At 32.1% G+C, this 144,179-nt stretch overlaps 13 protein-coding genes, 1 long non-coding RNA gene, 1 other non-coding gene and 1 pseudogene across 18 annotated transcripts in view; 10 read left to right on the plus strand and 6 right to left on the minus strand.

Moving 5' to 3' along the window:
• Positions 1 to 945, plus strand: part of LOC145582780 (GDSL esterase/lipase At3g26430-like) — a 4,823-nt gene extending 3,878 nt beyond the window's left edge. Inside the window, exon 5 of the mRNA XM_081639799.1 lies at positions 547 to 945. Coding sequence (XP_081495925.1) covers positions 547 to 800 — 254 coding nt within the window. The 3' untranslated portion in view covers positions 801 to 945. The remainder of the gene's footprint in view (positions 1 to 546) is intronic.
• Positions 946 to 1,010: 65 nt separating this feature from the next.
• LOC145582781 (GDSL esterase/lipase At3g26430-like) lies at positions 1,011 to 4,701 on the minus strand. Its single transcript, XM_081639800.1, has 5 exons — positions 4,363 to 4,701; positions 2,374 to 2,571; positions 1,988 to 2,157; positions 1,502 to 1,769; positions 1,011 to 1,386 (listed from the first exon to the last, which is right to left on the minus strand). Exons 1-5 carry the CDS (start codon positions 4,628 to 4,630, stop codon positions 1,130 to 1,132), a joined length of 1,161 nt encoding a protein of 386 aa, XP_081495926.1. The 5' UTR covers positions 4,631 to 4,701; the 3' UTR covers positions 1,011 to 1,129.
• A 1,220-nt stretch (positions 4,702 to 5,921) lies between these two features.
• LOC145581702 (GDSL esterase/lipase At3g26430-like) lies at positions 5,922 to 8,540 on the minus strand. Its single transcript, XM_081638732.1, has 5 exons — positions 8,225 to 8,540; positions 7,584 to 7,781; positions 6,950 to 7,119; positions 6,444 to 6,714; positions 5,922 to 6,235 (listed from the first exon to the last, which is right to left on the minus strand). Exons 1-5 carry the CDS (start codon positions 8,538 to 8,540, stop codon positions 5,979 to 5,981), a joined length of 1,212 nt encoding a protein of 403 aa, XP_081494858.1. The 3' UTR covers positions 5,922 to 5,978.
• Positions 8,541 to 15,572: 7,032 nt separating this feature from the next.
• Positions 15,573 to 16,204, plus strand: LOC145581703 (auxin-binding protein ABP19a-like; annotated as a pseudogene).
• Positions 16,205 to 18,072: 1,868 nt separating this feature from the next.
• Positions 18,073 to 19,910, plus strand: LOC145581704 (TATA-box-binding protein 2-like). The gene is made up of 6 exons (XM_081638733.1): positions 18,073 to 18,136; positions 18,864 to 18,951; positions 19,070 to 19,141; positions 19,445 to 19,495; positions 19,609 to 19,653; positions 19,785 to 19,910. The coding sequence occupies exons 1-6, from the start codon at positions 18,117 to 18,119 to the stop codon at positions 19,842 to 19,844; spliced, it is 336 nt and encodes a 111-aa protein (XP_081494859.1). The 5' UTR covers positions 18,073 to 18,116; the 3' UTR covers positions 19,845 to 19,910.
• Positions 19,911 to 20,667: 757 nt separating this feature from the next.
• LOC145581705 (GDSL esterase/lipase At3g26430-like) lies at positions 20,668 to 24,951 on the plus strand. Its single transcript, XM_081638734.1, has 5 exons — positions 20,668 to 20,949; positions 22,844 to 23,053; positions 23,260 to 23,429; positions 23,683 to 23,953; positions 24,472 to 24,951. The coding sequence occupies exons 1-5, from the start codon at positions 20,688 to 20,690 to the stop codon at positions 24,744 to 24,746; spliced, it is 1,188 nt and encodes a 395-aa protein (XP_081494860.1). The 5' UTR covers positions 20,668 to 20,687; the 3' UTR covers positions 24,747 to 24,951.
• A 3,461-nt stretch (positions 24,952 to 28,412) lies between these two features.
• LOC145580658 (uncharacterized) lies at positions 28,413 to 29,426 on the minus strand. Its single transcript, XM_081637786.1, has one exon. The coding sequence runs from the start codon at positions 29,424 to 29,426 to the stop codon at positions 28,413 to 28,415; it is 1,014 nt and encodes a 337-aa protein (XP_081493912.1).
• Positions 29,427 to 43,555: 14,129 nt separating this feature from the next.
• Positions 43,556 to 46,745, minus strand: LOC145581706 (putative protein phosphatase 2C 14). Its single transcript, XM_081638735.1, has 5 exons — positions 46,128 to 46,745; positions 45,854 to 46,024; positions 45,125 to 45,295; positions 44,835 to 45,014; positions 43,556 to 44,340 (listed from the first exon to the last, which is right to left on the minus strand). The coding sequence occupies exons 1-5, from the start codon at positions 46,521 to 46,523 to the stop codon at positions 43,597 to 43,599; spliced, it is 1,662 nt and encodes a 553-aa protein (XP_081494861.1). The 5' UTR covers positions 46,524 to 46,745; the 3' UTR covers positions 43,556 to 43,596.
• A 1,208-nt stretch (positions 46,746 to 47,953) lies between these two features.
• LOC145582782 (chloroplast sensor kinase, chloroplastic-like) lies at positions 47,954 to 56,616 on the plus strand. The gene is made up of 9 exons (XM_081639801.1): positions 47,954 to 48,610; positions 49,652 to 49,813; positions 49,920 to 50,216; positions 51,543 to 51,608; positions 51,711 to 51,779; positions 51,893 to 51,985; positions 54,776 to 55,002; positions 55,226 to 55,499; positions 56,110 to 56,616. The coding sequence occupies exons 1-9, from the start codon at positions 48,167 to 48,169 to the stop codon at positions 56,359 to 56,361; spliced, it is 1,884 nt and encodes a 627-aa protein (XP_081495927.1). The 5' UTR covers positions 47,954 to 48,166; the 3' UTR covers positions 56,362 to 56,616.
• Positions 56,617 to 57,490: 874 nt separating this feature from the next.
• Positions 57,491 to 66,452, plus strand: LOC145580659 (uncharacterized). The gene is made up of 13 exons (XM_081637787.1): positions 57,491 to 57,607; positions 57,807 to 57,887; positions 58,193 to 58,303; positions 58,754 to 58,837; positions 59,004 to 59,119; positions 59,232 to 59,333; positions 60,011 to 60,124; positions 60,415 to 60,471; positions 61,900 to 61,966; positions 62,211 to 62,264; positions 63,134 to 63,208; positions 65,956 to 65,991; positions 66,306 to 66,452. Exons 1-13 carry the CDS (start codon positions 57,491 to 57,493, stop codon positions 66,450 to 66,452), a joined length of 1,161 nt encoding a protein of 386 aa, XP_081493913.1.
• Positions 66,453 to 71,479: 5,027 nt separating this feature from the next.
• LOC145582783 (uncharacterized) lies at positions 71,480 to 76,697 on the plus strand. 2 transcript variants are annotated; one of them, XM_081639802.1, is made up of 14 exons: positions 71,480 to 71,898; positions 73,132 to 73,243; positions 73,348 to 73,449; positions 74,137 to 74,247; positions 74,594 to 74,677; positions 74,760 to 74,875; positions 74,951 to 75,052; positions 75,140 to 75,253; positions 75,369 to 75,425; positions 75,512 to 75,578; positions 75,795 to 75,848; positions 75,951 to 76,025; positions 76,116 to 76,151; positions 76,338 to 76,697. In XM_081639802.1, the coding sequence occupies exons 1-14, from the start codon at positions 71,864 to 71,866 to the stop codon at positions 76,431 to 76,433; spliced, it is 1,161 nt and encodes a 386-aa protein (XP_081495928.1). In that variant the 5' UTR covers positions 71,480 to 71,863; the 3' UTR covers positions 76,434 to 76,697. The 2 variants fall into 2 exon arrangements, with proteins under 2 accessions (XP_081495928.1, XP_081495929.1); XM_081639803.1 differs by having other exon boundaries at positions 73,384 to 73,449.
• A 5,361-nt stretch (positions 76,698 to 82,058) lies between these two features.
• On the plus strand, positions 82,059 to 83,179 carry LOC145582784 (putative E3 ubiquitin-protein ligase XERICO). The gene has a single exon (XM_081639804.1). It carries the CDS (start codon positions 82,191 to 82,193, stop codon positions 82,668 to 82,670), a length of 480 nt encoding a protein of 159 aa, XP_081495930.1. The 5' UTR covers positions 82,059 to 82,190; the 3' UTR covers positions 82,671 to 83,179.
• A 3,830-nt stretch (positions 83,180 to 87,009) lies between these two features.
• Positions 87,010 to 90,374, minus strand: LOC145581707 (uncharacterized). The gene is made up of 3 exons (XR_014099666.1): positions 90,227 to 90,374; positions 87,364 to 88,486; positions 87,010 to 87,229 (listed from the first exon to the last, which is right to left on the minus strand). It is a non-coding gene; the product is annotated as an uncharacterized LOC145581707 (long non-coding RNA).
• A 1,321-nt stretch (positions 90,375 to 91,695) lies between these two features.
• LOC145581709 (4-diphosphocytidyl-2-C-methyl-D-erythritol kinase, chloroplastic/chromoplastic-like) lies at positions 91,696 to 96,501 on the plus strand. Of its 3 annotated transcripts, none has more exons than XR_014099667.1 (13): positions 91,696 to 92,008; positions 92,104 to 92,199; positions 92,308 to 92,376; positions 92,617 to 92,721; positions 92,818 to 92,874; positions 92,965 to 93,165; positions 93,608 to 93,700; positions 93,800 to 93,899; positions 94,362 to 94,461; positions 95,024 to 95,109; positions 95,233 to 95,352; positions 95,491 to 95,608; positions 96,190 to 96,501. XR_014099667.1 is itself a non-coding variant. In XM_081638736.1 (12 exons), the coding sequence occupies exons 1-11, from the start codon at positions 91,841 to 91,843 to the stop codon at positions 95,343 to 95,345; spliced, it is 1,188 nt and encodes a 395-aa protein (XP_081494862.1). In that variant the 5' UTR covers positions 91,696 to 91,840; the 3' UTR covers positions 95,346 to 95,352; positions 95,491 to 95,763. The 3 variants fall into 3 exon arrangements, 1 of the variants encoding a protein (XP_081494862.1); XR_014099668.1 differs by having other exon boundaries at positions 96,284 to 96,501; XM_081638736.1 differs by lacking the exon at positions 96,190 to 96,501 and having other exon boundaries at positions 95,491 to 95,763.
• Positions 96,502 to 132,217: 35,716 nt separating this feature from the next.
• Positions 132,218 to 132,300, plus strand: TRNAL-UAA (transfer RNA leucine (anticodon UAA)). Its single transcript has one exon. It is a non-coding gene; the product is annotated as a tRNA-Leu (tRNA).
• Positions 132,301 to 138,676: 6,376 nt separating this feature from the next.
• Positions 138,677 to 144,179, minus strand: part of LOC145581710 (rust resistance kinase Lr10-like) — a 10,052-nt gene continuing 4,549 nt past the window's right edge. Inside the window, exons 2-3 of the mRNA XM_081638737.1 lie at positions 140,578 to 140,852; positions 138,677 to 139,760 (exon numbers count right to left, since the gene is read on the minus strand). Of these exons, the coding sequence (XP_081494863.1) occupies positions 138,780 to 139,760; positions 140,578 to 140,852 (1,256 nt within the window). The 3' untranslated portion in view covers positions 138,677 to 138,779. The remainder of the gene's footprint in view (positions 139,761 to 140,577; positions 140,853 to 144,179) is intronic.

The raw sequence follows: 144,179 nt of genomic DNA on the forward strand, positions 1-144,179 counted from the left end.
CATCATATCATAATTACGATGGAAGCTAGGTCTAAGAAGAAATTATTGCTATGTTAAAATGTTAAATTGGTTGTGTTTGTAACAATAGAGTGTGACTTAATCTTATTTATTTATTTTCATTTTAAGATTATATTACATCCACATATTAATGTTCATGGAATCATGGAGTATGAAAAACTTGGTCACTTATTTACTGTTTTGATTTTTAAAATATCATGTACACTTAACGTAGATATATTACAGTTTAAACATGTGTCAAATCATATTTATCATGTGACATGTTACCAAGTAGCGAGTGACCACGGTATATGAAGGAATAATGACAAATAGTATGCATTTGTTATAAGTAAAGGGACGTGCAATGTGGAGCTTTATCCTCGACTACTTTTTGAAAATGCCAATATGATGTGGTAATCAATAACTCTAAGCATGCGTTTTAAACAACATAGGACCATCAACATCACACTCATACATTATACCCCCGCATTATTGTCGAAACGTGAATGTAATATATTTCAATTTTAATTGTTTGATCTTTCTATCAAGGTTTTGAGCATCCACTAAGGGCTTGTTGTGGTCACGGAGGAAAGTACAACTATAACGAGCACATTGGTTGTGGAGGGAAGATAACTGTCAAGGGAAAACAGATTTTAGTAGGAAAAGCATGTAAAGATCCTTCGGTATCTATCAATTGGGACGGTGTCCATTACACTGAAGCAGCTAACAAATGGATCTTTGATCGGATTGTTGATGGTTCTTATTCGGATCCTCCTATTTCCTTGAAAAATGCTTGTCATTAGCTTTGGTAACATTTTTACAATTGTGTACTCTTTCATGATTGCCAACCTAGCCAAGTATTGAATTGGCTTAGTATGCGAACTCCAATTAAATAATTATTCAGATCTTTCAATTAACTTGGTGTTTAAATATTTGATATTAACACAATGTCATTCACCAATTACGTACCTAGTATATGTATTAAATATTTAATTTAATTAGAAATTGCATGCATGAAGCTTTGTTTTTCATATCAACACTCTAACCTCAAGGTTCTTTTTATTGTGTTGATGAACCAAATGTACCAAGTATGAATTTATTCTACTTTTATAACAAATCCAAATATGATCCATTAGTCCTTGTAGCATGCCCTTTTCAATGAAATAGGCGGATCCGAATATGATCCATCAGCTAAGCGATCAAAGATCCATTTGTTAGCCGCATCGGTGTAATGAGCTCCATCCCAACTGATCTTGACTAGTGGATTGTTGCAAGCCCCAACTAAAATTTCTTTACCATGGTCCATAAACCTTGCTCCACAACCTTTATGCGAGTCATAGTTATATTTTCCTCCTTGTCCACAACATGCTTTTAATGGATATATAAAACCTACATAATGAAAGACCAAAAACACAATTTAATTATATTTTTCTCAGGACGAAATTTCGAACAAGAGTAACAAAAAAGAACTTGAAAAATACTAAACATTTGTATTAAGACGTACCATATTTGCTAGCATTGCTAATGAGGTCATACTTAATTGAGTAGACATCAACATATGTGATTGAGGCTAATGGCATGTCTTCTCTGAGTTGGGCCACAGCTTTCTTAAGCCCAAAGTTAAAGTATTGGGCCAATTCATTTATAGGGATTGCACATCCAGTTGGGTCCATTTGGGTGGTAAGTGGGAGGCCATCCAGCACATACGGTAGGCATCCTAGTGGGCCTGTATTGTGTATCCAAAAGTACCTTGCTCCTTGCTCGTATATGGACTGCGCGCATAATTAAGAATGTTGTAAACTCGGAAGGTATCCTATACAATGGTTGCATAACATCAAGTGCATAACGAGTTTTACAAATTAATTTGTAATAATAATGTTCAAAAGAAATTAATGAGCTGAATTCTGCTTCATAATTAGATGTGCCACGCAAATTCTAATTAGATGTTACATGTGTGTATTATATAACATGAAAGTGGTAAATTATGTACCTTGGCATATTTCTTGAATTGATCCAACATGTCGGGTATGGCTGCCTTAACTTGATCGATTGACATGTTTGGAAAATAACTAGCCACCAAATCATTTTGGCCAATATCGAATGTGTAAAGAGCTTCCGAGAAATATTCTGCCTTTGGCAATAATTTCTTGAAAATATCTTCTGAGCTCAAGGAAAGGAAAAGGTTAGATGAATTAGACCTCGAACATAATTTAAAAAGGATAACCCTTAGTCACCCTTTTATTGCCACTAAAGTTGAGATTATTCCCAAAATAATTACACCTTTAAAACACAGTTGTCATAACATGATTATATAAAAAAATATTTAGAGCACAACGCGAAAAATAAAAGAATAGAGAAAATATGTAATTTAAGTACCTTTATCACGAAAGATCTGAGAGCGTTGATGGAAATCATAAAATTGATTAGACTGGATTTTAAGAGAGAATGGGCTATAATAAATGGTAGTTTGAGGTCTAATAGTAGACCCTGCCGTAGCAAAGTTGGCTCCTTGGCTAAAGTTGGATCCAACTGAATCAAGGAAGCCATTGAGATATGGAAGTCCAAAGCTTTCAGCTGCATACACAATTTCATGATGATTTTTATTAAAAATCATACGACAAGTGCTCATTATTAGTTCATAATAATTTAATACAAGTACTATTTATATGAACGATGAAGGTTTTCAATATTATTGCAACAAAACAATATAATAACATACAAACATACACACTCAAACAATGATGGTAGGTAGCCACACTTGATCAAACTCATCAAAGTGACCGGATATATATCCTATATTGGCTATATATATATTGCTACCTTCGTCCTATAATATCTTGTTTTTTTGAGCATGTTGTTGATATACATTTTAACCATTAATAATTTTGATTGTCCATTAGCACAAACTATAGTTTTATTATTATTATTATTATTATTATTATTATTATTATATACGGAGTATATTGAGGACTAATTAACATTTTTTTGCAGCAATAATTTTTATTTATAATGTACTCGTAATTAAATAGTATGTACTATAGTCAAAGTAATTACGAGTGCTTGAATTATTGTGCAAAATGGGAGAAATATTGTGAAGCTGAATTATTATGGTTTGCTTGAACTTTGAAGCATTGGATTTCACATTTCGAGGCAAATAAGTTTGCTCAAGCCTAGGTTAAAGTCAAAATTTTAACCCAATACATGATAGTCTGGCTATGACTGAAATTTTATTCAATTTGAAAGTAGCAAATTCAACTAAATATATTGTAATATTTTGATTTTGACAGATTGACAATTAAATGGTGAAAACAATGTACTTGTATATTCTAAGATTTAGAGCAAGGTTAACCCTGTCTTGTCTTAAGATTTTTTTCCCATGCCACATAATATTTTAATAATTTTTATAATTTTATAATTATGTTAAGACTCCTTAAGATTCAACAAAATTTAGATTTTCATTCCTCAGACTCATTTAAGATTTCTTAAATACGTATTATTGTTATCTTTCTTTTTTATGTATGATATTTTAATAGTATAATTTGCAATGGTATAGTAAGTTACATATCTTACATAGCTGACAAAATAATATCAAACCACTAGATACAAAATTATAAATAATACGGAGTAATGAATTTACATGAATTATATATACATAATACCATGGTTGTAAAATTTACATTTTTTTATAATTTAAATTTGTTGATGAAAATAATAGCAAATAATAGAATACTTTAGATTAAAATAAATACAAGAAAAAATAGAAAATAAAGGGATACTTTATATTAAAATACAACAAACAATTTTATAAATAAAAATAAATACAACATTCAATTGCAATTAAAGTTACACTTTACATTTTTTTCCAATAAAATTAAATTAAATTATTGTTAACAATAATATTTTTCAAAAAAAAAAAATTGTGCTTTGATATACGTATATAGAAAAAATACAGTATAAAGTATTAAGATGAGTCTTAAGTTGGGTCTTGAATTTTCAAGACTCCATTCAAGACTTTGTTAAGACTTTGCTTCATAAATGCATAAATTTTGTGAAGTCTTGTTTTAAGACAATTTAAAAGTGGTATGTTGATGTCATGTATAGTTTTAAGACCTAGGGCTAATCTTTATAATCAAATACGAAGTAATAAAAACTCCAAAATGGAGAAACAAATTAAATTACATACTATGGATAGATTAGAATATGTTTCTAACATTCCGTAGTAACTATCAAGTTCTCATGTAAATCCCCGTCAAAAAAAAAAAAAAAGTTCTCATGTACGTACATAAAAAACTTTTACAGCAAAGCTAGATAAAATAGAGTGCTAGAGAGGAGAGTTGACATTAAAAAAAGTAAATTTACACATACCTATAAAATCAATAATGTGACGTCCATCGGAGTATCTTCCGGCAGGGGCATGGAAGAAGGTCTGACCGTGAGGCGGTCCTATCTGGCCAAACGCGGCCGATCTGCCACCAGTGTCGGAGTTTGAGTCTCCAAAGTTGAAGATGGCCGGGAACTCACACAAGGATGGTGAAGTACTACTAGTACTCAAACTTTGACATGGATGTATCATAGACACGCCAATTACTACAATGGCCAATAATAATGCTTCCACTGATTTAGAGCCATGCATTGCACAATTATATTATGATTTATGCCAAAGTATATATGAATATATTCTAGTGCCCCTTAGCTTGAATTTATTTGATAAGATAGAATAATAAGTGACTTGAGCTTAGCATTAATAGAATGAAGTAGTTAAAAACTACTCGTATATATGTAGTATAATTAACTCAATACCAAACAAAAGTTTGTGGTACGCTAGCTAGTTATAATTTTCTTATTTTTTAATGTTGTCATTGTCTCTAAAATATCTATTTTTATACCAAGTATTTTGTTTTTAATACTAGCTTAGCTTCTTGGTAGTCGTATAAGGGAAGCAAAAATTGTCCTTTTATGCTATAAAATTTGGATTTTTTTGGTTGTTTTGATAATGTGTGCCTATACCCTATATGGGTTGACTCAGATTGCAATACTTAATTGTTTTTTTTTTTTTTTTTGAAACTTGTCAAGATCTTAATTAAATACTCCATTGTAATTATAGCTAGATCTAGTTTTTCTAATTTAATTGGATTCTTCTTTTCGGTATTTTTTATGAGCTAGTTTATACATAAATTCACCGCTAAAATAATTATAAATTATAACCGTCTAGTAGAAAAGGAGAACCCACATTTTATAGAGTTATTTATTTCTATTTTTAATGTATAACTTATTTTAAAGTGATCCCTTTAATACAAAATAAGAAAAGTTTATTAATTACTTACAATATTAGATAGAAAAATGGCTAAGAGAATAAAGGAATTTAAACAACTCTGAAAGTGGACACTCGTTGCAACCTTGCTTGAACGCATTTGTATCAATGGATAATGCGTACTAAAGGTGATGATGACCCTATGATTAGACAAGAATCAAAAGCCATAAACAACCACTAGAGTCTATTAATTTAATTTGTACTTTAATTAATTTATAATCAAGATTGTACAAGAATTAATAGGATTTCCTTGCCGATTTTGCATCATGTTGTGCCATAATTAGTGATTAGTTGTCTCGATAGATCATATCCCGTAACAATTTTATACATTATGCTTGGTGGACACGTTATATATATGTGGTAGCACAACCAATTACATCTTTCAAAAAAAAAAGTGCATCTAATACTTCGTATATAGTACTCCCTTTGTCCCTTTATTAGACCTCTAAAAAAGGGACGGAGGGAGTATGTGGTAGCACAACCAAGTACATCTAATATATAGTAGTATGTGTAAAATTAATTAAGATTATACTTTTTTTAATAAACTCAATGAATACAATAGATTCGTGACTAGCTATAACATGGTTGGAGACCTACATTTGCATGGATCAATCTCATCTAAGTTTACACTAAGGAAAAGAAGGGTAAAACTTATCAAATTAACTCATCACTAATGCTTGTAACATGCCATTTTCAATGAAATAGGAGGATCCGAATATGATCCATCAACCATACGGTCGAAAACCCATTTGTTGGCCGCCTCTGTGTAATGAGCTCCATCCCAACTAATCCTCACCAATGGATCTTTGCAAGATCCAACCAAAACTTCTTTACCATTTTCCATAATCTTTGATCCACAACGCTTTTGCATGTCATAGTTATTCTTTCCTCCATGTCCACAACAAGCCAAAAATGGATTTTCGAAACCTACATGTATAAACAAAATGAAAAATGTTAGACGCGTAATTTCTTTTATATAAGAGAATGAGAATCACAAATATTTTATCACATTAAACAAAGAAGGGGAAAATGAATTAATAATCAAAATAGAACATCGGAATTTTAAAGGAAACAAAGAGAGTAGGTTGAACTTTATTTCAAAATTACAAATAAGACGAACAAAAATGAAACGTACCAAATTTTTTAGCATGGCTAATGAGGTCATACTTGATGGAGTAGATGTCCACATACGTGATGGCTGCTAGTGGCATTTCTTGTCTGAGTTGGGCCACAATTTTCTTAAGCCCAGAATTAAAGTCTTGGGCCACTTCGTTCAATGAAATAGCACATCCAGTTTGGTCCATTTGGGTTGCATTCAGAGTTTGACCATTTAGCATATACGTTAGACATCCAAGTGGGCCCGTATTATGTATCCAAAAGTATCTACCTTCTCGGATATATACTTCCTGAATAGTAATAATGAAACAATTATGAGACAAAATTTGATAACCCTACCCGATATAACCTAAATTTGATAACCCTATCCGATAGATAAGCTGATGAGACAAAATTTGATTGAATATGAAGACTTTTTGACATACAAATCACGTCTGATTAATGGTAATTTTGGATATTGAATGCAACTAGGATATCAATAGCTCAAAGGCGTCAAATTAGTTGAAGATGAATGATCATGCGTACCTTGACATATGCCTTGAATTGATTCAAAATGTCAGGGATTTTTTCTTTCACTCGATCGATTGACATATCAGGAAAGTAGACGGACGTTAAATCATTTTGTCCAATGTCGAATGTGTAAAGAGATTCAGAGAAGTATTCTGCCTTCGGCATTAAGCTCTTAAAAACATCTCCTAACCTCATGTAATAACGAGGAAAAATAAATGAGTACAAAATATAAAAAATGATATACTTACTCTTACTTTGTTAAAAATGACTTGTAAGTTGTAACAATTTCTGCTAATTTGATTACAAATTATGCATTTGTATATGCAACAATTAAAGGTACCACATTCTTTAGTATCGTAAAATTACAAACTCTTTATCATCTAGTATAGCTCTAATTTCATGGATGATTTCCTACTTTCGAAATTAATTTACTAAAAACATAACATAATGAAATAAACATAACAAATTTATATATATATATATATATATTGACAGGAACAAATTTATAATTTGATCAATAACGGAAATGTCGTAAAATTATAAAGCATTAATGTAAATGTAAGTAAAACACATGCACACCCAAATTTAATGGAACAACAAGTAATATAAAAGGGGAAAAAAAACATTATATTATTAGTTTATTAAATACCTCTATTACGGATAATCTGCAACCGTTGTCGGAAATCATGAAATTGATAAACTTGGACATTCAACGAGAAAGGACTGAATGAAGTGCTATTCTGAGGTCTAATGGTGGCCGCTGCCGTTGCAAAGTTGGCTCCATGGCTAAAGTTAGATCCCATTGAATCTAGGTACGCGTTTAGGTAAGGGATCCCTACACCTTCCGCTGCATCAATTTTGTTACACTAAAATGAACGAGTTCATATATAGTAGATGCCAATTTGCTTAGTTGATATGCCCAAAAAAAAAAAAAAAAAAAAAAAAAAAGTTATGTTGAATTGAAATGGAGTAATTAAAATTTTCAACGTTTTAGGACTCGTATTTAAGTACAAATTGATATAGTATTATGGATTACTCTCGATCCATTACTTTTACTAACATGATATTGACTAAAAAGTGTCAATCGACTTGTCCAATGTCTCATTGAAAACTAATGGTGCGAATGATAAATGGTGACTAACTCAACTAGGAAGCCCTGACACTCATACATATAGTGAAAAAACAAATAAGAGTTATACAATTACATAACTAATCCTAAGAATACATCAATACATGGGAATATCCGAATACTAGAAATTGTAAAAAAATAAAGATAAAAAAGAAACGTACCTATAAAATCAATCAAGAGACGTCCATCGGAGTACCTCCCAGCAGGAGCATGAAAGAAAGTCTCACCATGAGGAGGTTCGGCCTGCCCGAACGTGGCAGACCAACCACCCGTATCGGAGTTTGAGTCGCCGAAATTGAACACAGCCGGAAAGTTACACGGAGAAGATGAGGACGAATTTAGAGTTTGATCATCATGTCGAGTTGTTGCAAATAATTGCCTTGGAAGTGCCTTAGACGACACACCAATTAGTAGAATGGCTAATGGCAATGCTAGTATCAGTTTAGTAGCATGATTTGCAACATAATTGTTATCCATCTTGTATAATTATTTCGTTTCTGAGAGTAGAAGACGGAAGTTGTTCTATCTAGCTTGTAATTAATACAAACTTACTAAGTAGTGGAGAGACTAAGATAAGTGGGATTGTTTAAAAAAATACTACGATCACGACTTTATGAGATCTACATAATGTCGTGTAGTATCTAGTATGCGGTTGTTTATTACTGTAATTGATTAGCCTTAAGTTAAGCATTGATTGGAGTTAAATTAAAAATTGTTCAAATTGCTTTTTTTTTAAAAATCTATTCAAATCAAACATAAGCCTATGGAAAAATAATAAGAAAAAGGAAAATTGTTGTATACAATCCTAAAGGTTAGTGTCAATAAGCCAATAATAAGAAGCTAATCGATACGTGATTTTGCCAAGCAATTTTAAAAGCTTGGTTCATTAGAAATTTAGAATTAAAAGCTTGGTTCAATTCAACTCTAATAAGTTCAGTTCAGTTCAGTTCTTAATTTCATTCTCTCATAAAATATTCAGTTCAGTTCAGTTCAGTTCAGTTCAGTTTAATTCAGTTCAGTTCCAATAAGTTCTATTCAGTTCAGTTCAGCTCAACTCAGTCAATCAGAACAGGCCTTAAATTAGAAAGGAAAATTTAACAAGAATAATCCAACCTTTCGTCGGTTCTCCTAAAATAATCCAACCTTTCAATTAACCTTGAATAATCCCACCTTTACTACTTATTCTCCCTTACCAATCCTATTTTACCTATTACCTATACAACCGGTAATTTTTTATTTTTCCTTTTTATATTTGTTATTATTTTTATTTAATTAACAGAAAATTATAAAAAAAAAAATTAAAAAAACGAAACCCCTTCTTTCTCCTTCCTCCCCTTCTTGTTTCATCCTCCTTCAAGAGTTCAACTCACCATTACCACTTCACCTCACCATGATCCACAACCACCACCACTAAGCTCCACCCTCACGACCTCAATCCACCGTCACCTAAACCTCTACACCACCCCACCACGAATTGAACTATTACCCACCCACTCACCACCCCACTACGAACCCCAAGCCATCCATGGCCACCATTAACCCCGCCACCACCTTATCCTTTACTCTCTCTTGACAAACCCACCAACACGAACCCCAAACTCCACCCTCACAATTCGATTTTTTGATTGAAGGTTAAGGGTTTTCTGGTTGATGTGGATAGATTTCAATGGTGGGTGAGGAGAGACAACTTCCGCCGGAGCTGTTGCTAGAATGGCTGATTACCATCGCCGCCAGCACCATGATGGTTGTGGGGTGGTGTTTTTTCTGTCTAGGTGGAGGAAGTAGGGTGTGGTAGATGGCAAGATGGTGTTAATGGCGTTCATAAAAGTGGCAGTGGTGGTTGGGTTTTATGGTGGCCATGAAAGGGGAGGAGAGAGATTGCCCAGATTGGAGCAGGAAGGGATGAGGGAGAAGAAGAAAGGAAATTTTTTTATTTTTTTATTTTAAGTATTAAAATTAAAAGATTAATTTAAAATAATAAAATTTTAACCAATAAGAGAGTGCCACGTGGCTTGGCAACCGGTCATAAGGGGTATGGTGACTTGCAGGGGGTAGTATGGGAGAATAAGTGTAAAGGTAGGATTATTAAGGGTTAACTGAAAGGTTGGATTATTTTGAGAGAACCGACGAAATGTTGGATTATTCGTGTTAAATTTCCCAATTAGAAAATGTATTAAAAGTTTTTTTACAGCTTTATTACTCCGTATTAAATTAATAATTTATTGTCTAACAAAAAAAGATTGGACCTAAAAGCTAGGCTTTGAATTTATTTATTTATTTTACAAAGGTAGACTTTTGAGTAGTGCACATACACACAATCACACAAAAGATAAAGTTCTTACAAAAAAGTTATATTTTCATCAAACTTTTAATGATTAGTACTTTTACGGAAAATTAATACTTTCATATTATGTGCAACAAAGGGGATTATTTATGAGAAATAAAATAATCCTTCGTTACATAATAAGAAATTGAGATCGTATTTTAGATTTTGTTCTCCTTGTTATTTATATTTACCACGCAGCTAATGTGCGCCAAGCATGTGGACATAAAATTAATCACTTGACCGTGTCTCCCTGACCCAAACCAATATGGATAACAACCATTTTTTGGGGTTGCATATTAGAATGATGGATTGCTTGGAATATAGTTATTGGGGTAAATATTATTCTTTACCAACAAGTTAAATACCCCTATCTTATTCTAGAGTATTAGGAGGCTACTCCTCGAGTTATCAATTTCAAGATTGATAACCTTGCCAACGTAAAACATTAAGAAAGCTTTTTCAAAAGAAGTAAAACAAGTTAGATTGCTCAAAGAAACGAGTACATAAACATATGACAAAAAATACAAATGTATTTCATTAATTAAATGATAGAGTCGGGTCTACAATTGTACAAGTTGAAGGAGATCAAGGTTACCTCCATGGTCATACAATTGGAAAAGACGAACGATCTTCAATACATGCTATGTGATAAACTACGCTATCGTTTGGCTACTAAGCCAAGGGAAACTACGAAAGCTGAGAAGAAAGCTTAAAAGAAATGAAATGCTTGTTGTTGTTTAATTTGTTGATGTCCTCTTTCTACTCTGGCACTTCTATTTATAGGCAATATGAAGCGGTTATGGCTGACACTCAGAACTGTTGTACGGTTATACTTTTTAGCGCCAACACTTCTTTGAAAATTTAAATCAAGCATTTATAAGCCTCCTAATTCGATCTATATATTATTGGGCCTTAGCGCTATATTAGCCCAGTTGCTGTCATGTTTTAATCAAACCCGTCCAAAGGCCCTTTACTAACTCTAGAAACTTCTTAACTTGATCAAAGTCAAGAAAGTCAAACAAAAAAATCAAAAATCTGATTTTTGGGTATAACAATAGTCATAGCCCAACTCATTTTCATTTCAATATAATACATATGTAGCATGTAGGCATGCTCCTAACATTTTATAGGTCCGACGTATTAGCTAGCTAGGATGAAATTAAGTTTTGAACCTATATATACTCTAAAATAGAAGGCATTCGAACTATATTTTGACATGTATCCCTATAACACCCTCGATTTACTAATTAAAAATAAATAAGAATTTGTGAAAAAATAAACAACCTTCAAATAAATTGCGGAAGCATACAACTAAATCGAAGATACTACCTCCACACTCAACAACTTGTAAAAATGTCAAGTGCTAAGGTTATAAAATCCCATACACTATTACAATTCAATAAACTAAGTGAGCTATTAGTAAAAAATTTACAAACTCGTTATGAAATACTATTCGAAACATTTGAGTTCCTTAGCTACCATCACCTCCTATTTTGTTTAGAATATCTTGATTGCTCACCATTAAAGACAAATTCTAAAATAGATCGTCGTAGGGCCATCCTAAGAAAAATTAATGACCACAAACATAAGTAGCAAAACAAACAAACTGAGCAAAAAATTGAGTAATCATCACATATCAGAATACAAAGAATAATAGAATAATTAACATTACTAGCTCATCAAAAATGTAGTTCAAAATTACGTTACACATTGTACTCTAAAAATAAATTTTGTCAGAGTCAACCTCAAAAAATAATACAAACCTTTTACTGATCAATTACCTCATCTATCTCATAAGTGTGTCACACTCTTTGTTTTATACCTAGTCTTGGACATAGGTAATTGGAAAATAAACCAACAAGTATAAAAACTTGAATACTTTCAATAACCAAAAAACACCTTGAACTATGAGCAACATATATGTATGGGTCAAATCCAATTGTAAGGGGCCATAAAGTAATATAAAATAAAGATTGTACCTCATTCTTAACTGATGATTATTATTATCTCCTCACCAATATGCCAAGAACTAAGGTATATAACGCGAGGTTCAACCAAGAATAAAATAATAACGTTCAACATTTTGATCTCATATTTAATTTCGATCACATAATCATTCACAAACTAATAAATAGTATCTCAATAATGGCATAGGTTCCCAAATAATATAACAATTCGTTTCACAAAATATCTCAACACTTATAGGGCACACATAGTAGATCCTAAATTAAAGATAATCAAATTATAAACTCATAAATAATAGGAAAAATACACTTTAATAATCCTAACTTTGGCCAATTTACTTTAAATAATACCAGCTATCAATTATTGTATCCCAACTTTCATCTTTTTTTTTTATTTCAATCCCAAAAACTGGTTACCTGTTGAGAAGGTTTTTTGTTTAAAAAAAAATTCTTAATACACCACATGTCACACTTTAATTGGTCCCAAAAAAAAACAAAAAACAACTCAGGCAGGGGTTCCTTGAGAGGTTCGGTTAGGGGTTACTCAATCAGGAGTAACTTGAAAACCCTTAACCGAGTAATTCAAGTAACCCCGACCACACGGTGTGATCAGAAAAATCTGTTGTAAAATAAGATGTATTTTCAAGGCTATCAAGAAGAAATAATCAATTAGATCGAAAAGTTGATCTTATAATCAATAGAACAAATACGGTGTGTCGTGATACAAATCACTGACTTGAAAACGAAATTCCGGCGCAACCGTGGTGCTCAATTATATTCGCCGGCACGTTCCCTAAGGTTAACACACCACTCTCATACAAAGGCACTTCTAGATGAGAGGTTGGAGTCATATAAACTTATGCCCCAAAAAAGGAATGTGTTTAGCTTAAAGTGTTTGATAATTGTGTTTTTTTTCATTATTTTCAATCATGAAAATATTTAATGAAAGATGAAGAACAAGAGGATGGATCCAGACAACAAAGGATGATTAAATCACAATAAACATCCAATTTAGTGAGGGGTTACAAGAGAATCTAAGAGATGAAGGAAGAATGCCAAAAGTTGAATGTGTGTAGACATGAAAAGTCTACTCCACAACTCACTTGTGAGCAATCGTTGTTGGCCACAACTTACTTGTGGAGTAGGTTGATTTTTCCTTATAAAGTAGACATAAAATGTCTACTCCACGACCCACTTGTGGGCAAACATTGTAGGCCACAACCTCCTTGTGGAGCAAACTAATCAACCTCCAAAAAAACTTGATTTTTACTCTCTTTAATCCAACAAAATCCCCCTATTTTTAATAATTAATTTGATTTTATATAGTATGAAAATCACTTAAAACAACTAAAGGTTAATTTTAGCATATTAGCTGTTTGTCCGAGGTACAGGCATGAACGACGGAGTCAACTGATACCATGACCGGCATGGACAATGAAGTCAATGTTGACTGCTGACACATACTTGTATATATTTTGACATAAATACATTGGTATAAATTATGTATTTATTATTTTTTATTTAAAACTAGGCATGCTAATGGCAAATTAGAGCTTTAGATTCATGAACATGCAAATGTATGCATGAATTTACTTTTATTGTTTTTTCCATCACACAATTTAACTTGGCATGCTAATTGCTCTTTGGCAGGCAAAATCTTTGTTTTTAATGTCATTCATTTTCATTCACAATCTGTTATACAGAAATTTACCGTATTTCATCTTGCTTATCAAAAGATTTTGGTGCAATAATAGAAGTACAATAATTAACTGTACAATTTTTGTCAAATAATAATAATAATAATAATCAACTGTACAACACTCGGGTTTAACTAATATGCAAAAATTCGGGTTAATTCCAATTATTAATTATTCATAAATAATCGATAGTTGGGAGTAATTAGAGTAAATGATGCAAAGTTGAGATTAATAATACCAATTTTTCCAATATTTTAACCTATTATGAGTTTCACATTAAAAATTAATTAATTTTAAAGAGGAAGGTTTTGCTAAAATTTTTATACATGCCTACATTTATAGTTAAGCTAGACCAGTTTTTACATTAAACTACTGTGTACCCCAGATGATACCCGGGTTGCTAGTTTGTGTAATTCTTTAATATAATAATTATGTTCGACTATTTGTATAATTAGTGTGCGTAGTGATTCGGGCATTGCCGTGAATGTCATTTTTTTTTTACATCATATGTATTTATATTCTAATCTTGTGAAATAAATGAATTATATTAACTCTAATTTACTTAATAAATGAAAGGAATATATAATATTATGTGAAATTCAAAATATTAATAAAATTTGGTTGAGATGGTAAATGTATCACTTGTATGTATTAAATGTTCTGGGTTTGAATCTTATTCAAAGCATATTTTATTTTTTAAATGAAGTGACTAGCTTATGTGGCGCATATAGTCATATACTTTTGATAGTGATACATATTGTGAAGAGTGCCTCATGGCACCGTTAAGAACACTTTTAAATATATTCTATAAATTCCTTCTATAGAAAGAAAGTTAATTAGAAGCACATAGGGTTGGTAAATGTTATAGCTAACATTTTATCATCGTTTTAGAGTAACTTTACACCCAATCTACAATACTTATTTCACATTATTATTATTATTATTATTATTATTATTATTATTATTATTATTATTATTATTATTATTATTATTATTATTATTATTTATTTATTTATTTATAAAAGTTTGACCTGCCTATACCGTTGTTAGATAGAAGTTGAAAAAAAGCTGAAAGTTAAATAAGGGAAACAAGTTAAGAAAGGGTATAGACTTTGATAATAATAACTGGCTTTTACCATCATAAAATCACTTTGTAGAAGGGTTGGCCAAGGAAAAAGAGCAAGTTAGATAGGGTCACATGCTTAATCACAAAATTGGTCTTATAATGATGATGGTAAAGCGTTTTACACATAAATATTATAAAATTTGTGTGGTTAATCAACGGAATAGTATTTTTTGTTATATATAAAAACAATGGTAGTATAGTATTATTATATGAAATCTTAGTTTCATAATATTTTTTTAATGATTACTACATGTTCATGCTTTCTCTATATATATAGTTTGCAAATTGTTGCAAAGACATACAATCAAGAAAGTAAATCCATAATACTAATTAAAGCTAGCTACATACCATCCTTAGCACAAAATTTCCCTTGGCATCTCTAGATTTAATTTAAAGATGAATAATGTTCCAATTTTATTCATTTTCTCTCTTTTAGCTTGTCTCAATCATGCCATTGAACTCGATTTTTGTGTTGGAGATCTTAGTCTCCCCAGGGGACCTGAGGGATGTGCTTGCAAAAATCCAACTAATGTTACCGTTGATGACTTTGTTTAATTTACACTGGATTTCGTGGTGAAAAAGTCACTTCAAGTGTTTTTAAGAACAACATTACACTAGCGTTTGTGGAAGCATTCCCAGTGTTAAATGGTTTAGGAATTTCTTTGGCAAGGTTAGATTTAGGCGTGGGTGGAGTTATCCCAGTTCATTCTCACCGAACATCAGAAATTATAATTGTTGTGAAAGGGACAATCATTGCAGGGTTTATGGACCAAAACAACACCGCGTACTATAAGCAGTTAGAGGTTGGCGATGTCATGATATTCCCAACAGCTATGCTTCATTTCCAGGTAAATGCTGGTTCTACTCCAGCTCTTGCATTTGTTAGCTTGAATAGTGAAAATCCAGCAGTTCAACTCACTACATTCTCCTTGTTTGGTGGGAATTTACCTGCTGAGATAGCTGAGCAAATTACTTACCTAAGTCATGTGGAAGTAATGCGAATGAGAGGAATTTTTGCTAAAGCTTGATTTAACGTTGTGAAAATATTTCTTTCACGTCAACATTATCTATGCAGACATGCTGTTAAATAAATTTATGATCTTGTACAATAAAGAGTGCCTTAATAAAGGTGCTAAGTGGTCATACCACTTTGTAATTTTACTTTATCAAGCTTTGTAATATTAAGTTTGTGTTTGGATTGATTTTTTATGTACTACTGAATAATGTATTAACTACTGATTTTCTATGTTGCATGAACGAGTGTTGTGACCTATTGACCTTATACATGGAACGGATGAATAATTCTTCAATTTATAAATTTAACGTGTAGGATTGCATTTCTTCATGTTGACTCCTTTATTTCAAAAATTTTTTTAAGAAACTTTATTTCATAATTATGAATAAACCAAAATTGTTAAATAAGAAGTATATATAAATAAATCGGCAATTACAAGCAAAGACGTAAATAGTACTGTGTAGTAAATAAACCGTGATAAATAAATAAAAAAAATAAAAAATGGTAAACCGTGATAATAAAATAAATAAATAAATAAATAAAAATAATAATAATAATAATAATAATAATAATAATAATAATAATAATAATAATAATAATAATAATAATAATAATAATAATAAGGGTTTTTCTACATAGTACCCCCAAAGTATTGTGTTTTCTATGTTGTGCCCTCCTAAATCCAAACTTCTACATGATGCCCACAAGTTTTATATATTGTTTAATATATGCCCTTCATAAGCTGTTTTGTTAATGGTAATTAACGTGTGGTTAGATTAACCACCCTCCATAGTTAATTACTAATTAAATTCAAAGGAAATAATTTAAATTAAAATAGAAAATTAAAACCCCTTCGGATCAAACCCCTCGCATTCCATCTTTTGCCCCTGTTTATTTAGAACGCTTATTTCATCAAATTCCCAATTGTTTTAAACCCTAAGATTTTTGCTCAAAAATTCAAAGCTAATAAGGATATATTTGGTATCTTGCAATTACATTTGAGTCGTTTTCGTCGGAGAAATGAGTATGCGACGAATTGTGGTGCTGAATTGGAGGGGTTTACACACTTTGCGGGGAGTGAGAATTCTGGCCGGGTTTTTGGGGAAGGTTGCAGGGAAATGAATTGGTTATAGTTTTGGGTTGTTGCAGAACTTTAAGAAAGAAATAAGAATGGGGAGGGTCATTAGTCATTACACGTGAATTTGGGAAAGGTAGTATTGCCAAATTAATCTTATTGCTATTTGCTAACCATTTTTTTTAAGAAAAGGAAAAAATATAATATATTGCTAACCATAGTTAGTACTCAATTAAGAGTATTTAACATTAATTTTAAAGAAGGTTAAAACTGATTAAGTTAATTAAACTTATGGGCACCGTTTAGAAGTTTGAATTTTTTTTTATAACATAAAAAACGCAAAACCTTGGGAGTACTATGTAGAAAAACCCTAAATATATATATATATATAAAAGAAAAAAGAAAAGAAAAAAAAAAGGCCCAAATAGGATTCCTAGTCCAATTAGAAAAAGAATGAAAGAAGGCTGTTTATGTGCGCTTTCAGCACCTATAAATACCCTATCCTTCTGTTTCATATTTACTCTCTGCTCTTCTCCGCCGATCGGCGTACCTGCTAATTTCACGTAAATGTTTTGATTTGCAATTACAATTAATCTTTAATCGGAGTATAATTTAATTGAACCCTAATCACAAAACATACTTGCTTATTTCACAATTTTCGTTGGTTTAAGCATGATGATGAACATGGTATCTTTTTTTTGTCAAAATATTTTCTTTAAATAAATTGAAATAATAATAGAAAGAGAATCTAAGTAATTAGAAATTAGGGTTTAATTTTAATTTAATGGTGAAGAAGTTAACAATTTTCCCCAATTTGATTTTGAACAGAAGGAAAGAAAGCGAAATTGACATGGAAGAATCTCGAGAAAGGTATTGATTTGATTTGATTGAATTTGATTTGGCATTTGAACATCTATCTGGGATCATCCCTAATTTCCAGTATGTTTAATTGGATTTGGCTTCTGAACCTTGGAATTTGGTAATTTAGGGTTTTTTGATTAATAATATGCGTCAAAAGTTTAAATTATACTGCGTTATATGTTGTTTATTATATTGTATTAGTAGTGCATAATCGACCTATAAATTGTTGTATCGCCTTATGAAATTGGTTAAATTGCCTTGTGAAATCAAAAGTTTTTTTGTTTCAATTCTCCCTTGTCATCAAATATTTGTCTTCGAAATTTCATCGCACTCTCTTTTTAAGGTGTCTATAAGGTTAATCTTTGATTATTAATTATCATTATCTTTAATTATGTTCTATTTATATTTTTCAGAAATGTAGTTGAAACAAACCTGAAAGATTTTACATGATAATATAATACAGAGTTATATATAGCATCTTGTAATATAAATACAGAGTTATATGCTGCATCTTGTGATTATTGTTTCTGAGTGGTTGATGTAGTTAGGTGGTATTATTATCTGATGACTGATATAATTTTTTCGATATTACGAGTAGTACTTGTGCTGTTATACATTAGTTGATGTTTATGAATTATGATGGTATGTTCCGGGTTAAAACTCATGTTTCCTTGTACTCGTATGTGTTTGTTTCTTATTTGGTCTTCGTGCTAATGTTTGTTCTTTATTTTTGTAGGAACTTTGTATCAGCTGTCAACATGGACTGCACTTTGGATCTTGAATTTATTGCATCGCAAGCTCGTAATGCAGAGTATAATCCAACGGTAGATTCTTAGAACTTGTGATTGTGCAGTGAAACATGTCTGACATTTGATTGATTTTGTAATTTTTTCTTAATGTCTTTAAATACTTATAATTGTTTCCTATTCTGATGTCCTGTAGTGTTTTGAGGCTGTCATTTTGAGGACAAGGGAGCCGAAGACAAAAGCCCTAGTATTTGCTTCTGGAAAGTTGGTGAGCTTCTACCTTAGCCCTTCTTATATGGTGGAAGTTTTGTTAAAACAGGTTTTCTTTTCAAGGTTCAGGAAAGTGTTTCATCAGACTACCATGTTAAGTGTTTTGTGTTCACTTATACGGCCTGAATATGAGTTGTCATGCTTGTTAAACCATAATAGCTTCACTAATGATTCCATTTAATATCAGTTATCTTCTTCCTCAGTCTCAATATAGTTAATATAAGAAATTTTCATGAAAAAGTGTCTGAGTGTGTTGTTATTCACTGTGTGTTCGTTCACTGATGATTATCTGCCAATCTAGATTTGCACCGGAGCTAAGAGTGAGAAGGACTCAAAACTAGCTGCTCGTAAGGTAAGTAGTCATTGTATTTTGTGCAGACGAGAGGTTGTTCCATTTTCATGTACTTGACTATTTCATTTTCTTGATCTTTGGTTACTAATTTCTCATCTTATTCTCTCGTTCAGCATGTTCAAATCATTCAGAAGCTGGGATTTCCTGTCAAATTCAAGGTATCTCTTATTCGCTTTGTTTGTGCATCCTTTTTTCTTACATCTTGCCATTTCACTTAATTCAGTACTTAGTTTGCTTCTGTAAGAAATCTTTTCTTTCCTAAAATCTCACGCTTCGGTTTCTTTTGCAGAATTTCAGAGTCCACGAAAGAGCATCTGCAGGACTTCCTATCATACGAAGTAATTTGTAATTAGAAATACATTAAATAGTGGATAGATGAAGTGATGAACCTATTCTGTTTTTTTTTTGGTAATTTTCTTTGATACTTATAGATGGTGCTCTGATTGGATCATCCTTAAGTTTGAATTATTTACCAATTTTATACAGTAAGAAGTAGAACTAGACTCTCACATTTGCAGACTTGTGATATATACTCATTCATTCAACAAATTTAGTTATGTGGGTTGAAATTTCAGAAGTGCTTTGCAACTGACGAAGTATATGTGCCAAAGCTAACTAACCATTTGCAAGAACAAGTTTAAGTTTTTTTGAAAGAAGAACAAGTTTATGTTCTATACACCTTATTTCCTTATCTGTTTTGAATTAAATTTAAATTTATTGTAAATTATTAAGTTTTACGTACAGTAAACCATTTCACATTTTATATCGATTTAAACAAACTTAAATGATGCATCCCTTTGTGTTACCTAATACTATGGCTAGAGGTGGAGTTAAAAAAAATGCCTAACCCATTCTCTATTTTATGACACAATTTGACTTTTACGCTTTTTACAACATTCATTTGATCATCTCTCGATTAGTACTCATTGTGAAATTCATTGATTTCAATAAATATTTTTACGGAGTTTAATAGTCGAAATTGTGCATTGATAAATATAAACATCAAAACAAACAACAAAGCAAAAAGTCAACTAAACACAGCCTAAATCATAGCTGCACAACCTTATAAAAGTCTATAAACATTTAGTTAATCCATGAAATAATCAATCCTTGAGTTCCTTAATCCCCTCACACTAAACAGGTAACAGGAGAGTAAACAGAAAGCATGTGTACAACGAATAAAAACAGGGAAATGAGATTGGGGATGATCAATCTCATGATTTGTGCTTTTCTGGTAGCATCTAATTTGGGGTTGACAGTAGCATTGAGTAACCACTCTTCTCACAATGAAAATATATGCGAGTTTCCGGCTATTTTCAACTTCGGTGATTCCAACTCCGACACCGGCGGCCTTACCGCGTTGTATGGCCAGGCACTTCCTCCCAATGGTCAAACCTTTTTTGGTAAACCTGTTGGTCGTTTCTGCGACGGCCGCCTCGTCATCGATTTCTTAGGTACTCCCCTTTTATCTTCATCTCTAACTTTTTTGTCCTTTTGCTAAAGATGCTGTTTATGATGGAATTAGCACAGTATCATATTACAATGTCTTAAGTCCGTTTTACTCCTTCTATTTCATAATAAGAGCATCGCTCAATGTTACTAGCAAGACCATTGTTATATATTTTTAAGTAAAAAAGTCAAGATTGATGCACTTACAACCAGTATATTCATTAAGTCTTGTAAAAATTTTGACCAATAATTTTTTTTAGGAAAATGGTGACCAATAATATGTTTAATCATCAATAAAACAAAAATTATAACAATATATTATTTTATTGTGACAATTCTAATCAGTATTCATAGGACTATATATTTTTTTCTTTTATATAAATCATTTACACTACTCAAAGTGAATTAGGTGAACAGTGCAAAAGGTTAACATGTTTCACTTAAAAAAATAAAAATAAAAATAAAGGAGTAAAATTTAGGACACATTAAACCACGTGACACTTAAGAACAAACTAAAAATGACAACAAAAATGTACTCCATATATTGATTGCATTAAAGTAAAATTAACGAGGATTAATAGGCTCTAAAGTGAAATTATGTCAAAATATTCATGCCACTAAAGTGAAATTGGCAGTCCTACCAGAGTCCTGATGTGCCACAAGCACAACGGCCTAGTTAAAATTTTTTGTTTTATAATTCTTAAAATTATTAAAATAAAGACAATAAGTTTACTTTTATTTTACGAGTATTATTTTTATAGCTACAAGTCTAACTTATTGGATTAGATTACAAATTTCTTTTAGTTTAGTTTTATTGGACAGTTTTACAATGATTACAATAAAATTGTAGTCATTATAAAAACGAAATCTACACCATTGATTAATATTATGTAAATAAGGGCCATTGATTTAAGTTGACAAAGAAAAAAAAAACCCAAAAAAATTTCTTTAACTATTTTCCTTACTCCTCTATAAACTAAACTACTACGACAGCTTTCAATCTTCCATTTATAATAATCTGCAAAGTATGAATAACCACAATCCACTAGAAAAATTATGCACCATTGTCAACCAGAAGTATTGAAAGATATTGCAATTTAATAACTTTCCGATGCTAAGGATTCCGACGAATTTGCATTTATTGTTGAAACTTGCTGCCGAAAATGAGCATCAGAAACTTAATTCATAAGATTTATGGGGAGAATTTGATAGAAGAGTGGGGTGCAGAGAGGAGAGAGAATCACATAAAAAGAAATCAAATTAGTGCAAGAATGAATTTGATCATATCCAATCATCCATGTACTTCGTATTAAATTATCTAATGTATAAAATCATATTTCTTTTTGAAGATTAGTTGGTAGTTTTCCATTGATTGTTTGTTATATATACTTCAATCGTATCCATGTTTTAATTGTTCCTCTATAGTTATTTAATGGAGATTAGGATGAAGGTTAAATACTTAGAAGATCATCAATGGCAGTGACAACGGACAAGTAGTGTTTTTTTATTTTTATTTATTTATTTATTTTTTTCAAAATAAATTAGTTTTTAAAACATTCATATTTTAGAAGTCAAATATTGAATGGATAAGATTAATTATTAGTATTTAAACGGTTGAGATTGAAATTAGTTACAATGGCCACATTTTTTATGTAGCCATTGAATAGTCTTCCTAGTTTTATTATAAGTATTATTTGTCATCATAGGGTCTTGCTTTACGGATTGGATTACAATTCTAAATCCTTGCTTAAGTTAGCATGTCTTAATCTCCTTATTATCATAATTTGTCAAAATTGATAAAAATTGGCCATTTTATTTGTTGTAAAATAGCTATTTTTAGTTTTTACCAAGCAAGCTGATGAAATAACGCCTAATTATCTGAATTTTCACTTGATACAGCTGAAAGTTTGGGATTACCGTATCTAAGTGCGTACCTAAACTCAATAGGGTCAAATTTTAGCCATGGAGCCAACTTCGCAACCGCGGGTTCCACGATTAGACCTCAAAACACCACTATATCTCAGAGCGGATACAGTCCCATCTCTTTGGACATCCAATTCGCTGAGTACTCCAAATTTTACAAGGAGTCCCAAGTTGTTCGTAAACAAGGTAATCATTAATCGACGAGGTCTTTTGTACTTGTTACTTGTACCCTGTATCGTACATTTATGCTCCTAGTCACGTCACGTGCCTAATGTCACTTTGTGCATTGTCGAGTGTACCTTTCTTTAATTACCCTTGAATGTACATAGATGTTGCAATTGGTTAAGCCGTAATCTGATTGAAGAAATCTTTTCTATGACATGTCGATTTAGGAGGAGTTTTTGAGGAGCTGTTACCGAAAGAAGATTACTTCACTCGTGCTATATACACTTTCGACATTGGCCAAAATGACATCACTGCTGGTTACAAACTAAACTTGACTACAGAGCAGGTCAAGGCCAGCATACCTGATATTATTAGTCAATTCGCCAAAGTTGTTAGGGTAAGACAGTTATATATGCTTATTTTCTCTAATTTACTGTCTCTTTTCACGAATTAAACCCGAGTTGAGTTACTAGCCGAATTGATCTTAGAAATGTCAAGCTAAGCTCGACTCAACTAAACTCGACTTGTTGCACATTGATGTCCCTCCCTAAACAAAGAAATGTGAAGCTCGACTCAATTAAACTCGACTTGTTGAACATTGATGTCCCTCCCTAAACAAAGTTAAACATGTCTATGTTGTCTACCTTTAGGGTGTGTATGCAAAAGGAGGAAGGTCATTCTGGATACACAACACAGGTCCATTGGGCTGCCTACCATATATGTTGGACCATTTTCTTCTTACAGCGGCCCAAGTTGATGAATTCGGATGTGCAAGCCCATTGAATGAGGTTTCTCAGTACTACAACAGTCAGCTAAAGGATATTGTTACTCAGCTAAGGATAGATTTGCCTTCGGCTTCAATCACATTTGTTGATATATACTCTATCAAACTTAAGCTCATCACCCAAGCCAAAAAATATGGTAAGCCTTTCAAAAAAAAAAAAAATGCCATTAATTATTTTTGTACTACGTGTTATTATGTGTTGCTTCATGTGTTATTCTTTGGTTGATGGGCTATAGATAGATATAATTCTACAATTTATTGACACAAAAACATCATTTACGTAGTCTTTAGAAACAGACTTAGAACAAGGAACGTTGCTTACTAGCTAGTAGTTGTTAGCTATATGTACTTGTGACTTTGTGAGTATGTTTGTCCCACATTAAAAGACGTAACAAAAAAAAAAAACTTCGAACTAGACAATTCACTATTGTCAGTTTGTCATTAAACTAGCTCACTACATACTCATATTGTCAATTGAATTTAGAATGGATCTTTACTCGATTATGTTCATGGAAATTTTATTCTTCCTTGTCTATCCTTGATAGAATTTTTACAAGGATACGATATTTCAAAAAAGATATTGCTTGTTATTTAGGATTTCAACATAAGAATTTCGATAAATTCAACTTGTATATGAAAGAATATTGTGTTGCAGGGTTTGAGAAACCTCTAGTAGCTTGTTGTGGCATTGGAGGAAAATACAACTTCAACAACACAATGAGATGCGGAAGCACAGAGATTGTAAATGGGAAAGAGATTTTGGTTGCCAAATCATGCGATAATCCATCCAAACGTATTATTTGGGATGGCATTCATTACACTGAGGCAGCTAATAAGTGGATAGTTGATCAAATTACGAAAGATTCCTCATACACAAATCTATCTATTCCATTGGAAATGGCTTGTCAAAAGTTTAATTTAAGGGGTTAATGTGTATGTTCTAGTTTATGCATGTGTGCTTATTATTATGTCAAAGTTCATATGATTTAGTAGAGCTTTAATACTTTAATCCACAATTTATTAAGGTTGCGTAAAAAGGATTTAGATTGTGTTAATTATATGGTGCTCCAATAAATTGCCAAATTGTTTACTCATATTGTTTGTGTGTTTTATATACCATACGTTGAGGTAATCATGGCTACGGTCGAGTCAGATGCCTATACAAAAAAATGAAAAATGAAATATTGTTCATTATGATGGGCTAAATTATTATGCCTATATCCACTAAAATAAAGCCAAAGTTAAAAGAGCTTAAAAATATGAAGCAATCGGAATTGGCCTCATCTAGCCATGCCAATTTTGTTAAGTGTAGCTATACGCCTGGACATTGACATTCTATGGAGTTATAAGGTTTTCATTTTAGCTAGAATTAAGTCAAATTACAATTAACGGATCCAAGGGTGGGCCCACCTAGGCCATGGCACTGCACGCCCCATGCTCAGAGTTTTTAGTATTACATAAGGCTGTTAAAAGCTGATACGACACGATACCCGACATGAAATAAGCGGGTTTAGGTTAAGAATTCTCGACTCGTTTGGGTCGACACAAACACGGCACGAAATTAAACGGGTTATGTTTGGGTTGACATTTTCAACCCGAAACTGACACACATAACCCGATTATATAAATGGGTTGAACGACAACTCGACAATTCGAACCCGACATGCTTAATCTATTAATTAAGTAGTAAAGTAGTAAAAACAACTGAATTTTTTTATTCAAAACTTATTATTCTGTAAATTACCTAGACTCCATTTATACATTTTGGTAATTTTTTGCCGGTCAATTTGGCGAAAAGCTTTAAACCATTGTAGTATCTTTGTCTAAAATACTAGCTTTAAACTGTTGCAGTATCTTTAATGAATTAATGATGTCAGACTTTTTTTTATTTTTGAATTGAATATTAATTAGTTTATTACAATATGTGGGTAAAAGGTTACACGGGTAACCCGCTTAATAAATGGGTTAGGTTTGGGTCAAGGGTTTTCAACCCGTTTAATAAACGGGTTAGGTTTGGGTCAAGGGTTTTTCAACCCGTTAAACATCGACACGAACACGAACCCGACACGATACGACCTGTTTGACAGCTCTAGTATTACATACTCACTCCGTCCCTTTATTAGAAGTCTATTTTTCTTTATTAGAAATAAAGAGATGGAGGGAGTACTAAATTGTTGTATTTGTAAAGCAATAGAAAGATGACTAAGTTGGTCATAAGAAATAGGCTTCTAATAAAGAGACGGAGGGAGTACTAAATTGTTGTATTTGTAAAGCAATAGAAAGATAGCTAAGTTGGTCATTTATTGACATACTAGTGTAGCAAATTAGGGTTCAAATCCACAACTTTTAATTTTGTTTGTATTTTTTTTTTTTCTTATAAAAATATTTGTTCTTGTTACTTCATACAACCTGCTCTATAAAAATTAAAAGATCCGTTTTTTAATGGTGTATCAATAAGGTTTTGACACTTCCAATCATAAAATTTAGCTAGAATTAAATAAATTTCCATTGGTGAATGGCAGTGTTTTAAGGTTTTGACACCTCCATTCATAAATGTAGCTCAAAGTCTCAAACCAAGTAAAATTCTAATGGTGTAGATCTGATCATCTCCTAAGTCTTAAACAACAAGTCAATAAGGTTTGAATTCTCAACTCTCCAATCCTAACCTTATGATTTTTTTTATTAAAAAAAAAAAAAACATTTATGAGTGACTTGAAAATGAAATAACATAATGGTCGTAATCAAGTTATGATCCCAAATTAAAACCACCCAAATTCCTTATTAATTGAACCAGTGAGCATGACATCTTTTTGTTTATTTAAGCTTTCTGTATCGTGTCATGCATAATCGCACATACTTTTGTTACATTATGATGTTACATTCAATCAAAATAGTGAAAAAAAAAATTATGCTTTCTAGCTACTTTAGACCCATCCATTTCCTTGAAATTAGCTAATCATAAATTTCAAAATTGGACCACCCCACCCTTAATCATCCACTCATCCTAGTCCTAGTTCTAGTCCTAGAAATTACAATATGCTTTAATTTCATTAAATTACCCTATCTTCTTTCCTTTTGTGGGCTTCTTTCACCATTACTAGAAACCTTTTACAAAGCCTTTTAGCTTTTTTAGGTAAATCACTCTCGTGTCATTGACTATGTTTGACCTCTTTTCTGGTATTGTGTCCCCCATTATACTCAAACTCAATTCCTCATCAATTATCTCCTAACTTTTTCCTTCATCTTTCACATGTTTTGGTGGGCTCTCATTATTTTGAACTTTTATTTTGGTTTTTTGGTTAATTAGGCTAGTATTACACAAAGGCACAAAGTTAAATAGACTAGTTGAGAACAATAATATAGTTGTAATGTGGTGGGATGGGTAATGCCCAATGTATTCTTACTTTGACGGAACTTCTTTGATTTCTTGATGATTGAAAAGCCTTTCACCATTTATCAATGAAGTTAGACCCCGTTCACTTCACCTTAAAAAAAAAAAATATTCAGTAAAATTAATTTCAGTTCAGTAAAACTAATTTCAGTTCAGTAAAAATAAGTTCAATTCAGTAAAAATAATTTCAGTTCAGTAAAATCCAGTAAATATAAAGAAGAAATATAATAGAGATTCAGTAAAAATAATTTAAGAAGAAATATAATAGAGATTCAGTAAAAATAATTTAAGTTCGGTAAAATAATTTCAGTTCAGTAAAATTAATTTTAGTTCAGTAAAAATAAATTTAAGTTCAGCAAAAATAATTTTAGTTCAGTAAAAATAATTTCAGTTCGGCAAAAATAAGGTGAAGTGAACGGCGCCTTAGCCTATATATGGGGTGACTAGTTAATTACCACAGATGGAATAAAAGAATCTTAAGACTTTAATTGACCCCTCAATTTAGTCAATTTCATCAAGCTAGCTTAACTATATAGGATGACTTGTTGTATATAATGTCCATTCGAACATATAAATATCATTTAACACTATAATTTCTTGTTTAGTTACCTTCAATTGATCTATTGTATATAAATTAAAAAGGTAACAATTTTTCTTAATTTAGAGGGTAAATATCAAGCAAAAAACTAAGGTACTAATAATATCAAGTTCCAACAAAGAGATATAGCAAGATATTGCGCACACAAAAACACTCATTTATTAGCATATACTTGTATATCATGTAAAAGGGATTACATCAAAATTAATCAAAAGCGAAAATAAAGGAGAAGATAGTAAATCAATACACCAAAACGGATGGAATTTTGCACAAAAATTTCTTATGAAATGGAATTATTCAAGACACAAAAATACACTTTATATATGCCCATAAATACATAAAATGGTCGTCCCATCCTTATATTTATTCAGTCCCATATTGTCACAACTCTTACAAACGTTAACTCCCTTTCTTAATGTGGGCTCCTTTTAATAATTCCATGTGATATGACCAACCTTTGTTCCCTTTCTTCAAATCTTACCACAACAACATCCATGAAAATACCTCCAAAATCTTTGAATAATTGAAGCTCATACTATGATACATAATCATGATATGATCATCACATTATCATCGTCACCATCATCATCATCATCATGTACATGCATCATTCAACTTTCCAAGCATAAAGAAACAACTTAAACTCTGATGATCCATTACTACACCAATCATCCTCCCTACTACATGTAGGATCATCTGCATGAAACGATAACGACGACGGCGATGACGACGACGAGGATGGTGGTGTTGCCGATGACTTGAACAAGAACATAGCATGTCTAGGACCGGACCCGAAAATCCAATCATGAACATCCCAATACACTTCAAGTTTAGCCTCCTTAACATCAATAGATTCATTCCCTCTAAACTTCCATTGTAGATGTTTAACTTGAGTAGCTAACTTCCCGTCAATTTTTATATCCATTTCATGACTACTAATCCCTTCTAAATCACCCTTAATATTATTGTTACACTCAACACAAATTTCATGACATTTGCCTCTTTCATGAAATTTAACCTTAGTTGAAAACCTTTTCTTACCAAAAATGTGCTCTTTCCTAGAGACTAATAGAGGATCAATGAGAGCTGGCCTACACCCGGTTCTCCGGAAAGCGTCCTTCTTCATGTCTCCAACCACTAGAACAACCTCCTCCTCGGACACAATCGCGACGTAATAGTCCGATTGAGGCTCAACCTCGCCGTTAAACTTGGCAGCCTTAAGATCCCAAACAATGCCAATGATTTTACCATCTACCTCAAATTGTTTGCACCCTTGTTTCCTCCAAAAGTACCAAGGCTTAAGCTCCACCTTGCTATGATAATGATCATGACCTTGAGGCCCGTCCACGGACACGGAGAGGCCGTGTAGGAGGAGATTCTTGCACCATGTAATGGTGACTAATCGCGGTTGGCTAGCAATCTTGGTCCTATACACGGACATGATCAGACTCTGGGGTGACCCTGAGGCTGATCGTATTAATGCCGTGTTGGCGTTGTTGTTGGTGGTGGTTGTGGTGGTGATCGAGGTTGCCGGTGTCACGCACACCCGTGCAGGTGAAAGATCATGCTCAATAGGGGATGATGAAAAACATGTTGGGATGCTAATAGGCTCATGCATCATTTTTTTTTTTTGTCACACAAAAAATATAACCAATAATGCAAAGTGATGATCATATAAAAGGGTTTAACAATAGTATGTTATAGTAGTAGTTATAATAAAAGGATTTATAATTAGAAAGAAGGAAGAAAAGTGTAACGCTGCTAATCAATCTTACCAGCAAGATGTTATCCTGGATGCTGCCAAAAGGATATGATCTTGGCCTCAATGTTAAATGAATAGGAATCTAACCATAATTTTCCAACTGGCAAGGTATGATTTATAGTGGTAAACAGTAATATACGGAGTAGAATATCAGTTATTATAACAAACCTTCTCTTTTTTATTTTCGTTGTTCGAGGTCGATTTTGGTTTTTTTAAATAATAATAGTTGGTCTAGTTGCCTAATAGGCGGATAGGTAGTACATAAATAATAGAAGAGGTGTCGAGATTACCCTTTAACTAAAGTTTGAATATTATTTGATCACATTATTAAAAATATCGATCAGACCTCGTCTCGTGTTAGTTGTCTAACTAATTAATTATGCGAATATGGAGGGTATTTTATTTAATGTGTAAAATGGGAATCATGATTTCATCAACTTTTTGAAGTTTCATTTGTTTCCCTTTTCCATGTAAGTAGAGAGGAAACACATCCCTTTTTAACCGAGATGTAAAGTTTGCAATTCCTATGTACAAAACCCAAAAAGCAGGGGAAGGAAAGTAAGAGGTGGGAGAGGTTTTAGGCAAGAGAACATGTGATGTGGGGGCAATAGACCATGGTATAATAATTCAATATGTATGGTATTGTTTGGATTAATAAAGTTGGCTTTAATGATGTTATCTTAATTTTTAATTATTTGATTCATGTAAAGGAGAGTTTTGTTCATCTAAATGAGGGATTTTGTCCAACTTTAAATAGTGCTTTGGCAATGTAGTTAGGAACTTATATGGATCACATATAGGCATAACAAGATCTATTCTTGTAACTTTCAATTTCTTAACCAGCCAATTATTTCAAGAAAGTTGTGAAATGGTTTTGATCCCAAGCTTATCATAGTGATTGATGCATCCAATGAATCCTTGAAGACAAGAGGTAAGATATGACCAATGTATGTTGATATTACCCTTAATGGTTACAATTGACTATTGAAAAAATATTACTCAAGACATTATTCCCCGTATATACTCTATAAAACAGTATTCATTTTATAATTATTTACTAGTTTTGTGCCCCGTGCGATATCCGGGTTGTTTATTAAATTTTAAGATAAATTTTTAATCTACATATCAAATTGTAAAATATATCATTGATATAAAATTAGTTAGGAATTGATGTGGTTTTGTGACAATTTGCTATCTAGTAGACATGAAATGACGAATAATAATGTTGGTGGAAACATTCGATTTAATATATTAATTTAAAATTAGAAATAAATAAAATAAATGTTCAAAGCCCGTTAGATTGACCCGAACCCAAAACTTTGGGCAAGGGTTGAACATTTCTTGACTCGTAACCTAAAGTGACCCAATCCGACATGACTTATGACCCGACCCTAATTGACAGGTCTACATAGTAATAAAATTCTATTAGGTTGTGAAGTATATCATTTTAACCAATTAGCATATATTATAAATGGATGTTTTATGCTTTGAACTACTTCATTCGCTCCAAAATATATTATTATATAAAAAAATAAATGTATATGATAATTTTTTAAAATTATAATTTAATAATTTTTTTGAATAAAATTATAATACATCTGAAATATTGGTATTTTATCGAAAATAAAACTCTAAACTAACAATTTTATCCAAAATTCTATCCAAAAAGAATTCTAAACTAACTTTTTTATGTTATGAACTCTATTTAAATCTATCCAATGTGGCGCGACACTTGGCGAAAAATTAGAATGCCAAGTGTCATTGTCTCATGACCTGGCTAAAAGTTTAGCTTTATATATTAGTTATATGATTGACAAGTATTAAGTAATAAAATTGTTAGGTATCCATAATAACTGTGCATACGAGAAAGCTAAGTAGGAATAACACGTGTCATCTCTAGGTTCAAGATTTTCCCTTCAAAAGCATTTTTTTTTCTTTTTTTTAACAAAAAAAAATTATTTTTTATTTGCCAAAGCTTCCTAGCTAATATCTAATAATATCCAATAATATTTGCTAAGTATATTTCATTTATACACAATCCACAACTGCATGTTATTCTTCTATTTAGGGCCTGTTCTCATTGACTGAAATGAGCTAAATTGAATTGAATTGAACTTAACTTAACTTATTAGAAATGAACTGAAATGAATATTTTATGAGAGAAGGAAATTAGGAGTTGAACTGAACATAACTGAACTGAACTTATTAGAGCTGAACTGAACTGAAAATAATCTGATGAGAACAAGGCCTTAATACATACTATACAATTAATAATTTTTTTTCAATCTGTAACTTTGTGATGCAATCCATAATTATTTATAATTGTCGTGCATGCAATATTTCCTAAAATTTAAATTATTTCTTTAATTTGATATACTTTCCTTTTTGTTTTGTAATTACAAAATTTTCATCTTATCTTACAATTAATAATTAAAATGTTAAACTAATGATAAATAGTGAAAATTTATCGTGCATGGCACGCGATCTAACTTAGTGTAATATATCTATATTTGAAGAAAGAAATACAAAAATTAGAAAAATCTTCTCTACAAAATTCATAGTTAGTAACTAGTAATTAGTATTGATTAGTAAGTAGAAAGGGATATATATGTTCACTTATTTGTTTAGAAGGATCTTAAAAATTTAAAGTGGTGAGAAAGGACCGTATAAGTCTATTTTGTTGTTTTGGGGACCTTTAGGTCGAAATCCGACCATTAAGTTTTTTCCTTTGACGTTGACCTTACACGTGACCTTAAGAAATGACCATACCCTTACTTTGGAACAACATCTTGAGGAGAGAGAGAAAGAATTTGGGGAAAAAAGGGTAATGGAAGGAAAAAGTGGAAAAAAAAGTAAGGGGAGGGTCATTTTTAAAGTCACGTGACAATCACGTTAGGGCCAGTCGCGAGTGGGAAATGGGAGGGGGATAGGTAGCGTGGGTAAGGCAAAGGGAGGGGGGGTGGGTTCGCCGGTGCCACGGGATCATTTGGGCGCTGACAGCTAGCATAGGGAGGAGTAGGGGTGAACATGGGTAGGGTACTCGTATCGTTAACACTAACGGTTCAGGTTCAGGTACCCGATAACCAATAACATTAAAAATAATATCCATTAATTGAACCAATAAGTTTGGATACCCGAACTTCAGGTATCTGGATTTTAGGATTGGTTATTGGGTGTCCAATATGATATCCAATAACAAAACTTAGACTTTAAAATTTAGTTATTATGATATCATTCAACACTAATCAACAATAATGTCACATGATCATGACCAAATTACTAATAATATTACTAATCATTTAAATTATGAAGTGATTATGAAGTAAATTAACAGTTTAGATTTTGGATAAATAGATTTAGTGGGAAAAATAAAAGAAAAAATTACTTATTGGATCGGTTCGGGTAACCGTTAATTTTAAAATGATACCCAATAATTGTACTCGATAACAAATAATCGGATCGGATACCTGAATCGTTATGGTTATCGGAACGGGTAATTAAACTTTCGGGTCGGTAATGGTTCGAATTTTCGGTTATTTGGATAATTTTGCTTAGCTTTAGAGAGGAGGAGGGCTGGTAGTGAGGGTGGCTGAAGAGGGAGTGGTGGTTGGACGGTGGTTAGGTCCCACTAATATAGATAGTAACCAATTCTATAAAGGGGTAGCAAAAACTATGTTTCTTTTGCTTTTAGGTGGTAGTAAATTAAAATAAAAATTTAAATAGGTGGCAAAAGTTAAAACGGTACTCCTTCTGTCCCTTTATTAGATTTCTATTTCTACCATTTATTCCTCACATAATAGAGAGAAGTAGAAATCTAATTAAGGGACGGAGGGAATATATTTTAGTGGTAGTAAAAGTTAAATTAACCTAAAATTTACAGCATAAGGAATTGAAAAAAAAAAAGAACAGATACTACCGGTATAGTCGATACTCGATAGTCGGCATCCAAACACACTTGACACTCCCCTCCCTTTCTTCCCTTCCCATGTTCTACTTATTCGTTCCATCCTTATTCCGCACTGAATCGCCGTCAAACGATTCACCGATGCCAACAATTGCTTCAACTTAGGGTTTTGATTTCATTTGCCAATTGCCGTCTGATTCTGATCTCTTAATTATTTTGCTGATTTTATGCTTTTGATGGTTCTATTCCTTGACAATTTTGATTGTGTTGATTGAAATGGGATGTATATTGAATGTTGGAGGTATGATCAAATAAACAAGTTATAATCGAATTGGACACTGGGTGCCGTATCATGTGAGTCTCCTTTGCCCTTGAAATTGATTGGTTGAAATATTCAAATGAGTTGTGGTTTTAGGAATAACCTACAAGCAGTTTATTTGTATTTGTCACTTTCTCTATGTTTACGGATCAGTTTCTGTGTTGTTTTGTTCTGTGTAAAAAAGTACGTATAATATTAGCTTCAGTAAGTGTAAAAATTAATCAAGCTGTAATAGCATGATAATGAATTTATATTTGTCTTTAGTCATTAGTTGCTAAACGTATGTGTACTTAATTTTCAAAATTCTGTTCAGTTGTTGAATGAATAAATTTGTAGACTTTTGAAGGCTTTCTCAACTTCAGTTCTATTAATGGTACTTGAATCTGATAAGAGATGAGTTTGGGTTATGATCTATACTTCTATAGTTCATCAAGGATTATGTTTTTTTTTTTTTGAGCCATAATTTGCCCAGTTACTTTTGTAAGTGCTACTTTGTGCCTCTGTGTGTACACCTAATAGAGATTGTAATTCAAATGTCTTCCTATTGGTACTTATTCGAACACTTTAAGGCCTGTTCTCATCAAATAATTTTCATTTCATTTCAGTTCAGCTCTAATAAGTTCAGTTCAGTTCAGCTCCCAATTTCCTTCTCTTATAAAATATTCAGTTCAGTTCAGTTCAGCTCTAATAAGTTAAGTTCAGCTCATCTCAGCTCATTTTAGTCAATGAGAATATGCCCTAAATAGTTTCTAAAATATAAGAAGCTAACCCTTTTCTAATTTATAAGACGTTTTATTACATCCATTCCCTTTAAAGTTGGTAGTTTGGAGTAAATGCTTCTAATTTTATTTATATTTCAAATAACGGCAAATGTGCAAGTAAGTAACTGGTATAAAGCCCCATGGATTCATATTGGTGTATGCATGTTTAAAGTGAGGAACTATGTTTTGTCACAGGGAGAGTTTTTATTTTAGTTTTGACCTTTGAAATATAAAAAGTTGTGTATGTGGTAGCCTGGTAGGCTCTTGGATATTTAGATTAAATTAATGTCACTTTCTTATTCATGTTTTGGAAAATGAAAGGTTTAGGATTTCATGTTTGACATCCTGTTGGCCAATAAACTAGAGCAGGATAACATTCTCTGTTTCAATAATATCATGGTGGGTGCTGAAGTGATGCTGCATTATTTTCAGTCTGGAATTTATGAAACTAAGTAACCTTACTACCTTAGCCAGGCTTGTAAAGGTTTGTTTAATGTTTGTATCGTGGCTTCCTTTCTACCTAAATGTATTTTACTACATTGGCTGATATTTTTCGTTTAAGAATGACCCTTAATGTTGGAACTCTTGTGAATATTTGTGGTTAAATTGATGAGAAAGACAACAAGGCTAAGAGGCCGTCAATCAAGTTACTCTTTGGTAAGTTTTGTATATGGGGTTTTGGTCTTGAAATTGGTCTTTTGTTGTTTGACTTGTTTCTACTTTAAACCGGCCTCTCTTCTTATGACTTAGTCTTTGTTCTTGTAGCTGTATTTTTGTCAAAGGTACTTGACCCTTATTAAGGTTCAATACAAGAGAATCTCCTATATATTGCACATTCATGTCAAAGTATCTTTGGTGTATTTTGTTTACTTGATTTTTTTTTTATTTTTTTTATTTTATTTATTTTTTTTTTTTTTTTACTTTGATCTGAAAAAAGGTCTATTTTTCTTCACTTCTTCAGTATATTTTGTTTTCTGTCAAGGTTTGCAGTATGCTAAGCCCTGGTATTAGCTAGCCTATGCTTGTGTGTGTGTATTTGTTCGTGCCTGTAAGTGAGTGTGCTCGTTAGTGCATGTTAGCGTGTGTGAGTGTGCTTGTTAGTGCATGTTAGTGTGTGTGAGTGTTTGTTTGTGCCGGTATAGTGAGTGTGTGTATTTGTTTGTGCGTGTTAGTTTCTCTTCCTACTTTGACCCACTCCATTAATTTAACCACTTTTCTTCTAGCCGTTAGAATGTTAGAATTTTTGAGTCTTCCTTTCTTAAAATGCCCTGCATTCCAGCAAAACCCAGAATCACAATGACCTGCAACAAACAATTTCTCTCTCAAATTCATTCCTTTCTGATCTTCCAATTGAAATGGGTAAAGAAATTGAACTCTGTAATTTAACTTCTGAATCTGAATTTGTAATCCCTGTTGTAGAAAACCCCTATTTTATTTGCTCTTTGAAGCGTAAAAGACCTCAAATTTTAGATTCCTAATGCACTGCTGGAAGTTTCTATTGATACCCCGATCAAATTTGGGTGTTCTCCTGTTAAATTTGTTGTAGAGTTTACACAAGAGTTGAGTTGCCTGATAATATATAGCCGAGGAAACAGTAAACTCTGTTTTATCTTAAAACAGATAGATAATTCTTGGAGTAGGTATTATATGTGGCACTAATTTCTTTGATAATTGACCTGTCAAATGCTAAAACTACAACTGCATTCTTTATTTTCAAGCAACTTTATGAATGTCAATCTTCTGTTGGAGCTTTGTTTCAAAAAGATGTTGTAAAAATGTCTCTTTTTCTAAGTTGATGCCTTTTGTCAAATGCCTGTTGTTTCTAGTATGAAGTTTTAAACTATTCATTTATAAACTTCATGAGGGAAGTTTTCAATACACACACAAAGCTCAACATAAATTTTGCCAAAATTTGCTAGCTTGTGAGCCACCCTGTTTCCCCTCCTACCTACATGAGCAAAAGAAATAAAATCACAAAGATTAGAGAGTTCTAAAATATCATTAACAATACTACCAAAGCTGCTGCTTTCTCTTCTTTTTTTATGTAGGTGATTACCAGCTTCAATCGCTATGCTTAAGGAGTGCCTTGCTGCCAGAGATTCAGCGACATTCACACCTTCCTGAGCACACAAGTTGCTGCCATATCGTCTCCTAGGTAGTCATGCATTATACCCCCCAAACCAGTCGTACCATCCTCGAAACACGCTGCATCATTGTTTATCTTGTAGTGCTCACACTCCGGTTTTTCCCCAGACATGCTTTACAGGTGCAGGGGCTGTAAGAGCAGTGGGAACTATCTCATTTGCCTTCTCATACTCCCCCACTATACTCACAGCTTTCTGAAGCAAATCAACAACCCGGATTCTTTTCTGATCAAAGACCCACGCATTCCTTCATAACCAAATACCCCATTACAGAGACCAGAAAATACTCCACCAATCGATTTGAGTAAACTTCTTTTCCAACCAATAGTCATCACTCACATACCCTAGGTACTTGCATATCAGCAATTTCAGTATCTCTTGGTAGCACTTTAAAATTTACTATCACATTAATGTAAGAGTTGATTGATTTATTTATAGATATTTGCAGTTATTTTTAGTCAATTATTTCTTCGTATTTTATTTAAACATATTTCTTGCAGCAAATCTTACGAATCAGTTTAACTGGAATCGACAGACTCGTCGTTAACTGTTATAACATCTATCATTATTACAATCATAGAAAGTACATAGAATCAAAACTTATATTTACAATTACTGAAATGTAAAGAATTATCTACAAAAGTACTGTCTAATACAGACCTTCAATCTCGACTTACTCTAACACATTGACCATGGATTAATTCCCTCATTCTCGTCCGCGAATAGTTTGTTGAAGAACCAGGTAGAAATCGGAAAAAGAAGGACGAGCAAAATCACAGCAAATATCAAACTGAGTATTATTGCAAGTAATTGAAAATACCAATGTTCTTTGACAAGCTGAGAGAAATATTGTTGACCATCTATTAGCATGTTGTGTATGATGTCCATGGTATGAACAAACAGCAATACTAAGGCGATTGTTATAATGGCTGTGATTATCAGCTGATAAACTTTCTTGACAACCTCATTTCCGGTGACTTTGTCCTCTGCATCAGTATTTTCTGGTTGTTGTTCGTCTCCGGCAACGGCATTATTGACAATCACCTGTAAAACCTCTTCTTTGGGTTCAAGATTGTCCTCAGGCTCGGCATCGTTATCGATAATCACCTGTATTACATCATCTGCTTGCGGCTTAGAAAAGTGTTTATCGATAGACATTTTGATTTCAAGAAGGAAGATCAAAAATGGCGGTCACCTTAGAAAAGTGTTTATAATATGCAGAAAAGAAATAATACTCTGGTTTTCTTGAGAAATAATTCTCTGGTTTAGTGAGGAGAAGAATTGAATATACTAGTATGTAAAAATGAAGTCAAGGAATTTCTTGGGCGTTTGAAAATTCAGCGGAATCGGAGTATTTATAGAATGAGACAGAACTACGCAGCTTTCAAAAATTTTAGGCTTGCTTGTTTGATTTTTATGGGCTTATCTTTCCACTATGGGTTTAAGACCTATTCCCTCGACATTTCCACCATTTATCAAGGATCAAACGGTTTTTCAAAGATTTTACTTGATCGAATAAGATTTTTTTTTTTTTTTTTTTTTTTTAGGAAAAAGTATTCGAGTAAGATTTCATATTGTGAGGATGTCTTTTTATTTCATTCATCTAAAGGTGAATGTGAAAGTTTTCTAATCATTGTGCGAATTGAGGTTGACGTTTTAATAATATGCTAATTTTTGGATTTTTTTTTTTCGGGATATTGGAAAAGCATTTTAGCAAAGAGAGGCGTGCGTTATGGTAAGGAAATTTGCATTGGGACATATACTAGTCCTTGATCAATTTTGAAAATATCAAAGGAGATTTGTCTTAAGGCCAGTAAAAAGATTAAAAAAAAAACATTAATTTCTTATCCCTATGGCATTTGTTGTAAATTGTAATGCTTGATTGAGGTTGAGTCTCTATATATAAGTTCTTAATCAACCAATAAATCATTTAGGTTGATGCTATTTGAGACACACTTGATTGATTTATCATTTGAGAGACTCTAAATGAATTCAAACATTTAAGTAAACGCACTGAAACTTTTGAATTACCGTTGTTTATTATTGTTTAGAGGCTGAGCATTAAGTTCTAAATGAATCCACGGTCTTGTGGGGTTAGTAGCTACAATGTAGTATTTGTTGAATTCTTACGAACGTGTATTAACCCCATTGACTAAGTGATATTGAGAAGCGATTGTGATTAATCTATATGGTTGTGAAGACTAGCCATATTAATGGAAACCTTAGGCGGTTTTCCTACAACGAACCCACTCTTAAGGTGAATATGCTTGGCTGAAAAGAGCATATTTCTTCTAGGTGTTCATATAAATTTTAGAAGGATGTATGTGTTGATGGGGGTCTTGCGCTAAATCTTGGAGTTACACGGTTCGTCCACTCCATGGTCAAGAGCTTTAAGGGTTTCAAGGTTTTCCACCGTTAGACTTGTAATTCATTTCCTCATTAGACTAAGCACTAGATTTTAAATTACTTATGTAATGTCTAATTGTGACGTACTAATCTCTTCTTATGCCCAATATGTTGCTTCTCATTATTTTGTTGTTCTCTTCCATCTCTTTGGTGGGGGATTGTTGTAGTAAAGAGATCAGAGGAAGACGTAATTTGTTGGAATAAAGAGATTAAAGCCTTATTGGTTTTAGAGTTTGATCGGTTTAATTTACTCCACAAGACCACAAGTAGGTTGTGGCCTACCACATTTAATTTGTCCACACTTGTGAGTTGTAGAGTAGACTTGTATATTTTTTGGCCTAGTTTAGGTCTTAAGCTCGAGTTGCTTAGCGTTTCTTGATCGAGACTCAAGATTTCAAACATTTCAACCGAGATTGAAGGTTGTATCCATTAAAATTCATATCAAATATATGGATTGATCATTTGAAATCTTGAAACTTCAAGAACCAATTGGCAAACAAAGCTAAACACCATATCATTCAAACTCGTTTAAAAACAAATTTAAAAAAATCAAATCAATTAAAAGCAAATTTTGCTATTACAACATCAAATTAACTATTCATATCCATAAACGCCTATGTCACTAGCATGCAAAAGTACACGACAAGTTGGACAAGAATGGTTGCCCTCCTCGTTATACCAAGAATTCATGCAAACCTCATGAAACTTGTGACCACATAGATCCACAACCCACAACCTAAATGTAGTATGTTTGGATATAATGAATTTCTCCAAGCAAATCGCGCATTCGGTGCAATTCTTGGTCACTTGTTTTATCCTCTTCAATTCATGTACCGTGTAGGGGATCCTCACATTGGTATGGAAGTTGACCAAACCCGCGTGCCGGATTATTCCAGTCTTAGTGACACGCTTAAGATCCCGACCAGAGAAGGTGCGACCAGTATAAGTAGGGATATCCTTGGCTAACAAGGTGTACGTACCGATGCACCGATCTTTGGTCATCAATCCAGTGGCAGCAGAATATAATCCAATTTGTATCTGAGAATTAGAATCTGACATGAACTTGGTGCTAACATGCAAGGTTAACTTGTGATTCCACGTTGGGTTCGACGATCCACCCAACGTATTAATCGGAGTACGTTGCGCCGTAGCCTGGTTATCAATCCACACTGCTGCGTAGGTTCGCATCACACCACCAAGGCTCATCGCCCGGGTCCAAGTTCGGGGTTTTAGAGCTTCTCCCGACATAATCTCTAACTCTATAACAACCTCTTTCTCTGTTGTTGATGATCCTGCCATGCTCAATATTTTTTACTTGTGATATTCGATCTTGTACTAAAAAGCTTAAGTACATATATGTATACTAGTTGTATCTTATGACTTAGCTTGGAGCTTAAGCTATATATGAGATTGAAATACCTAATTTATTTCCATATATATATAACAATGATCTTATCTTTAATAAATATGAAGACGGATACTCTATTTGTAATTTAGGAAGTATATAGCTACTAGGCACTCGCTTATATTATTGGACTTAGATAGCCATTGCGTGCCTATTGCCCTATTGGTGTTAGTGTCTTAGAATATAGAGATTTAAATCCAGTTTGTTGTTTGTTTTGTACAATTAAGGCATTTCAATACACGTTTATTTTATGACTTGGAGCTTAAGCTATATCATTCTAAACCCACCACGTATACCATACATCACCCTCCAAAACCACTAGACCCACCATGAAAACTAACCAAAAAAAACCCTAAGCATCTCCATAAACACCCCTAACCACCTCATAAACAACCCCAAACATCTTGACGAAAACCCTTAACACCTAAAACAAACCAATAGAGAGAGAAGAAGGTTGGTAGTGGTTTTTCCCCCTTGCATACCTTCAATTGAAAACCCTAAACTAAGGTAAATAAAAAAATGACGAAATTAACAATCAATTTCATTAATTTTAACAACTTACCTGCCTCAAAATTAGGTTAATTAAGGTTCTTTCCAGCAATTTGAGCAAAACAATGGAGTTTATCCCTTCAATTGATAGAATTCGAAGGTTCATTACTAGGAAGAACAGAGGAGAGAGAAAGTCTAATTAGAGGGGAAAGGGGAAAAAAAGAAAGGAAGGGGTTTTTTCAAGTGGCTGGTGATGGCGGCTAGGTTGGTGGGTGGTGTTGTCGGCGGTTGGGTTGGCTAGGCAGTGGTGTCGGCGGCTGGGTTGGCTAGGTTGTGGTTTGGTGGTTTTGAGGAGAGAGAAAGTAATTGGAGAAAAAAGGGGGAAAAAGAAAAGAAAAGTGTCGCCACGTGAACTTCACGTGATGGTCAACGCTGGGAAACCGAGTCACTCCCCCTAAAACCGTCCTAAGGTGTGTTCTTGCAAAAAAAATCTAGTTTTAGGTGTGTTTTAACAATAACAAAAATTTATAAGGTGTTTTTTCACAATAAAAGGGTTATAAAAGGTGTTATTTGACAAATTTTCCATTATATAATGAACATTATTTATATCTACCCATTGATTTAAAGATAAAATTCAAACAATATTTCACAATAAGCAATGAATTAATTATGTCAGAAATAAAATACGTTACATTTACAATAAAGGGACATAGACATTTACAATAGTTTATCAAAAGATCTGTAAAGACCATTACCTGATATAATAATAGACATATGAAAGAAAAAAAATAGTATACATCATGTTTTCTGATAAGGAACATTATTTTAATAGTATGTTCATTTCAATATAGCTATATGTTTAGATCAATATCTGTAACCATTTTTTTAAAAAAATAAAGGATGTACGAACCAAGGATTATTCCTAGCAATATACCATAGGGCATAGGCAGCTTCTAACTAATATAAAAAAGGAAAATTTGCCAATTACTACCGCGTATTAATGCGTATTTGAAAATTACTACCGCGAAATAAAAAACTTGTGACTTACTACCGTAAAAACTTAAAAAAATTTGCGATTACTACCAATCTCCATTTTAAGTCGTTTATGACGTCACTAACCCAACTTAAACCCATGGTTAACCTATTTAACCACCTAAAAATAAAAGAAAAATAAAAAAAGGCTTAACCCATGGTTAACCCCCCAACTAAAATAACTAAACCTCACTCTTTCACTGTTTTCCCCTAATTCAGAAAATTGAGGAACTTAGAAATTTCTCCAAATTGCTGCTCTTTCTCAAAATTGAAGACTAATACCAGTGTGCCTCATTTTCAGCATCACATACTGAGTGTTCATCTTCCTTGTGTTGCGGTTAACATCAACAATTTGTTTCTTCAGACTCTAATTCTCCAAGCACAAGGTCTTCTTGTCTTTTAGCAGCCCCAAAATTAAGTCTCTCTGCCACATTGTCATTTCTTCATCATACCACACAAAATTTTTGCAGCCTCTTGTATTGTTCTCCGCATCAAAGTCTGGACAAGCTACAAACCTCCTACCTGGGTTTTCTTTGGTCCAGGACTTCATAATTGAAGTGTTCAACCCACATTTGCATTTCCAACCCTTCGACCTTGCCCCCCTAAACATCTCCCTGTTAAGTCAACAACAAAAACATAAACTTTTATCACTTATTATCTTTAAAACTTAGTTTAATTCAAAGAAGTATACAATACCCCTAAATTTGTAAATCAAAATCGCACTCCAAAACCCTCAATTGCGAATTCCAGAAATTTCGTTAAACCCTAGAATTCTAACACAATTAAACAACACGTTTGGGAGCGAAATTAAACAAATTGAGAATTTACCTGAATCGATTTGAAGATACCTTCGAGGTATTAGTCTTCAATTTTGAGAAAGAGCAGCAATTTGGAGAAATTTCTAAGTTCCTCAGTTTTCTGAATTGGGGGAAAACAGTGAAAGAGTGAGGTTTAGTTATTTTAGTTGGGGGGGTTAACCATGGGTTAGGCCTTTTTTTATTTTTCTTTTATTTTTAGGTGGTTAAATAGGTTAACCATGGGTTTAAGTTGGGTTAGTGACGTCATAAACGACTTAAAATGAAGATTGGTAGTAATCGCAAATTTTTTTAGGTTTTTACGGTAGTAAGTCATAAGTTTTTTATTTCGCGTTAGTAATTTTCAAATACGCATTAATACGCGGTAGTAATTGGCAAATTTTCCTATAAAAAATAATAAGCTCGTTGTATGCGAGATGAATAGCTCATTTACGTAGTATATTAAATGATGTAAGCCCGGTGTATGCAAACTCTGAAAAATACATGTACAAAAATGATCAAATTTAATTCAATACAATAAAGAGAAGAATATGTTTATTTCTCTCACCTCTACGTACTCCCCATAATCTTATATGGTTCACTTAACTGAAATAATCCTTCAGAAGGGTTGTCAATTTTGACAAAACGAAGTTGGTTCTAGGATTGTCATTTCAGATTAGACTAACTCAGAGAAATTCATAGAGAACTATGTTAGAATTACATACTGGTTTACTGAAAAATAAGTGCGAGTATTTATAAAATAACCAATCGAATCTTACAAGGTAGAAAGCAAAGCATTCCTATCTAACTTATAATGCTTCAGATCAACTACCATCACAGTAATGTCATCCATACTACCCCTACTTACAGCGAGATTTACAAGCTTTTTGCAAGCAGCTACTAGGCCTTCAGAAGTGGGTTTCTTATTCTCTCTATTCGGGGACTGAGTTTTTATGCTCTTGGGCGAAAACAATGAAATTCGTCTCAACTTTGAAGGACTCTCATTTTTGTTGAAGTCTGTGCAGGTGTTTTCTGTCTTATTGCAGCTTGGAGACAAAGATTTCATATTCTTGTGCGAAAACAGTGAAGTTCTTCTTAACTTAGTAGGAGGACTGTGATTTTCACTGTCAAAGTCAGAAAGGCCTTCCTTTTCTATCTTCTTATAGCTTGGAGATGGAGAGGGAGTTTTCATGTTCTTGTTCGAATATACTGAAGTTCTTCCTAATTTTACAGGACTGTGATTATCATTATCAAAGAAAGAAACATCTTCCTTTGCCATGGTTGAATTGTCTGCCTTCCTGAAGCTTGGAGATGGAGAAAGTGTTGTCTTCTTTTTCTGCTTGATGAGGGAAACCCGTTTCACCTTCGGAGAGGAGCTTGTGCTAACACAAGCATATTCATCATCATTCACCTTAAAGCTACTCTGGTTTTTATTATTTAAATCATCGATTGGAAGTTCAGGTTTCTTGTCAAACATACAAGACTGCTGCACAATGTCAATGGCTTCTTGGTTTCCAACCTATTGAATAGGAAAAACAAATAAATGATTGTTATTAAACTCAATAATGTCACATAAATGAATAATGTGATTGATGCTTCAAAAGGTAAGTGCACTATCCCCGTTCACAGCAGTTATTCTCTTTCAGCTGAACATGTTAAGTTTTTTGCCGACACAGGCTCAACTTCGACTGTAATTTCTTAATAATATAATTAAGCTAGGGAGTACACAAACAACACCCGCAAGCAACTATCGATTATAATATAGAATAATAGAGCCAATTCTCATTCCGGAGAAACCGTAAAGTACAAAAGCCAGAAAAAAACAGATAAACTAGACAATTATATGACATTGGAAGCAAATCATTAAAAAAAAAAAAAAAAAGCAAAATATGTTGCACAAAGAGCAATAACATGAACAGCAATGACCGCAAAATACACAGAATGACTACAAATTATACCAGCAAAAGACAATATCAACAGGCAAGTGTATGGAGAACAGCAATAAGTTGTTACCTCTTCCCACAGTCCATCAGACGCTAAGACAAGAAAATCCATATCAGGAGTCAAATGCAAAATTGTTGAATGTGGCTGAGACACCACCCAATCTTTTAGATGGGCATCTCCAATACTTCTCGAAACTGACAATACTCCATGAACTCTCCAAGCTCCCTTATGGAATTCTACATATCCTCCCTAAGTAATAAACCCATTGAAGCACCAATATTTCAGATGTTTTATCCGAAGCTATGTACGTTTAATTATGACCATAAGGTCCATAACCATATAGAAGCATTAGAAGGTACCTTATCCTCGATTCTTTTCCGCTCTTCCTCCATCCCGGCTCTATGGTCCTTTGTGAGAGCCTCTGCCACTCCACCTCTACAAAGAACAGCCCTGCAGTCTCCCAAATTCGATACAACCATCTCTGACACTTCTATCAGAGCTGTGACACAACAGGAACCACTGCTTAATTCCTGGACAGAAGAAAAGGGTGTGAGGAAAAATACTCATTAACTATGATAAACATGCAGCAAAGCAAACATTTAGCTTGTGACGGATCAATGAATCATACACTTAGTACTATAGCATACACTACAAGGATTTGTTATGAAACCCAAAATTGCAGCTTCTTACGGAATTAAAAAAAATATATATATATATCATTGCATTCTCACTGGATTAGAGAAATAATTGCAACATTAACTTAATCCACCAAACAACCTCAAAATGAACAGCCAAATTTTGAAATGATTTGAATTGATTAGCAATTTGCATGTCTAACAAACGAAAATCCTGTCCATAGGCCACTCAAAGGAATAGTCCATACAAAAACAATAGGCATTTGACCAAACATCAACTTATTGATGAAGACAACTACATACAGAACAAGAATCACATTTTTTTACAACATCTTTTTGGAAGAAAGCTCCAAGAAAAGTTTTATATTCATTAGATTACTAACAAGTATATATTTATAGTAACTTAGCATATAAACGATAAATAAATAAAGAAAGCTGTGCCTCAAAAGTTACCTGCTCCAAGAATTCTCTATCTGTTTTAAGATAAGCTGCTTTTACTGCTTCTTCCTTAGCCATATTTCCATCACAATTATGAAGCAACTCAATGACATTCTTATGTAAACTCTCTGCTACAAACTCAGCCGCTTTTCTCCCTCCATGCCCATCATAAACCCCAAAAAAACCCTGAAAAATTAAACAAATTTCACTATTTTAGTCTCAATGCAATAAAATAACACTACAAAATACAAGCGGCATTTTGACAAACAATTGGTGTGCATTAACATACCTTCTTAGCATTACCGTCAATGGAAGAAACAATCTTGTGGGTATCTTCCATAAACTTCTTCTTACCCTTAATTGAACAAACCCCAACACCCAAATCCTCAAAACAATAAATTCCATCATTTTTAACAGGAGAACACCCAAATTTTATCTGGGTATCAACCAAAATTTCCTGCAATACATTTGGGATTTGAATTTTCGGGGGTCTTTTACGCTTCAAAGAACAAACAAATTTTGGGTTTTCTACAACAGGGATTAAAGATTCAGATTCAGAAACTAAATTACAGGGTTCCAAATCTTTACCCATTTCAATTGGAAGATCAGAAAAGGATGAATTAAGAGAGAGAAATTGTGTATTGCAGGTCACTATGATTCTGGGTTTTGCTGGAATGCAGGGCATTTTGAGAATGTAAGACTGAAAAAGTTCTAAAATTCTAACGGCTAGAAGAAGAAGGGGTTAAATTAATGGAGTTGGTCAAATTGGAAGGAGAGAGAAAGTCAAACTATGATTAGTGGAAGATCGTAGGGTTACTATTGCGCTTCGAGCCGTTAAGAGGGAAACTTTAGGAGTTTAGGGTCTATATGGTGTTAGAAAGAAATTAAAAATGGTCAATGTTTTGAAATTGATTCATTTTAATTACTGAAACAAAAAAATCACGAATTTAATTTGAAAGCATGGTATTGGCTTTCAATTTTTGATAATTTTCGAATATTCTAGATTTGGGATGAAATGAGAGCAAAGTGCTTTCTTTGAATCCCATGAGACCCCAACAGACCATTTGGATGATTAGAATCAACCACTTTACAATTAAACTACTCTCTCTGTTGTTTTTTTTTTCTTTTTTTTTTATTTGCATAAGTTTGACTGACACATTGTCGAGACACAATTTTGACCATTAATATTTTTAATTGTCTATTAGTAAAAATTATAATAAAATTATACGGAGTATTATGAAACTAGACATTAAGACTAATCTATTGATATATATATAATAACATTTAATTATTTTATAGAGGTGAACAAATTAAGTCAACCATGAAATGTGAATAGTGCAAAAATCAAAGCGATGCATTTTAAAAAAAAAAAATGGAGGGAGTATCCTGTTAATCAATTACATACACACAACCTTTTATTAATTTCATGACACCATGACCCTTGATGTGTCCGAATAGTGGTCATATGTGATTTTAAACAGCAATATACGACCTCAATTTGCATTTCTTAAATTTATTAGACTCTATGGTCGTGTTTCGTATATTAACCTTTAAACTTACCCTCTAGAGAGTACTTTTAGCTGTAACAATGTTAGATACCATGATACTTATCGGAGTTCTCATAGAGCCCTACAAGACCTACTTGGTGTCCAAAACCGTCTCATTTATGCTTTAATCTCTCTTCCTCCTCAAGATCATGTCTCCAAATGCATTGCTTAGCTTGGCCTTGTGTTGCCTTAGGCCTCTTGCATTGCTTTCTCTTGCCTTAGCCCTAAGGTAAGCCAGTATGCTACCCTTTATTGCCAAGTATTTTTTTAAAAAAAAGGAAGAGGTGGTTTATGCCTTGTCCTTATGTCTTGGCTCAACAATGTCAACATACCTTCTCATAATCTCATGCCTTGGATAAGTTATAGTAGCAGCATCAACACCCCAAGGGGCAAGGGCCTAGGCATGGTCGTGTTCAGATAATAGCGACATCAACTATTCAACGCCCCAAAGCATAGGCTCGGTGCTTGGTCCCTTGGCCATCATTACTTTTTCTTAGCATCACTTGTTCCCGTGCTAGCCTCGTTTAGCTAAGGAGATTACTTAAAATTTCTCAGCAAAACACAACCTAACTCAACATTATTGAACTTAAACCAACGTGTAGGAATAGAAACCCGAAAAAGACCGATCTCATAAATGCATAGGTAAGGCCTTAGATGATTGTGGCAAAAGAAAGTTCGTTACCAACCACCATTTCTTATCATCACTCTCCCTTCACTAATTTAGAACCCCATTTCTCATCAACACCAACACAATCAATCAATCAGTCAGTAACCCAGAAACATGATGCATCTTCTCTCTGCAATCCCTCCACAACATTCTTCTCTCTCCAATCCATCTTTCTTTTGCTCTAATTCCAACCCTTTTCACCATAATTATTCCCAAAAACCCCAAATTTGTTGCTTCAAATGCTACTCTTTTTTCCCAATTCACCAAAAACCGCCATTTTTGGCCAATTCTTCATCTTCTTCTACTTCTACTGCTACTTTAAGGTATGTAAATAACCCCATTTTAGAGGAGGAAGAAGGAGGTGAGTGGGTCCCTTCTGCTTCGGCATTGGCTTCTGTAATACGCAAAGCTTCGTCTTCTCCCATTGAATTTACCCAGAAAATAGAGAGGGACCCTAAATCTCAAGGTATTATTCTACCAAGCCCTGATTTTCAGAAGCTTTGTCTTGATCAATTGACCCTTTTCCGAAGGATTGTTGACCCCAGTGCCCTTCTCTCTGTAAGTTTTTCAAATTTTTTTTTTTTAATGAATTTGCAGGATGCCCATTTTAGAATAGAATGCAGTAGTTGATTGATTGCTTTAGTTTTTGATCGATATGATTACCTGTCGGTAGGTTAATGATGTTGCTCGGGTTTATTTGGGATTTTAAATGGTCGTTTGGTTGAACATACGAAGTTATGCTACTTTTCTTATAGGAGATAAGTTGCTTTTAACGTGTATTCCGTAGTGTGGAAAATGTTGTTTGGTTAACTATGTGTGTAAAACTTTGGACAGGAAATTTCCTGTACTCAGGGGTACAGTTAAGCAACTTCCTCCATTTTGTCTATTTTCAGTGTTTTTGTCAACCAAACAACCCTGCAATATTTAACATCCCATATTTTTTGCTTTGGCATTTTAATTGTTTTGTTGATCCAAGGAACTTGCCTAATGTTGCCTTTGAGCTTACTGCTTACTATTGATCATGATAGGGTATCAACAATGGGCTAAAGGTCCAAATGTGAATAAATAAAACACTAAAGAAAACATCTGTAATGGACTGATATTCTAGCTTAGTATTTCTGATTTAACAGAACAATTACATAAAGATAAAGGCTTGATAATTCGATTGATAATGGCTGAAAGCTTACAAAGGTAGTAGGTTTAGCCTACAACACTCCTATTAGCAACTTGAGGTAGCAACTCTCTATTTCCAATAACCCAATTCATGCCTTCTTCTTCTTTCTACCCTCTATCTATTTATACTAAAGCTAAGGACCAGGACCTAATAATAATACTAGACTTCCCAAATTGCCCTCCTAAAGTTAGTCTATTACAACATCTTCTTATCTAAGAGAGCATGGCAGAGTTTGTTTAGTAATCAGTAGTATATGGACAGACATTTTTTTTTTCTTGATAATTATTTAAGGTTCTTACTCAACTTAGAATATTGCCTTTTGGTTTTTAAAATGCAGTTACAGAGTATTTGGATACTGATAGTTGTTCTCTCTTTTTTTCTTTTGATGGTTGAGTACTGATAGTTGATACCTTTTGTTTGTGCAGGTTTATGTCAGGCCTGCTGGTAGCTATGTGATGGATCGTTTAGAACTTCGACGTGTTACATTTTATCCAACAGTGGATGGGTCTGATATTGTCATTTTAGTTGGTAATTTTGGTGTTCCAGCTGGGCTGCGTGGTGCTGAAGCTGCTCTTTCAAACATGCAAGTAGGCTTTTAAATTTATTGTGCAAATTGAATGGGCTTTTACTGAATCATTCAGCATGGGATCTTTCATTGACTTATCTTGGACTCAACTTTCTTATGAGTTGTAGGCTGAGGCAATACCTGAGTGTAGATCTGTTGTATTTCCAATGGTCAAACATCCATTTGTTGTCGGGTTTTTGGTTGCTGAACTTCCTGGTGTTGAGCTTGAAAAGGGACCTCATGATGCTTCTCATTTGCCATCCCCAGAAGAGTGCTATGCATTGCCCCCTAAATTTGATTCGAAGGCGCCAGATATCCCACCATGTGGTGGAAATCCACTGACATGCTTCAATCTATCAGCTGACCAGAGATTAAACGCTATTAATATTTCTCATTCCCTTGCTACGGCTTATGTTATGGATCAGGTATTTCATCTTTGTTTGATTTCATCCTTTTTGCCTTTTACCTCATATGTTAGTCTTTGTGGTTTATTAACCTTGAGCAATGCAATATAATCCTATAGATCAGTTACACGTTTGATATACGCTTCTTTGTCAAGTTTTTTAAAAATTAATTTTAAGTCCACTTGGGTTTAATTGTCATTGGAATCCAATAAAGCTGATGATATGACATGTAGCTTGAAACTGATATGATAAGTATTAAAGGGGTGGTGGTGGGGCTTACAGTGTTTGCAGGGCTGCTTGCAATCAACATACTATTCCTGTTTACATTGTATTGTTGGGAGAAGTTTTAAGCTTCTGTTGCTCCTGCAGATATCTTTTATTAGCTTGAATTCACGCAATTGCATGTAGATAATTAGATTTTATCTTTTGCAGATAATTTATCTTATAAGCCAATTGGATGCTTCTCTATTAGAGTAAAGACAGTTGGTAACTTGGTATGATATGTGCTGATTGCTTTTCTCCTTGAGCTTTGACAAATGTCTTAGGATAAGGATATGATATGAGAATAAGCACTTGGGAAATTTTGGAAAAAATGTAGGAGTTTTAACTTCATATGTATTATAGGAATTTTAACTTCACAAGTTCACATGAATTAGAGTTTTGGCACGGTGTTTGGTTGACCAAAAGTAAGGAAAATGGGGGAAGTTAAAATTCTTAAGAATTTGTAATTCCCATTAATCATGGGAAATAATTTATCTAGCTTCCCCTTGGTTAGTTAAAATTCCTATGTTAATTCATGGGAATTATAAATTCCCTTAACCAAGCTTAGTTTGGGCATTTTCCCATGAATTACAAAAGGGAAATTAATTCCCATGATATAAAACTTTCTATAGGAATTGCATTCCTACACAAACCAAACAAGCACTTATTATGTTTGGGTATAACATTGTATGCGCAAGGTCTTTACTCTTGTAGGGACTTGGTTTTACATAATGTAAAGATAAAAAGTGTTTAAAGGCCCTCCCTCTCATGGGTTGGTTCAAACTCTTCAAAGCTCCTCCAGCAATATCAAAGAAGGGTGGATTAACTTCCATAATCAAATGAATGACACTTTTTTGCTGTGTTTATATTTATTGTATAAAACTTTGATACCGTGGTTAATGTGCCACTTCAATGGCAATCCATTTGTGAACAGAGATAATATTGTGACCATTACTATAATCACTATTGTGTTTTTAAATTTGAATGATGGATGCTTCTATTATTGGTTATGATATCTTTTTTGATAAGTCCAGCTTTTAATTTGTTTGCAGGATCTTTCTTTAACTTGTTTTTTCTTTGTTCTAGAAAGCAATGCTACTTCAACAGACATCTTGGCAAAATAACATCCGGATGAGTAATCTTGTTGAACAAGTAATATATCATTTTTTTTTATGGCTCAGTGCCTTCCTTGTGTATGACTCCACAGGGCTTCTGGAACTCATTATGTGTGCTGTTTTATCTAATTATCATCAGATTCGTGGACCATTGTCTAGCATACAGAGTCTATCTAAATTGTTAGCAGTTCAAATCAAGAGAAGTGAGGTGATCCTTATCTTCTCCTGTGGCCTGATCTTATGAATTTTAGGAGATTTAACCTCGTATTGTTCACTATTTAGTTGTCCATGTTAGCTAAACTGATGACTTTGTTATGTTAGATTGCTCATGACATTGTTGAAGACATAATGGTCCAAGGAGATCATATACGAGACACCTTGGAACAGCTGCAGGATGCTGTCCTCTTGACAAAGGTTTGTTCTCTTTCTGAAGACCTTCAAATATATTAATTCAACTTTTGATATAGCTCTTTGCCTACCTTTGGATTTGTACCTTATTGAGGTCTTCCTTGGATGAGGAAGAACAAAATTGGACTCTTAAGATTGATGAACCTGCTAATTTATAGTGTTAAGGATTGGCTTTGCTAGATTCTTTCCAGTTTCCTTTATAAGAAAGCATTTCTAGTTTAGAAACATTGTTATTAAGCACAGAATAGAATTGATGACTGGAATTAGGCTTACATAAAAGGTTGCCAGATATATTATTTTCCTAGAACATTGTGATATAGCCATATAGGTCTCTTTTCCAGTAGTGAATTATGTTGATAATAGATGTGAATGTTTGTAGAAGGGGATGTTTGAGGCTTTTGGGCCTCCTAAAAGTAAGAAATACTGCAGAAATATGCAGCAGCAGCAAGTTGTGTAGACCTACTATATCCTGTCACTTATTTAGTTAATGGATGTGGAAATCTATAGGCTGAGAACCAACATTATATGAAGGTGATCTTTGGTGATTGTGAGACTGAAATCTTTTGAAGTTGTGAGTACTTGATGATGGAGCTAGCATGTTTTTTGGAGTGATATCTTTATCCCTCTTTGCTAGACAATGAAATTTCTTGGTAAACATTATTTAAAACTTGTGAGATTACAAATTTGTTAATCTAACATGTTACCTAGGCTGTTAGTGTTACCTTAACGGCAGTGTTGTATCCTTTTAGGTAATGTACATGTTCAAGCAAGCTCTATTTAAAACCAGTTGGAAATGGGAGGAGTAATACCTTAAGCGTATTGGGTAGTATTTTTGTTTTTTTTTTTTTTTTTTAAAAAAAAAAAAAGTCTATTTTAATGTGTGAGTGAGTGGGACTCACATATGTGCACATATATGGGTTTTTACCATTATCCTCACATGTAATATATACTAATATTCCCTTTATTTTGAACTAAATGGGTCTCCATGATGAGAAGCTCAAAATTTTATACGTGCTAGTTTCTAACTTGGCTCTAAATTATCTTTACCATTTACATTTATATCTCCAGATTGTACATATCGTTGGGATGTGCAAGCCCGTGTCCATGTTGGAGGAGATTTAAACGTTCAAATACCCAATGAGGCCCCAACTCAAACCTTATTACTAATTGAATGAGTAACTTTATAGGTGTAATGGACTAGCGTTACTGATGAATATTTATGCTATGGAAATAAGGAAATAAAGATGGAAGCTGGTAGTTTGATTGATTGAAAGCAAAAAAAACACACAGATGGTGGCTTAAGGCCTTTATGAGTAGGCAACTTTAGGTTGCTAGTCTCTTACAAAACATTTCATACAATTTACACATGACAACTACTGCATAAGCTAACTTCTTATATACTAAGGCATACTACTACAAACATAACCTAGCTTCCAATTAATGAAATTTGTCCTGCTCTGGCTAAAGTATCAAAACATCAGAGTTCAGGTTGCCACACAGCCACACTCTCTAGTGGAACATTAAATATCATTGTCCTCTTCTGCTATTTGTTTCTTGCCCCTGCTGTTGTTGCCGACTTGCCGTTGCCCTCCCCCTCTTGTATACAGTCTTAGTGGTGGCTAATCCATCACAATAGGCTTCGGTGAGAATTTTCTCCCCCCTTTTCCTATGTTTGACCCACATGTGTACACATTTGGGGATTCAAATATCAGTTTTTTGCATTTCTTAACTAAAGCAATTAGGGAATAGAAACTGAAGCATCCATTATCAACCCCCCCCCCCCCCCCCCAACCGTTGTTTTCATTTGGGGTTCAGGTTTGATACTCTCCATTGCCAAGGGTTCTTTCTTAACATTCATGTCCAAAGGAAGACGCATTCTGCTGGTATATAGATTCTTGATGTGCAATTTTTTGAAGTATTGCTTGATTGTCATCATATTGCTCTATTATCAATTGGGTTCCTTCAACAGTCTATACGGTGGTTTCTAGGATTAGATCATTTGCCTGGGTTGCTTTTGGGAAGGGCTGGTTTGATTGGATTCTAAATAAGAAATGAAGTCAACATGATGTTATGGAGAGAAGAAGAAGAAACCTTAATGGCATGGGTTTGGGATTTCTTTTTTTACAAGTCACGTCTGATGGGTCGGGCACTCAGGCTTCTCTATTTATCTAATATACAGGCCTCTTAATTATATTGTGGATTTTTAAAGGGCTTTTTAATGGAACTTTTTTCTTTCCCAGCCTTGTCTTGTGTAGAACTTATGTCCTTTGAATTGATTTCCTTGATTACTGAAAAGTGAAAACTGTCTAACTTGACTTATAATTTACCTAATAAAATAAGTTGTATAAACCTGCATGTGATCATTTCCTTGGTTCTTTGAGATTTGTTTTTTTGACAGGTTAATTACTAATGTGTTGGAAGCGCTTTGCTTAGATTTCTGTCTGCTGTTGGAGGATAATTTAATCCCTTGTGGGCAAGTTATACCTATCCTCGTGTTTCTTAAAACTGAAACAGTTATGATATTTAAAAGTGTGAAGTTCTTGAAACAGAAGTTGTATTGTTGGAACCAGCTTTATATTTCTATTCATTCATTTTTTTTTTTTTTAAATTTCGATTCTTGTGTAGTCGACCTCATCATTGGCGTTAAGGCTTCTTATGTTGCTGTGGTTTCTTTTCTCGTTGCATATATAGTCATTATTCAGCTTATGTATACGTCGACAAAAGCAATTTCCTGTTATCCTTTTGGACCATTCTGTTTTTCTGAACCATCTCACTGCATCGTTTATATCTGTACAGGCTAACATAATGAGATTCAATGAAGAATCATTGAAAAAAATGGATTGCTCAAGTTATGCTCAACCTGAAATGAGAACGTTTAAACTACCAAAGGATGTGCCAACTTTCCCACCTGCTGATAAGATAAGAGATTCTGATCAGCAACGTTCTTTAAGTTTGGCAATCAAAGATTTAGAGATGCCAATGCCACCATTGGCACTAGCACCTGTACAACAGCATAGCATCAGGTACACGTAGGGGCAATTTTTATTTTTTTCCAACCCACTTGGCCAAGGTTTTCAAGCTTGGCCACTGTGAAGTGTTTTGCTGAGCTGTTGCATTCAATCAATGAAGCCTTTCTGTTAAGTATTCTATATGGGAGATAATGCGGACATTTACTAGTGCTTGCTATTGTTCTTGTGTTTGTCACAAGTTTCCTGTTTTCTTATGCTCTTGGCTCTTGTTAGGAAGACCGTGCAATGTTTCTGATATAGTGGTGGATTTGGTTGGAGCTGCACAGCCTCTTGCTCTTAACCAGAAGCGTAGATTGGAATTATGTGAATTCTCCCAATACTTGCCAGTGGCTATAGAAGAACCTGCTCTGCGTCAGGCCCTCAGTAATCTAATAGAGGGTGCACTATTGCGCACACATGTTGGGGGAAAAGTTGAAATCGTCTCTATAGGAGCACCTGCAGGTGGTGCTCTTGTTGTGATTGATGATGATGGTCCAGATATGCACTACATGGTAAGATCATCTCTTTAATTTTAACATACTTCTCTGGAAAAAGTCACATTGTCCCAATCTCTCGTAATTAAGCATATGTCACAATGTTACTTAAAGAATCCCACTCTCAGTTAATCTTAGGATATTTTATAAAACCAACAAGGCTACAACTTTTTCCAGACATTCAAAAATATAATACTCTGTGTGTAAATATTACTAGTATATCCTAATTGAAGTTCATCTTTAGAGCTCCACTTTGATTTTAAAGATGCCTCAAAATCCAAATAATTTGTTCATATCCCTGCTTCAGTAAAAATTTTAACACTCACAGTGTATGCTATTCTTATGTAGAGGCACAATCCAAATTTGATCAGGATATGAGTGGGTCAGTTCTCTAAATACAATAAGTTCTGACATGGATGTATTAGACTTTGAGCTCTCTAATTATCTTATCTATCGTAATTGATATCTGCCAAATGTAGTACTTTCTGTCATTACATTAAGTCAGCATTTGGATGCTTATAATGATTGATCAGCTTGCTTAGCTTGGAGAATTTATACTAGCATCAGCTTTGCCTGCCTTAATACTCTCTTTATTTTATTTATTTTTATTTTTTTTGTTAATTTACAGACACAGATGCATTCACTTACACCATTTGGAGCAGAACTTTTTTCTGAACAAATGATGGAGGACAATATGACATGGAACTTTGTTGCCGGCCTCACAGTAGCACGAGAGATACTTGAGAGCTATGGCTGTGTCGTCCGTGTCATCTCTCCCCGGAACATAGATGCTGCTCTTGGAACAGGTGGAACCCGAGTTGAAATTTGGCTTCCTTCTTCGACTCCATACAATCACAGTCCTGCAGCTGATGGGGCATAACCACATAATAGGGTTTGGTTGCTCCCTTATTTATGAAACCCACTATTTGTTGTATAGTTCTCTGTCCTCACATTGTGTTATATTTTCTCAATTAGAAACCAGCTTCTGCAACTTGTAAATACAAACCCCATCTTTACTTTGACTGCATCAGGAAATGTATTTTTTGTTTGCTATAAATCTACTAGAAAACATTGTAACTACAGGATGAGACACCTATAAATTAATTTCGGACTTTATTACTACGGAATATTATTACTCTTGGTCTTTTGTACAATGTTATTTCCTCCGTCCAAAATTAATAGTCGCATGAGAGCTACTTTAAGATTAAAATTTTCAAATTAACTAGAAAGATAATTACTCAGGTAAACCGAAAGAAAGTTCGACAGTGATTGGAACACTGATGGTCATTACTCACAACTTCACAAGGTTAATGTCCACTTTGTTAATCTTCCTAGCATGTTGTATTGGCCACATTTGAAAATTTGTATTTTTTCTGTTTGACTATTTTATTGTATTCAATGTTTAGATAAGATTGTGATTAGAGGAACTTTTTATGTAATCTGTACATCAGCCTTTTTGAAGAGTTTGTGAATTGAATCATAGGATTATAATTAATATACAGTGTATAATATTGAGACATCTTCTCAATATAGAAACTATATCTTCTTTATATGGAAATTACAGAAGAATTATTACTTGTAATCAAACAATTACATATAAATCATGATTTGATTCAATAATATTCAACGTGTAAACACTAGAATTTGTTTCAATGCACTGCATTCTGGTTTTCACACACTTTTAAGCATTTTAGCAACAATTGAGATCTTTAGCAACGCTTTAATTTGTTCTTGTTTCCTCAATTTTTATATTCAATTAACTCTATTGTGTATAAGTGCAATCTTTCGTCTTCAAAAACTTCTACACTATCGTGAATAATTATTGAAGAATCTTCATCAAGCAAATTAAGCTGTGATTAAAGGTCTGTTTTCTTTTCCTTGGATTAAAATTTATTGTTATTTAGACAATGTATTAATGTATTATTGTAAATAAAAACAGCAGAAATTTATATATTACTCTGTCTTAGAATGTTGTTTTTCATGTTTTTATCACGCATTTTCGATGCAGAATGGTAACAAGGAGATTACCAAATGAGTTTTCACGGCCGATTTTGATAACTTTCACTGCAATGGTTATTGGATATGTGATTGGAACTTATGTTACATTCTTGATTTCGGCTTCTACGGTATGCATTTCAAAATACAAAAACTTTGCCTTATCAACTACGAGTACATGAATTACATACTTGTATATTTGTATATATATTCACAATATTTGTATATTTATTCACAATATATTAAAATATACTTCGTATTTAAAAAAAAAAAAAATCGAGCAAGTACGATTCGTATATATTCAACTATTAACCCCTGTGAAATTTACAGTTTAATACATGGAAGTATATTCCAGTGGCCTTCTCGTCTAGTGAACCTAATGACCAAAATCATATGTTGCATGACCCAAAGGTAAGATTTCTACGGAGTACACTTTATTGTCATTTTGCACTTTTAGGAACACGTTTAATTGTATGTTTTAGGTCTTCTAATGTTTCGGGATAGAAATAAACTTACTCCGTTTATGTAATCATCTGAAATATTTTATACACACTCGGGTGTATCGTGCACCTAACTAATTTAAAGTTAGTTTTTGCTCTTTATTGGATGATTAAATGAAAAACAATCGTCAAAATGAGAACAAAATGCTTATAGGTGTATTGTATATCCGGATGTAACTATCTCTTGTAATTATCACTCTCATTGATGTATGTCAGATGCCATTTTGGGTCCAAACAAATCCTAGAGGTGCTGAGAGTCTACCATCAGGCATAATTGCATCTCAATCGGACTTCTATCTTCGTAGATTATGGGGTCATCCTGATGAGGTATTTCAACGTACAATATATTAACTCTCTTGAAAAAACTTGCTCAATTCTAGTGCAACACAATACTGTTCTTCTTTTGTCTCAAATCGTTATCTAGTATCTACTTATGTAAGGTATATATTACCTTTTTCTGATGACATATAATCGGTTTTTTTTTTTTTTTTTTTTTTTTTTTACAAGAAGGAAAAAAATTATATTAATAAAAGGTAGTTTTTTTTTTTGAAGGGTGATAAAAGGTAATTAAACAACACTTACAAACAATTTCCAGAAAATCTAAAATTTCAATACAAAATACCTTATAATGTTAGAACTAGTTGCATCGCAGATTCGATTAATGATCACCTTAATAAACAAAACTTCGTGCGAAGCTTTACAATCTGTTAATAATGTGAAACAAGGAGTATTGATACAAATATTAAAAATTCAATCTCTTGCCTATGACTTCTACAGGATGTGATGAGGAAACCCAAGTATCTTGTAACCTTCACAGTTGGTATAGATATGAAGGATAACATTGACGCAGCTGTTAAAAAGGTTTCCCCCTTTCACTTTTTCTAATCTCTTACTCGTACTTATATGTACTTGGGTTCTCGCGGATCACATGATGAGTTTTTATTATAAGCGATTGCATTGTTGTCATAATATTATTTGAAAGCGTACGTATTTTTGTATGATCTCTACTTTGAATTGTTATGTATAGTTTTCAGATGACTTTTCTATTATGCTTTTTCACTATGATGGGAAGACAAGTGAATGGGACCAATTTGAGTGGTCAAAGCGAGCTATCCATGTTAATGTTCTAAAACAGACAAAATGGTAAATAACTTTCTTGGATCATTGCTTTTGTTCATTGGCCATTGCCTTTGATTATTAATATTTACCATTTTAATTTCTTCTGGCTTTTTTGATTTTTATTTTTAATTTAAAGGTGGTACGCAAAACGTTTTCTACATCCGGACATTGTTGCGACTTATGATTACATTTTTGTTTGGGATGAGGACTTGGGAGTTGAGCATTTTGACCCTGTAAAGTAAGTGTGTTACTCTATATCTTATGGATACATTGATGCACCTTTGAATCAACAAAATTTGAACACCATTATTTATTGGAAAATTTGTCTAAAAGGTACTTATATGTTCACTTTATAGTAAAGAAGGATCTTATATGTTTGTTGTGAGGAGGAACTTTGACATCAGAATATGACCGCTGACTTCACTTTTCCGGCATTGATCATGTGACATGCACGTGATGTTTAAAAAAATGTATTTTCCTTTTTTTTCCCATGATTTTAAGAAAATAGAAGGAATTTTGAGAGAAAATTTGGGGATAGAAAGAGAGAGAATGTGAACACGTGGAGGGGGGGGGGAGAAGGGAATGAACGAAAGGGCCATTTAAAAACATCACATGTCACGTGTGTGATGATCAACACCGAAAAAGTAAAATTAATGGCCATATTCCGACGTCAAGATCTCTTTACAATAAAAGTGATTTATTAGAACTTTTTTCACCACTTTAAACATATAAGATCCTTTTTCGTAAAAAAATAAAGATATAAGTACTCTTCTAATAAATTTTCCTTATTTATTACCAAATAATAAGGATTTATGCTCATAAAATATGGGATAGTACGAGTAATAAATAAAGACTAACTATTTTCATATTGACATTAATTAAACTATGATCGTTTTAATTATATTGATGTTTCAGATATATCGATTTGGTGAAGAAATATGGTTTGGAGATTTCGCAGCCTGGTCTAGATCCCAGTAGTCGAAGGTCTTGGCCGTTGACAATGAAAAGAAATGACAGTGAAGTTCACAAGTAATAATAATAAAAATAATTGTCTAAGTATATTTTCTTTTAAATACAAGTCTACTAATTAAAATGAGGATTTAATAAAATTGATTAAAATGAGATAGAACATGAAATTGTCGATTGTTTTCTTTTTTTATTTTTTATTTTTTATTTTTTATTTTATTTTTTTTCTGTTGTTTTATTTTCTACCCTTTCTTGGGTGCTTTCTCCAGGGACTCAACGGAGAAGGTCGACTGGTGCAAAGACCCTAATGCACCTCAATGTATCTACTTTTCGAAATTATCAGTATTGTTTAGGGATAATCTTGAGAGAGAAGGTTCGTGTATAGACCCAAGTTTACCACCCTGTGCCAGGTATGTCTCACAAATAAGAACTATGTTGTACAAGTAGTCGCTATTGCATCGGAATTTAAAATTGACACGTAATACTATAGTTATATATATGTCACCTTAAGGCATTTAAAATTGACACGTAATATTATAGTTGTATATAAGTCACCTTAATGTCACGTGCCGACTACTTTGCCCTAGTCACGCACCGTGCGCCACCCGCTTACAGTCCGTCGTAAGACGAGTCAGGCTTTCTCCCTTGGCACTATTCCTTGTGCCCACGTAGCACAACCCTTTGTGCTGCTAAAATAAGTTTGCTAGCACGGCCCCTTGGTGCTAACAAGTCGCCTTGGTTGAACTAAGCACTCACCCTTAGTGCCTTAGTCCGAATTTACGACTAAGTGTCGTAGACAATTGAGCACACAAGCTATCACCCTTGCTAGTATGCCCGATCACTCACTTGGCACCTTCGTGCCTTAGTTTTCCTCACACTCTTTAAGTGTTTGAGGGAAGAGATTGAGTTGCAAGAGAACACAAGTGCTTATAGAAGACTTTTTGTATTGCTCTCAACTTGAATGTACAAATGATGCCTTGGAGCCTATTTATAGTGCTCCTCCCTACTTACAAGCTATCTCTAGAACGTTCCTAACCTCCTCAAATGGAGGGTTCTAGACTACAACAATCTGGAAAGTTCCCACCTCCAAAGGAACATAGATACATGGAGGTTTCTACACACATCTAAGCCTAGAATGCTAAAGACTAACCTAGAACATTCTAGAGCTTTACATACAAAATGTACATGCATAGAAGACCCTGGAGACTTCTAAGATGCACTAGATGAACCTTGAATATTCTAGAGACATCCCCTCCAGAATACTCCTCCGAAAGAACCCCGTAGATAGCTCCGGTACCTTCTAGAAGCTTCCCGCGTTTTCCGGGCTACCTGCTGCACAAACTTGTATTTCGGGACCTCGTCTCGGAAAACCGACACCACCATCGTCTTCCTTGGCCCAAAATACGGTGGGCCCCCAAATTTGGGCCCATTTGGACTTCATTTGGGTCTCCAAATGACCCATTATTGTGTTACTGTCACTTGGGTGTTCACTAGGAAATTAAGCAGGGTACTAAATAAAGCTCTATAGGGGGAGGTGCTCAGCAGGGCACCAAGGGCAAGCCCCCTAGCCACGATTATGCCCTGTTGCCTAGTGACCCATGTGACGCCCATTGTTGGCAAGGGAGATGACCCGTGACATTAAGCCATCAACTAACAGTAGAGCGTAGATATTTTGATGAAGAATCGATCATTTCACAAAATGTAAAGAATTTGTTATTTCACGGTCTGATCTCCAATTCATACATATATGTAGTATATGTTTATTATTTTTTTTTAAATCGTATTGGTAAATATTTTCACGAATCTAATAAGATTCACACGTGACTAAATATGCACAGCTTTGTTGAGATTATGGCTCCTGTGTTCTCTCGAAATGCATGGCGTTGCGTGTGGCATATGATTCAGGTTTGTGCACTTTTGTGCGATCTAACCCTACTAAATGCACTTTGGGGTGGGGATTCCCTTACCTTTCTCCCTCATTTTCAAAGTGTCTACCCCGCTAACTCGGATTGGATGATCTATAAGAGGTTCCGGCCCAATAGGACCCTTGTCCCACCCTTGTCCTTACCAACCAAAAAAAAAACTGTTGAGTTTATGGTTGAAATCTTTATTAAACTTTGCTTGCATTGCTAAATGGCGTCGCATGCAGAATGACTTGGTCCATGGATGGGGTCTTGACTTTGCCCTTCAAAAATGTGTACAGGTTTGTGATTTTCATTCCTTTTTAGTTTTTACCCTGTTTAGTTATTAGGAAAGATATGATATATTATTTGATTACAAGATATATTTTCTTATAGTTTATCTTAGGAAAAGATAATTAGTTTTCTAAGTTAGATAAGTTTTGGTTTCCTTGTTACTCAAGGAGAGATCTTGTATAAATATGGATGTTGGGTGGAATATTATGATCAAGAAATACAATTCTAATTCTTCTATATTTTCTAAATATTATCATGGTATCGGAGCTAAGGTTGCTTCAATAAATAAATCTTGAAATTTTTTTTAATTCACCATGGGTAATTCATCCCCACCAACCAACCGTGTGAATGGAAAGTGGATCGTGGATACCGGTTGCTCCCATCATGTAACCGGCGATCTTTCTTGCTTGGTTGACGTTCATGATGTCCCATCTTGCAATGTTGGTCTTCCGGATGGCCAAAGTGTTGTGGCCATGAAAGAAGGAGTTGTAAAATTGACGGACAAAATCACTCTTTCTAAATATTATCATTAGTCCATGGGCACAAACCCGCAATTCGTGATTTGTATACAATGAAAAAAGTATTATGCATAGATTTTTTAGATTCATTTCAATGTGTATGTTCAAAATTTTAACTTTTTATTACTTTAATAAATATTATTTATGTAATGAAATATATTAATGATCAAAGTTATAGACCATACAAATTAAAAATGAGTAGAACAATGATTTATTTTGTTGTTTGGTCAAAATTGTGTATTGTGTATTAAATCCCGCACAAAATGAGATGAATATTAAGATGAATAGAGTAATTTATTTAACACTGACAATGATTTTTGTTCTTTTTTTTTTTTTTGGAATAATGGGGACCGAAACAGCCTGCACATGAAAAAATAGGGGTTGTTGATGCTCAATGGATATTTCATAAAAGTGTTCCTTCTCTTTATAAACAGGTACTCTCTTTGTTCTTATAAATTTTTTGCAATTTAATTAATTTCATGGTCTATAATTAATGGCGGATTCAGGATTTTCAAAATGGTGGATCACCATCAATTATAGATGACCTGTGAAAGTATAAAAAAAAAAAGTTTTGCGTCTAGTTCTAATTGATTTCGGGTCTAATTATGAGTAGAACTTTGAGGTGGATTGTGTGTGGGAGAGGAATGTTGTCGGCTAGCATGATGTTGAGTGAAGATTTGTTCATTTGGAGAAGAATGTTGTTGACTAATGACTAGGAGGATTTTTTTTTTTTTTTTTAGTGAAGGAACTAGCAATATCATGCATTTTGTTTGGAGTACGTTTTTACTTCAATGAATTAGAAATGACGAAAAATTCAGCAATTCAATTGAACACTATGATACAATACAATCTAGTAGCAATTTAATTCAATTCAACTAAACAACAATTCAATTAAATCTGAAAAAAAATGAATAAGTGCAATTCAATTCAACACAATAACCAAATAGCAATTCAATTATTTCATAAGCGCTATAGCATTAACAAAACATCAATTCAATTATTCAGATGAACTGAAAATTTGAAATTATGAATATATTAAATATCAAATTAATTACGTAGTATCTAATACCTTAGTCCTTGAAGATTTGGAGCCTTGTAGGCAATGCATCGGTGCCGCAGCAGTCGTCAGTCAAAGGGTGAAGGCCTTGGCCTCCCCCTTAGTATTGGTTATCTTTTAAATATTTCATATAATTATGTTAGTTTTACTTTACCTGGGTTGTGGTTTCGGATGAAAATTGAGTTTATTTTCAAGCTTCCAAGTTCGTACCTTCTCTGATCCCTAATAATTTTTTTTAGATTTTTTTAACAAACAAATATTCTCATTTTAGTATTAACCCCCAAACTTCTCATCATATTGACCAAGTACTCTTAAATGACGTCACATTAGGCCCCACTAATGGTCTTCCTTCGTTTTCCCTCCCTTTCTTCTTTCTCACGATTTCGCTATTTCTTTTGCCATTTCATATCTACTTGGGGGCAAAACTTGAAATTGATTTGCCAAAATCAAAATCTAGGGTTTCAAAAACACTTTAATGATTCCACGAAGAAAGGTAATTTGTTAGAATACTGGGTTTGACTAGTTAATTTGGGGGTTTTCAATTGAAATTAGGGTCTAGGGTTTTGAATTTGGGAGTTTGGTAATCAATTTGAGGGGGGGGGGGGGGGGTAGACTTCAATAAAGGTTACAATTATAGTTATACGGTTTCTAGGGTATATACCATTGTTAATAAAAAATAGTTGTTTTATGAAATATCTTGCTCCAATTTGTGCTTTGATTAAAAATTCCTCCAAACCTTGATCCCCCTCTCCAATGTTGTCACTTTTGTGAAGTTTTGGTCAGTCAAGGTACAATTTGGGAATCTTGCTTTTTTTCAACAAAGAGAGAGAGAGGAGAAGTAGCATCACTGGTGAATTGAATATGTGGAAGAATTTAGGTGGGTGAGCTAGATTAATTGACATTAAAGATGAAATAAAATGGAATAGAAGACGGGAAACTTAAAATCGAGAGAAAAAGAAAGAAAATGAGGGAAAAGGGAAGGAAAGTAATTAGTGTGCCCTACAATGACGTCATACATGAATGAATAGTTAATATAGTGTGAAGTTTTAATGTTTAAGAAAATAGTAGATGGTAAAATTTTTAAAAAAATAATAAAAATAAATTAGTGGGGTTTATTACTAAAATTAGGGCTGAGCAAAACTATCCGAAATGTCGATCCGTAACCGATATGAAATTTAGGGTACTCGATCCAATAACATTAACAATTCGGGTACTCAATCCAATAATTTGTTATCGATTATGGATATTGGGTATCATTTTAGAATTAGCGGTTACTCGATCAGATTCGATAAGCAATTTTTTTTCCTATTTAAATTTATGTATCCAAAATCTAAACTCTTACTATTTTACTTCATAATCACTTTATTATATGAATGATTAGTAATATAATTTATAATTTTGTCAAGATCATGTGGTATTGTACTGTTGTTAATTACTGTTGAATGATATCATAATAATTACATTATTAAGTTTAATTGATTATCATTATTGGATATCATATCTGGTACCCTATAACCGATCCGAAAATCCAGGTACTTAAACTTATCGGTTCAGTTTATAGATATCATTTTTATTGATATTGATTATTGGATACCCGAACTATTAGTATTAACGGTTCGGATACCCGTCTCATGCTCACCCCTAACTAAAACACCAACAATTGTTGGTGGTTATTGTCAAAAATCCTTTTTTTCACTCTTTTTTGACATTTTAATATACTCCATACTATTTTTGTGTGAGTTATTACTACACATATTATATTTGGCTCCCTCTAACAATTTTTGTCTCACTCTTTTTTAACATACATTTCAATGTACTCCATATTATTTTTGTACGGGAGATTTCTCGTTCCTCCACTGTTTGCCGAATCTAATAAGATCTCACATGATATAATTATGATATTTATAATCGTGATTTTTATATTTAAAATTGTAAGAAATTAACCATAAAAATCAAAATATAAAAAATAAAAAGCGAGATCACTTTTTTTTTCTCTTATTTCCCTACATATATCATTTTTTTTAATTTTTTTTTTTTATTTTTGTAAGCTACCCACAAAGGGGGATCATTTATTGTTTCTTTTGTTCTGTAAAATACTTATGTAATGAATATGGTTTATGTTAGGGTGAATCATCAGGAGGAGATTCTCCAAGGACCGGGGTATGTGAATTGTTTTAATTCATTTCAACTCTATATACACTTATATACATTCTCCATTTTTTTAATCGTTTATTATAGCTCGAGCCATGATTCATGGTACAACTATATGTATTTCTATATTTATTATCCAACATATGTTTATCTTCGATATCTAATCACCTTATCAAACTACATGTTAAGGGACTATAAATCAAGTAAATAAAATTAAATGATGTACTACATATAATATTATCATGTCATAGTCATAATACTTTTACGAGTAATTTTTATATAGACTACAATAAGAGTAAATCTTTAATTTAATGTGGTTGTAGGTTCGGAAGAGATGTATAAAAGAATGGAGGATGTTTGTGGCTCGACTTATTGAAGCTGAGAAGGCACAACAAAAGAATAAGGAAAACTCTACAAGACTTGATAATAACTTAGGGATCGAAGCAACCAACACAAGTACCAGTAATTAAACAGCAAATCTTTACTTAAGAAGCAACATAGAGTTTGCTTCCAAAGTTACGCTATTTGAGCGCTTAGAGTTGCAAATTTTCTTTTTAATTTTTAAAGAGGTGGTGCAATAATGTGTGCTAGCATGCATGAATGCATAATACCAGGAAAATACGATTCTTGAACAAAATTTTATGACGCACCCTATTCAAAATCGGCCAAACAAGTTATAAAAGTTTACAAGTTGTAACGCTCTTTTCTTGTTTCTATTTTCATGCAACAGATATAATTAAGTCGAAGTACGGAGTATAAGATATACCCTGCGAGTATATTGATATTCCCCTTTCTTTTTCTTATAGGGCTACTATTTGATCCCGTGTCTGGACCCAAAAGATAGGCTAGCCAGACTTGGCATTTGTACTTGTATAATAACACTTCTTGAGATCTTGACATATTCAATGTCAAAGTTCAACACTTCAACATACAACTCGATGGAATTTATGACACATAGTGTGCATTTTGCAATTTTAGGCAGATCCGTAGCTTTAATTCGGTCAATTCCAACTAGTTCAAACAATGTTGTTTTACTTGGTATTGGCATAATTCAATTTTTCAACTTTGGGTTCTAGTATTTTAACAATTGCCATTACCATTACCATGAAAGAAAAGTTGAAATTAAACAAAAATCGTCTCAAATTCATTACTTTTCAACAAATTTGTCAAGGGTTTTGGACCATTTATGGTGATTAGATATTGTTACATTATCACCACAAATAGACCATTGAAAAAACGTTTAGGTGCTATTACCACTAATTTCTGTCAGAGGTGGGTAAATAAATTACTTTCATGCTGATCTTTGGTGTGATAATTGTTTATCCACTTTAAATTATAATAATTCATCCGTTCTATAATACTCTTTAACATTTATTTACTATTGTTTGTACAAACATTACTCTAAATTAAATATCATTATTTTAGGTAGTGTATAATATGCAAAAACGAAGTATATTAATAAGACGTTATTAGTTTTCAAACAAAAAAAAAAAAAAAAAGACGATTTATTATTATAGATTTTTTAATAGATTTATATTTAAAGATATTGAAGGTAAAAGATGTAAATTGAGAATTATACACTATCAAAAGGATATAACTATTGTAGAACAAATTAACTGGTAACTTAAAAAAAAAAAAACAAAAAAAAACAAAAAAAAAAAAAACTACTCTCTATCTCAAAATATTTGAAACAGTCAACATTGCACACTTGTTAATTTATTAGTTTGACTTTATTTTAATATAATTAAATGTTAATAAAATTTATTTTAAAACATTATATTATAAAACTTTATATTGATACCTATCTAATAACATATCTTATGATAAAAATATGTTTTTTTTTTTTTATTATGTTAGTAAAAAATTATAGTCAAAGTTGATACATTAATAGTGAAAAAAGTCCAACATCATAGATATTTTGGAAGGAAGTAATTTATCAATTGAGCATTTGAGTAGTAAAATGTAAAGTATAATTTATCTACAATATCTTGCTAGAGATCGATTGTATCAATCCTTTGCGGTCCGTTTATTACTCTAGACATTAAATTGCTTCTTTTTTTTTTAGTTATATTATAATCTCAATAATCTCAATTTTTTTTTTTTTTTTTTGAAAGAATTATAATCTCAATTCATGTTCATGGATATGACAAAGTTTTACGTTGATTGTCAAAAATATACCGCAACTTTCTTTCTTTATTAGCAACTCAATCAAAATTTATGCTTAAATATTTGCTTGTAATACTCCTAAAATGTTGTTGATTTTTATTTCTGCTTGCTAGCGACTCTAATGGATGCAAGCATAAGTCATGTAACATGCGTATAAGAAAGGAAAATTTGTAAAAAATAATCCCAACTTTGGTGTATTCGCTTTTAATAAGCCCAACTTGCGTATTTTCAAAAATAATCCCAACTTTGCCATGTCTTCGCTTTAATTAGGCCCAACAGGTTACTTCACTTAAATCACCTATAATTCCCGGTTACAATCCTACGTGTCATTGCCCGTTAGTAATAGGATTAAATTTAATCCTTTTGCTTTAAAAAGGATGTTTAATACTCCTTTTCCCCAGCTTTCTTTCTCCCTCTCCCCTGTCTCTTGCTTTTCTATGGTGAAGAAAATCCCAAATTTAATTTTTTTTTTTTTTTTAAATTGTTTTCGTTTTCTTTTCATTTGACTATGTCTAGTGGAAGAAGGCAAATCTCTAGTGGGTCATTAGGGTCATCTTCAACATCAAGACATCTTAATCAAGGAAGAAAGCCACCCACCACCACTCACGCGCAACCGCTGCTGCGCTGCACCTCTCACCAAACACAAACCCGAGCAACAGCGATTTCCCAATCACAAACCGCCACCATTGCGCCGCATCAAACCACCATCAATAATCGCCCATCAATCAAACCACCAATCAGCACCCGCAGCAACCCAATTCAGCATCTGCAGCAACCCAGACCACCTCTGGCGCGGCCTTGGGTCCTTCCACCCCTTGCAAATTTTCGGGAGATTACTGGGAGCTAGATGCCTAGCCGCGGCCGCTCCGAGTTTCGCATGTGAGTTGTACGGAATTAATAAGCTTCAACGGTTGAGATTAATTCAATTAATCTAACAGCCAGGTTTATTTATGTGATGAGGATTTTGCTGATTGATGATTGCGAACGGTGATGATGCGTGGGTGATGATGATGGAGCAAAGCAGCCAAGAGAGGAGAAGAAAGTCTGATTGATTTTTGGGGGATTTTCGTGGGTTTTGGTTTGTTTTTCCTTTTTATTTTTAGTTTTGTTATTTAATTATTTTAGTTAGTTTTATGTTCTTGGGAGTGTATGTTCTTGAGTTAGAAGGGGAAGGAGATGATGTTGACAGAAGTGGTTGGGGTGATTACTGAAGCAATTCATTTTTTGGGAGGGAAATTTCCTTTCGTAAGTCAACAGAGTCAACAATGCATTAAGTTCACAATTGTAGCCGGTTACCAGTAAATAGGCCTAATTAAAGCGAAGACATGGCAAAGTTGGGATTATTTTTGAAAATACGCAAGTTGGGCTTATTAAAAGCGAATACACCAAAGTTGGGATTATTTTTTACAAATTTTCCTATAAGAAAATGTATTGCCCTAAATTCAAGGAAATGTAGTGTACTTGTCCATAGAGATTAATTAAGATGTGTGCATTTATATGCACTTTTTTCTAGACGGGATTTAAGTATTTTGTGTACTAATTTATCTTCAATTAGGCAAGTTTTAACATGTTACAAAGATCAAGATCATTGAGGAAAATCATTTTCATCAAATAAAAGAAGACAAAGTGTCATACGTTTGATTAGTATTTAGTCACAACAATGCTACTTCAAGATTTAAGATCAACTCAAGTCTACTCATTTTTCCGCCTTTAATTATATGTACTCAAGTAATTATTAAATAGTAATCATTGTTGATTTAATTTTTAAGCAGCTTAGCTAAGACCCTGTTATTTTCACCTTAAAAAAATAATATTAAGTAAAAATAAGTTCAGTTCAGTTCAGTAAAATTAATTTCAGTTCAGTAAAAATAATTTCAGTTCAGTAAAAATAAGTTCAATTCAGTTTTCTTTAAGAAGAATTATAATAGAAAATCAGTAAAAATAATTTCAATTCAGCAAAAATAATTTAAGTTCAGTAAATTAATTTAAGTTCAGTAAAAATAATTTAAGTTCAGCAAATATAATTTTATTTCAGTAAAAATAATTTTAGTTCAGCAAAAATAAGGTGAAGAGAACGGGGCCTAATACTCCGTATATATGAATTTGAATCCCACAAATTATAAGCTTTAATGAGATGAAATTAAGTATGGAGTGATGAATTGCTTCTAGGAGTACACAATTCTACATGTACAAATCATTACTCCGTATATGAGTTCCTATAAACATTTCGTAGGTGTTTGGTACAAACCTCATAAATGAAACGGAAAGGATTCAAATAAGTAGGGGAAAAGGGTAATGATAAACGTTATCCTAACTATATGTTTGGTATCCTAGTGGAATGGAAACAATTTGAGTAGATTGTGATTAAGGAAACATATTTTGTTTTCACTAGTTTGTCAAGAGGAATAAATTGGGGGATCTAATTACTCCCGAAAACGGTATTTATTACTTTTAACCCATACCAAACAACTAGAAATGAAAACACTTAATTGAATCCGTTTCCTACATCTAAAATTATTATACCAAACGCCCCCTTCATCTCTCATGAAGGTTTTGTTAAACTTAAAAAGTTAAACCTCTCATTTTTCAACTTATTTAAAATTCTGAACTTATAAAATATTTCTTATACTTAGTTAAACCCCTTCAATTTGATGCTATGGTAGCCCTTGTTTAGTTAATCAATATTATAGCGCTACTAAATCAAAGAACTACTCCCTTTGTCCCATAATACATAGACACAGTCAAATATTATATATATGTCAATGCATTAGTTTGACTTTATTTTTATATAATTAAATATTAATTAAAATTATTTTAAAAATTATACGGAGTATTTTTATTATATTAGTAAAAAAATTATGGTCAAACTTAAGTGAAAAAAGTCTAACGTCTCATGTATTGTGGGACGGAGTTACGGAGAGAGTAATTAACTATAGAAATTTTTTTTTTTAATGTATAGAAACGACAAAAAAAAAAAATGAAGAATACAATTGAGATTAAATTTTAAATTTTAAAGTCTATATCGACATGTCTCTAACTTTTACCCATTAATAAAGAGATCAACATATGTTGAACCCTCACTAAAACATGCTTTTAGGGCGTGTTCTCATTAATTGAAATGAGCTGAAATGATTAGAGCTGAACTAAACTAAATTGAAAATAATCTGATGAGAACAGGCCTTAATCTTCTAACATGATTCCTGAGTTAGTGTTTGCTAAACTAAAATGCTTATGGCATGACTATATGCCATTCCATGGGCCCATGCGCATAACTAAACAAATACTTTATCATAAAATTGCGCGCCGTGTCACATATGAGTTCCAAGTTTACAATGAGAATTGTCGAAACACAAGAAATTACTCGTAAATTCAAAAACCCAACAAACAAACTCACCCTTTTCTTTCTCTGTCCTTTCTCCTCTAAAAAAACACAAAGATTTTCCACGAAATTGTTGCTTCATATCATCAGATTCTAATTAAAAACACAAAGAATTCCAATTAATTATCAAAAGAAACACCCATATACACATTGAAATTGTGAGACCTCCCTTTAAAAAAGCCCTTTCTCATCAGGTGATTTCTGATGAGAAGGGTGCTAAATCGTGTTTATTTTTCTGGGTAATGCAATTTTTTTCTTAAAGTGGGTGTTTTTTTCTCGTGATTTTATCACTACCCATTTAATTAATTACCCGCACTTTCCTGGGAAAAAATCAAAATGGAATTTCAGTTAGCATATTCAAATTTTATAAGGTGCGTTTTTCATGATTATTGTCTGTTATTAAGTACTTTTTGTAATATAAAGTTTTCATCTTTGCTTATATACAGTTGTTGTTACAGTTTAGAACTTTATTTTATATGATTACGCAATTTCCCATATTTTTCTGTTTTCCAGAATCTATTTTCTAGGTTGTCTGGGTACAAATTTGCATTTATTAGTGAAAAATTAAGTACAGTATAAATGAAGAGAAGGTTGATTGCTGGGTAACTTATTTTAGACGTTTTTCTGAATTCTATTTTGATATATATATATTTGGTATGTTTAATTGTTTAGTATATTTTTTTGAAATTTGGGAAAATTTTCAAGATTTTAATTAATTATAATTGCAATAGGGTGTGTTGGTCAAAAGGGTACTTGTTAACTTAATTTCTGCGTTACTTGGTTAAATCTCAGATTGGTGATCACACGATTGCTTGTTTATAGAGTTGCTTAGTTAGCTGAAATTAGAATTTAAAAGCACATGCTTATATAAATACTAATCAATCTTGGTCCTTGGATTCATATGCTGAGCTTTTGTGTTAGAATTTTTGGTCCTTTGCATCATATGCTGCGCGTTTGTGCCATATTTCTCGGTCATTTCTATTATATGTTTTACATATGTGCAATATTTCTCGGTCCATTTCTTTGTATTGGCTCTAATTTGGCTACATTGAAGTGGAGTTTTTGAAGGATAGAAGATAATTTTTAGGCTAATAGTTTTGAGATTACTCTCGAAATATTAGTACTTCAATTGTTGTTTGAATGTCAAGTAGTGGCCGCGATTTTTGGCTGCCAAGGTAGAATGCTTTGATGCTTATAATTGTTATGTACTTTCATATGCTTTTTTTAAAAAAAAATTACATATAGCACTTTTGCTTTGAGCTCTTTGTGCATACTTCAATCTGTATGTTTTGCCTTTATCTTTTTTTTTTTGCTTTTTTGAGTTGTTTGCAAATCCTATGTTATTAGCAGAATCAATCTTTCTATTGTTTCCTTTTGTCTCTCTGTGATTACAATCTTTGACCTTATGTTTCCTTTATTGTAATAAATCACTGAAGTTTCATCCTTGAGTTGTGATTAGATTATTATTAGAAGCCCTGTTCGTCTTTGCTCATGTTAATAGTTTTATTATAGGCTTATAGATAAGAATAGTAGATGGGAGACCTTGGTAGAAAACCTCAAACTGTCAAAAAATGTTGTTTACTTTTAAACCTTGTTGGATGCAGAATGGTGAGCAGAAAACCGAATGAATCTTTGCGGCTTGTTTGGACAACTTTCATTGGAATTGTAATTGGTTTTATAGTTGGTGTTTATATTTCACTTCTTTCAGTTTCTAAGGTATGCAGTCTGTTAATATTTTTTAATTTCTCAACTAGTATTTTATAATTTGGGGTTTGATTTCAATAATCAATGTATTTATTTCAATCCCTCTGAAAGCGCAGACTAATCCAGTGAACTGCCTTCCTGTGGTAATTCAGCCCTCTACCAACCAACAAGTAAACGAGGCTGTTAAACAAAATCAATTGTTAAATGACACAGCAAAGGTAAATATTCTGTTTACCATTGCATCTTTCAAAGCTGTATTCAACCCTACTGTGAGCTTAAAGTTCCTACTCCTGAGCATAATATACATCACGTAAAATCTTAAGTGAAGTTTTGAACATGCTATCCTAAGAAATTCTGAGATGAGAATAAGGATTGTTTGATAACTTGTAGTTCTGTTCTGGTTTTTTCATGATTGATGCTTTTGGTTGGGGTTTGTGCCTGTAGGTGAAGGATCCCTTCTTAAAAGGCAGCCTTTCCCTTCAACCCAAAAAAGACTTTAGTTGTTTGATGACTGCAAGTTTTATGTCTGATAAACAATTCAATTTTCCCCTCTTGCTTTCATTTTGTTGGGGGGGAGGGGGGTGTTATCATCTCCTTCAACCTCTTTATTTCTCCGATAAGTTAAACTTGCTATTGTACATGCACACCAGTCTTTTTCTTTTTCTGTTACACTGCTCTTTCATGTAATTTTATCCTGTCAGTAAAATACATTAGGCAACTTCATTCATGTTAAACTGCGGTCTTTCTGCATGATTCTGTACTTCTGAACCCACCTTTACTCATTGCAAGATCAGGCATCATGTATGTATTTCATTTTAGGCATTTCTGCTCTGATGTATGGGACTAATCTTCTAAATTTCTTATCACTTAATAATATTTGTTGTTTGATTGTCATGGATTCTCAGATGCCATTGTGGGCCCAATCAAACCCTAGCGGTGCAGAGAGACTACCGCCAGGGATAGTTGCTTCTAAGTCAGATCTCTATCTCCGTAGACTATGGGGTCTTCCTAGTGAGGTATGTGAACATATCATAACAAGTCTCTGAACTTTCTTCTCACATACACCTTACTTTTAAACTCTCTTCTGATATGTAGATCCTCCTCTTTTAATCACTATCCTTGATACTTGTTGGACAAAACATCTTTACTCTGTTTCCCACATTACACTTTTCTGGTTAATAGGGGTCTGAGTGATGATGTGAAGGAATAAATATGCAAGAGAAGTGTAGTTTTCAACTTTTATTTACGTACTTTAAAGTCTCTTGATAAATTGCATTTTCAGCACAAAGATTGACTTTTATTCCTTTTGATAGTAGAATTTTGAATATTGAATATAACACTGGTTCATAATGGCTTCTGCAGGATCTGAAAACCAAGCCTAAGTATCTAGTGACCTTCACAGTTGGCTTAGATATGAAGGAAAATATTGACAAAGCAGTTAAAAAGGTTTCCTTCTAGCACTTTTAAGTCCTTTATTACTGCTAACATCATCTTTGTATTAATTATATGCTCTTTAATCCTTGTACAGTTCTCAGACAACTTCACTATTCTCCTCTTCCATTACGATGGTAAGACAACTGAATGGGATCAGTTTGAGTGGTCAAAACGTGCTATTCATGTCAGTGCTCGAAAACAGACAAAATGGTTAGTACTTTTATTCTAAGGCAACTGGGTCAGATTAATTATCATACTAATCTGTTCTTTCATTGTATGGTTTAGGTGGTATGCAAAACGATTTCTACATCCTGACATTGTGGCACCATATGATTACATCTTTATCTGGGACGAAGATTTGGGAGTGGATGATTTTGATTCTGAAAAGTTAGCACTCTTTCTGCATCATATCCTCTAATGTCTTGAGCTATTCAGTACAGAACTTTCATCATTTATTCTTTGTTGAATTTTCAGATACGTTGATTTGGTTAAGAAACATGGTTTGGAAATTTCACAGCCTGGTGTGGATCCTAAAAGTCCGTTTACATGGCAGATGACAAGGAAAAGACATGACAGTGAAGTTCACAAGTAATAACTACTAATGATATATTATGCCCAGTTATCTTCCTTTGCAACTGAAGCAGGATTTCAATATTAATTACCAAAATATTGATCTGGGTTGTTTCTTGGGTGCACTTTGCAGGAGCACAGAGGAGAAACCAGGATGGTGCAAGGACCCACATCTACCCCCATGTGCTGCGTATGTGAACTCTTTACTAATCTTAAGGAGCAACTTCTTTTTCTATCAAATCCTGCAGATGTTAACTGATCTTATTATGTGCACAGATTTGTAGAAATTATGGCTCCAGTGTTCTCTCGAGATGCATGGCGTTGTGTTTGGCATATGCTTCAGGTATGCTGTGCTTTCATGATTGGAGAGGCCAACTATTCTAGTTGGTAAAGTTTTTAGGGAAAACTCCCAGGATTTTGGATTCAATCATGTATGCATTACTGAAATAAACTACATAACTATTAACTAGGCGTATTTTAACAATGTTAAGTATGTGGACATTATTCTTCTTAACTCCATGTTCTGAATCTTGACTATGGTTACTCAATAACATTGCAGAATGACTTGGTCCATGGATGGGGCCTTGACTTTGCCCTCCGAAAATGTGTGGAGGTTTGTGGCTGAATCTTGGAACACATCCTTTATGTGAATTCAGAAAGTCCTTAAGTTTGGTGTATTGATTTCTCTGTTTTTTTTTTCTTCACCCAAACACAGCCTGCATACGAAAAAATAGGAGTTGTAGATGCTCAATGGATTGTTCATAAACGCGTTCCATCACTTGGTAACCAGGTACAATATTCTAGAAGAATTTTTCTTAGCTCCTATCTGTCTCTTTCTTTCATTTCACTGATTTATACTGTCAAATTGGGTTTGTGTCAGGGTGAATCATTAGACGGGGTTTCTCCTTGGCAAGGGGTATGTGAACTGTTTGTTCATCTTCAATTATATACTCTACTTACGTAAACCATTAAAAACATTGTAATATTGTAACGGTATTTCCCTAGCTGATCATGATTGGCTTGAGCCAGCATTCGGTCCACACCAGGAAACTTCGAATTAGTAACGTTTCTGATGACTTTAAGTCCTTATTAATTCATGCAGGTGCGGAAAAGATGTGAAAGGGAATGGAAGATGTTTGAGAGTCGATTAAACAACGCCGAGAAGGCACATCAGAAGAATATGGGAAACACCACATAATCAGGGTACCACCATAAAACATTTATTCTTTGTGCAAAGAAAATATTAGGCCAAAAAAAGTGATAGAACATAAGATAAAGTTCACCAAATTATAGGTTTTTTGGCAATATCAGGCAACAATTATTGTGTTTTCCCTTGGAGTTTTTTGTCTGTAGAGCTCTAGTATTTGAGTGGTTGATGATGTTCTTTTTTAGATGTATATATAAATATACAACAACCAGCAATTATTTTCAAGGGAAAGTAAATATAATTTATATTTGCATAGTTACAAATTTTACATGAAATATTATTTAAAAGCTTATTGCAAAATTAATTCAATTATGAATGAAAATTAGATAGATTGAGGGCCTGTTCATATTTACTGAACTGAGCTGAACTGAACTGATTGGAACTGAACTGATTGGAACTGAACTGAACTGAACTGAACTGATTGGAACTGAACTGAACTGAATTAAGCTGAAATGAATATTTTATGTGAGAGGGAAATTAAGAGCTGAACTGAACTGAACTGAACTGAACTGATTGGAACTGAACTGAACTGAACTGAACTGATTGGAACTGAGCTGAACTGAACTGATTGGAGCTGAACTGAACTGAACTGAACTGAAATTAAGTAAATATGAACAGGCCCTGAGATTGTGAGACAGACAGACAGAGCGGTAGATGGATTAGGTAGGCAGATAAGTGCAATTCCCTAAAAATGAGTATTGTGGGAATAAAAGTGGGTTAGGAGCTCTTAATCTTTAATCTCAACTTTCATTGCATTTAGACATGTTAATTAGGCGATTTTGGTCTGTCACATTGGATTTGAGTTGGTGAATCTAAATTCTTAGATTTAAGATAGACATAGTTCTACTTTTAGAAATTTTGTTGAAGATTTTGGATCTGATTAAATAATTTTTTTCCGTTATATCCGTTGTGGTACTTTAAGTAAATCTTGTCAAGTTTGATTATCTGAGTTTATATATCTCAAAATTCGAGGAAATTTTTTTAAAAAAAGGTATATTTATTTTTCCAACTCTTTAAGATATTTTAAAGATAATTTTAATCGACTTTTTCCATAACATGATTGGTTGAGACGAATTTTTGGATTGGGTTACCTTTTATAGCTTGTATAAAGACATTATTTTAGGTTACACTTTGTTTTTTATGTATTTTTTCAAAAAAAAAAAAAAAAAAATTATTGTTATTTTTTTTTTTTGACGACATTTATTTTTTAATATCAATGCCTTGGCACTTTATGAACTTTTGGATATCTGGAGTATAACTTTTTCCCAGCACTTTGTATTTTAGTTGACGTAGATAATTATTTACAAAAAGACTGCACATCAAAATGAAAGATAAGAACTTGAGCACTAAAAGTTCAATTTTATCAATTATTCAAATATAATATGCATCTGTCACTCATATCGCGTACAAAAAAACTAATATGTATTTTTAAGAAGAAGCACAAAGGCAAGTAATGAGAATCTATCCTAGAATCCTCTAATATTGAGGAAAAACTCCAACTTTCTAAGTTTTTTTTTTTTTTTTTTTTTTTTTTTTTTTTTTTTTTTTTTTTTTTTTGGACAAGAACTTTCTAAGCTATCTAGCATGTATTGATTGATGCAACATAAAAGGGGCTTGCAACATATGTCAATAACAATGGTCATTGTACCTATCAAAAAATCCGTTAACAAAAACAACACCTCATGAGCAAAAGGATATAGCTCTGTGGCTAACGTACAATTATACAACCACACAATCTAGTTCTCAAGGTTTAGGATTTGAAGCTCATGGGTAGCTTAGGCGAGGGAAATAGATTTAAAGGGCTCTCACTTAAACTGAGTTTTAAATCTTAAATAGGTGATCCGATTAAAAGACACAGTCGCACACTCGCATATATATATTTAATACGTGTAATATTAAATAAAAAGCTAATGTACTCCGGATATGGTTGCACTTGGCTTTATACATTAGTATAACTTTCTAAGTGATGCATTTAGGAACACTCTATTTTCTAATTGAAAAAGACATAAGCATAAAAGAATTACTTCATAAAATGAAGTAAGGCTTTCATTGTTTTGCTTACTATATAGAAATAGGTAAAAGTTGTTTTGTTTTGATTCGGTTAGTTGAGTAAAAAGTAAATGGAAGGACATGATCACATGAAGAGAGCTTATATTGTAAGTTCTCTTGTAATCTCTATTCTTCCATTTTTGGAGCAAGTAAAGGTGATAGTTTAATAAATGTCTCCACCTTTCTTTGTCAATATGTTCAATTTCTGATCTTTCGTGAGGTAGAACATACAAACACTTATGTGGCAGAAAAAAATTATGGAGCAGTTCATCTTGTGTGTAACTAGCCATACCGTAAGATCATTTATAAAATTATAAAGTAACCTATATAACACTGATTAAGTAATCCCTATAATACTGACCGAGTAACCCTATAACACTAACCGAGTAACCCAATAACACTGACGAAGTAACCCCTTAATACTGACTAGTAACCCTTATTACAATAACGAAGTAACCTTGTCACACGATGTGACCAGCCACATATAAGACTTTGTGATTATGGAGTTATCATATTTGCAAAATGGAAAAAAATACAAAATTTCATAATATGATACTACTATGTATTATAAGTCTGTCCAACTGTGTCATATATAAATTCATCATTGAATAACAAATTTAAGATTATGGCCTGTTCTCTTCAGCTTATTTTTAGTTCACTTCAATTTTTAATTTCCTTCTCTTATAAAATATTCAGTTCATTTCAATTTACTTCATCTCAATTCAGTAAATGAAAACAGGCCCTAAATTATCTCAATTTTAGAGATTTACTTTTATAAACAGTATAATATAGTTGACATAAAAAAAGTAAACAAAAGAATTTCTTTCAACCAAAAAAATCAACACATGCACACAACACCATATTGAAAGCCAAGTTGCAAAACAAAGAGAGCTAATTCAAAGGTTGGCTTAAATACAACCGACTTAAACACTAAAAACTCATCAAAATGATGCCGATTGAAAAGATAGCACCCCCACCACTACCACCTTTAAAAAGTAGTATACCAAAAGTCTATGAAAAAGGTACTTGAAAATTGCCAAATTATCTTTTAAAATTAAAAGCTAAAAAGCAAAGTATTATGTCTAGCTAACACCAATCTATGATTTCTATTATATTTTATAACCACACATTGAAGATAAACCTTCAATTTTATTTTATTTTTTTACTTCTTTTTTTTTATAGCAAAATAAAAGGATGAAAGTATCAAAAAAAATAAAAAATTAATTACTTATAAAATGGTCATTTTCTTTGAAATTAATTCATTTAAACAAATCAAATACTAGAAATTTATTAAAAATGGCCCCCTCCTAATCTACTATGATAAGCATAGATGGGCCTTGGCTGGACACTATAGACAATTCCCGGTTGTCTACAACAACCAATCGGCCCACACGTAAGCATAGTATAAGTATACGCGTAAATCTTGGGCTTTTCAATTCATCGTTAAAAAAAAAACGAAAATAATACTTGTACATAATTCTTACGTCCTATAATGTCTTACTTGTATACTCCCTCTGGTCCTATTTTTTTGCCCCATAATTAATTTTTGAGTCAACTTTTAATAATTTTGACCGTAAATTTCCATTAATATATAAGAGGTAATATAGTCAAGTGGGATCTTGTTGAATTCGTCGAATTATACATTTTATTAATATCAAGTTTTTATAATTTTTACATTTATAGATCTTTTGATATATCCGTTTTAACACACATCTCGAAAACCGTGAAAAATCCAATAGAGCAAAAAAAAAGGGACAAGGGAGTAATATGTAGTGAATGTTTCTATTTTCATAGTCTATTGTAGTTACTCTTATGTGATATATAGTTTGATTCATTCTAATGTGAAATTTTATAATAAACGACTTTATATAATTAAAGATATTAGTGGTTAAAGAACAGTGTTGAAGGTAGGGTGTGCAAAAATGGACCTCAACCGTAAAATCGACCAGGATCGGACTGGGAGATTTCGGGTCGGTCTTCATTACTCACAAATTGGCGATTCCGGATTTCCGGTCCGGGTAAAAACCGGAATATTCCAGTCCGGACCGGAAAGTGTATTTTTGTAATATTTTGGATAAAAATATTAAATTTAATGTTTATTTTTCTAAAAAATTTAGGTACAAAAGTTGTAATTTATAAATTCTAAGTGCAATATAGGAAAGACGCAAACAAAAACAAGACATTAAAAATGTATGTATATATTAAGATACTAAAATGCAAAAAATAAAAAAATAAAAACAAAAGAATATAACCGGTCCATTCCGGTCCAAAACCGGACCGGAATAAACAGGTCCGGACCGGAACCCGGACTGGTTAATTCCGGTCCCGATCCCCAAAAAAGTCGATTTTGGGTTCCGGTCCGGTCCGTTTTGGACCGGTGCACAGCCCTAATTGAAGGAGCATCTAAGGATATTTTCTCCTTATTTATTTAATTTATTTCAAAATTTTAAAATGAATATAAAAATATTAATCAAAGAAGTAAATAAAAACCTTTACCTTTTATATGTGCCTGGTATATATAAAGAATTAGAATAAATGATAAGTATTTTATAATAAATACTAGTGATGAATAGCTTAAGTGGTTAAAATTTTCCTCCTAGCTCTAACAGATTATGAGATCGATTCTCATCCTCGCCCTAATGGCTCTCTAAACACTAAAAAATACGAAGTATATATTTAAAAATTCTCGTTCTCCTTTCATCCCTTTATTAGAGGCCTATTTATAATATTTTATCATGCTTAAACTAATACTCCCTCCGTTTTTTTTATTTGCATCACTTTCCTTTTATGGGTGTTTTTTTTTTTATTTGCATCACTTCTATATAAAATAACTTTACACTATACTTTATTATTTCTCTCTCTTACTTTAAACCCCTCTCAAATTAATTTATCATTTCTCTCTCTTATGGTCCCCACTATTCTCTCACATATTTTCACTTTTATGGTCCCACATTACTTTTACCATAATAAATTATTTATCTACTCACCTTATTAATTCATTCTCCTAAAACTCCGTGCATCAAGTGATGTAAATAAAAAAAAATGAATATTATACAATTATTATGTGTATTAAATTGCTTATTGTTATTACTATCATGGCATTTTAATTCAATTAATATTTACACTTTTCACTTAAGTCAAGAAAGTTCTTCTTTCTCTCTCTTAGTTGTGACAAAAGTGGGTCCCACTTCCATCTACCTTGCCACATTCCATACTCCTATTGGTAGTTGTAGAATCAATAGGACACGTGGCTAAGTGAAACTTTCCCTTTTTATTTACGAACCGCTAAAACTAAAAATCCAAACACGCCCTTATTTTTTACTCAATTTGATTTTATTTCATTTTTAATTTTTAATTTTAATCACAACTTTCATCTTATAAACACCTTACACGTATAACCACGTGTCAATAATCCGCCCACCTCTACTCTTCTTTTTTTTATTTATTTTTTTAAAAAAAAAATTAACCATGGTTAAGTTAACTAACTCACATATCTAGTTTAGTTAATTAATCAAACCAACAAAAACCCCCCTTATTTATTAATTGACCCCCTCTTGCTGTCTACTCCTAGAGTTTTAGCCCCTCCAAAAACTCCAAAATTTTCCCTCTCTTAAAAAAAAACCCTTATTTTCTCTCTCTAAAATCTATTGAATTGAAAAAAATTGGAAAAAAGTTGAAAAAAAAAGGAAACAAAAAAAAATGGGATTGTCGAATTTCCCGAGTCCAGCAGAAGGCGTTTTACCCGTGTTAGTAATGAACACAGTAATGTCAGTAGCAATCCTAAAGAATTTACTGCGGTCATTTCTTCAATTAGTAGGGGCAGTAAATTGGATTACGAGTAATTTCGAGACGAATCCAACATCCACGGTAACAGCATCGACCGCGACAATAACAACAACTAGTATAAGTGAGACGAGGCGATTAAGGGGTATTTCAATTACCCAATTCAAGTATTTGTGTGCTAACAATAACAATAGTTATCGCGGTAAAAATAAGAATATTCAAGACGAAGATATGAAAAATGGGATAGAAGGAGAGTGCTGTGTTTGTTTATGTAAATTTGAAGATGAAGAAGAGGTGAGTGAATTATCTTGCAAGCATTTCTTTCATAGAAATTGCTTGGAAAAGTGGTTTGATAATCATCATACTACTTGTCCACTTTGCAGATCCATCCACTAAATTAAACAAACCTTTAATTTTAATTTTTTTTTTAATTTGGGGGATAATTTAGGTGGGTGGTTGAGGATGAGGATGACCACACTTTTTTTTTTTGGGAGACTTTTTGAGGAGCCTTTTTCTTTGATTTAATTCTCTCTCTTTTTTTTTTTTTTTTTTTTTTTTTGGGAAGAGGGTTCCTTTTGTTAATTTGGAACCCTTCATTTTTATTTTCCTATGTTTTACAGCAAAGTAGAGAAAAAAAAAAAAATGGAACTTTGCTGTTGTAGATTTGTAGAGTGTTGTTGTGTGTTTGTTTAAAGCACCAATAATATCAAAAAAAAAAAAATGAAGGGTTCAAAATTTTTTGCTGTAAAGTTAATTGTCTTAATTTTCAATTTGTGTAAATTTAATGCTTTGTAAAATCCAATATCAAGTTTTAGGTATCACCTTGCGGCTCCCGGTCTACCATGTCGATGATAATTAACCAACTAAGCCAATTCGCATCCAAACAAAATTAGCGGTACTTCTTGTTGTTGTTTCAACATGCAAAAGGCCAGGTTGTTGTAGTTGTTGCTTGGTTTTTAGGTCTGCAACAAATGATATCAGAAGTAGCAAGAAAATCTTTATTTTTTAAATAATAATTTTTATATATATATAAAAAAGTTGTATTTATCAGAATAAAAAAAGTTTTTGTCTGAATCTACAACATGCTGTGGAGGGCAGTATGATGTTACTAGAAATGGTCCATCACAAAATTTAGGCAGTTTTGATTTTTGGTAAAATTTACAAACTTTAATTTATCATCTTTCTTCTTTCTTCTTCTACTCTTATCATGACAGTTATTATTGGCTAAACACATGTGAAGGCTTCCTATTCTTGGCAACATCAATCATTGGTGCCATCTCTATTTAGTGGACCTATTTTCAATTTCTATCTTTTATTTTATTTTTTAAGACTGAGCCCTTACATAAAATAATATAAAAACTAAGGTTAAAATGTTTTACTCTGTATTTCTTACTAATTTATTACTTTTATGTTGTGGTCCACTGGTCCTGCCTTTCTTCTATGAATGTGTAATGTGTATCCAGAAAATATAATTTCCTGGGTCTTATAAAGTGTGCTAAAATGACATTTTTGTTGTGTTACATATTACATATTGTAATGTATTTTGGTCTTGTTATTATAAGGTAGCTAGCAGAGTACTGCCTGTGGCACCATCTAAGTGACCTTATAAGTAATTATGGTTTTTGTGCTGTGATTTTCTCACTATATCAGTTGATATTTAATCTGTACAATGGAAATTCGATATGAAAAATCAATTTTGGTGTGCGAAAATCAGACGTCACATGCATGGACTTTCGAGTCATCCCATGCATGGACTTTCGAGTCATGAATCCATGCATGTAAAGTGTTTTATTATGTGGTTTATGAGATTTTAAGCTAAACTTAACACACTCTGCTCATAAGCTAATGTAATTATCAGTGAAAAATGTTGGAAGGGTTCTTCACCCTTTTCCATGCCCTGAATAAAGCAATGATAAGTACGTGACTGAGCATGGAAAGGGGTAGATGAAATGTACGGAGTTATTCTTTCCATGTGCTAATATTTTGTCTACATTATAGGAAAAAGCTTCCTTTGTTCTAACTAATAATACTAAGAACTAAACCATATTAAGCTTTTTTAGCAAAACAATCATGAAATTGATTAATGCCATTCATGATAAAAATGCAAACACAAGAACATAAGATCATGTCTATGCCATAGAAGCCAAATATCTTAAAACAAGTTTAAAAAAAATGGTGTACTATTTCCTTGTAACAGATACAAGATTTTGTTTTTCCTTTTGGATGGTAATGTATTAGAACTATCTCATTTCCAAGATCCTATATTCTCTTCCAATGCTAAGGAAAGAGTCGAATTTGTGACCTCAAAGTACAATAGGCAAACCATTAGCGAAATATTCATGCATATATTTCGTATATCAATAGCTCCTATTAATTATGTTCGAAGAAGGAACACACAACAACATGGAAATCTTATATGAACCAGGCACACAACAAAAATAAAACAAATGAAAGCTTGAATATGTGCAATTATTTACCCTGCATTCATGAAGACCTTCCTGAGTTCTGATTTCTTTTTCTTGATAAATTCCTCAGCTTTGACATCTACGTAGACTTCATCTTCTCCCTTGTTAGCAATAGCAACATCCTTCTGGTCATTAAATCCTTTGGTTTTAACATCATTTTCGCCGTCGATCATAAGCTGCTTCAGCTTCTGTTTGATGAATTCCTCTGCTTCGACATTAATATCTGACGTATCTCCCTCGTATTTCACAGGACAAGTAAAACTCTTTACAAACTTTTTGCCATTGTTGTTGAATGCAGATTTCGCACCATTAAGATTCCTAGAAGGAGACAACACGTGAGAGAAGTATATGTCATACTCATTTAATATAGTCATATTTCACAAATATATATACTTCCATACATACACAAACATTCACACATAAACATATAATCAAATATGTTGATATGTATTTATACATTGGTTTATAATTTTGCAGTTCAATTCAATATTCTGTTCAACATTATTAGGCAGAACTTTAGAAACTTCATGTACATTAATGTTATAGGTCATGTTAATGAAACCTAAATTATGCTTCCTTATGCAAAAAAGGCAAAGAATAAAGCTTAACTTTGCCTATATGATTCTCTAAGGAATAACAGGAAGTGTAAGAGTTTTAACTCGAGCTGTCACGACACGATAAGCCGATAACTCTTTGCATTGCGTACACAAGAATGTTCATAGGAAAGGTTTCCTGCAGGGTACATCACTAATCACTATTGGATTATCATTATTGAGTTGAATTAACTACAATCAATCTCACTTTGTTGGTTAACTTCATCCAATACGAAAGTGTTTAAAGATCTTACTAGAAGCTGAGCTGCACACAACTTATGTTAATGACTTATAATTAACAACCATTTTTGGTCACTTTCATTACCTATAAAAGTACATTTATTTAACAAAGTGAAGTTTAGATGTATGGGTCAACAAGCATACATAATAAAAATTGAAGAAAAAAGTGGGTTTACATTTGTAGGTATGAAGGGACTTTTAGGTATTGAATTTTGTTGCAAAAACAGGGAGATTAAGAACTCTAAGTAACATTTTTTATTTTTTTCTAAATCAAATAAATAAGGGGGCCCATCCTTTGTTTAAGGGAGAAAATTTATAAACACTCTTTCAATATTCATTTTCCATAAGTAACAAGGGGATCCCCCACTAATCTGTACCTAAATGGTGCAGATCTAGCCTCCAAGAAACATTATCCCGAGGAAGATTGTTACATATTATAGGTCTAAGTCAACCACACATGCCGACATGCACATCATTAACATGCGTGAGTGTGCACAAACAAGAACAATAACAATTATCTAAGCCTTAATCATAAGATAGAATCCGCTATATGAAACAAGATTTTGGCTGTGTTTGATAACTAGCTTAATTATTTGAGCAAAATTAGTTTATTTGATCAATATTAGCTTATTGACTATTTATACCTCCATTTAATTTAAATCCTATATGAACTACTTACCCCACAATTAGCTTATTGATCATTTTACATAATAATCAGCTAATAAAATAAGTTAGTCAAATCAGTTAATACAATCTGCTAGTTAAAATCAGCTAACACAATTAGCTTCAATTTTCAGCTTTTCCCCAAACATGGCCTTTATCTATGTGTGTGCCCAAAAAAAAAAAAAAAAAAATCTTAATAGTTTGTAACTTTTCTTGATTAATTAGATGGAAGCAAAGACATAGAAAATAATATTACCTCCGTTTCATATTATTTGTAATAATTTAACATAAAATGTGAGTAAAAAAGGTCTAATTATTGCAAATAATATAAAACAAAGATAATAGGAGTGCTCTCAAGGAAACAATAATTGGACTATTTAGTCCGTTATTGGGGCAATTTCGTCATTTAAGGGGTACTTTTCAGGACGTGTTGGATCCATATTCCAAATTAGGAGTGACATTTTTAAAATATTGGATTGAAGTATCCAATGAATGTTATGCACTTATAGTTTCTCGTACATTCGTTAATGATTTGTGATGACCAAAGAATCATGACTAGTTCCATTATTCAAATAAGATGTTAACATACTCAAATTGATTGAAGTATTAAATCACAAGTGGCTAATCAGAAAAATAAAAAATAAAGACTTGATGCAAGAGTGCAAGACACAGTTCTTTGAAGTTATTCTAAGTTGTTCCAATATTGCCATATCTTCTATCTCATGTCTGATGTCAGAGTGATCTTTTAGAGCCAAGATCAAGCACGCCTAGCACTAGTTGCTGTCAGATACTATGCATGAACCAAACACACACTATAGGAGTTTGATCAATCTAGCTAATGTAACCAACAATTATAAACATTACTAATTGGAATAATAATGGCCAGTACAGTCCAGAAATCATGCAATGATGGTAAAGTTCAGAAGCCTCAAGTGATGAGCTTGTGTTTGCAATAGACCTATCTGCAGCATGGTTATTTTCTCCAGGTGTAACCCTGCCAAAGGCATAACAGTGATCTCACCGTGTAAATGGAATGCAACACATCACATAGGCCTTAAAATATGTGTAAGAGATTTAGCCAGACAATTAATCAACCTAATAATAATGGAAAACTTGTGCAGACCATACCTGGAGAATTAACACAGTGTTATCCAAAGTTTGAAACTACTTCTAATATCCGGTTTACCCATTTGACACTTCCAACTTCCGAGATACAAATTAACTTTTCCACGCAATGTCTCAGCAATGCCACATAAGAAGACACATGGAACCATGGTTAACATCAGGCAGAAAGTTTCTTGGCTTTCAAAAATGAACGTCTTGCTTCTTGTTATACTGCAATGCATCACAAGCCATCCAATCGGCAAACCTATGCAAGAAGTCCAAAAGAGAATTGAAGGTGACATCACCAAGAGTTTGTTAGAAGGTTTGGCAGTCTGTGCCTTTAAGAAGATTGAGGGCACATCAGTGAACTGTGAGGGTTTGACAGATACGTGAATCATGTCAAGGGTACAGAAGTATAAATAAGGGGATTGGGAAAGAGCAAGTATTCATGAAATTGTGTGTGTTTCTATCTTCTTTTGGCCTTGGTTTGTATTCTCTTAGTGATGAATTGATAGCATTATTAATACAACTCTATTTAGCTTCTTCTTTTTCTAAATCTCACTCTACTTTCTTTATTCTCTGTTTTTCCCTATATCTGTTTATTCCATTACAATTTACAAATACCTCCGTTTCCTATTCGAAAACAAAATAAGATAAAGGGTATTTCCTCCTACATTGTCTTTCTATTCCAGGAACCCAGACAGCCGAGAACAGTATAATCCTCCTAATTACATTTAGTACCTAGGTTGCATGCAATATCCTATAACTTTAGGTATGGGTGCTCCATAACTGTGGACATCCTTCCTTGTATATTATATCACCTACACATCCCTTGTCTCCTTAATATCATGTCGAATAAGCAGAGATGAGACCAATCAGCTGGCTTTGCTTTATTTCGAGAAAAAGATAACCGCTGACGCATCACAAATTATGAGCTCTTGGGCTAATAATGTCAATTTCTGCAAGTGGCATTGTGTTACTTGTAGCCAACGCCATCAAAGAGTCACTGAATTGAAACTCAATTCCTTGCAATTAGCAGGCTCCATATCACCACAATTGCAATTAGCAGGCTCCATATCACCACAATAGCTTCAGGCATCAAATCCCTTCGGAAATCAGCTATTTGCGAAGAATGCAAATATTATATCTGTACAATAATTCTTTAAGTGGTGAAATTCAATTTAATATATCCAGGTGCTCTAAGCTAATAGCATTAAGTTTAACCAATAATAACCTGGAAGGGGAGCTACCAAAGGAGTTAGGATCCCTATTGATGCTTCAGATTTTATCACAGAGCATCAACAATCTAATTAGAAAGCTCATAAGATACAAAATAAGGAATTCACCTCATTATTAATTAAATTTTTGAATCCCAGTCTCTCTTGGAAATTTGTCTTCACTAAGCACTCTCTCAGTAGAAGAAACCAATTTAGTACGTAAATCCCTGATCCTCTCGGCCAACTTAAACAACTTACTTTTTCGGGAATTGGTGTTAACCACTTGTCTGGAACTGTCCCTCGGCCCTCCCTCAAATTTCAATATCTCCTCCATTACACTAATGGATTTAGGAGTAATCAACTCCAGGGACATCTTCCTACAGAACTTTTCACCACTCTTCCAAACCTAAATGACCTTACTGCAGCCCTTAACCAATTTTCAGGTCCCATTCCTACTTCTCTATCCAATGCTACAAATCTGCAGTTTTTCCAACAGCAGATGAACAATTTGGCTGGGATTTAGGGAAAGTAGTCAAAGTACCCCTTCTTTGGAAGCTTAATGAGATTCAGGTGTTCCTTATAAGTGAAAGCTTTCTTGGCTCGACAGGAACTGATTATTTAAACTTTCTTTGTTCATTGAACAATCACACCAATTTGCAAATCCTGAACATGAGCAGCAATCATCATATCATGGATTCCTTGACAGAGGTGTTCAGTGTTGGACTCGTTTGTTCTGCTAAGTCATTTGGAGAAAGGATGGACATCAGTGATGTCATCAAAAAGTTGTGTTTGATCAAGGAGAAGCTTCTTAAAGGTCGAGATGCAACACGGAGGAAAAGGGCTGATGAATTGAAAGGTAATAACATATAAAGTTTTTTCTCTTCAAACTCATTGGAATATGGAATGTATCTAAATTTTACTTTTCTTTTCATCTTGAACAACAGGATGACTTCAATGATGAAACATAGAAATCCTAACGCAAACAGCCCTCATTACCGAATTCCTTCCTATCCAGGCTACCTAGTGATTTACCCAACCAAAAACACATGATACGAACTCGCCTATATGATGTAATTCACTTCAAATAACAATGAAAATGTACTCGCTTCATATACCTAGATCACAAAAGGCAGTAGTACTCTTCTAGTAATAGATAAAACTAGTACTCTATGGTCTGCACAATTGCACTTAGTAGAGTCACACATTCTTAACTCTAACCGGGGCTGGAAACTCGAAAGATGATTTTTAAATGACACATTCCCATTCAAAAAAAATGATACATTACTACCTTAGTGACCGATACTATGTTAGGATATCCGGAAAAAGACATCACAATATTAATATCGTTAAATGGCCTTTTAATGAGGCCAATTCATATCCTGGTAACAAGCAATTACAGTATTTGTTTAATCTCTTAAGCTAAGCTAATTAAAACCAAAATCCTCCTCTAATTAACAAAAACATGAGAAGAAATTATCTTTTCTGAAGTATTTAAATCGGGAAACGAATTATCAGACAAATAATTCGATTATGGAAGAGAAAATGAAGGATTGAATTCTATTACTGGATGATGATTAATTTCTATTATTTGTATGGAAAAGCAGCGAATTAAGCAGATACTACAGATTCAAATGGAAAAATAGAACTGAATTAGGGTTTTAGACGCTTACAATCAAAGATTTTGCCCCATTTCAAGTGCCTCTTCTGGTGGTGGGAGTAGTCGAATGCGAAACGAGTGGCGTTTCATTGCTGAAAACCTTGGAAACCAAACTTGAGGAACAACCGAACAACGGAACAATGCAGCGAATACTAGATTTTTTTTTTTTTGCGCGCGCTTAGAGTGCCCATAAATAGTTTGATGGGTTGGTTAGTTTTTTACACTATTTTATATTTCTCTCTTGTAATAAAAATAAACTTTTTCCGTAACTTAAGACGTTAGAATTGTCAAAATAGTCATGAGATTCTGTTCTGTTCATCTTATTTTCACTTAGTTCAGAATTAATAAATTTAGATAAGGGTTAATAAGTTCAGGAAAAATATGTTCAGATAAGTTTAGGAAAAATAAGTTCAGATTTTTTTTTGTGCGCTCGCTAAGAGTGCCCATAAATCAGTCTAGTTTGATGGGTTGGTTAGTTTTTTACACTATTTTATATTTTTGTCTCTTGTAATAAAAATAAACTTTTTCCGTAACTTAAGATGTTAGAATTGTCAAAATAGTCATTAGGCCCTGTTCTGTTCACCTTATTTTCACTTATTTCAGGGTTAATAAGTTCAGATAAGGGTTAATAAGTTCAGGAAAAATAAGTTCAGATAAGTTTTGATAAGGGTTAATCAGGGCTACCAAGTTTAATTTATAACTAAAATAAGTTCTAATAAGAGTTAATAAGTTCAGATAAGTAAAAATCAGGTGAATTGAACACACATTTAGGGTTAGTTTTGAGCTGGATAGTTTCGACTTTGGATTGTTTTTGGAATTGATCATTTCTAGTTGTATATGTTGAGATCACATAGCCATAAGGTCATGAACCAAATGTTTGGTTAAGGGTCAATCGAATCAATGATACTTTTAATACTTTAAATATTGGGAAATAATTGTGATTATTCTAGTTAAAACTGAGCACAATCTAATAGTCGTGTAGGGTCATGTGTCATGTTAGTTGACACCGGCAAAAGTAGGTTGTCATGTCATGTGTTAAAAAAAATCATGCCATGCCAAGCTCATGTCGATTTTCTTGCACGGAGGTGACGGAGCCCAAGAATGGCCTTGCCCATATGACATGTCATGTGGGACTTTGCTAGTACCCTTTCTAACAATTTTTATATTAACGGTAAATTGATCAATAATAAACGTATTGACTTGACAATCTTGGATTTTTGGAGAATTCCTATTAATTTTTCTGATGGACAACAATCCATCTTTCTCGTTTCACCTAATCAATCGCGAGAGTTACTTTGGGCGAGTCAACTCATTATGCTCGTGGCACATTTGAAAACGAGCATAGAGACATTCCAAAGCAATAACCTCATATCCAACATACTAACAATAAACAGAGGGTTAATAAGTAATAAGTAATTATATCTATACATGATAAATCCTGAATTTAGATTACTCATAGTATCATTGGATAATTGAATAATAAGCTGCGCTCGGCGAATAAATAGTTGGTGGGGCCAAACTTTGTACAGCTAGGAAAAGAAACGCTTCATTGGCAAAATTGGTGGCATCAACGATGAACTGAGTGTAGAAGCTAAAGCCCCTTTGCTTCTGCTAACAGTGAACAAAAATGGCTTCAGTTCATCTTCTTCACAGTTCAATTCTCCTCAATTCAACCAAAAGAAATGATTTTTCTGCTTTCAAAATTCATGGGTCTCCTTCTATTAGCCATAAATATAATCTTCGAAAGTACCCATCTTTCAAAACCTTGTCATCTGGGGATAGACGACAATTAGAGGTAATCACTATTTTCAATTTTTAATTTTGTTTTCAATTGAAATTATTGAATAAATTTATCCCCATTTTTATTGATGTATTAATTTGTTCTGGTAGATAGTGTATGACCCAGAAGAAAGATTGAATAAATTAGCAGATGAAGTGGATAAGGAAGCTGGTCTTTCTAGGCTCACTCTTTTTTCACCTTGTAAGGTGTGACATTTACTCCGGTTTAATTTTAATTAATTTAATTAATTTTGTTTTGATTGCTAGTTTAATTGTAATTTGGTACTTTTTGAAATGAAATGAAATGAATTACAGGTGAATGTGTTTTTGAGGATAACTGGAAAAAGGGAAGATGGATATCATGATTTGGCGTCTCTATTTCATGTATGTTCTATCAATTTTGGTGTTTTTGGGGAAAAAATTATGATTAATTATTTGTGTTTTGTTGATAACACAAAGATAAATAGAGCCGCAAGGCAGTGATGTTATGTTGTAGACGAGATTCAATCCCAAGTCTTGGGTGCCGTACTGCCCCGAGGTCTTGGTAAACTTTGCTATGCAAAAATATACTACGTAGATTGTTAGAAGGATAATGCATATCTTGTTTATGTTTGTTTGATTTAGGTGATAAGTTTAGGGGATAAAATAAAATTCTCTTTGTCACCTTCAAGGACCAAGGATAGTTTATCAACAAATGTGGCTGGAGTTCCCCTTGATGATAAAAACCTGGTAATTACTGCAGTTTATAGTGACTATTTGATGAATTGTGCTACGCAATTGTGTTGCAACTCTTGCAAGGACTGAAGTTTAAACTTTCATCTTCAGATAATTAAGGCTCTAAACTTGTATCGGCAGAAGACAGGCAGTGACAAGTATTTTTGGGTATTTGAAGTGATTTTCTGGAGTAATGAATTCAGACATTTATTTTTAGATATTGTATCAACATTTGTTAATTTGAATCTTGATTAACAGATTCATCTTGATAAGAAGGTTCCTACAGGAGCCGGGCTTGGAGGAGGAAGTAGCAATGCTGCTACTGCACTTTGGGCAGTGAATCAATTTAGTGGTGGTATTGCAACAGAAAAAGAACTTCAAGAATGGTCAAGTGAAATAGGTTCTGATATTCCTTTTTTCTTCTCCCATGGAGCTGCATATTGTACTGGAAGGGGCGAGGTATTTCATGCAATTCAAGTTTTAGTGCCAATTTATTGTTTTGAAAGGTGATAATAAATGTTCATTGGACTGTGTAATTCTAAACTGATGATAAAACAAACCTATGAATAAGGAAAACTATATACCTTCACTACAGGAGGGACTAAGGAAGCTGGACTGGCTTTTGTACAAAGCTGTTGTTTGATAATTGTCTGGAAGTTTGAAATATTGGAGCATATCTAGATCTTTGTTGCATTTCAAAAAATTAGATGTTGGCTAAATATTACGAGTAATAATTTTTGTCTTAATTATGCTATAGTCATGTCCTCTCTGAAAGAAAGCAAAGTGACTTTCATCACTAAAAATGCAAAGTATCTATTTGAAAATGCTGCTTTTGTACATTGTTAAACAGCATTAGATTAGTCCATAGTTTCCTGCTGATCAATCTTCTTCTGTTATTTAGGAAGTTAAAAATATCCCGCCACCCATACCTTTGGATACTCCAATGGTCCTTATAAAGCCCCAAGAAGCATGCTCCACTGCCCAAGTTTACAAGGTATGAATATTCCGTAACTCCTGCAGAATGCTGTATATGCAATAAGATCTTTGGCTTCCTTATAATGTGTATATTTAATAGTTTTTTCTATTGCCACAGAGCCTTCGTTTGGATCAAACTAGCAAGGTTGATCCTTTATCTTTATTGGAGAAAATATCGAAAGAAGGAATCTCTCAAGATGTATGCATCAATGATCTGGGTAGGTATTATGTTAAACTGAATCTTCTCTGCCCCTTATAACAGTTAATTGGATCCCAATGTCTGAGATATTGTGTAATCTTGTCATTTCTGCAAAGTCTGACCACTAAGACAGCAAATAGAAACATAGTAGTGAGAATGGCCCTTTCTTGTAACTGCTAACCTGGGGATGGTTATATTTTTAGAACTTTTCCTCCTAAGAACTGATTATAACTTTTTGATTTTGGATTGGATTGGTGTAACACTTAACAGATTGAAGTCAGACTAGATTTGGGTGATGTTTCGTATATAGTCATCCTGTCAGTGAATTACATAAAGCTAACTGTAGTTCTATTATTCCGATCCTGGTCTTGATTGTTCATGTTCTATTTTTGCTTGGAGCGTATATTGGGTATAACAACATTTTAGTGTTAAATTAGCTCAATAGATCTCTTGGATGAATTTCTAATAATATTGTTTTCAGAGCCTCCTGCATTTGAAGTTCTTCCAACTCTGCGAAGATTGAAACAACGCATAATTGCAGCCAGCCGTGGACAATATGATGCTGTTTTTATGTCTGGAAGGTGAGATTCCAATGCATGTATGCTATAGTTCTCTGTATCTGCTATTATCTTTTCTCAAGGCTTTGAACAAGTTAATGTCATTTTGTACTCAGTATCTAAATGAATACCGTGCTGAGCCATTAAGCCCCAAACCCCTGTATCAGCATTTTGAGTGAATGCCAACTGCTTGCTTATTCAATAATGTCTTTTATGCATGACATACAATTGCAACGTCTTTCCAGACACTAGGTTTCTCGTACACTACATTTAATTATGAACTGATAGTCCTATACGAAGTATACTACTGCTCTTTTGTTCAAAGCTTGTATTTTAGTTTATGTAGCAAAATGAAATTTGAAGTGAGATTAAAAGATAAAAGACTATACATTTCCCCTTGGACAATTGGATTTGGCTCATTGAATTTTTTTTTTTTTTTTTTTTTTTTTTTTTTTTTTTTTTTCTAAATTTATTTTAATTTTCATTCCTTGTTGACTGCATTGACTTAAAGGATCTTCTATCTCATGCATTTATATATTCATTGTGGTGCTGCCATAATTGTTCTTTTGCATTATGCTCAATGCAGTGGAAGCACCATTGTTGGGATTGGTTCTCCTGATCCACCACAGTTTCTCTACGATGATGAAGCATACAAGGATGTCTTCTTATCTGGTATGATTTATGCAGTCTCAAATGGAGATTTACCTGCGTCTTTGTGCTCTATGGCCTGATTTTTGAATCTGGACTACATTTTATTCCCTGCTAGCTGACATATGTAGTACATTGTACGTGCAGAAGCTACCTTCATCACTCGAGAAGAGAACCAATGGTATTCAGAACCTTCAAGTAGCTCTACCGGTTCTGTTGCTGAATTTTCCCGGCCACTTAGTGATGGAATTTCACAGTAACATGATGGTAATTTCCAAATGATTCTATTTGCCCCCTATTTGTTGTTAATGTCCATAGTTTAGATAGAGATGTGTAAAGAAATTCTTTAAAGTTGAGATTCTACCTTTTCTATGTTTCGAATAATTTTGTATTTTTGTTTTTTAGTTGCTGAGAAATGCTGGCCTGGGAAATGTCTCTCGCTGCTTCAGTGAATTTCGAGGTGAACTTTCAGAAAATATTTTTCATTGTATAGAGCAAACCTATCCTTTACTCTTGAATGAAGGTTAGTATACTTCAACGAAAACTTCTCTCTGTAACACTTGTTCTCCCAGGTCACACATCAGTTGTTTTTGTTACCATAAAGTCATGAACTGTACCTCTTAGAGGGAGAGAAACATGTAATTTCTCTTATAATTTTGAAATTTATTTATTCTTTTACCTTTATGTTGCGTAAAACATAAGGTGATAATATGCAAAATCATATGCTATGAGCTTTGGAAATATCCTTGAGACTCGATCTGATGATGAATAACACAATTAAACAAGAAAAGTACAAAACTTCATGGCAAATAGAGAGAGTGAGACAAACATGTGTGTTAAGGTGTCGAAAGATGAATCTCTCAGAAAATGAAAAAAAAAAGAAGGAAAAAGAAACGAGTATGGCAGGCATTATTATGCAGTTATTGTGCATGCTACTTGCCGTTGAATGCTGGGAATTCTCCCATCATCCAATGCTGGAGGGTATACGTTTGCTGAGTGCAAACTTGAGGTGCTCGTGGTTAATAAATTCCTCAGCTTCACTATCAACATCTTCTTCTTGCTTCTTTCGTGCACCATTATGATTTCTCTGTATGAACTGTTCAGCTTCAGCATTGATGTCGTCTCCATATTTGACGTTCCCATTTCTCCACCCTCTACTCGAATCATTAGGAGGCTCATCTTTGTGCTTCTTTGGCAGGGAAAATAGGTGCGAGAAATAAGCATCAGTTTCATTCAAGGTACTCATCTTGGTAGCTTATGAATTGATGATATTGTTGTAGATGTAGTTTTGAGTCACAGACTTCTATTTATATACGGAGTTATCTTTAGACGACTCTGCTCACCTGATTAGAATTCGTCGTGTTCTTCTCTTGACATCTCTTTTTTTTAATGTGATGTTAACGAATCTTATTACTTTCCGGCTTTATAGCATGTGTATGCTGAATGCATCTGTGGATCTGTGACACAGACCTTGTCCTACAAAATTTTCAAGAATTGGTTTATTATACTAGAAAAATCTTCAACTCAAACTTATTGTACTATTGATATACTTTTTTTTTTTTTGTATTAGGAATATTTTTGGCTTCTCTTTTAGATCAACTTGATAAACTTTTGTGCACCAGCTGAATTATTTGAATGTTTGTCAATATTTCAATATACTCGTCAAGTCGGGTCTAAATTAAATGCGATTGACTGAGGGCCGGGGAAGGATGGGCAAGTTATTGTGTGATCCTGTGCCATTGTTCCACCCCTAGGAAAAATTAGTAACCATTTCCCTCGATAATAGAAGCAAAAGAAGATAGGCTAGTCGGATGAACAAATGAAATCATCTTTTTGATTAATTAATGTTGGACTGTTAGTCGTATAGTGAACCAGGATAACAAAACTAGAAGGTTATCATGTGAACACCTGAAATGTAATTCTTCATACGTTACCATATCTGAGGACCAGTCCACTTCATCTTAAAAAAATAATGTTCAGTAAAAATAATTTCAGTTCAACAAAAATAATTTCAGATTAGCAAAAATAATTTCAATTCAGTAAAAATAATTTCAGTTTAGTAAAAATTAGTAAACTTAGGGTCTGTTCACATTTTCTTAATTTCAGTTCAGTTTAGTTTAGTTCAGTTCAGCTCCTAATTTTCCTCTCATAAAATATTCATTTTAGTTCAGTTCAACTTCAATCAGTTTAGTTCAGTTCAGCTCCAATCAGTTCAGTTCAGTTCAGCTCAATTCACTAAATGTGAAAAGGCCCTTAAAAAAAGAATATAATAGAAAACTAGTAAAAATAATTTCAGTTTAGCAAAAATAAGGTGAAATGAACGGAACCCGTAATAAAATTATTTTTTCGTTTACTATAAGTTTCATCTTTGATTATTTGTGTGCGCAATTGGTTGATAATCTATCTGGTGGATTAATAAAGTTTTTTTTTCTACATAGTACGTTATAATAATTTGTGATGTATGAGTGTTAAATATTTGGGATATTCTCGTTTCTTTATGGTATTATCATATATCAAAGTTTTGAAAATTTAGTTTTTACTTGAACCGAATATCCAAAATTCTCTAGATCGCTTGTAACATTGCATGGGAAAATTCAAACAAGGAATAAAGTCGTTATACCTACAATTATGTATACCTTGTCCTTTAAGAAATTCATAAAACTTTCAAGCTTCTTAGGTTCAATTTCAACTAACTGCACCTCTATTTTCAATGCCAACGTAAAAGCAATCAAAGAGTATCAGATTCTCTTCTATCATTCATCAATGTAAAGAACACACGTAAATTCAATTGCTTGCATATATATAGAGCCATTTATCTTGTTTAAACTTGTGACAAAAACTCGAGCGAATCAAACACAAAGAAGGGAAAACAAAAAAAGATTGAAAAAAAAAGAGTGAGAGCGATTGTAGATGAAGCAGCCGAAATCCAACCATATCAACAACAATAGTAACGTTCGTAGCTTAGATGAACGTGAGAGTTACTTCTCTTACATATTGTCGCCGCCATACAAGATTAGCCACCAAAAGAAGTCAGTAAATGACCGTAGTAAGGTGGAGAATGCAATCAAACATGGTGATATTATGAAATGTGAAGGGGATGTAAATTGTGAAGCCGAGGTTTTTATTCAACAGAACCGAAAGAAGTTCGAGCATAACAATTCTACGTTCGTGATTATCGAATAAGAGTGTTATTATTGTACAATGATGTTCATAAGATTGATATGTATTTAAGAACACTATCCTAGTTTCCAGTTTTCATTCTTTTATGATAGTAATATAATATCTAGATTGCATATTATGATGCATTGGCTATAGGTTTCCTAGATTAGACAAATAATTTAAACTGTAAATTGATTTCTTGTTTTATGAAACTCTATGTAATTAACTTGTTCTTGAGATCTATTCAAATCAAATAAGAATCGAAATTTCATTGCAAATTAAATGTTTCTGTGAGAGCTTTTATTTATGCATCTTGAGAGAGAAGTGTCTCATTTTCATCAATTTTCTTTCTATACGAAGCATAATCAATATAGCTCTTAAATCTACTATCCGTGGATAGCAACTTTAGCAAGAATAATCAATATGTACTCATAAAGCACTTCAATTATGTAAGAGCTAAAGCGAAAAACAACAAACAAAAACACACGCAAATTGACGTGGCTCCCTTATTAACTCTATGCATTAGCTTCCACAGGCAGGGGAGATGGACTCATGTTGATCTCAGTGAATAATTAGACTAGGTTACAATATAAGGTTGTTTATACATGGCTCCTTGAATAGAACGGAAATGCATTAGGCCCAATAATTAGACTAAACAATTTTTTTAGCCCAATATGACATTTACATATTACAATCAAATTTCAAATAAGGCAAGATCAATATGTTGGCTGGTTACTTAAAATGATAATATGATTCAAGACATTCTATTCTAACATATAAAAAGTTTCAATTTTCGCATCCTCACCATTGCTTGTATCCTCAATTTTCAACCGTCTTCTCACAGTGATAATATTTGTGGCAAAACTGATATAAGTACTTTTAGAATGTAAGATTTTACACTGTGTTTTATGAATTTAAATGAAGTTTATTCAACCTTTGGGTGACCTTTAAGGCTTTAAATGGTTGAGCTAAATTCATCTCGGATAAAACTAACTTTCATTATTACTAGGAAAACACACAATTGATTACAGGAGAAGCCGAAAACAATTGAAGGAAGTTGTTCAAGGGATTTAATAATAAACAAAAATTAGCAATTTTCGACAAGAACTTGGAAGATTATATTGCACTACTTATTGATCTTAACATATAAGACTTGGTTTATTATTTTCATTTTTCAATATATACTTGAGTAAATATAAATGTCTGTCCAAAAACGTACACAATTGTTGCATTTAATAATACGTCACATTATTATACATACACCACAATCTACATGATTGAATTGAACAATAATTATTTAATACTTCCAAAGGCTGAGCTCAAATTTCTGTTGCTTCTTCCTAATAAACTTGTCAGCTTCATCATCAACATTTTCATACCTATATTCAGTAACCCTATTCCCACCATAATGCTGCTGATGCTGCGGCACATTCGCCGCGCTCTTACGCTCAGCATTCGGCTGCTTCTTCTTCTTCCTCTTAAAAGGTGACAATACATGAGAGAAATAGATCTTATATTCATCTAATATACTCTCCGTACGAACCACCTTACTCCTCTTTGTCGACGACATCCTTAATTATCTTGATTTGAGTTTAATGTGATAATTAAGATTGGATTATTGTAGTTTTTGAGAAGGATGGAATTATGAGAAAAAAACAAGGGACCTTGTAAGCCATATATATACGTGAGTTTTTGGTTCAAATTTTTGGTTTAACACGTTTTGATTTTCTAGATTATTTATTCAAATTCTAATTATAACTAACTTTCCTACTGATTTTGACATTTTTGTAAGCTTAATCAGCTAAATAAAGCAATCTGGTATATGTATATACTCTAGAGAATCTTTAAAAGCATATATATGTAAAATATATGCTAGTTCAAGCTACAAATTAATATTATTCTTTGTTAATTAATTAGCTTTTGTTCAAGCTACAAATTAATATTATTCTTTGTTAATTAATTAGCTTTCACTAATTTAAATAATTATAGATTAATTGTAAAGGCACCGCCGTTGTTTCTGAATCTTGCTTTAAGAAAATGCGTTGCTGCGCTGCGCCTAATTAACAATTTTGATTAATTAAGCTGATTCCCGGCATTTGTTTAGAGACAACTACATGAATTGTTTCAAGACAATCCTTTTTAGCTAGCTAGAAATACCGCGTTGATAAGATAATACTCGAATTATATAATTTGATCATAAATAGAAAAATAATAAACTCTTTTTTTCTACATTTGGAGGATATATTATGGTGTTATTTTGCCTAATTTTGCTATGAAAAATTCTACACTCTGACCCTGTTTTTTAGAGCTAGTCTGCTCTGATGAGCTCTGCTCTGCTCAAAAGAAATAAGCTATGCTCTATTTTCAAATAATAATTATTAATAACAATAATAATAATAATTAATATTCACTAATAATAATTATTAATATTAAAAATAATTATAATAATTATTAATATTAATAATTAATACTTATTAATCATAATAATAATTAATAATAATAATTATCAATAATAATATTTAATAATTCAAATTATTAAGAATTAATATTTAATAATATTATTAATTAATAATTTCTAATAATTATAACAATTCTTTCAAAAAGAATAAATAATAATAATAACAATTAATAACAATTTCTTTTTTTTTTGAAAGAAAAATAATAACAATTTGTAGTATTTGCCGAGAATTATAGTAACAAACAATTAATGTTTTTTTTTTATGAAATGTGGAGGATATTACATAACATGTGGAAGATATTACATAACATGCCACAAGCGTCACAAAAGACTCAAATGTCAATCATTGTAGCCACTTGCACACTATATAATTTTATTCGGATGCATAAGCTTGGCATACCAATCATTCAACATGATGCGAATATAGAAGCTGCAGATTCAACTATTTATGTACAATGGCGCAAAGATAGTATGAACATAGTGCGACATCGTATAGCACTCCGAATTTGGAGGGCTAATAGATCGAAAAGCGACAATGAAGGTGATAATAACGAAGATCAAAGCAACAATGAAGATGATGAAAATCACAATCATATGGAAGTGGATGGTTAATTCACCACGATGTTAGACTCTAATCTAATTATGTTCCTATTTTGATATGCGGGTGTAATAATTTGAAGATGTTAAACTGTTGTCTTTTATCTTTCTACTATTAACATATGTTAAATATGGTACACATTTATTTATGTTTTCACTCACTTAAATCAACGGTTAATAATAATAATAATAATAATAATAATAATAATAATAATAATAATAATAATAATAATAATAATAATAATAATAATAATAATAATAATAATAATAATAATAATAATAATAATAATAATAATAATAATAATGTTGAAATCTGCTCTGCTCTACTCGGCTCTACTCTGCTCTGCTTTACTATCCTGAAATCTGCTCTGCTAAAATTTAATCTGCTCTGATCTGCTGACCCCTGCTCTGCTTTGCCCAGAAGCTCAAAAGAACAAGGCCTATGTTGTGTAGAATAATGTGATCTGTATTTCTTTTTGAAGTGTCCCCTTTCAATGAGAGTGGTCTTAAACTACGTTATTATTGCATCAAGTCTTATTCTACATGCAACGTATAGGCGTAAAAAATGACCTTTTTTAGGGAGTGTAGTTCGACTTTATTTGATAATCGACATGTTGTTGAAAATAATTGAGATTTAAAATTCATTGTTACCTTTTTATCTTGTTGGCTTTGATAACATGTCAAAATAAAAATCGATCAACTAAACTAAAAGCCTAAAGTGAATGCTAGCTAGAGCCAAAATTGGTTTCAAATTATACTAATCTATATTAGAATAAAATGAATATTATTTTTAGCACTTGATAACATATATATTTAATCCTTTTCTCCTTGGAGATGATTAATATTGTCTGATAGGATGCTTCATCAGCTAATCGAGAGTGAATGATTGCTCAACTGATTAGAACTCTCCTCTCACTTTCAGGTGATGTTGGGATTGATTCTCATCACCCGCCCTTTTGGCTTAAACACACCAAAGAAAAAAATAAAATAAGACGCTTCAGCTGTGTATATCACAAGTTCATAACGAACACTTCTTCTTCACACCTAATACCTATTGTAATGATAAATAACAAACACTTATGACTCGCCTTGCCGTGACCTTCTCTTTCCAAACAACCATCCCCCCTAGGGGCCGAGTCGGGTATTGAACATGATGTTGCCTCAACTGTGTCATTCTATTAAGAAATTAAATTTGTACTCCCTTCATCCTAAATATGACGCTTTGACTTTTAGCATAATTTTATATTTTTTTGGTATTATATAAAATACAATGTTAATATTTAAGCAAGACAATGTTGGTCAATGTATGTAATAATATGTTAGAATATTAAAGGTTTTTTTTATTTATTTTTTTTTAGAAATCCATAGTTAAAAATATTGATAGTCAAAATATGTCAAATGTTCAGTATTGGGGCCTACAGGGTGAATACTTATTGGGTGTAATATCGGAATATCAAGTTTTAATAGTTTTTACTAATACATAGTTAAATGATATCCTCTATTGGCTGGATGATATCCTTTATTGGCTATATGGTATCATGGCTGGATAATATCATATAGCCCAAGAAGGATATCATCCAGCCTATCATAGACACAATCATAAAGGATATCATAGACACAATCATAAATGATATCATATAGCCAATAGAGGATATCATCCAACCATGATATCATATAGCCAATAGAGGATATCATCCAACCATGATATCATAATATAGCCAATAGAAGATATCATCAAATCAATAGATGATATGTATAACTTGTTTGAGAATATGTATAATTTGTTTGATGATATGTACAACAATGGCAGAACCTCCATTGAAGATCTCGTACTACTCAAGGTCATGAGTATAACATAACTTGCTCATTTCTCAACCAAAATACATCCATATGTTATCAAAATGCTCACAATTCAACATACAATCATAGGGACAATCAATTTCTACAATTATACATCACATAAGAAAGCCCCAATTCGATTTTTTGGGCATTTTTCGAAAAATCCGAAAATCTCAAGCAATTAAACTTTCTCTCTCTTCTGCCATGGATGACCTTGCTCCTCTCCTTCGCCGTAACCACCACCAACTTCTCATCGGATGGAAACTTATTCTTCATTGTCGCAAGAAGATGACGATGATACTTATTGACTGACGAAACATTGGGTGCGACAAGCCGCACCCAATACTTTGTGCTAAATTAAATGTCATTCCATTTATGTAACCTAACTCCAACAAAAATCCAATACGTAGTATAATACTCTCTAATGTAGGAAGCCATCTTTTGTATACTTTTTTCCCTTGATGGATATAATGTAGTTGCCTTATTAGATAGAGTTCCAATATTCTAGCTAATTGCTTAATATACAAATCCTAAAATTTTCTATATTATCTACCTTTTCCCAAGCTAATGGTTGTCGAACTAGATTTCATTCTTTTATTTTAAAATTCTTGTAAAATGATGCTATTATCTACTTTTAGTTTATTTAAGATAGAATTATATTGATGCAAGTCATGTAACCTCCTAAATCCCACTACTTTTGGGCCATGATTAGTTATTAAGTTAAAAGTTATGTAATGTTATTTGCAAATAATTTCTTGCCCACACGGGTTGCCTAGAAATCGATACCCAACCTGCCAACCACGTAGAAAAAATGTTTTAATGAAAAGGTGAATTTAGTGACTTTAGTTTATAAAAAAAGTTTAATAAGACATACAAAGTAACTTATTATCATTTTTATGTTTTTATAACTCTGTAATATATATGTATTTTTTTTTGACAAAGAAGTAAAAATTTAATTGTATATGCGCAATATAATTAATATTGAAGACCATGACGGGTGTACAATAAAGACTTGTTGATTAATTATCGTATGTACTTGAGTTTTGTAGATAGTAAAAATTCGAATATAAATTGGATGAATCCTTGTATCTTCGATTGAGTTATCATCAATGGGCCAATAATCAGCGTTTTTCCTCAAATAATTAAGTACCTAGATTTTAGATGCCTTGGATTTGACTTCTTTATATTGTACAAAAAGTAAATTCTTCGAAGCACCTCGTCATTTTTTGATTTATTATTTATATATACTTATGCATTCTTAGCTTTTTTCTGCTTGATAATTATTTGCATATTGGAAAAAAATATTATAAGGTAGAGAATTGAAAGTATTATTTAAGACCGGATTTATCATGAGTCTAACATCACTAGGGTTAGCAACGTTTCAGTACCTTATATATACAAAGTAATGACTTATCTCTATAATTTAATTAGGAGTTACTTATATCCACATTTCCATAAACTTATGTTGATAATTCAATTGCTTATATCAATAATGACTTATATTACAACTTAATAATGGCTTGTATTGACAATTTATTAAATCATATCGACAATTCAATTGCTTAAGCCAACAATTGCTTTTACCATTTTACACATGCTTATAATTTTCATATGATTAATTTTCCAACAATTGCATATATTTTATTTTTGAAATTTTCATATAATTTACCTAAAATTTGTGCAATAATGTGGTTGTAATTATTACGAAAACCAAGGGGTAACTCAACGTCCAAGAATGAAGTTGGTGTCTGCACGAAATACTTAAAATGTCCTCACTTTTTACACATGCCTTAAAAGGAGTAGTTCTTCTACACTTGTACTATACACATGATTTAAAATATTCAATATATGGTGTAGCAATTTAATATATATACCAATATAAATTGGAGCGTTTGTGTTGAGGAGATCTGGGTCTTCTACCCGGCCTAATTGAATATAAAATCAGTCTTGGGATTAGCTTTGACCATGCAATCAACTAGCAATCTAGGCTTATAGATGAGTTGGTCATTTGACATAATATCGTACACAACATGACAAGAAAGTCACAAGTTCAAAATTTTATCCAATTCCCTGCTTCACTATCTTTTCCAAAGTTAAAATCTAGCTTAGCGGCTGAATAGTGGTCCGTGCACACTGCATAGTATAAAAAAAGCTCATGCATGTTGTATTTACATTTCAACCCCAAAGAACACTTGTATGAGTGTAAAGAAGAAAAAAAAAAAAAAAAAAAAAGAACTCTTGTAAGAGGGAGCATGATAGAATACAAACAAAATTAATTTTGTAACCATAGCTTCAACCATTAATTTAGAATTTTGATTGATTTGACCTTTGACACGACTATCATACTCGGATCGAAACTCCTATGATATAGTCATATTCGTCTATCATATTGCAACAAAAGGATTCGAGATTGGTTACAACTTGCATGGACTAACCCTAGTTGGCTAGCTCGTTACATAGAGAATTCAAATAAGGAATAAAGCTAAACCTAAAATTGATTCGAATTCCTCATACTTGTTCAATTCAACTAGCTAGCTTAACTTGAAAATCAACTACTTTTTCGACTTAGACTTTTTCGACGGGAAGTGTTATTCAATTTTGCCCACGTAAAAAAGCAAATTTGGCATAAGATTCTCTTCTATCATACATACTTTTATCTAGAACCACATAACCAATCATACTACAAAATTATTGCTTAGCTTGCATAACTCGATCTTCGTGTATATGTAGTTGATCTTCATCTATGTTGGAGTATATACATTCGTCAACAAAAACTTGAGCACGAGTTAAAAAACAAGAAAAGAAAACAAAAAGGAAAAACTACGTACAAAGAGGTTGGTTAATCAAGTGAGAACGAGTGAAAATGAAGCAGCCAAATTATTCTAGCCAAAACAACAATAACATTCATACCCTAGATGAACGTGAGAGTTACTTTTCTTACATATTGTCACCTTACAAGGGTAGTCACCACAAAAAGAAACCATTTAATGGTCATCAAAGGGTGGAGAGTGCGATCAAGAATGGTGATAATAAGAAATGTAATGGGGATGTCGATTGTGAAGCTGAGGTTTTTATTCGATTGAAGCATAAGAAGCTCGAGCTTAGCAAGACCATGTCCATGGTGATGATTGATTAAGATCTGAATTATGTATTTAATTATACGATGCATGCTCATGCATATTCTATTATTATCCTTTTCGGGTTGCTTGTAATTTAATGATGCTAGTAATATGAAGCTAGCAATATAAAAATGTGTGTATTTTGTAAGATATATAATCATGTAGGGTATATCGATCTCTAGGTGTTTTGTGCTAAATAATTTGTTGAACATCATCATATATGTTGAGTCCTTGTTTATATATATTTGAGATCGATATATTCAACGATGTGAGAGTTAAATAATCTTTTCATCCATCAATATCGTCCATGTATATACATATATTTACACTTATTATCACTAATTAATTCATTATATTATAATCTATTTTCGCCGCCTAAGACAACTAACTCATCTTACAAAAGAATCTATGCTTTGAATGAGAGGTTCAATTCAAAACTTGCTTACAACGATGACAGTTAGTTAGATGTCAACATTCTTTAACGAACGCTCAAACAACATTATCTACTATATACTTCCTCCGTTTAGGATAGTTGCGACATGGGTGTAGGCACATAAATTAAGGCAATGAGAGTTGGTGGTTTTTGGTCCCCATATGATGTATGGGTTTTAAATAAACCCTAATAATGAAAAGGAAGTTAGTGAGTGTCGTCCCTACATGGGGTACTTACTAATGTTCTATATATTGATATTTTGCTAGGAAAAACTTACTAAAATTAGTAACGTTACAATTAAAAACATCCATTTAAACACTGTTGCAACTCATTCCAAATGAAGGAATTGAAGTAATTATTATATACTCTCATTTGAAACAGCCGTGCCTCTATTTTAGCTAATTCACTTCGTGTCTCGTGTCGATCTTTCTCTACATGCTCCAATTATACTACTGTAAATTTGTAATTGTTGTGTACAAAACTATATGACACTAAAAAATAGATGTACAAATATACAATAAGTATAAAGTAAATTATATTCCTTGAAACACTATGTTTCCATGGCTGCGTTTCTGTTTTTCCTTTACTTTATTAGGCAATTGGATGTTGAATAAGTAATGCTGTCATTTTTTATAAAATAGTTCCAGTAATAGTAGTATCTTATGAGATTAATTATAATAGCTTTCCCCAATTCCCTTGATCTAATTTCAACAACAACCAAAAAAAAAAAAAAAAAAAAAAAAAGATATAAGCTTTTAATGTTCTTCATAAATTTTGGCAATTAATTGAATTCAAGATTGTACACGCATTCTTCAATTTATAATACTGCAACAATTTGACATATTCAATATTCATATGCTTGTAGTTCATATTAAATATGATCAAATACGTAGTATATGCTAATGTATGAATTTAATATATATATATATATATATATATATATATATATATATATTTAAGGGAAGATCAATTCATTAATAAGAAGCCATACGACATCTACATAAGAAATCAGAAACGATAAATACAATGAAAATTGAACCAAATAACAATTCTCTATACCTAATGTCCTAATTAAAGTAGTTTTAAACATAAATAATTTAAGTTTAGTTAAATATTTTTAGTTCAATTAATATAAGTAAAGTTTAACAAAAATAAGTTCAATTCAATAAAAATTAAGTTTTAAATACCAGTACCTTTAAAGATCACTATAATAAAAAAAACAGTTAAAATAGACTTTAGTTAGCAAAAATAATTTAAGTTCATTAAAAATAATTTAAATATGTCAAAAATAATTTATTGCAGTAAATAAAACTTCACTTTAGCAAAAATAAGTTGAAGAGAACATGATCTTTTTTTTTTTTTTTTTTTTTTTTTTTTTTTTTTTTTTTGGGAAACATAGAGAACATAATCTTGATTAGTTTCAATATATTACAAACGATTGAATTACAAATTAATTAGTTGAAACCACATTGTGAAAAGAATACAAATGATCGAACTCTCAATAAAGTGCTACATTGAGAAGTGCATTGATCAAATAGATCACAGTGGATGTAATTACATACATGTAAATTGTACATACGTAAGAAAATATTATTAACAAATCATATAAATCCTTCAATATTTCCAAAGACTCGTCCCTTCAAACTTCTGACGTCTTCTATTGATGAAGTCCTCAGCTTTAGCATCAACATCTTCATAAACATTGTTGTTGTTCCTACAACCATGTCCATATTGCTGCGGCTGCATCGTCTTTGCGCTTCTACTACTGCTACTATCACCTCGTTGTTGTTTCGCCTTCATCGGTGACAATACATGAGAGAAGTAGATGTTGTATTCGTCTAACATACTCTCTGTACGAACTACCTTACTCGATTTTGTATACGACCACATTTTTAATCTTAAATTACTTTGAAGGTATTGATGATGATGAATGTAATTAGGACTTGAAGAATTTTGTGGTTTAGATTTGATGAGTAAAACATCGCCTTGGAAGACATATATATAGGTGTTGCTTGCTACGGTGTATTTAATTATGTTGTACTTTCTTAAGCACGTTTTTAAATTGTAATAAATGGTAATGAATTTTATAAATACATAATCATGCTTCTAAAATTTTAACGTCCAACAAATCCCAAAGTATAGTATATATTTAACTTTTTAATTTAACTTACTAAATGATCCTATAATAATTTATGCACTAATGTAGTGATATGTACACGTTAGAATCTTTAAAGCATATGCATTAAGCTAAGTTAATCATATAGTATTAGTATATGATATGAGCTAATGAGTTTTATGGAGTATAAAGTAATAATTAAGGTTCCATGTATTTTTCTACGTTGTGTTTTTACGGAATACAAATTATGCTAGGTTTAATATACGTAGTTCTACTTGTTTATCATAGATGCAGTACTTGTAGATAAAGTTTAGCTGCCTTATTAGAGTTTTACTCCGTTAATTAATTAATTGCATGTTCATTGTAAGTTATAATAAACTCAATACTTTAGTCCCTTATTAAAAAAAAAAAATTAAATAAAAAAATTTGATTGTGGAGTACTGGAGTTCTTGCTTAGCTACACACGGAGTATAATTTGTCCGTTATTAATTTTATAGTGTCACTTTAATTGATTTTTGCACTATTTTATCATAATTTATTTTAACTAATGAAAATTACATTAATAAAAAATTTTTTGCAATTTTGGTGCTCCAACCATCAATTCATACTTTTGGTTAAGGTGATCATCTTACAATAAAATAATCGTAATTTCTATACATAAATTATCAAAGGTCGGAATATTCTAAAGTATGAACATACTACTCCGATCCATATCGTAAATGAAAAATCGTACTGTATATAATCAATGGAGAGGATACAATACTGTATTAACATAACCCAACAAAATGCCATCGATTTGGTTACGGAATACTCTAATATACCTAGCTACAATGTATTAGGCCATCTTCTTTATTCCTTTTTTAGCCGCTGTTATTTTGTTTAGATTCGTTATTAGATGTATAAGTACAATGTAGCCGCCTAATTAGAGTTCTAATTTGGTAGCTGAGCTGATTTATTAACATATACTTGTATATTACTTGTACACCTACAATGAATTAATATATTTTAAATATTTTTTTTCGCAACTAATGGCTTTAAACTGATTAAATTTCTTTCATATCCTCAAAAACTTATAAATTCTACGTACTAACACTAATTAATCCCCTTTTCAATTATTTATTTTGATGAAATCCAGCTAAGCTATTCTATGATTAAATTCCTTATTCTATCCAATTTTGAGATCAATGAGATTAAGAATAATTAAAAAATAATAATAAAAAAAAAAACTGATCATGCAAGAACACACGTAATAAACCCTGGATTTTAGTCATTTTTGGTGAATTAATTAAGTCATTACGTGTGTTCTTTTTCACGTAATGACTTAATTAATTCACCAAAAATGACTAAAATGCATGATCGTTTTTTTTTTTTTTTTTTTTTTTTTTTTTTTTTTTTGTAGAAAAGGAATTCTTGCATAGTCTTACTTTTACTTTAATTGATTAAGTCAAAGTCTCAAAGAAGAGTAAGAATTTGTATGTGGCTAATAACTTGGTCCACAAATTTGTAATTTATAAAAATTTAAAAAGGATGTACAAAAAGTAAATTATATTCCTTAAAACACTATGTTACTATGTTGCCACGGCTGCGCTTCGATTATTTTTTCTTTGCTTTACTTGCTTTATTAGGCAATTGGATGGTGAATGAAGAATGTTGAGATGTCCGCAAATTTTGTCATTTTTTCTAAAATGCTTTTCTGTAATATTTTATTATGATTGGTTTAGCTTTCCCTATTTCCCTTGATCTACTAACAACAACAACAATAACAAAAATAAATAAATAAAAGAAAAAGAAAATAATAAAAATCCAAAAAAGATTGTACTCCGTATTAAAAATAAAATAATACCTCCCCTCATTGAAATATTAGAAAACATACTCATGTGGCCTTATGGTATCGATTCGTCTTACGAGTATTTTTTTTTTAATAATTTTTTAAAACTATTGTACTGAATTAATATTGATAATTTTAATCACAATTTAAGTTTCTCAGTGTTTGAGCTATTTTTGGTGTCCTTGCTGATGTGGCAAGGTAGTTACAGAGTTTGTTATTTTGTAACAAACTTCTTCCAGTAGCTTCTTGTATTATTCCTCACTATATATTCTTTTTCCTCTTCTTCTGTAATTATCAGCTCATAATCAATAATAACAAAATTAATTTTACTCCATTTTCTCTCGTTTTTTATCTTCTCTGCCATTTTGTACATGGTATTAGAGCGACGACTCATAATCTTTTGTTTGTCCCACTTGCGTGATAATTATTTTCAATGCATATATTTGCGCAAATGAACATATAAAACTTCAACTATACTTTTTTAAAAATTACTTGTGAAAAACTTTTATATATTTTCATACTTAGAGATAAAAATTAAATTGTATTCGTATTTTAGCAAATTTTTTAAAAATTATATATTGCATCAATTCTTAAATTTGTAATATTTTGACTGTCATAATTATAATACTTTAAATGTATCATGTATTTACTTGTTATCGAATTAATCTCAATACAATGTAATGATGTATGGATACAAATTAGTTGAATAAGTGATCAAACTTCTAATAAAGACCTAAAATCACAAGGTGATGAGAAGGGAGTATATATATATATATATATATATATATATATATATATATGTATATATATATATATATATATATATTAAGGAGTGATTTATAGTTTATGACAACACAAGCAAGTTTTCAAAAGAATGTAACAAGTGATAATACTATTGCATTGATCAAACAATATATCCATGGATTATAATTTATGTAAAATTCATACATTCACAAATCATATATATACTACAACTTTGCTTCAATACTTCCAAAGACTAGTCCCTTCAAACTTTTGACGTCTTCTCTTAATGAAATCCTCAGCTTTAGCATCAACGTCTTCGTATACATTGTTTTTCCTACATTCATATTGCTGCGGTTGCATCGTCTTTGCGCTTCTACTACTACTACTATCACTTCTTTGTTGTTTCATCTTCAACGGGGATAAGACATGAGAGAAGTAGATGTTGTATTCATCTAACATACTCTCTGTCCGAACTACCTTACTTGATTTTGTGTACGACGACATCTTTAATCTAAATCACTTCAAAGATGATGATGAATGTGGTTAAGACTTATGAAAGAGTTTTGTGGTGTATGTTTTATGAGAAAACCTTGGCCTTGGAAGACATATATATAGGTGTTGCTACATTATTCATTTAATTATATTGCTCTTTCTTAAGCACGTTTTACATATGTAAACATATGCATGTATGGTGTAGGAATTTATATATACATCGATCATGCTTCTATAATTTTAACGTCGCATTCAACAAATCTCAAAGCATTATTATTATTTAAGTTTTTAGCTTAACTAATAACTAAATGATTAATGATCTTCTAATCAATGTACTAATGTAGTGATATATACACGTCAGAATCTTTAAAGCATATGCTACATAGCAAAGTTAATGGTATACATTTAGTATAAGATATAATCTAAGTGTTATAAATATATTGAAATAATAATAACTACGTATATGCATGTAAAGTAACTAGTAAGCTAAGGTTCCACGTATCTTTCTACACGGCGCACCAGCGTTTGGTCCCCCTTTCGGTTACAAATTCGGCAAGAGTTTAATCAGAAATTAAATATAAATAATCTAACTTAAGTTAAAGAAGATCTAGTTAATCAATGGGATAAGAAGGTCATAGAGTCGTATTAAATTAGACAATTTGTTATTTTTTTATAGAGTATAAAATCAATGGGATAAGAAGGTTATAGAGTCGAATCTCACCTTATCCTCCTTCCAAGTGAAATATTAAATATAGGGTAGGGAGAGGAAGAAATCTCATGTGAGGTGGCATGATAGATCGAGTATATAACTTATATCATAAGCTTCAACCATTATCTTAAACTTTTGATGGAAACGATCATTTAACAATTATTTATTCCTTTAATAGAGCTAGTGTAGCTGCCTAATTAGAGCTTTACTAAATTCAGAGGCTTTTTTCTTAATCATACGTACACTTTGTCCATGTTTTTATGTCGGCCTACTTTAAAATTAATCAATTGTTTAATGGAAATTTTTTATTAACTTGATTAATCTAAGATTTTGGATGCATTGGATGTGATCAGATATGTGACACCTCCCGCGTATCTAGCTTCAGAAACTACAAGTGGAAAGCCTTGAGTTTGTTTCAAAAAGGTTGTACAATACAATAATTAAGGGAATTCCAAAGATCACTTTGTTTTTATGAACAAAAAATTAAACAAGAATCGATCACTTTGTTTTTTTTCTGTTTTAAATGAATATTTAGGGGTTGTTTAGTTGGATCATTTAGAATGGGTTCAATTGGAGTTAGAATTCATTTCATCTTTTTTTTTTTTAATTATTTTTTTATTTGGTTTAGTTGTTTTAGTAATGAAACCTTATACCCAAGGGGTTCTAACTCTGATCTATCTCATACCCCTAGCATCCCACACCCACCTCTCATATGTTTTATACTCTATCACGCTCCCTTACACGAGAGCTCATTGGGCTTGAACGTGGATGCAGCATAGGTCTTCCTTATACTCATCGCTTAATATTCTACTTGAAAGTGGGGGTGGATGAAATTCGAACCCTTGACCTTTGTGTCATGTTGACTCCAATACCATGTTAGAGGATCAACTCAACCAAAAGGTTAAGCTAATGGTTAAGACCCAAAAATATGTTTTACACTCTGTCACCGTGCCAACCATAAAATCAAACAACGTTATGAGTTTTAGAATTCATGCCTTCCTAGTATGTGATTTCATACCAATTCATTCCAATTTGATGAACAAAATACCCCCTTAGAGGTAATAACTAATAAGACAACATTCTATAATTACTAATTGCAGGTGATGTGGCATGCATTAAGAAGCTAAGGGATTAGTGAAGGATCTTTGCGGAAGATCACCTGAAATAGACTCCCATGCTTTTGAACCATCTCTTTGAAAATAACACTGAAGTAGCATTTTGTCAGCATTAGATTAGATAAATAAGAGACAATATATACTTCTTGTCTTAAAAAACAAACTCAACCAAAATATAAAGATGATAGTTAAGGCTTATGATTGATTTAAACTCTCTCATGCTCCCTCACTTGATAGCCCATTCGGCTTGATGTGTAGATGCAGCTCATCATACACAACACTTAATATTTCAGTATGAAAGGAGGGATGCTGAGATTTGAACCCGTGATCTTTGCGTTGCTGGCGGTGACTATTATTAAGGATCAATACAACTCAACTAATAAAATTTTAAACTAATGATTATGGCCCATCATTAGCTTATACTCTTTCAATATGAAGGGATGATATGTATATATAGTTTGCAATTGATAAAACTGTTTGTGTTTTATAGAAAAAAGAGGTATTATATATTATTTCGTGTACAATAAATTATCTTACATAAAAATAAGATATACATCATCAATTAATCAACAAATATATCACTGTATGTCCATTGTCCAACATATTTATGAAATATACATTAAATTCATGCATACATGCATGGTTTACACATTATAATTTACTCATTTAGAGTACGATTTATAATTAGTATGGTTAGACTTCCAAAGGCTAAGCTCAAAATTCTGATGCTTCTTCCTAATAAACTTCTCAGCTTCAACATCAACATTTTCATAATACCCCTTTTCAGTAACTCCCTTACAACCATTGTGCTGGTAATAGTGGTTGTATGGCCTCGCCGTGGTGGTGTTCTTACGCTCAGCGTTCGGCTGCTTATTCTTCTTCAACGGCGATAAAACATGAGAGAAATAAATCTTATTTTCATCTAACATACTCTCTGTCCTAACAACCTTGCTCCATTTTCCGAACAACGACATTTTCAATTAATAAATTTATCAATGAAAAATTAATCAACCCTTTTCTTTTGAATGAACTAATTGTGTTTGTAGGTTTAGTTGAAGGATGAGGAAACAATGGATCTTCAATGGTCTATTTACACAATTATACGTGTATTTAATTTTTTTTTTTTTAGAGAATATAAGTTGAACGTACACGCTTTGGATTTCTGTATCTACTATGAGAATTTTAAGCAGTCCTACGTATTAACTTTTTTGACATTTTAATAATTTTCATATGCCGCTATTAATTTTTATTAAATTTTAATAGATCGACTTAATTGCCAAATAATCACGCTAGTATATGTATGTATATGCTATTCAGAATCTTCAAAAGTAAAATGAATTATTGTTAATTTCTACTTTGGGCTACATTAGATGCATTATAATTTATAAGTGTAAAGTCTTGATATGCTTATTACAAAAATAAAGGTTTAATTAGCCTAATGATGGTCACTTTATTAGCTTTCGTGCGCCGTGATTAAACTAGCCGTGGTCCGCCTTCTCTAAATTCGATCTGCTTTTGGAAAATGCCTTGTTTTAAAATTTTATAATGTATGTGATGGTTTATTAGTTCAACTTTGTTGGCTAAGCTAATTGCTTATTTGCTTCAAGGTATTATTTCCAGCTTTCTATCATACATGTGGATGTGGTGTAAAATTGTAAATACGAGTAAAACCTAAATTTATAACTAATTAAAATATTTATTTATTTATTTTCTTAATGCATGCTAAATTGCAGGTGATTTAGCATGCATTAAGAAGCTAAGTGAATTGTCTAAAAAAAAAAAGTGATCGATAAAAGGATTTTCGCAGATGACAACTTAAAATAGACTCCCATGCTTTTGAACCTATCTCTTTGGGAATAAGAGACGATATATGTGTGTTAAAGGACAAATTCATCAACCAAAAACTAAGCTGATAGTTGAGGCTTGTGATTTATTTAGACTCTCTCACGCTCCCTCACTTGATATACCATTAGACTTGACGTGTAGCTTAGATACATTATGGGCCCATCATCTATTATTAACAATGGAAGGATAAGTGAGATACGGACCCGTGACCTTTGTGCCACGTAGGTATCGATGGGACTGACTATGATAAAGAATCAACTCAACTAAAATGTTAAACTAATGATTAAGGCCCATTATTAGCTTATAAATATGAAGGGATCGATGATGTGTATATATAGGTGTTGAATTTACAATTGTAAAAATTGTTCGTGTTTGATAGAAAAAAAGAGGTATTATATATTATTTCGTTTACAATAAATAATAAATTATTGTACGAGTACATAAGAAGAAAATACAAAATATACGTCAATTAATCAACAAATCATTGTATGTCCAAGATTGTATGAGATATACATTAATTTCATGCATGCATGGTTTACACATTATATATAGCTTATAATTTATAATTAGTATGGTTAGACTTCCAAAGGCTGAGTTCAAAATTCTGATGCTTCTTCCTAATAAATTTCTCAGCTTCATCATCAACATTATTTTCATAATACCCTTTTTCAGCAACTCCATTATTACCACCATTATTGTGCTGGTTGTAGTGGTTGTGTGGCCGCCTCGCCATGGCGGTGTTCTTACGTTCAGCATTCTGCTGCTTGTTCTTCTTCAAGGGAGATAAAACATGAGAGAAATAGATCTTATTTTCATCTAATATACTCTCTGTCCTAACAACCTTGCTCCATTTTCCGAACAAAGACATTCTCAACTAGTCAACTAATTGTATCTGTGTATGTTGATTTAAGTGAAGGATGAGGAAATTATGGACCTTCAAAGGCCTATTTATACAATAATTATACGAGTGTTTTTATGTTCATGTATTTTATTTCTGTTAAAGAATAAAAGTTGGTCACGCTTTGGATTTCTAAATGACTATATCTATTACGGAGTATGAGAATTCTAAGCAGCCCTACATAACTTTTTGACATTTTAATTTTAATAATTTTCATATGCCGCCATTAAGTCTTAATAAATTTTATTAGATCGACTTAATTGCCAAATAATCACGCTAGTATATTAGTATATATACCGAGCGATATACGTACGTAATTACGTATGTGATGCTATTCAGAATCTTCAAAAGCAGATTGTAATATTGTTAATTTCTACTATATGACATAATATGCGCTACATTAGATGCATTATTTCTTACCTTATCCTACCTTATAAGAAGTATAAGATTACCCTTATGAATAGTGTAATTGTTAGGATTTGTGTGGAGATGAATAAATCAAGGAGGCATAAGGTGCAATCAATGAGGTGAAGATTTTGACCACTTATGAGCATATCTCTCAATCTAGGAAGGATTTTGAGATGATTCCAGTTGAAGATGATAACTTATCTCAAGAGCTTTCCAACAACTGGTGATAAGCTCAATCTGGCCAAGAAACAAGGAAGATATGGCTGTTTTACGAGAAGTTGTCCAGCGCAGGAATTCAAAGCAGGTGCTCCTCTCTGGAGGAGCAGCCGTTTCTTCGAGGCTCGTTTTGGCTATTTTATTCCAATTTGTTGCAGCGGACGCTCTTGTTCTTTGGAGCGACCGCTTCGCTGGGTTTCACGGGGTTACTCTGTTTTACGGGCTCGGTTTTCTTTGTGTGGCCGTGATTAACTTTCTCCTCCCTCTTGATTAATCTTGGCCTTTGATTATCTCCTAGTACCTAGACTATATATATTGCTTTAGATCTCTTATTTCATTATTCACAAACATTAAACACTAAGAGAGGGTTTGAGAGAGTTTGTGAGGAGCATTTGAATTCCGTACAATTCATGCTTGTAATTCTTAATTTCATTCATCATCAATACTACTCCATAGTGCAAGGGTGAGTTTTTTCTCCCGGTTCTCGGGTTTTTCCACGGTAACATTGTCTCACTTTTACTTGCTTTAATTTCTTCATGGTTGTTCTTAGTTGTTGTGCTTGCTTGTTCTTCATTGTTGTGGGTTAATTGCAATTAGTTTGAGCCCTTAATCCTTTCAATAATGTCAATTATATCCTTTAAATATGAATATTTACATATAAACCCTCATTAATATGTAAAAATTCTTATTAATGAAAAGTGTTTGGACAATTATTTCCTAAATGACACGTGGACATGGTAGGCCCACTAACGAATTTATGGATGGAATCTGTTAGTTGGCGGTGATTGGTGGTAAAAGCCAACTTTTATTTTTTTACATGGTGGTAAAATAAAACTTTTATTTATGAAGGTGGTAAAAGCAAATTTTTCGTTTTTTACAGGTGGTAAAAGTCAAAATAACCTTTAAGTTATTCGAATTTTCTATTCATGGGTTAATAATCACTTGACAATCATACTTATAAAATTAAATATATAGTACTACCGATCATAAAGTTGTGGGTTATAATTTTTAAAGTATCATAAATGGATTTTTTAACTACTCTTTTGACACGAATATTATGATATAATAATTATTGAAAGTTATAATTTAATTTTTTTAATAGGATTTTAATTTTATTTTTACATATAAAATATTGGTATTTTATTGAAAATAAAACTCTAAAACAACAATTTTATTCTAAAACCTATCCAAATTTTTATTGAAAATAAAACTCTAAACTAACTTCTTTTTTTTTTTTATCTTAATTACAAAATATATCTAAATCTATCCAACATTTTTATCTTACGTGTTAAACTAATAATTAAATGTTGCCTACATGGTACAACACATGGCAAAAAGATACACTAATAATTTATCCTATGTGTCAAACAAATAAACAATGTCTCGTGACCTAGCTAAAAATTTAGCTTTATATATTAGTTACAAGTTATGTGCCCGAGCGATGCCCATATGGTTGATAAAATTTAATTTTAAGATAACATTTTTACTTGAATGTTAAATACGGTCAAATAATTCGTTCTGGTAATGTAGGATATTTAAACATACGATATCATATGGCTTATATTTATTTGATAGTGTACTTTTTATAGTTTTGTTTGAAAATAGATATTTATGTTATTATTGACTTGAAATTATTTTTATTGAACTTAAATTATTTTTACTGAATTAAAATTATTTTACCAAGCTGAAATTATTTTTATTAATTAAAACTTATTTTTACTTATTCTCTAATTTTTTTAAAATAAGTTAAATAATAATGCATTTAGTATGCGGCTAGCCACATCATATGGCCGGTCAAAGTAATCCCTATGAAACAGGTCGAGTAACCCTTGTAATACTAATTCAGTAACCTCTAACATTGACTAAGTAACCCCTATCCATAACACTGATTGAGTAACCACTATAACACTGACCAAGTAACCAATATAGCACTGACAAAATAACTCTTGTAATAATTGGTGACACTACGGCTTGGTCAGCTACGGATAAAAGTTTGTGATTAAATATATTATAAATGGATTTTATTATAAGAACTTTTTAAAACAAATTTGGTAACAGAAATAGAATTGAGTTATAAGATATTAAAAGTTATGATTAATTTTGTATATATGAAATATTAGAATTCTATCGATAAAAAAACTCTATATAATATTTTTATCTTAAAAAATTTATTCAAAAAACGCTTAAATAACATCATGTGTGTCACAATAATACATATTTATCTCCTATGTGGCGCGACACTTGGTGAAAAACTGGAATACCAAGTGTCGTTGTCTTGCGGCCTAGCTGGGAGACCGACTTTGTTTATTAGTGAGATGATATGATATGATATTAAATTAGATTTGCAATTTAATTAGTTTCTAAAAAACTCCTACTTAATAATGAACAAAATAAAATATTTGATTTGTTTTAAAAAAGATAAATATCTATCTTAAAAAATTAAATATATATACAACATATGTATACCGTTCCCTCTACTAAAAAAAAACAATATTAATTTGTAGTTCAACATTAATATTGTTAGTAACATTGTAGCTAAGTATGATCATAGGAAATTAGGAAAAAACAAAGGCAAATTAGTAAGTAAGCATTGTAAAAATTTGAACTAAAAGATCATACCCAAAATTTGTACAAATTTATAGAAGAAATAATGAAATGTAGATTGCTTCTTTAAGCCACAAAATGATCATATTAATATCATCGTTAGTATTTTTTTTTATGGAAATATCATCGTTAGTATTGTATAATAAAAGTTATCATCTAGGCTCCTGGTTATCTTATGAAAATAATTTTTATTGATTTTTAACTTATTAATTTTTTTTTTAATCCTCTAACAGTTTTTTATCTGATTAAATCACCAAATAATAAAATCTCTACTTAAGAAAACAAAATAATTGAAATTTTTTTTATTTGTTATGTTGGGTATATAGTGATTAGTTAATAACAAATTAAATTTAATTGTCAATTTTAGATTAATAGAGTAATCCATTATTCCAATCATGCAAAATCTAATATATATATAAAGTGGAGTTTTTCCCAGTGATTTTAGAGAGCCACGTATGATTTTGTTATTTAAAAAAAAAAAAATAGAGCGCCACATATTTAGGTGTGCCACGTAGGATGAAATAAAAACTTTTAATCATACTAATCTAATGATTTGTCTAAGTATTTCAAATAAAATAGGTTAATCCTTTAAAAATTTATTAATTCTATCCTACCATTACCTTTCCACGGTTCAAAGAACTATACCAAAAAAAAAAATAAAAAAAAAATGAAAAATTAAAATTATCATACTAATCTAATGATTTATCTAATTATTTCAAATAAAATATGTTAATCCTTTTATATTTCCTTATAAATAGGCCTTAATTTAATTCACAATACTACATAGAAAAATATTAATTGTTCCTTTTCATAGTCGGAGATCCCAAGATTCATGGCTACACAAAGTGAAATTTATAATACCTTCGAGGATGCAATATTTATAATACATTTGAGGATGCAATGGTAAACAAAGATACAACTAAGGTTGGAGATGAAAAAAAATTAATCTTGTCACCGTCATTGATCGGAGGCACAAGAAATATTTTACCAGAATTACAAAGAAACGATATACTCTACACACTACATATTTAGGGCTGAAAAAGGGAATAGGATAATCCTGTCAGCGTCATTCACATGAGACACAAGATACATAAATCAAAACTACAAAAAAAGAATAGAGTACTCTGCATAGATGTGTAGAAGAGAGAATTCTATTTGAAGCACACATTGGTTTTTTTTTTTAAAAAATTTTTGTTAATAATAATAATAATAAATGTCGAAACAAATCTAAAATAATATTAAAAATAAAGGCGTGCAACGCACGGGCTTCACACCTAGTTACTTTTATATTCATACTATGAACACTATATCACACTAAAATTTAATTAGACACAAACATAAAATATCAATATATTTACTTTTACTTATAAACCTATAAATAAAAAACTTGCTAAATTTCAATATTTTCAGTTTAGAATGATAATTTTCATATTGATTTTCTTTATTTTTAATTTCTATAATGGCTTATATATATATATATATATATATATATATATATATATATATATATATATATATATATATATATATATATATATATATATATATATATATATATATATATATATATGGTACTTGGTTGTATTTCTGATTATTGTACATATAATCAAATCTTAATGAAGAAATCTATCTTTAAATTTCTGCTTTATTTTTTTAGTATTTATTTTAGTCTCACATGAAATATTTTAGTATCAATTTGATTAATGTAATGTAGGCATCATATATATATATACATATACATATATATATATATATATATATATATATATATATATATATATATATATATATATATATATATATATATATATATATATATATATATATATATATATATATATATATATATATATATATAATGGAAACCCAATTACATAAACATGGACACATAGTAATTATTAATTTTAATTAATGAATTTAAATACTTTTGTAATACATATTTTTAACACAAAAATAGTTTTACGTAATTTGTTAATGTATGTATATTTCGTAAATAATTTTTGTAATTTATTTCATGTAACATTAAATAATAATTTTATCATGTCTAATAAAATAATGAAAAGGGCAATGAGGGAAATTATACCTTAAATAAGTTGGAAGTGGCAATAAATGGACTTGATTTTTTAGCAAGAAAGGTTATAATATGTTTACAGGGGTTGATTTAGCAAATGAAAAAGAAGTGGCTACGAAGAAGATAAAATATGAGGGTTGATAAGGATAATCAGAGTTTATGACGATGTTAATTTGTCAGCTTATCCCGATTCCAAACACATCGATCGTATTCTTGATTACTGTTATTCAAGATCAACGGGAGAGAGTATATGAATATTGATCACATTAGACATTGAGTTTTCATTTTCATGGTGAATAAAAAATATGATAACATGTTTTTTTTATTTAATCATTATTAAAATTGTAGGGTAGGTCGAGAATCGATTGGATCACGAGAAGACAAATTGTCATTAATTTGTCCAAAGAGATATACTTTTATAGAGGTGATATTGCAAATAAGCCCAAAATCACTCATAGAAATATTAAGTAAGAAAATGCATTTATTGATTGATAATGACTTTAACGCAAAGGTATGTACGACAATATTTTTTAATAAAAATATTAATCTTATGTTTTTCGGTTTTTATTATAGAGTATAATTTTAATTTAAAGAATTGTAGAGCATTAGTAAATTATGTTATTAGATATATTCATAAAGCTTATTATAATATATATATATATAAAAGATCATATACTATCAAATAAATTCACTAAGGTGTATTATGTATAAAGGTGTTAAAACCGAACCGACCTGAAAAAAACTATCTGTTTCGAACTATAATCGATCCAATTTGATTCGAGAAATTTAAGACCCAAACCCGAATTGTAACCGAACTGAACTAATTAAACCTGAATCCGAACTTGACCCGATCTGAACTTAACCCGGCACTGATTTGATCCGACCTGAATTCAACCCGAATCTGACTTGACCCGACCTGAACTCAAACCGAACCGATTTGATCCAACCCAAGCTCAACCCGATCCAAAATTAACCCGACAAATAACCGATCTAATCCGATTTGTCGCTCGAACTGATATTAACCCGACCCGATTTTAACTCGATTTGATTTTACCCGATCTGAATTTAACCCGACCATAATTATTAATTATTGACCTTTTTTATTCAAGTTCTTATACTACGAGTACTATATTTACTAATTATTAATAAGTTAAGTTTTTTACTACAAATAAATAATCTGGAGTAACAAGTTTACTTCATGTATATACCAATTATATAAAATAACTTTCTAAGCTTTATATTCGTTTTATCTAAAATTTGCTACAAATAATTTGTAATACTTGAACATTAAAACTTCTTTTTCAACTCGATAAAAAATATGATACATGGATGACTTGATATTTACCCAATAATAAGGTAAAAACTCAATAATAACCCTAGTTTAAAAATAACCTTATTTGGATATGAATTGGGTCAACTCGATTAAAATCCAGCCAAACACAGAAAGAAATGGAATTGAAATTGACCGATTAATGAATCAATAGATCAACCTTTTCTTAATCGAACCGAGCGAACTTGACCGAACCGAAATCAACCCGACCCAAATTCATCCGACCTGAAATTAACCCGGTTAAACCCGTTTTGAACCCGATTCGAATTTATCCGAACCGAACATGAACTGATCAGGAGTTGACCCAACCCATATCCGACCCGGACTCGATAGACCATGACCCGAATTTGATACGACTCGAATTTGATCTGACCTGACCTGATCCGAATTAAAAGAATAATTTTGACCTGAACGTATCCGACCTGAACAGACCCGATCCGAATAGACCCAACCCAAACTCTATCTGGTTATCCGAATTGACACCTCTAATTATGTACAAGTCTAGCTCAAGCTATGTGAAAGCACTACTAAAAATTAAGGTTTTTGCGACCGCCACAAACGGTCGCAAAAACATCAAAAACGGTCGCAAAAAACTATTGCGACCGTCGACAGTCGCAAAGCGGTGGTTGCAATTTCGATGGTCGCAAAAAAACAAAATTGCGACCGGTTGACGGTCGCAGAAATATTGCGACCGGTTGACGGTCGCAGAAATATTGCGACCGGTTGACGGTCGCAGAAATATTGCGACCGTTTATTCTATTTTCAACGACAAGTACTAAGACGGTCGCAAATATGAAAAATTGCGACCGGTAGAGCAGCGGTCGCAAAAATCGATATTTGCGACGGCTTAAGGCGGTCGCTAATTAATTATAAAAAATAAAAAAAAAGAACAAAAACAAATGCAACACAGCCTGCATTCACACCGTACCCACGCACCACCACTGCCAACCTCCCAAAACCACCTTTACCCACGCACCACCACCGCCAATCTTAACCCAAACAACCTGAAACTAAACCAAAATACAAAATTTAAATTAAAATTAACAATAAAAACCCCACAAAATTACCCAGCAAAAATAAACCACAAAATCAAACCACAAAATCAAAATTAGCAAAACATACCTCAAACCCAAAATCAAAACGAAAATAAAACTGAAATTAACAAAAATAAAACCCAAAAATTAACAAAAAATCAAAACAAACATAAATTTAAAAAAATTATCAAACATTCTACCATAATTATCAAACATTCGAACATGAAAATTCGAAAAAAAAAATCAAACCAAATTCGGAAAAATCAAACAAGAAAAAAAAATATAAAAACGAAAACATACCACAAACCCCGAATGGACTTTGAATTTCACCTCGAATTTGGTTTATAAGGCCAAATTCGACCATGAAAAGTCTAGTTCTAGCCTTTTCATGGTCGAATTTGACCCTAAAAACCATTAACTTGTTTAAGCATGAGCTTGTGACGGTGGAGATCGTGGCGGTGCAGTGGGCTCGTGCTTGTGATGGTGGTGGTAATGGAGGTGACGGTTGAAGGTTGGTGTCGGTGACAGAATTCGCAAAGCATTCTCATTTGCAGCAAGTAAAGTCAGAGAATAAATGAAGGAGAGAAGGAAAAATGGAAGAGATAAAGAAAAAATGGAGAAGAGGAAGATGATGGAGGGATGCGTAGAGAGGAGAGTGAAAGGAGAAAGAAAGAGAAGAGAGAGAAATGAAAATGAAAGAAAACGGCTGAGTGAACTATTATTAGGGTTAGGGGTGAGTGAGATCCTTTTTTATACCACTTTTTTTTAAAAAAAAACAAAAAACTAATTACGACCGCCTCAAAAACGGTCGCAAATGTTCGCAAATTGCGACCGTTTCTATGACAGTCGCAATGGTCGCAATTTGCGACCGTTTTTGGCGGTCGCAATAGAATTGTTTTTATTTAGAATTATTTTTAACATGTATATTATTTTTTTAAAAAATTTTAAATACCTTTGCGACTGTTAAATAGCCTAAAAACGGCCGCAAATCTGCGACCGCCTTAAAAACGGTCGCAAATCTGCGACCGCCTTAAAAATGGTCGCAAATATTATATTTTGCGACCGTTTTAATGACGGTCGTAAAAAAACGGTCGCAATTTGACCGAATTTTAGTAGTGAAGCCTTGTGCTGAATGCTGAAAATAGGCTCATAAAATTTGCTTATAAAATGAATGTTGCTTTTAGTGAGAAAACTAGTTTAGGTCTCGTGCAATACACGGGGATTACTAATAAAATATATAAAAACAAAATAAGTTTTATTTCATGTGTCATTTATACTAATTTTATTTATCTAATTTTTCAAGAAAATAGACAGTAACTTACAAATCAAAATAGACCGTTGAATTTAATTTGTCAAAAATAGAAAAAAAGACCATTGAAATTTATTACATTTCAATGATTTTATTATTTCAATATAGAAATAAGATCTTTATAATTTGTATGCATAAGATATACTACCTTCGTTTTTTAAGTTGACACCGTTTGACTTTTACACTATTCACACACTATACTTTGACTCGCTTTTGTGACTTATAGATACGATAAAATATAGTCGTGTGAGATCTTGTTTGAATCGTCTCAATGTATATTTTATTAATATCCACTTTTTATAATTTTACAATATTGATAATTAGAGATATTAAGCGTTAAAAACATGTGTTGGCAAGCATGATAATAGAAAGGTGTCACCTAAAAAAATGGAGGTAGTATATGTTTGTTTCCATTTGCCATTCTCATAAAACTATATTCATAAGCAAATATGACTAAAACTTGAATAACAAAGAATGTTAACAATTGATTGTATCATGCCACCCAAATACATAAAATGAGAAAGTTATATACTTATAGTAGTTCAATTTTGATTATTTATAATCTATTATTATGTCATAGTAATAACAAAGAATGTTAACAATTGATTGTATCATGCCACCCCATACATAAAATGAGAAAATATTAGTAATACTAAAAATATTCTTATAGCGGTTCAATTTCGATTAGATTATCTAAAAAAAAATCTTAGTTATTTTTCGCAAATATTCCGTACCACATACAAATACGATAAATATGAAAATATATTGTTGAGTTGTTATGGAAGAAATATGGTTGCAAAGTAGCGGAATTTGTTAAATACAAAGTATTTTCTAAGAAGTCTTGATCCAAATAAATTGCGTGAAAAGATATGTCTAAATTCATAATTGTACAATACATTTTTTCCAAATATATATCACTAGATGAAGCCCGTGCGATGCACGGATTGATCTATTTTTTTTTTAACAAAAAATTATTCATATTTATGTAATTACATTTGTTATTTTATTAGTTGTATGTAATATATAATTTTCTCCGTATTTGTTTTAAAGTATTAGATAAAATTTCTAATCTCAAAAGATAATATTTCGTATTTAATTAATGTAACCATTCAAAATCTCATTGGTCATTTATGCTTATGTGGCACTTGAATTATTTATTGGATATATATATAATTTATAATCTTACGTAGCACGTTAACTAATCTTAGGTGGCATAATCCAATTGTAGCGTTTTAAAAATATTAATCTTGTGTGGCGCTCTAATAATTTTTTAAAAATAAAAATCCTACGTGGCGCTTTAAAATCTCGTAAAAAAACTCCCCTTTATATATATATATTAGATTCTATTTAATATAAATGATGTGAATAATATAAAAAAATGTTTAGTTTAATATATATGGATAAAATATTTTTTTTTTTTAAAAAAAAAGAAGACACACCAAGAGATGACACATGTCATTGTTAGTGTGTCTTTTAGTATATAAGTTATTGATTGATTAAAAATAATGATAAATAATGTTGATGACAATTACATGGGAAATTAGAGAAATGAAAAGAGAAATAAAAAACAAAATTGACGTACGAGATTTGGAGATCCACATTTTATATTGCCATGCTAGCTACTAGCTTGCTATTAGTACATATCAATTTATTTTTATTTCCTTTCCTACAAGATTACTCTTGTGAATATTATGTTGCCAATTATACAATTCATAGTGTGTTGACAATCACATTATACCCTTTAAAATGTGCATTTACATGTTTACCCTCGTTAACATGTACAACTTTTTATTTTGCGTTATTAATTTTGATTGTTTTTTTTAATTTTTTTTTTTTTTGCCTACATTAATACAATAGAAATTACCTTTTCTTAAAAAACCATTTAGAGTAGTGTACGGACATTTATACCCCTAAAAATATTTGTTTATAAATTTTCCCTTACTAATGTAACTAACAACTGCATAAAAAACCTCCCCGAACATAACTAGCTATGGCACGCGATAAGCGCGTTTGCCACCCTAGTAAGTGTAAAGTTTTGCCTCCATACGAAATAATGTTTAATTAGCTTAATATGGTCACTTTAGCATTCATGTGCTGCGATTAAACTAGTCATGTTCCGCCTTGGAATCTACTAAAGCTTAATTGTGATTGAAAACTCTTGAAAAACTTAAAGGTTGGTGGCTAGAGCTGTAAATTCGGATATTTAAGTCGGGTTCGGGTCAGGTAAAATCAGGTCTTAAGTCAAATATAAATCAGGTTATGTCGGGTCAATCTAGTCTCAGATCAGGTTCAGGTTTGAGTTGGGTAAATTTCAGTTCAGGTTATTCCAAGTCGTTCACCCTTTCAAGTGTAGGTCGTGTTTGATTTGAGTCAAATTAAGATCGGATTCAATTTTAGGATCGGGTAAATTTGAGTTGGGTAAATTTCAGTTCAGGTTATTCCAAGTCGTTCACCCTTTCAAGTGTAGGTCGTGTTTGATTTGAGTCAAATTAAGATCGGATTCAATTTTAGGATCGGGTTGTGTTGAGTCGGGTTTGGGCGGGTTTAATTGCACCATTTTCCGACCTAATTTTCGTCGGAAATTTCCGGCGGAATTGTTTCGGTCGAAGATTTCCAATGGACTTTTACGGGTCGGAAAATATCTTCTGACGACTGAATTCCGTCGAAAATTCTGTCGGAAAATGTCGATTTTCCTACAAAAGTTGTTCCGACAATCGGATCGGACGGAAAACAGGGTGTTTCTGATGGAATTTTTCCGTCAAAAATGGTATGTTTTTCTTGTAGTGTATATGTATTTGGCGTAAACCTAAATCCACTAATTAAAATATTTATTTATTTTAAAATAATGAAATAATAACTAATAGGGCTCGGGTCATCATCATATAAATTTAAGCTTAATTCATAACTCAATTTTCTCTTACTTTTATTTTATTTCATACATTGTCAGTCATTATTGCATTTCATATTTGGCTTGCAAAAAAAAAAAAAAAAAAAAATAATAATAATAATGATATGAGATTGTGTGTTCAAATCTTGTCTAGATAACAATTATAATCTTTTGAATGTAAGTTGATGACGAGTAGTTGTAGCGTATATTGGGTAACTTCTAATTTATGGTTACAAATTTCCTTGAAAAAATCATCTTGAAAAACAATTTTTTTTTTTAACTTTTTTTTTTTTAAAAATCGAATATGTAATTAAGGTAGCCATTTTCCAACAATTAATAATACTTTGTAGGAACTAAATAAAATTTATCTTAGTTGTAATTTAACTTGTATTACTAATATTTTATTAGAATTTATTTAAACTTAATTATATTTCAACTTATTATTCATAAACTTATATTATTTCAACTTATTTTCTTGGAATAAGTGGAATAAGATAAAATGAACATAAAGAATAAGTGTATGATGAGAAGGTGAGATCAAATAAGTTCTAATGATGAGGTCTTATTATAAGGTTAAAAAGTTAAATTCATTCAAGTGAATTCACCTGAAGAGAACACACCTTGAGGCTATGTTCTCTTCACTTTTAAACAATTAACTAGTTATTGGCCCGAGCGATGCCTCGGGTCATTATACATCTATTACTTTACTAACTACATATATTTTGGCTTGTTTGTCACTGAGAGCTTGAGTGATGGTTTTTTTAAAAAAAATTATTTATTTATTTTATTTAAAAGATGATATCTTAAGTAGTTTTTTGTTTGTATGAGCTGGTTTGAGTATAAGAATAATAATAATTTTTTGCATTAATAAATATTAGAGTAAATGATAAATCAATTCGTTGTGAAAAGAAAAATCTGATAAATAAAATCTTTATAAATTTAATATCAATATATATACTACTCCATAATGCACAAAAAAAAATTACTCTATAAATATATAAATATCTTACTCTATAATTACAATTTTATGAATTAATGCACAAAAACAAATAGAGTAATGTTTAATTTCTTACAAATTTATTATTGCGTAATTACTACCTCCGTTTTTTATTAGTTGACACGTTTTGACTTTAGAACTATTCACACACTTCCATTTGACAGTATTTTGTGATTCATATATAATGAAAAATATAGTTATCATGTGGGGTCTTGTTAGATTCATCACTTTGTACATTTTTAAAATATCAGCTTTTTATAATTTTTGGTAATCGGTAATTAAAGATATTAACGGTTGAATTTGTGCATTGGCAAACGTGACTAAAGAAACGTGTCAACTAAAAAGAAACGGAGGAAGTATTAAGGAGTTATATTCAAAGGGAAATTTAAATAGGGTGTTATGCATATGAAGAGTGTTTCAATTAAACTAAACATTAATATATCGAGGTTAATGCATGGAGTTTTTCAATCATTTATGGACTGGTATGACATAGCATCAAATCATATGCCAAATGGAAAATTTGGTGACACATGGCAAAAAGCATGTCTTGCCATGAGTTTTAATAATATATATTGATTGATATTGATATATTGATTGATAGGAGTATAAATTAAATTGAATTAAGGTTTAATAAGTTTAGTTTTGGAAATCATTAAAAGTTATGAAAATTTAGAAAAAAATAATCAATGCATTTTAATCAGTACCTAAAAATAAGTTAAGTGCAAAAAAAAAAAAAAAAAACAGCTTTCAACAAAATTAATTTTAGTTTGGTCAATTTTAATTTTAATGGATAATATGCGATTTCATTGCTTGCGTATTGGTATAATTTTTTTTTTTTTAAAAAATACATTGATATGATAGTCATTGATAGTACGAATTACATATATGTTAGGCAAAATTGGCTGCAACACACAGAGGTATGACTTAGGTACACTGAGCATCCTGAACTTTGCGTAGTAGCCAAAACACCACCAACTATGATGTTAGGTGCAACGCGTGACATAAATGAAAATTTCCGGCAACTTATTTGAGCGGGATGATGAGGTGAATCATCACTCTCTAGAATAGTTATGTAGTCTTCCATCCACTTAACACACATGGATTCACCTCCTCCGATGAAATAAGTGGCTGGAAATTTTCATTTAAGGCACACGTCGCAGCTAACACCATAGTTGATGGTGTTTTGGCTACTATGCATAGTTTAGGGTGCTCACTGCACCTAAGCCATAATTCAGGGTGTTGCGGCCAATTTTGCCTATATGTTAGTATGTTACCATAAATTTCGGGTACATGAATTGAATTAAGGAAGCATATTTTTAATTACACTATATGATTAGAGAGATATAAATTTGCTCTGTCATGTTGTAATTTTTAATTGGTGAGCGTTTAAAGAACCTATTCTCTTGAACTAAAAAAATATTAGTAACAATAAATTTAATTAAGTAAAAATAATTTTAATTTAGTAAAAATCAGTTTAATTAAATTAATGAAGAAATATATAGTTGAAATATTAAGAATAATTTAAGTTCGGTAAAAATAATTTAAATTCAATAAAAATAATAATATAAGTTTAAGAAAAATAGTTTTAATTCAGTAACAATAATTTTGTTTTATAGGCCAATTCTAGATGAAATTTTTTCCGTGGAGGCGGATGCACCATACTCCGTCCAACCGGTTTTATTTTTTTTAAAAAAAGGCGGAATGAACATATAGTTGTTCAGTAAAGTACAAATAGTTGTTTTGTAAAGAACATAGTTATTTTATTAAGAACATCACATATGGTTGTTTTGTAATGAACACATAGTTGTTTTGTAAGGAACATATAGTTATTTTGTCATTTGTAATATTATTAAAGAACATGATAATATAATGAATATTATTTTTATTCAAAAAAAAAAAAAAACCTGAAAGAACATAATAGTATCTTTTAAAGAACACCTTTCTTTTCAATCTTTAAATGAATTATTTGTTCCATAATTGAAGAGTTTTGGTAATTATTTCCCAATCTCAATTTAGAAATTTGTATATTTCTTCATATTTTAATTTCACTTGTTTGAATTCTTTAGAGAGAGGAATAAAAACCTTAGAGAGAGAAATAGAAAATTTTTAGAGAAAAAGAAATTCTATTAATAATAGACGATTGCTGCGCATTTAGATCGAGTTTCATGGTGCTTTTCATCATTGTTTTGTTAATGGAGTGATTGTTAATGAAGGTGAATATGTGGATTTGTTAAACAAAGATCGAAGGTAATTTTGAATGAAATTTTTTATTTATTTTTCATTAATTGTGTTATTTTAGATTTGAATTAGAAATTTTGTAATCATAAAATTCATTGTTTATTTTCCTTTTTGAAATTTGATGAATCTGAATGTTGAATTTGAGAATAATGTGGCAAATGTTGAAAATGATGTTCTTTATAAGATAGTGTTATGTTTATTGTTATTAATAGCTCTATGTTCTTGTTTTATATCTCTTATGTTCTTTTATTATATTCTTCATGTTCTTTTAAAATAGACGCTAAAAAATTATTACGTTCATTATATTTAACAATGTGTTTTTTTTCCACTTTAGATAAATGTTTTTTAATCTTTACAAATCTGTAACATGTTATTTTCACTTTAGCTAATGTTCTTTCCATTTTAGCTAAATGTTCTTTACATCTCTATACAATGTTCTTTTCGTTTTTTTATTTTGAAACGGATGCACCATGCCCATGGTACATCCGCCTCCATGAACCGCTAATTGAATTCTAGAAGGGGAAGGGTGGGCTAGGAGCATTAGACATCATTATTAAGAAATAATTTTATTTCGGTAAGAATAATTTAGTGTAGCAAATAATTGAGGGCGAAGTCTGTTCAAAATAAATTTGACGCCAAAATAACTTGTATTATATTTTTAATTGATTACATTTTATCTTATCGAAGCTGGTTTGCCCGAGTGGTTAAGGGGGCAGACTTAAGATCTGCTGCACATAAGTGCGCGTGGGTTCGAACCCCACAGCCAGCACATTCTATAGCTCATTCTTTTCAATTCTTAGGATGTTTGCCTGTTTGGTTTATTATGCAATTATATATTTTTCTATACTTAATTTAAAATATTGTTTTTATATTTTGGATGTTAAGGTATAAAATGAGCAATTAATATATGTGTCGCAAAATTCACAATCACAAACTAATTAATTTGATAACAACAGATTTGGATGCTATCTAAAAATTGCCCAACACACACATAATATATACCTTACTACAATAATTTATTTTGGCTTACATGTTTAAAATTTGTTAAATATTCATCACAGATTACATCCATTTCCCAAGCACAAACTTCTTATGTCTTTTCTTAATATATTCCTGTGCTTTTGCATCAACATCTTCGTCATGTTGCTGTTGCATCATTTCCATTCTTTTGCTACACTCGGCCTTCCGGTTTATCTTCTTCAATGGCGCGAGGACATGGGAGAAGTAGATGTTGTATTCATCTAACATACTCTCTGTGTGAACTACCTTACTCGATTTTGTGTAAGACGACATTTTTTATCCGACCTTTTTTCACTTGGGAGATAATGATTATGTATATGTATGTATGTATATATTGTGAGTTTGTGACTAATAAGAGTAATGTGTTGTATATTTGGATGGTTAATAAAAACATTCAACTTGAAAGAACTTATATATAGGGTGTTGTGACTGTTGTCAGGTAAAATTTAACCTTTTAATTTTGCATGTGCTATAATTCATGCCTTAAAATTTTGAATGAATTAAGCACGTTTTTCATTTGTAGATAATGGCATGAACAATTTTTTTTTTATAATTTCTCTCCTATTATGATAAAGTGTCCAAATCTTAGAATGCATTTAGTTTTAACTTAATTGGTTAATGAAATAATGGCCCCCTAATCTATTGACATATACATAATACATGACATACACGTAAGAATCTTAAAAACATAGTACTATGCATAATGCATTAGCTAATATGACTATCAAGCTATGTGAATTAAAATTACTAAGAATATAATGAACCGACTATATCAAATTGTACGAGCATTATGTTTATAATATTTATATTAATAATGAAGTGGAGGTACTGTTATGGCGTATAGTAAAGCTAAGTATGTTATAATACTATATAAAAATATGGTTATAGGCTTATAGCATATTTTAAGGCTTAATAGAATAATACTTTGTAATTAGTATCTATCAAAGTATAGTTACAACTATTTAAAAGTATATGGTTCCTTGCTTCATCTGAAAAAGTATGGTTTTTTATTTGTTTTTTTACAATCTCGTCTTCAACTTGGTTTGGATTATCTTAAATGATTGTAGTATAGGAGCCTAATTTAAGTCCCCCATATTGCTAGGAATGCAAAGCTGATTGACTCATTCGATCTGACCCGGGTGCAATTCTAGCGTGGAGTCCAATTAATGTAAAACAAAGTCAAAATGTGTCAATCAATATTTAGTTTTTATTAGAACTTCTTCCTATCAATTTCTTATAATTTTATTAAACTATTAAAATTTACGATATTATCGTTGAAGATAAGATGGTCTAGTCATTATTTTATATAGTTTTGCTCTCTTCATTTTTCCCACTAAATAGCCTAGTTTTATTATTACTCCAATTGTTCATTTCTTAAACCACAAACTCTTCTCTTTTCTATTCAATATAAAGAGGATTCACTAACACTATCTTTCTAATTGGACATATTGACCTATTTAGGCCGGATCTTTTGACCTGAGGTGAGTTGATATAAATTAAAGTAGAATGACAAGGTGAATTGAACTAAAATACACTTAAAATTAGTTTAAATGAACATAGCATTAATCCACTTTATACAATATAATATCATACATTTTTTTATGACCACATACATATATATAAACTTCTCCAAAATTGCGTGTTAATTAATGAACAGATGTAATTTATAAACTTTGTTAATTTTTCTAAATGCATCACTTTTGAATTCATGAATTTATAGGCAATTTTTAGCTAGAGTAGAGAGATATAAAAAGAAAAAGAAAAGATGACTCATTGATAGGAAAGAAATAGAGAAAATTTACCAGCAAAAAAAGGAAAGCAATGCATTCGAATTGAACTTACATTTATAAATAAAGTGATGCATCTAAAAACGAATGAAGATTTTTTATTTTTATTTTTATTTTTTTTAATTTTTTAATTTTTATTTTTTTTGAAAAGGACATATTAATTAAAAATTCATTGAATTGGATCGTTGAATTCCTGAAATAATTAATCTTGATACGTTGTTATTTACAGGCATATCGACATCCAGCTTTAATTGAGGTACCGATTCCTTAGCTTGTACAAGTATTAGTTAGCCTGTTAATACTGTACTCCTATATTTTTACTTGAGCAATCAATATTAACAAATGTATTTATTTGCTGATTAAACAGTCAAAGATTTTGGATGCTTATCATGGAGATGTGACTCCTTTATATATGCTGCTTTTTTTTTGTCCATGAATATGTCTATTATACCAATTGGTTGTTGGTGTAGTGGTGATTAGGACTACACTTGGTAGGGAGGAGCCGTGTTCGATCCCCCCGCAACAACAATTGGGAGGGGACTGGAACCTAACTACCCAAAATTGATCGTTAAATTCGGATTAGTCCAAAGGGGTGAATTAGGCGGAACACCAAAAAAAAAAAAAAAAAAAAAAAAAAGGAATATGTCTATTATATTATCTTTGATAATTATAGAATTTCATTAAGTGGAAACTATATGTTTATAGACTGTGTGTTTGAAAAATGATTTACAAAAAGTAGATTCTTTGAGCACCATTAATATCATACATTTTTTTTAAAGTAAAAACACAAAATTTGGACATTTTCCAAGTATTTACCGGAGCGACTCTAACAAGATCAAGTACGACTATATTTTCTCTTACAAATAAATCATAAAAATACGAGTAGTAAAGAAGGGTGTATGAGTAGCTATTAAAATTCAAAACATGTTAACTAAAGATAAACAAATTAAATAAGAGTAAAAAAGCCCAAACTAGTCTTTTTTTTTTTTTTTGACATGCCAAACTAGTCTTATCAGGGACAAGTCGATAGATAAATACAATATCGAGAAGAATAATACTTCCTCCATCCATACAATATCGCCACAAGAGGGGAAGACACGACAAAATTTTAAATGAGAACATAGGAAGTATATAAAATACGACGGAATTGAATAACAAAAATAACATACAATATTTTTAAGTGGAAAACCCCTCCTCAATAATAAGAGCACAAATAATTACCACCCTTATCTTAGGGACGAAACAACTTTATTACTAGCAACAATATTAAAAAATATCTATGTCAAGAATTGAACTCAGGTCCATTAGAAACTAAATAAGAAGCCATACCACCTTTGCTATCTAATACTTTTATTTATTTATGCTTCTTAAATTTAGTTAATGTATGGCACGAGAATTTATTTATTTATTTTTATACAATTTATTTTCTTCAACTAAATTTATAGTAAAAGTATTTAAGATTATTATAATACAAGAAAACTATAATTTGAAGTAATGAATATTTAACGCATAGAGCTAGGGCATCACCCGGGCTAAACACTAATTTTTATTTTTTTATTTTTTGAAAGAACACTAGTTTTATTATAAGGAGAGAGTAGCAAATAGCCAAATACCATTTGCTATTCCATCTAGGATTCTAGGAGCTTCCCACCAACTTGCCAAATAAATGCAAGTTTAGCAAAGTCAACCTTCTACCACAATTGGACTTACAAGTCCATCTTCAATTCCAACAAGTCCAACTTCAATTCCAACCACCTCTACACTTCATTTCTATTCTCTTTCTCTCTCTACTTTTTTTTTTTTTTTTTTTTCATTTCTCATTACATTACTACTCCAGTACTCCGTACTTAGCTACTAGCTTATTGTGATTTCTAAAGATTAACCCATCAGTCATTATATTCAATATTTCAACGCAATATAAACTCAAGGATTAGCCAAACCTTAATTAATACTCCGTAGTTATATATGATGAACAATATTAGGAGGTGATTTTAGAGAGACAACAAACAATTAACATGACTAAGCTTATATGATTGTATGCTGTATTAGTAAAAGTCAACAACGACATAATTTAATAGTGCTATTAAATGAATATTAAACCACATAAATTAAACCCTGCTCTCAATCTCAACCAAAAATACAACAATATAAGCGCATATTTGGAGTAATATTACTAACAATTCTTGTAATTTCTAGCTGATCATCAACATTCAACTATTGCATATTAATTAAGTAGAATTTTTGGATATCCATTTGCTAAGCACAAACTTCTGATGTCTTTTGTTAATGTAATCCTCTGATTTGGCATTAACATCGCCTTCATTAACTCCCTTGCTACCATCATAGTACTGCTGGTTGAGCTGCGCCTTTGTCGCGCAGCCCGATTCGCCCCTCGGCTTCCTCTTCAATGGAGACAACACATGAGAGAAATAGATGCGGTATTCATCTAATAAACTCTCTGTGCGAACTACCTTGCTTGAATTTTTTGTTGATGGCATTTCTCTTTTTATAAGGCTAACTTTCTCTTTGAATTGGTGTTTATGAGTTTAATTTGTGAGTGATTAGGAATTAATTGTCCCATATTTATAGGCTTGTATCTCAGGCACACATGTTGTATTGTTGTTTAATTACAGTATATGTTTATTTTTCTGCTATATGCACGTTTTTAATGATGTGTAGATTTAAGATCAAGTGTACTTATTATATATTTTAATAAAGTGATCAAGTAATAAATTTAGCTTAATGGCAGTCTTTTTCTTTTTTACAGTAATTTTTAATCTATAAATACAATTGTTCCTTGATACTATAATTATCTATTACAAAGAAGTATTTGTCTAATATAATTATCTATACAAAGTATTTATCTTTAGAATCATATAAAGGTTTTCTATGCATGAAAAGCTACCTAGCTACGAATTGTATCATATCCCATAAGGCTTATAATGGTGAGATGTATTTGATATATCCATACTTATCTATGACACAAACTTACGATAACTTATTGTAGAACAATAGTGCTAACTCATCTAGGTGTAATAATAATACCACATAACCTATACAATGGTTTTCACTAGTTATTTTTTTCACTAATAATCAGACTTCTAGTAAAACAATATATATATATATATATATATATATATATATATATATATATATATATATATATATATATATATATAAAGTGAGGGATAGCTCAAGTGGTTAGAGCTTCCCTCCCAATTCTAGGTGATCTTGGGATTGATTCTCATCATCCGTCCTTATGACTCTCTAAACACCAATATATATATAGCGTTCCTAAAAATGTATATGTGCCACATCAGCTATAAATGACACGCACAAAATAAAAGGGGAAAACTAGATTCACAACTTGGAAAAAAAATTAAGAGGAATAAAATCATCCTTTCCCAAACAATGGACAGTTAAAAATTGGCTTTTTATACTTTTTGTTAATCAATAACATTTTGTTTAATATCTGTGCACAACATACTTAAGCAACCTATGCTTTATCAATTCATAATAATACCACAATTATAATACAAATTAGTTGGAAAAAAAAACAAACTAGGATAATAAAAATATTTTCATAAAGAAAAAAATTTAATTAAAACGTTAACCCGATACAACGCCCGGACTGCATACTAGTTTTATATTATAAGGAGGCGATCGATTCTAGAATAACTTTAATACCATTACTCCTACAAGTCAAAAGCTTCGAGATCGAATTAGCTACTCAAAACTTTGATATGCTAGTTATGCCTCCACTGTACCTCATTAATCGGGACATACAAAAAGGAATAACGCTAACAGTTCACCATTATTTATTTCATATAAAAGTTAAGCACTAAGCAATTTTGCATCTTTAATTAAAGAAAGTTATAAATAGAAGTAAGAATGATCACTGCCTGTTCGGCCATTCTCAATCGGATTATCAGTTGAAAGTGAGTGAGACGATAGATACATTGTACACACGTTTTAAGTACAAAAATAAATTTACTTACCTATTATTCAGTATACTTTCTTCGTTCTTATTTTTTAGTCGCAACATGTGTCCTAATTAGCTTGCAATTTCAAATTGCAAAGGAAAGAAAATATTAGATGAGCTGAGGTAACATAAACAGAAAAATTAATTAAATAACTAACTTAGGGCATGTTCTCTTCTCTTCAGTTCAGTTCAGCTCCAATAAGTTCAGTTCAGTTCAGTTCTTAATTTCCTTCTCTCATAAAATATTCAGTTCAGTTCAGTTCATCTTTAATAAGTACGGTTAAGTTAAGTTAAGTAAAGTTAAGTTCAATAAATCAGAACAGACCCTTAAACACCACCTAAAGAAGAGGATGATATGCTAGGGGTACTATACCTATTTTATTTTTTTTATTGTGCATATGTTCTCAATCATACCTATTGACTTACATAAAATTAGACATGCTTAAACAATGATAACAATCAATAAGTATTGGCTATTTGAATCTCCAATTTGCTGCTCTCAGATTTGATTAATGGAGAAGTGCTTTTAGTTGATGATGAATTACTATCACCTTCACTAATTAACCCGAAATTATCCTGCAAATGAGCAAATGGATTTGGTGGTGGATCAATAGAAATCCCTCCTTCCAACATCTTTACAACAGAACTCATCATAGGTCTTGCATTTGGCAAGTATTGTACGCACCAAAGAGCCACCTTCACCATTCTCTCTGCCTTCTCCTTATCGTCCTCTTCGATACCTACAAGCGACAACATCTCTGCTAACTCTCCCTTGTCGAACCTCTCATACGCCCACCTCGGTAGCCACTCTTGGCTAGTCCCACTAAGATTAGTGTCATGGTTTCTTCTTCTCCCTACAATCTCAAATAAAAGCATTCCAAAGCTGTAAACATCGCATTTGTGAGAGACCGGGTAGGGAGTCCATAACTCCGGAGCAGCGTACCCTGGAGTTCCTCGACAACCTGACATAACAACGTGTGTGTTATCTCGATTGCATAACATAGCTAGCCCAAAATCCGCCACCTTCGGATTTAACCTTGCATCTAATAGTACATTCCCGGGCTTAATGTCATAGTGAATGATTCTCTTTTGGCATTCTTCATGTAAATATGCTATACCTCTAGCCGTACCAATAGCAATGTCTTGCAACTTGTCCAATGCTACATACATAATGTTATTACTTTTTTGACGAAATAATAGATTATCAAGAGATCCTTGTTCCATATACTCGTAAACTAAGGCTTTCATTGTTGGATCAAAACAAAAACCATAAAGCCTTACGAGATTAATATGATATGTTCTACACATAGTGCTTACTTCTGCCATGAATTGTTCTTCAACTTTCTTACTTACATTCTCTTTCAATACTTTTACCGCGACATGAATCCCATTCGGAAACTCTCCTTTGTACACCACACCAAATCCACCGGACCCTAATTCCTGCTCAAAAAATCAATCGAATTGCATAATTAATTCATTCTTTTTTCCTATGTTTAGTGTCAAACGGGTTGTGCAATGGTTGATTAATCAAAATTTGTAGGTTTGTCGAAGTTCATGTACCATATTATAATGGACTTTCATGGGTATGGTCAGGCTAGGTGCTGCAATTTTAAGAAAATTTTAGTCTGGTTGAGTTGGTCATGCTCAACTTTTAGGTTTGGTTTATTTTGGTGGAAAAATATTTTCTTATTGTCAAATATATTTTCTTATAATCAAACAAACAAAGGAAACCCTTTTTACAATTTTATTTTTTATTGAAAAATTATTTTCTTTAAAAATGAATTTCCGAAAATATACCAATTGAAGTAATCTATTTACAACCCACCTTCTTAGCACACACTTTTATCAAATACTTCTGTGGCTTTCTTTTAAATGCAACCCACCTTCTTAGCATGCTCTTTGAGAAAGAGATTAATCCATTTTAGTGGATAAAATAATAATAAAAAAATAATTAATACACATATTTTCTAACCCTACCTTCTTCAATTTTAGTGCTCAAAGTAAATATTTTGATAAGCTCGCTCGTTTATTAATGTAATTTAATTAATTTCCAAAAAAAATATGTCAAGAAAGTACTTTGCAATTAAAGGAAATAGAGGAAGTACTTCAATTTCTTTGTTACTTGCATACGAGCCAAGTCGATTTTTGATCACTTTTTGATAATTGTATACGATTATAAGCCCAAATAAAACTATATATTAAGCTCACACAAGCTAAGGTAAGGTTGCCTAAGAGCTATATTATAGTGAGTACGTACCTTAGTAAAGTTTCGGGTGCACTGAGTAAGCTCGGTCGCTGAAAATCGAGTAGGCTGCTCTCGTGCTATGTCACCAAGGAATCGCTCCATGGTTGCGTAAGTAATGTTTGCTTCATGATTAAAATTGTAATTCTGTTGTTGTTTGCTAGAGTTGTTACGTCCAACGGTCAATTGAGCTTGTGCATATTTTGGGAGTGCATCCCCTGTCCTCTTTATGCAGTAGATTATTGCAATCACTATTGCTATAGAAGCAATCGAACTCACAACGACCGAAGCTGCGATAATGTATGCAATGGACCATCTTTGTTAACAAAATACTTTGTATGTAGCACTCTGTAAGTCACGTAATATAGTGCCTAAACATTTCCATTTCTAGGTCGAACTTACAAAACGTTAACCACAAATTCTCTTTGACATTTATATGTTTATTTAAGAATTAAGAAATGTTTAATTTAGGCTTCTTTAACATTGTTTTTTCGTTTTTCGTTTTCTATTTTTTTTTTTTTAAAAAAACAAAAAAACCTAAACCAGGAAACAAGAAAAAGGTGTCTTTACTTTTCTATTATCAGTTTTCAAAATTATCATGATTTTAATAAGTTTGATTAACTTTTTATTCATTATAGGACATATATTATATTATTTTGAAAATAAAAAAACCAAAAAAAGAAAACCACAGCAATGCCAAAGCTACTCTTAATTTTATATAATATCAACTTTTATAATTCGTTATTGCATGATGGTAAAAGACATCTTCAAAACCAAGTAAAGTGAAATGTACACAATCATATTATGGGACAAAACGAGCATAATACCATCCCAACATATGAAAATTCTACAATGTCATTCTTTAAAAAGACACCACAATTTGCTTATGTGGCGAAATTTAATTGACTCTTTTCAAGTATTTTGATTTTATTTTGAGTTACTTTAATGTCTTGTCAAAAAAATAAATGTATGGTAAAATTGTATTTATATTATGTATTATTTTTAACTTAAAGTGGACCATTTTGCCCCCCTCCTCCCCTCTCCTCACTCTCACCCAGCCATCACTTCTGAATTCTCCATTAAAGGTGGCTTATGAGCTTTCATCCATTCAGCACATAATCATCCTAATACAGTAATACATCATACACAATTCCCAAAATATCACAACAATCAATATGACAAAATTAACACATAACAACAAAAATTATTCCCGCATTTCAATTCGTTTATATGATTGAAATATGGACTCTAGAAAGTAGAAATCTTTAAATAACAAAAGCAAATAATGTTCTTTGAAATTCTTGCTCCCATTGAACCATTTGTAACAATTAGAGGTAGTGAAGCTAAGTAGGGGTGCGAAATGCGGAGGAGTTTTTTTATGGTGGCTGAAAAACGCCCAAAATTTTCGATACCCTAAGGTGGAAACTCCTAGATATTTCGTAACCTACAGGTGAGAACGAAAAATCTAGCGTTTTCACCAGCGGGTTACGATATATTTGGGAGTTTCTTTTTTTTTAAAAAAAAAAACAACTTTCGAAGCCTGTGATGGTGGTTATGGTGGTCCTGTCGTTCTGGTGGCTGTTGGTGTTAGTGGTGGTGGTTGATGAGGAGATAGTGAGGGGGATGGGGTTAGTGGTTGGTGTGGAGATGGTGGTGCTTCAATGGTGGAGTTAGTGGAGAAAGGCATCTGCTTCATTGAAGGAAAAAGCTCATAAGTCCACTTTAATGGAGGATGCTTCAATGGATGAGAAAGCTCATAAGCTTGCTTCAATGGAGGAGAAAGATCATAAGGCGCTTTCAAGTTTCAATGGAGAGAATTCAGAGCTGCAATGAAATTGAGAGTGAAAACGAGAAGGATAAAACGGTCTGATCAAATTAAAATGCGGGCATTAGTATGTAAAATGAGGGCGACGTTTAGCGTTCCACTTATAAATCATGAAAATTTATTTTTATAGTCTAATTAATTTTCAAAATTATACTTATGACTAAAAATCATAAAATTAAAATTAGGGTAGGGTGCACTTTCACGATCATTTCCCGGTAGCATTCCGACGATTTTCAGGAGTACTTCGATAAGGCAAAGGGTTCATGGCAGCGTCAACGTTTTCTGGTGGTTCAGGGTGCATTTTCCACGCAAAATTCAAGTAGAATTCTCGATTCTTTTGTGCAGTTTTAGGGCGTTTTCAGGCTGTCTTTTTTATGCAATTTCAGGGCGGATTTCAGGTCGTCTTCTCTATTCTTTGGTGCAGTTTCTGGGTGCCGTATTGAGTGCGTTTTTCTGGCAATATTCAGGCTGTTTTCTAGCGAATTTCAGGCTGTTTTGTGGCGACTTTCAGCCGGATGTAGGCAGGGTTCAGGCGGCTTGTATTGGTCAGTTTTCAAGCAACCGAAAATGAATTCAGGCGAAGCAAAATTGGGTCAGCTTTTGGTGTGGTTTTCTCGTTACTTTTATGCAGTTTTTGGTGTAGTTTTAAGACTGTTTTGGGAAGGGTTCAGGCTGTCTTTCTTGGTCAATTTGTTGATTATTTACCTGCAACTTTAGGGTGTTTTTCGATCAGGTGACTATTATTTAGTAGGGTTTCTTCTTTTCCAGCAACAATCCTAAGAATGTTGATGAATGATGAACAATGAACAATGATGATTTTTTTATTTTATAAATTTTAATTATAATTTAATTTTCAAAAATGGTTTTAATAAGATAAAAATAGATTTTAAAAAGCTACAATTACGTATTCTTTAAAAAAAATACATGTATTTACAATTATACATACATGTATAGTATATTTAGGCTTTTAAAAATAAATTAAAAATGAACCAATCATAAAATGGCACATCATCATGTTATGGTGTCAGTTTTTGAAAAATGACACAACAGAAACATCCTACTACATACTTTTTTTTTTTTTTTTTTTTTTTTTAATGTTCCTCAATAAATCAATCAATCAAAGCCTTAATCTATCCAATAAGTAAGGTCGACTATATGAACCAAATTTGATTATTCCATGTAGTCGTTGACAAAAATCTTCCTCCTCCATGCAATGCCTCATCCATCCTCATGCAAATCCATGTAGTTCATATCCTTCCTAACTCCTTCTAACCAAGTCATTTTTTTTATCTCCCTCTCCCTTGTTTAATCCCTCCATGGTCCCACTCTTCCACTTTTTGTACGGTGCACCCCTAGGTCTCTATCTTACATGCCCAAACCAACACATCCGATTTTTCCTTAGTTTGTCTGCATGCCTGCGAATAACCTTATTGATTCTGATTATATCTCTTAGAGTGTTCCCGCACATCCACCTTACACATGTACATTTTCGTAACCTCCATCTTTTTAATGTGTTCCTTCTTATTAGAATCCCAACATTCCGTACCATAGAGCAATACTAGTCTTATGGCAGTCTTGTAGAATTTTTCCTTCAATTGTAAGGGATTCTTCGGTCACATAACACTCTCGTGGCAGCTCTCCACTTAAGCCACCCCAACTTAATCTTGTGGGCCACTTCTTGATTAATGTCACCATTTTTCTGGATGATCGACCCAAGATATTTAAACAATCACTCATGGTACGGTTAAGTCCTTTCCATCCAAACTCACAACATCATTGCTTGTCCCCCCTC

This window comes from Chenopodium album, chromosome 15 (genome assembly GCF_948465745.1).
Source record: "Chenopodium album chromosome 15, dcCheAlbu1.1, whole genome shotgun sequence".
Classification (NCBI taxonomy): Eukaryota; Viridiplantae; Streptophyta; class Magnoliopsida; order Caryophyllales; family Amaranthaceae; genus Chenopodium; species Chenopodium album.

Bases quoted from the DNA above. Each gene is read 5' to 3' on its own strand.
- LOC145582781 (XM_081639800.1), bottom strand. From the start codon at position 4,630: ATGCATGGCTCTAAATCAGTGGAAGCATTATTATTGGCCATTGTAGTA. The intron at 2,158-2,373 runs GTACTTAAATTA...CCTTGAGCTCAG, and splicing joins TCAGATCTTTCGTGATAAAG to AAGATATTTTCAAGAAATTA. The intron at 1,387-1,501 runs GTACGTCTTAAT...TTCATTATGTAG, and splicing joins TAGCAATGCTAGCAAATATG to GTTTTATATATCCATTAAAA.
- LOC145581702 (XM_081638732.1), bottom strand. From the start codon at position 8,540: ATGGATAACAATTATGTTGCAAATCATGCTACTAAACTGATACTAGCA. The intron at 7,120-7,583 runs GTATTTAATAAA...ACATGAGGTTAG, and splicing joins GCAGATTATCCGTAATAGAG to GAGATGTTTTTAAGAGCTTA. The intron at 6,715-6,949 runs GTACGCATGATC...ATTACTATTCAG, and splicing joins AATTCAAGGCATATGTCAAG to GAAGTATATATCCGAGAAGG.
- LOC145581704 (XM_081638733.1), top strand. From the start codon at position 18,117: ATGGAAGAATCTCGAGAAAG. The intron at 19,496-19,608 runs GTAAGTAGTCAT...TCTCTCGTTCAG, and splicing joins CAAAACTAGCTGCTCGTAAG to CATGTTCAAATCATTCAGAA. The intron at 19,654-19,784 runs GTATCTCTTATT...TTTCTTTTGCAG, and splicing joins GATTTCCTGTCAAATTCAAG to AATTTCAGAGTCCACGAAAG.
- LOC145581705 (XM_081638734.1), top strand. From the start codon at position 20,688: ATGAGATTGGGGATGATCAATCTCATGATTTGTGCTTTTCTGGTAGCA. The intron at 20,950-22,843 runs GTACTCCCCTTT...CACTTGATACAG, and splicing joins CCTCGTCATCGATTTCTTAG to CTGAAAGTTTGGGATTACCG. The intron at 23,430-23,682 runs GTAAGACAGTTA...GTCTACCTTTAG, and splicing joins AATTCGCCAAAGTTGTTAGG to GGTGTGTATGCAAAAGGAGG.
- LOC145580658 (XM_081637786.1), bottom strand. From the start codon at position 29,426: ATGATGCATGAGCCTATTAGCATCCCAACATGTTTTTCATCATCCCCT.
- LOC145581706 (XM_081638735.1), bottom strand. From the start codon at position 46,523: ATGCCCTGCATTCCAGCAAAACCCAGAATCATAGTGACCTGCAATACA. The intron at 45,296-45,853 runs GTAACTTTTGAG...TCTTCTGTCCAG, and splicing joins ATAGAGAATTCTTGGAGCAG to GAATTAAGCAGTGGTTCCTG. The intron at 45,015-45,124 runs GTACCTTCTAAT...TTTATTACTTAG, and splicing joins GGAAAAGAATCGAGGATAAG to GGAGGATATGTAGAATTCCA.
- LOC145582782 (XM_081639801.1), top strand. From the start codon at position 48,167: ATGATGCATCTTCTCTCTGCAATCCCTCCACAACATTCTTCTCTCTCC. The intron at 51,609-51,710 runs GTAATATATCAT...AATTATCATCAG, and splicing joins TGAGTAATCTTGTTGAACAA to ATTCGTGGACCATTGTCTAG. The intron at 55,500-56,109 runs GTAAGATCATCT...GTTAATTTACAG, and splicing joins GTCCAGATATGCACTACATG to ACACAGATGCATTCACTTAC.
- LOC145580659 (XM_081637787.1), top strand. From the start codon at position 57,491: ATGGTAACAAGGAGATTACCAAATGAGTTTTCACGGCCGATTTTGATA. The intron at 59,120-59,231 runs GTAAATAACTTT...TTTAATTTAAAG, and splicing joins GTTCTAAAACAGACAAAATG to GTGGTACGCAAAACGTTTTC. The intron at 59,334-60,010 runs GTAAGTGTGTTA...TTGATGTTTCAG, and splicing joins GAGCATTTTGACCCTGTAAA to ATATATCGATTTGGTGAAGA.
- LOC145582783 (XM_081639802.1), top strand. From the start codon at position 71,864: ATGGAATTTCAGTTAGCATATTCAAATTTTATAAG. The intron at 73,244-73,347 runs GTATGCAGTCTG...CTGAAAGCGCAG, and splicing joins CACTTCTTTCAGTTTCTAAG to ACTAATCCAGTGAACTGCCT. The intron at 74,678-74,759 runs GTTTCCTTCTAG...ATCCTTGTACAG, and splicing joins TTGACAAAGCAGTTAAAAAG to TTCTCAGACAACTTCACTAT.
- LOC145582784 (XM_081639804.1), top strand. From the start codon at position 82,191: ATGGGATTGTCGAATTTCCCGAGTCCAGCAGAAGGCGTTTTACCCGTG.
- LOC145581709 (XM_081638736.1), top strand. From the start codon at position 91,841: ATGGCTTCAGTTCATCTTCTTCACAGTTCAATTCTCCTCAATTCAACC. The intron at 92,377-92,616 runs GTATGTTCTATC...TGTTTGATTTAG, and splicing joins ATTTGGCGTCTCTATTTCAT to GTGATAAGTTTAGGGGATAA. The intron at 95,110-95,232 runs GTATGATTTATG...TTGTACGTGCAG, and splicing joins CAAGGATGTCTTCTTATCTG to AAGCTACCTTCATCACTCGA.